Raw genomic sequence first — 113,268 nt, 5'->3', positions numbered from 1 at the left:
AACTGAGGCAAAGCCCCAGATCGCTCCGCTAGCTCTCCAAGTCCTGACTGCCACTTCCTCCCACGTCCCTGCGTTTTGCGGCGGGAGTGCGGACGGCTTGGTGGTTTGGGGCGGGAGTTGGGGCTGGGTGGAGAGTAATTCCGCGGTGCGTCCACCTCTCTGCCCAGCAGTTGCTGCTTTGTAGCGGAGAGACCCGGAGATGAGACGCTGCGTCTTGACCCCAGAATCCTTACCCCAGACCTCTTAATCTCGTGGTTCTTGCAGGATACTCCTCAGGGATAAAACCTGAGGCGAAAGCCCAGGGAAACCCAGGAGCAGCTCACATCTGTTTGCTCTGCTCTGACTTATTTTATGCTCTGACTTATTGTTTTACTCTTTGGAGGAGACTGAAGGGGAACTAGGGTGTCTGGGGCTAAGACGAAGAGCAATATTGTGTTTGTAAAGGCAAGTGCAACAGAAGAGATGGGGTTGATGGACAACTCACAGGAATCTGTTCAAACTTAATAATGATCCTCCTTTGTAGGAAGGAGGTCACAACAATCCTCACCCACCCCACACACCCGCCCGCTCCCAGCATGCTTCCGACTTTCCTGGAGTTCTTAATACCTGAAGACCTCCAAGTCATACCTACCTACCTACACACACACACACACGCACACACACACACACACACACACACACACACACACACACACAGAGTTTCCTAGGCTGTAGGTGGTCTTGGGATATCAGAGGAAGAGAGATCAGAGGCATCCTATTAGTTAATATCTGATATAAGGCCCTGCTGATGGTGGAGTTTCAGTTCAGTCAGAGGGCTCTATGATGAGATCAGCTTTGGGGTGGCTGCTTCCAAAGTGGGAGAAGGCAGGGAAACAGGTCAAGATTCTGGGGGAGGAGTGGGGTACCACACAGACGTAGACTCCAGACTAAGGTAAGTCAAGAGTTGAGTATTTCAGGCAGGCAGCTCTCAAGTGAACCAGAGACTTAGTCAAGGCGTGAGGGCTTGTCCCAAAACACCGCCCTCAATCCTCAGGGCAAATGAACGAATGTTTGGGTGTCTTCTTATCGCCGAGCCTTCCCTCCCTCCCCACCCCAGCTCTGCCCCGGACGCGACTAGCAAGGCCAGAAGCACGAGGTGCGGAGGTGGGGGATGGGGGAGAGGAGGGGGAAGCAGAGGGAGGCTGCGCCCTGGGAACTGTTCTTTCAGCACCCTGTCTGCCCTTGCTGGACTAGGGATCTGGGGCCCCCCAGATGACTTAAATCCGAGCCGACCTTGAGGTGGGGTAGGTGGGAGAGGCGCTGGTGACACGTTCATTCTACAGCACTGGATTCTAAGAGGCAGGATCCGGTCCTTGCTCCAGAGCGAAGTTGCATTCAGATAAGAGAAGTGGTAAGGGGTAGATTTTTCCTTCAGAAATCAACCCCTTCAGGAATGACAAACTCAGAAGGCCCAATCTTTGCCTATGAGAAGACTTCACACTCTGGACCTGTCTGCTGGTTGTTCGGGAGAAATCGGACCACTTGCTCTGCTCTGATAATTCAGGAGCCCTCTGCTCCCCCTCCTTCGGACCCACCCGGGTCACCTGGGTTCCATCACACCAGAGGCTGAGCTGGGACAGGAATCCCAGGGTGAGGACAGGGTGAGGAGGGCTGCAGCAGACAGGAATCCGCATCCCGCCATGTGGCTCCTGCCCCATCCTAATCCCCTGATTTGCTCCCGGTTGGCCTCTCAGCAAACACAGGGCCTGCCAGCGTCTGGGGGCTTGTCACCCTGTTAGCGGATTTGTTCCTGGAGACAGCACAGTTAATTGGCCCTTTATGTAGGGATCAGGGCTATTTGCTCAGGGTTCCCTGAGCGGAGGCTGCAACTTAGCCCATGGGCAAGGCTGCCTCCTAATGCCTGGCATCCTAGGTGTGGAGGCTGGACAAAGTGGGGCCACTCTCTTCCTTTCCCAGACTCTCCTGGCCCAAATCTCCTAGTCCTCTTCCCCACCTCACCTCTTCCCCATACCCTTTTGTTCTTGTTTCTCTCTGCTCTTTTCTTCCTTGTACTTCTTTGTATCTCTAGAATATGCTCCCTTTGAATCGGCTCAGCTGAATACCAAGAGGGTGCAGTACTCAGCTGGGGTGTACTGAAGAATAAATACCTCCCAACTGCAGCCTAAGTCCCAGCCCCTCCAGGCAGGGCCCCTGGAGCCCTGGACTTAGTGGAGGGTGGGGCAGAGGCTGGGCAGAAAAAGCCTAGCCTCCGTTTCTTAAGGTCAGATGGACAGGCTTGACAGTAGCCTTGCACCATTTTTTCCTTCCTTTTCTTTTTTGGCCACCCTTCATGGTACATGGGATCATAGTTCCCTGACCCTCAGATCGAACCTTGGCCCCTGCAGTGGGAGCTCAGAGTCTTAACCACTTGACCACCAGCCAAGTGTCTGCCCTGTGCCTTTTCAAGTCCAGCTGTTCCCACAGGCAGTTCTGGAAGGAGTTTGCCTTCTCTCTATCTCCTCACTGCCTGCGTCCCGACACACAACCAATATGACTCTGGCTTCTACCTCTTTCTTAGAGAGAGTAGGTAACTCACTGCGTCTGTCTCTGTTTCCCAACCTATAACACATGGACACTGGGACAGCATCTAAAGCGCTCCAAAAGTTGGCAAAAAGGAGAGTGGCAAGAGGCAGGGAGGGTGGGGAGAGCAGAGACTGTGGAGAGAGAGGGTAAGTTTCCTCTGATGGGTTATGGCATCTGGTGGGAAGAAATGCGTGTCTGGAGCAGGCGTGCATGGGCGTGGCCGTGAGTGTCTTTGGAGAGAACAGCTACCCCAGGCCAACTTCCTTGGCCTCATGCCATCGCATGAGGCCAGAGAATGTAGCTGGGGGTTTTCAGCAACGGAGCTGGGGGCTGCATGGGAAGCTTCTTGGAGGTTCAAAGCCTGAATGCCAGCTGGTCGTGGATGAGCTGCTGGCATGTAATTGCCTCTCTCACACTGATTACTGCCCCTGCCTCCCTCTCTCCAGTACACACACACACACACACACATACACGCCCAGTCCATTTACATCCCCCCAGAGCCTGCAGCCCCCCATCACTCTCTCTGCCTGGATCCCTTCCTGGGGCACTGATATACATTGAGCATATGTGTGTGTTTTGGTTGGGGGAGGGGGGACAAGGGTCGAACATCTGTCCCCCACCCCTACCAGGCTATGCCTGTGAATGGCCCAGCAGGCTTGCTGGCTTCAGAGCAGTGATGCCAGGGGGCAGTGACCCAGCCGGCAGGGGCCAGAGGGCCAAACAGGAGGGGGGATCAGAGAGCAAAGAACAGGCCCCAGGCTGGAAAGCAGACAGCAGGAGCCTTCCCCCGGCAGGAGCTAGGGTCTGTTGGCTCAGCCCCTGGAGCTGCTGAGATAATAGGCCAGGGCCCCTGTCCTAGAGCACCCCCACCCCTACCTCCACCCCCAGGAGGAGCCTGAAGGGAGTTTACTGTGCAACGCATACCACCAGGTCTGGAAATCTGAAGGCAACCGGCTAGAAATGTCCACATCCCAGTGCAGGTGAAACAAAGGCTAGGGAGAACAAGAGCTTTCCTGGTTCTTGTTATTAAACTTGGTACAGAGCAAGCACCCCATAAATATTTGTTTAGTGACTAAATCCAATAAACAAATATTTGTTTAGTTAGTCCTCATAACAACTGCCCCTTCAGAGCCCACTAGCCTTCTCTCTCTGCCTCCCATTCATTCTCATTCTCCTTCTCTCCCCTCACCCCTTCTCTCTCTCATTTTCCTAGGGCTGGTATAACAGGAAACCACAAACTGGGTGCACTCGTGAAACTAAAAGTCACTTCCAACTATTTGCGACCCCATGGACTGTAGCCCACCAGGATTCTCTGTCCATGGGATTCTCCGTCCATGGGATTCTCCAGGCCAGAATACTGGAGTGGGTAACCATTCCCTTCTCCAGGGGACCTTCCTGACCTAGGGATCAAACCTGGGTCTCCTGCATTGTGCAGGCAGATTCTTTATCAGATGTCTGAGCCACCTAGGAAGCCCTAGGTAGACTACAGCAATACAAATTTATTCTCTTTTGCAGGCTGCAAGTCTGAGCTCAAGGGCCGTGCTCTTTCTGAAGGCTCTTAGGAAGATCTTTCTTGTCTCCTCTAGCTCTGATAGTTGCAGGTAGTCGTCGGCATTCTTCAGTTCGCTTATGCATCACTCCAACCCCTTCCTTTTTCTTCACGTGGCATTCTTCCCTGCGTGTGTATGTCGCAGGACACCAGTCACTAGATTAGAGCCCAACCCAATCCACTGTGACCTCTTCTTAACCACTGCAAAGTCCTATTTCCAAGTAAGGTCACATTCTGAAATTTAACCTAGTATACCTTCTTTTTCTGTTTTTCTTCCAATAGTAACCCACTCCAGTATTCTTGCCTGGGAAACCCCATGGACAGAGGAGTATGGCAGGTTACAGTCCATGGGGTCACAAAGGGTCGGACGCAACTGAGCAACTAAACACTTTCACTTTCCCCACTCTATTATTCCTGATACTCTCCCAGGGACCCTATTTTGCTACTTTAATCAGTTGAGTCGCTCAGTTGTGTCCAGCTCTTTGCATCCCCATGGACTGCCACGTGCCAGGCTGCCATGTCCATCACCAACTCCCGGAGCTTGCTCAAACTCATCGCTGTTCATAGAGTCAGTGATGCCATCCAACTATCTTATCCTCTGTCGTCCCCTTCTCCTCCCGTCTTCAATCTTTTCCAGCATCAGGGTCTTTTCAAATGAGTCAGCTCTTCACAGCAGGTGGCCAAAGTATTGGAGTTTCAGCTTCAGCACCCATCCTTCCAATGAATATTCAGGACTGATTTCCTTTAGGATTGACTGGTTGGATCTCCTTGCAGTCCAAGGGACTCTCAAGAGTCTTCTCTAACACGATAGTTCAAAAGCATCAATTCTTCGGTGCTCAGCTTTCTTTATAGTCCAACTCTCACATCCATACATGACTACTGGAAAAACCATAGCTTTGACTAGATGGACCTTTGTCGGCAAAGTAATGTCTTTGCTTTTTAATATGCTGTCTAGGTTGGTCATAGCTTTTCTTTCAAGCAGCAAGCGTCTTTTAATTTCATGGCTGCAATCACCATCTCCAGTGATTTTGGAGCCCCCCAAAATAAAGTCTCTCACTATTTCCATAGTTTCCCCATCTATTTGTCATGAAGTGATGGGACCAGATGCCATGATCTTAGTTTTCTGAATGTTGAGTTTTAAGCCGACTTTTTCACTCTCCTCTTTCACTTTCATCAAGAGGCTCTTTAGTTCTTCTTCACTTTCTGCCATAAGGGTGGTGTCATCTGCATATCTGAGGTTATTGATATTTCTCTCGGCAATCTTCTTTGTGCTTCATCCAGCCCGGCATTTTGCATGATGTACTCTACATATAAGTTAAATCAGTAGGATGACAATATACAGCCTTGACGTACTACTTTCTCGATTTGGAACCAGTCTGTTGTTCCATGTCCTGTTCTAACTGTTGCTTCTTGACCTGCATACAGATTTCTCAGGAGGCAGGTCAGGTGGTCTGGTATTCCCATCTCTTTAAGAATTTTCCAGTTTGTTGTGGTCCACACAGTCCAAGGCTTTGGCATAGTCAATAAAGCAGAAGTAGATTTTTTTCTGGAACTCTCTTTTCGATGATCCAACAGATGTTGGCAATTTGATCTCTGGTTCCTCTGGTTTTTCTAAATCCAGCTTGAACATCTGGAAGTTCACGGTTCACATACTGTTGAAGCCTGGCTTGGAGAATTTTGAGCATTACTTTGCTAGCGTGTGAGATGATGAGTGCAATTGTGCAGTAGTTTAAACATTCTTTGGCATTGCCTTTCTTTGTGACCGGAAAGATAACTGACCTTTTCCAGTCCTGTGGCCACTGCTGAGTTTTCCAAATTTGCTGGCATATTGAGTGCAGCACTTTCATAGCATCATCTGTTAGGATTTGAAATAGCTCAACTGGAATTCCATCACCTCCACTAGCTTTGTTCGTAGTGATGTTTCTTAAGGCCCACTTGACTTCACATTCCAGGATGTCTGGCTCTAGGTGTGTGATAACACCATCATGGTTATCTGGGTCACAAAGATCTTTTTTGTATAGTTCTGTGTATTCTTGCCACCTCTTCTTAACATCTTCTGCTTCTGTTAGGTCCGTACCGTTTCTGTCCTTTATTGTGCCCATCTTTGCATGAAATGTTCCCTTGGTATCTCTAATTTTCTTGAAGAGATCTCTAGTCTTTCCCATTCTGTTGTTTTCCTCTATTTCTTTGCATTGATCACTGAGCATGGCTTTCTTATCTTTCCTTACTATTCTTTGGAACTCTGCATTCAAATGGGTATATGTTTCCTTTTCTCCTTTGCCGTTAACTTCTTTTCTTTTCTGAGCTATTTGTAAGACCTCCTCAAACAACCATTTTGCCTCTTTGCATCTGTTTTTCTTGGGGATGGCCTTGATCACTGCCTCCTGCACAATGTCAGGAACCTCTGTCCATAGTTCTTCAGGCACTCTGTCTATCAGATCTAATCCCTTGAATCTGTTTGTCACTTCCACTGTATAATCATAAGGGATTTGAATATAGTTTAAAATGTTGTTTTATGGAGCCGATTATACAGAGTGAAGTAAGCCAGAAAGAAAAACACCAATACAGTATACTAACACATATATATGGAATTTAGAGAGATGGCAATGACGACCCTGTATGCAAGACAGGAAAAAAGACACAGATGTGTATAACGGACTTTTGGACTCAGAGGGAGAGGGAGAGGGTGGGATGATTTGGGAGAATGGCATTCTAACATGTATACTATCATGTAAGAATTGAATCACCAGTCTATGTCTGACGCAGGATACAGCATGCTTGGGGCTGGTGCATGGGGATGACCCACAGAGATGTTATGGGGAGGGAGGGAGGTGGGAGGGGGGTTCATGTTTGGGAACGCATGTAAGAATTAAAGATTTTAAAATTAAAAAAATAAAAAATAAAAACAAAACAAAACAATAAACCAAGTATTTAAAAATAAAAAATAAATAAATAAATAAATAAATAAAATATTGCTTTATTATTGTAAGCCTAATACATGCTCATGGGGCTTCCCAGGTGGTGCAGTGGTAAACAGTCTGCCTGCCAATGCAGGAGATGCAAGAGGTATGAGTTCAACCCTTGGGTCAGGAGGTTCCCCTGGAGAAGAAAATGGCAACCCACTCCAGTATTCTTGTCTGGAGAATCCAATGGACGAAGGAGCCTAGCAGGGTACAGTCCATGGAGCCACAGAGCCAGACACAACTGAGCGACTGAGCACACAGACACCCACACACACACAGTACATGCTCGTGCAAAAATATTCAAGCAGAATAAAAGAGTATAAGGTGAAGAAAGTGCTCACACCATTCTTATCCTTCTTTAGCCTGGGGTAACCACAGATTGCTTCTTGGGTATCCTTCCAGATTTTATTTTACTTTTTAAATATTTATTTCTTTGGCTGTACTGGGTCTTAAATGTGGAACCCTGAATCTCCAATCTTTCCTGCCTCAGGTGGGATCTTTAGCTGCAGCATGCAAACTGTTGTGGCATGTGGGATCTGGTTCCCTGACCAGGGATTGAACCTGGGCCCCCGGGCATTGAGAATGCGGAGTCTTAGTCACTGGACCATCAGGGAAGTCCCCAGATTTTAAAAAGCATATATATGGAACATACATATGATCATATTATTTGTTCTGTTTTGCAGCCTGTTATTTTTAGCTTACCATGTAGGGTATCCTTTCACATCAGTATATATATAGTCTCCATCTTTTTTACTTTAATAACTGCAAAATATTGGTCATTGCATAAATTTATCATATGCTTGTATTCAGGTCCCTGTTTATGGAGATTTGGGTTGCTTCTCAATTTTTTGTATAAACAATGCTACAAAGAAACAACATATATATATATATATATATATATTTGCACATATGTGTATCTGTAAGCTAAATTCTTGGAAGTGGAAGCATAGAGGTGAATAATAGCTAACAATAGCTAATGTTTCCTGAGTGGTTCTCTTCATTCATCTGTCTAGCAGATGTTCTCGCATGCATGCTAAGTCTCTTCCGTTGTTTCCGACTCTGTGCGACCCTATGTGCTGCAGCCCGCCAGGCTCCTCTGTCCATGGGATTCTCCAGGCAAGGATACTGGAATGGGTTGCCATGCCCTCCTCCAGGGAATCTTCCCAACCCAAGGATCGGACCCGCGTATCCTGTTTGGCAGGCATTTTCTTTACTGCTGAGTCACCATGGAAGCCCCCTTTCTAACCTGCTTATGTCCCCCTCCTTAAGTGCTGATCCTGAGCATGCTTGTCCAGTGAGTCTCTGCGCTATTTCACCAGCTCTGTGCCTCCTGCCCATCTCCACGGCCACTGCCTTAGTCCAGGTTCTCACCATCTTTCACTACTGCAAAGTAACTCTGTGTTCAGTCTCCTACTGGGAGTCCATCACCTACACTGCTGCTTCGGGGAGTTGTCATATATTTGTTCAACCCCCATTTAGTAAGCAACTGCCAAGTGCCAGATACTGAGCTATGTGCTTGTCTCTGATGTTTAAATCTGATCATGTCTGTTGTCTACTTAAAAATTATAATCCCTAGAGGAAGTGGCAACAAGTGTTGCCATAGTTCAGATAATGTCTGCTGTTTCCTGGTCTTCTCTGTTACTCCTCCCCTCACTCCATACCTCTGGCCATCTACATCCCACCACCAAGCAGCCTTTTTCCTTTCACAGGTGGTGCTGTCTCTACTTCTGTGCCTTAGCTCTCGCCATTCTCCATTTCCTCTTCCTGAAATGCCATCTCTGTTCTTCGCTGGCAGGACTCCTTTCATCTGGCAATCCAGCTTCCATCACCTAAAATTAGGAAAGCCCTCCCTGACTCTCCCAGACCACTTGGTTTATTCCCCTACTGTCTAACTGAACATGTGATGTTTTAATTATTTGCTGACATAACTGTCTTCTCCCTGAACTCCAACATCCCCTTCGAGAGCTGGAGCTACATCTTACTCATCCTTGAACCCTCGGTGCCTAACATAATGTGTAGCATGGCATTTATTGTGAACTTACAATTGCCAGGTCTGTCCTAGGTGTTTTATTCGTATAATTCTCCTATTAACTCAATAAATAGGTTCTATCGTTACCCTCATTTTACTGACAGGGAGACGTCCGCACTGATTCAGTTAAGTAACTTGCCCAAAGTTACTTAGGTGGCTACTAAATGGAGGATCCAGATTTTAAACTCAGGCTGGCCCTACACCTGTGTGATTGGTACACCACCTCTCTGTGAAAGACCTGCATCTGAGCATAGTGAAGGAAGACTTCCCTGTTCCCCGCCCCCACGTGGTTATGTGTAATTCATAATTCTAGTAACAGAATGACCTCTACAATCACGTTGCAAAGTATAATCCACTAAGACTTCCAGATCTTTTTCTACTGTTCTGTTTTTAGTTCTGAAATCCCTTAGTCCCTGGTATCTATCGGTCTTAAACGTGCTATTCTTTGTGTTTGCACATTTCTATAATTCCTGGAACTTTTGCAGTTTCAGGGAAGTCAGAAATGGACTATGTTCTTTATCACTATCTGTCTTAATTTCCCAGTCTCAACCTTTCTCTGTCTCTCTCTCTGCTTCTCCTTATCCCGCTGTCCCTCTGCGGGGGTGTGTGTGTGTGTGTCTATGTGAGCATAAAATGCACAAAGAAAGAGACCAATTAAGATCTTCAGATCCCCTGCCTCCAAGAGAGGGAGTCTCGTTTTTCAATTAAAGAGGACTATTCCCTGGCCTCTAATGATTTACATTCAGAGGGAAATGCTTTTGCGTTAAATACCCGAGAAAGGCTTTCCACTTCACATCACTGGGCCTTTAGTCTCTGTGTTTCTTGGGTTGCTACCTGTGTTCATAGATTTCTTCGTATTTATTGCGAATAACAGACTGATTTCCAGTGTCTTCGGGGGTCCCTCTGCCCTGGACTCCTACCTGCCACTGCTCTCCATTGATTTTTGGCTTCCCACATCAGAAGAGCCTCTGTTTCACCGACATACCCTGAAGCTCAATTTCTTGGGATGAAGATGACTCCAAGATCTTTCTCGGCTTCCACGGTAAAGCCATGGAAAAGCCAGCGTCATTGTGGCCTCATTCCCCATTTACACATGCAGAGAAGTCGCCGTTCTGCAAGTCAGAGGACCCTAGTCTCCTTTCTGTGTCCTCTCCTTGATCATGGCTGCTCCTCCATCTCTCTCCTTCCATCTCCCCTATCCCCCATCCTGCTGCCTGTTTATTTTCAAAGCCTTTCCTCCTAGTCCTGATTGCAAGGCTTATAAATATTCAACATTTCCTAGAAGCAGTCTCTGAATGATATTTCACTACTCAGTGTCGTTAACCCATCCAATCAGAAATGGAGCTAGACTTTCCTCAGGGTCGCTTCCGTCCACCCCCTTGCGCCTGCACTACCAGCACGGGGGCCTTATTTTCCTCTCCAAGGTCTTCATCATAAAGGGATGACCCGCTGTGACTTTGGAGCCCTTTACGGATTCCAGCCTTAACAGCCGCTGAGACCCCCATCTCTAAATGTGTGAATTTCCAAATATTCCCTCACAAGACAGTTCACTTATTCCAGAGCAATAATCCTGGCATTTTAGGAGGAGAAGGAAAAATAGATCTGGAGTTATAATCCAGGTAGAAAAACTGTAAGCCCTGAGCCTGGTGCACAGAAGACATTCAGTAAATGTTTTAGTTGTGTTGAGTGATTTCTATGCATATGAAAAAAATGGAAAGAAAACTAAACAAAACTATAAACAATGGTTGGTTGGGAATGAGGGAACACATGCAATTTTTGATCTTTGTTTCATTTAAACATATTTTGAAAAAATATTTTGTTAATAATAGAAAATATGAAAGTCATTTTAAAGTTATTTTTATATAATTTTATTTATTATTTTTATCTTTGGCTGTGCTGAGTATTCCTCGCCGCACAGGTGTTTCTCTTGTTACAGCAAACAGAAGCTACTCTCTAGCTGTGGTGCTCCAGCCTCTCATCGCGGTGGCTTCTGTAGCTGCAGAGCCTGGGCTATAGTAGCTGCAACATGTGGGCTTGGTAGTTTCGGCTTGCCAGCTTAGTTGCTCCGAGGCATGTGGGATCTTCCCAGATCAGGGACTGAACTCGTGTCTTTTGCATTGGCAAGCAGATTCTTTACCACTGAGCCATCAGGGCAGCCCTGAAATCGTCATTTTTAAAAATCTTTATTTTTTGGTCACACCCATGCAGCGTGTTGGATCTTAGTTCCCTGACTGGGGATTGAACCTGCGGCCCTGCCTTAGGAGTGTGGAGTCTTAGCCACTGGAATCACCAGAGCAGTCCCATAAAATTGTCATTTTAAAGGGTTTAGTGCCCAAACCCAGGCAGCGGCCAATCTCTTCTTACCTGCACTGGTTTGGAGAAAGGCTCAGCAAACCCACAGCTCTTTCTATTGGAGGGAAGAGAGATGTGGGAACAGGAAGCAAGTGCAGGGAGTCAGAGAACGGTAGGTCCCTTTGCAAAGATCCTCCCTAAACCTTTCTGCTCATCCAGGCGTGGCTTGAATCCTTCCAGCAACAGGGAGCTCAAAACCTGATGGGAGGGGTTTCCCGGGTGGGCCAGTGGTTAAGAATCTGCCTTGTAACGCAGGGGACACCCAATTCGATTCCTGGCCTGGGAAGATCTCAAATGCTGCAGGGCAACTGAGCCTATGCACCATACCCAATGAGCCTGTGCTCTGAAGCTGCGAGTGTCAACTACTGAGCCCACGCTCCACAACTCCTGAGCCGGCACGCACTAGAGCCTGTGGTCCGCTGCAGGAGAAGCACTGCCGTGAGAAGCCCGTGCACCTCAACTAGAGAAAGCCCGCCAGCAGCAACGAGGACCCAGCACAGCCCGAAATGAGTAAGTGTGATATTGAGAAAACAACACCACCACCTCATGGGATGCCGAGGCCAAGACAGGTGGCTCCAACGGAGAGAAGGGCTCTGACCCCTAGACGCCTGCCTCATCTTTGGGGCTGCGTTCTAGCTCAGGCTCTAACTAAAGAATTGATTGGGAAGTGGATAGGAAGAGAAGTGAAGTGAGGTGAAAGTCGCTCAGTCGTCTCCGACTCTTTGCAACCTCTTGGAATTCTTCAGGCCAGGATACTGGAGTGGGTAGCCTTTCCCTTCTCCAGGGGATCTTCCTGACCCAAGGATCGAACCTAGGTGTCCTGCACTGCAGGCAGATTCTTTACCAGCTGAGCCACAAGGGCAGCCCAGGGTAAGAAGAGAAGTAGAACTGAAAAACAGAGATTTAAGGAATTAAGGAAAAGAAAATACCTCGATAAGATGCCCACGCTAGCTGAGTCAAGCTCATCTTTTAACACTGTCTTGAGCTGTCTTTGCCCAGGACCCACACCGGGACTTAGGTTGGCAGAGGTTGGGGATGGGGTGGGCAGCAATGACTCTTGCCAGTGTCCAAAAAAACAGCTTTTCAGCGCAGCTTAGAGGGAGACGGAAGCAGGGAATATTCCATAGGGCTATTTCAGAAGGCCAGGGCAGCTGTCAGAGGAAGCTACAGAAGTGTGTGTGTTGGGGGGAGGGTCGGTGTGGGGATAGGGCTCATGCGTGTGTGTGTGTGTGTGTGTGTGTGTGTGTGTGTGTGTGAGGGGGAGGGTCGGTGTGGGGACAGGGCTCATGTGTTTGGGGGCTCTATTAACTAACTCCCTCCCATCCATCACAGCCCCCCTCCCAGGCCGCTGCAGCCCTGGCAGCTGGGTTACCCCGGGGAGGCTGGGCTGAGGGTCCCTAAAGGGAGCCAGGCTTCAGGCAGAGCAGCGGAGACACATGTGTGCCTAGTCAGGTTGGGGCTGGCGCCTCATTGAGAAGGGGGCTCTCCAAGCTGGGCTTCATTAGGGCAGTGGCACTAATAGGGGAGGGGGTGCAGGGGGCTGGGCTGACAGCCAATTACTTGCTCGTCTGCATTATGGATTAACCCATCTGGGTCTGGGAGATTGGCTCTGAAAGGGGCACAAAAGGGGGGGCGTGACCACAATCACACACTGAATTATCCAGTCTGAGCGCAATTGTCCACCAACAAACGGGGCCTCAGGATGGGTGACCCCCTTGGGTTCTCTCCGTCCCCCACCCCGAGCCCCACAGGAAGAGCTGGAGATAAACTGCCGGCTGGTTAAAAGGCAGGATCTGGCATGAGGAGGAACAAGGATGCCCTTCCTGAGGAGGGGATTTAGGGGAGACAGGCTGGGTTTGAGGTTAAGCCAGAGAAGTCAGAAGCCAAACAGAAGTTCTCCCAACAGACTTGATAATTTCAGTCCTCTACTTCAGAGACAAAGGATGACGTAAGGAACTTGCCCATCTGAAATACCGGAAAGAATCAGAGAGCTGAGGGCCTTAACCAAGTCTAGGGGAAAAGATAGAGGGACTCTCAGAGTCGGGGGTCTCAGTCTCACCCATTTTCCTTTCTGAGGCTAATTGATTCCAGACATGAATAAGGGGCTCTCAGATGGGGTCTTGGAGGACCCCTGCCCTGCTCTGGCATCTCTGATGCTCTCCCAGTGGGAGTGCCCTGCACCCTCCCCCATACCTCCTTCTCTAGGAATAAGCCCACCACGCAGGGTACTGGAGGGAAAGATGGGAGGGGGCGGCAGGCAGGGGGGCTCTCTACTCTGGCTAATCCCCTCATTACCATCTCATAATCAGAACCACGCTTTCAATGTAAATGGGGATGTTAAATATTGGTTTCTCTAGACACAGGCTCCTTTGGAAAAAATTATTGATGCTCCTTCTTTTGCCAGTGCTGGGTGGCTCCCACAGTGAGGCGGGGTGGGTGGTGGCAGCGAGTGTTAGGGCTGGGGGCTTCAGAGTCTGGTTGGTGGGGAAGGTGAAGGTGTCTGATGAGCAGGGGTGGAATGATTTGGTTTTGGTTGATCTGGGCAGCCTCCATTTTCCTGATTTGGCAGAAGAAACTCACCAGGAGCAAACTGGCTCATTTTGAATTCATCAAGACTTTGTTGGGGCTGATTGGCTTCTGGTCTCCAATCACTCTAGACTAGAGATCAATATGGAGCTGTAGATCCCAAAGTCAGATTACTGGGGGAACAGGGGTGTAGTCATTGGCCAGTTTAGGCACCTTGCCCTTTGCCCATTGCTAGAAACCCCTTGCAAACCCCTGGGCAGTGACCTGGACTCCCCTTCCAGCCATTTCTAGATACAAAGCACAATGTAAAGCGACAATGACCTTTCACATGCAAAGGTCCCTTTACAAGCAGTCCTGTGAATCAGCTATGGCTGTCATCATCCCAACTGGCAGATGAAGCTCGGGGTCATCAATTGACTCACTGAGGCCCACGTGGCTGCTCAATGGCAGATTCATATTGGAGCATGGTTCTTCCAGGTCCAAACTCAGCCCCATCCCCTTGTGCCATGCTCTAGCCTTTAAAATCAAGACAAATATTCCTGTGCCATTTGTGGGGACACAGAGAGCATTTGGTGTATCTGCAGTCCGACCATAGAGGTATGAGCATTGACAGGTGGGTATGGGGGCTCTGGGCTTCCCAGGTGGCTCAGTGATAAAGAATTTGCCTGCCTGTGCAGCAGACGCAGGAGATGGGGGTTCTCTCCTTGGGTGGAGAAGATCCCCTGGAGAAGGAAATGGTAACCCACTCCAGTATTCACCCACCTGGAGAATTCCATGGACAGAGGAGCCTGGTGGGCTCTTTGCAGAGTCTAACACGACTACGTGACTGAGCATGCACGCACTCACGGGGGCTCTGCCACTGCAGTTAAGACACAAAGCTGCAGACTGCTGGCAAGGCCACACACCCCCTGTTCTCTCTCTCCGGTCGGGCGCCCCATCCCTCATGGATTTGTCTCTCTCCTGGGCCCGAAACTAATTGTGAAAAGAATAATGGCAACAACAGGGGCTTCTTCCCCCATTTGCTTAGCATTTTACAGTTCGCAGATCTTTTCCACATGTTATGTGGTTAGACCCTCACATCCGCCCTCAAACTAGCACCGGTGCTTGATGCTAAGGACCTGGGCTACGTAATCATATGGTATGTTCACTTCCCAGCAGCACTTAGTAGCTGGGTGGCCTTGGGCAAGTCACCTCCGGTTTCCCGCCCCCATTGTCCTTCTCTATGGAATAAAGATGGTAAGAACGCACCTGCCTCCTAGCGTTTGGGGGAGCAATAAAGATTATATATGCCATGTGTTTCACCACCTGCTTGACTGAGCTGCTAACTGGTTTCTTCCCACCTAAAGCAGCAGGAATGCGCCTTCAGCTACTTCTTCCTCTTTCACAACCATGTTCCTACTCTACACATTTCTCTTCCCCAAAGTAGCATCTTTCTTCCTTCTTATTGTAAAGCTGTATTGGAAAGAAACAGATCCACAGACATAGAGAACAGACTTGTGCTTGCCAAGGGTGAGGAGACATGGGGGAGGGACAGATTGGGAGTTTGAGATTAGCAGATGCAAACTATTACACATAGGATGGATAAACGAGGTCCTACTGCCCTAGCACAGGGAACTATATTCAATATCCTGTGATACACTGTAATGGAAAAGAACATGAAAAATAACGTACATATGTATAGCCATACATCAGCTTTTGCTGTACAGCATAAACTAACACAACATTTTACATCAAATATACTTGAATATTTTTTTTTTTAAATTATATATGCCAGATGCTTACCGGAGTGTGTCTGGTACATAGTATTAATAAGATCTCAGTCAACCTTAGCCATTTTGTGGTGGGGTAAGGAGTATGACTCATTGGAAAAGACTGATGCTGGGAGGGATTGGGGGCAGGAGGAGAAGGGAACGACAGAGGATGAGATGGCTGGATGGCATCACTGACTCGATGGACGTGAGCCTGAGTAATCTCCGGGAGCTGGTGATGGACAGGGAGGCCTGGCGTGCTGCGATTCATGGGATCGCAAAGAGTCGGACACAACTGAGTGACTGAAAGGAACTGAACTGAAGGAGTATGATCCCAGTTTATAGATGCAGAAACAGAGGCTCACTGGACTAAGGAACTTGTCTACTGGTTACTCAGTTGGTAAGGGCGGAGCTGGTTCTTAATTCGGTCCGGAAGGAAACCTGCGGATGGTCTGGGACTCCCGCCAGACGATGAAAAGGACGGTGTCCTGAGGTCCTTTGCTGGGTTTTAGACAGGAAGGGCAATTTCTCTCTCAGTTTAGCGAGGCTGGGCACACGCGGAGGAAGGAGAAACGAGTTCTCCAGGGCGGCGACCCCTCCTTTTTCCCGGAGGAGCGAGTGGAGCCTGGGGCACCGCGTGGCTCGAGCTGCGCCTCCCGTGAAAAGAGGGGGTGGGAGATGCCTTCGGAAGCCCCCTCCTCCCTAGGGCCTCAGACGGCTTCCGCTGCTCGGCTCCCTCCGTTTAGCTTTCTTCTCATTAACTCCCCGGCCTCATTAATCAGCCCGGATGAAATGCGCCCGCGGGAACACTGCCCCCCCGCTCCGCCGTTTGGCGCTTTAATTATCCTCCCAGCGGGATGAGGCAGGGTGGGCGACGACTGTGTGGGTACACACACACACACACACACACACACACACACACCGTTCTCAACACATACACACACACACACCGTTCTCAACACACACACACACACACACACACCCCGTTCTCAAGTCCAGGACTCGCTGGCCACCCTAGCCTCTACTTAGCATCTGTCAGTTCACTACCACACAGTGTCATCTGCATCCAGCTCTTTCCTTACAGAAGGGGGAACTTCCTTCTGTCCAAAAAACTCCACAAAGCTTCATCTCTCTGATCTAATTTCATTCACTAACCAAACTCTTGCTGATCTGCCTACTGTGTGCTCTGCTTTAGTGTTGGAGGTACAGACAGAGCGCCTGTGAGGCCTCAGGAAGTGCCCACATCCTCCAGGTGGCAGAGAAGTGGAAGGAAAAACGACCTAACATCAAAAAGAAAACACAAGAACAAAAAACCCACACAGGGGGCCACCGAAGTGCAGAGCAGGACAGTGAATGGAGTCAGGGCCTGCCCAAAGCAGGTTTCCAAAAAGACCAAAGCTTGAAGGGAGACTTAAAAAAAAATTTTTTTTTAAATTTTGTATTGGCATATGGTGGCTCAGATGGTGAAGAATCTGCCTGTAATACAGGAGACCCAGGTTTGTTACCTGGGTTGGGAAGATCCCCTGGAGTAGGAAATGGCTACCCCCTCCAGTATTCTTGCTTGGAGAAACCCATGAACAGAGTCTGGCAGGCCCATGGGGTAGCAAAGAGTTGGGACACTGAGCAACTAACACTTTCATAGCTGATTAACAATGTTGTGATAGCTTCAGGTGAACAGAGAGCAAAGGGATTCAGCCATACATATGCATGTATCCATTCTCCCTCCAAATCCCCTCCCATCCAGGCTGCCACATGACACTGAGCAGAGTTCCCTGTGCTCTACAGTAGGTCCTTGTTGGTTACCCATTTTAAATATAGCAGTGTGTCCATGTCCATCCCAACGTGAAGGGAGACTTTTTAAAAAAAATGATTTCGTTATCCTTGTTTATTTTTATTTTTTGGTCATGCTGTGGGGCAGGTGGGATCTTATCCACTGAACCTGCACCCCCTGCATTAGAAGCATGGACTCTTAACCACTGAACTGCCAGGGAACTCGCTTGAAGGGAGACAAACTATAAATGAGAGTTAGCTGGGGAAGGAATGGGTGCATAAAGAAGCAAACAGAAAACTCAGAGGACAAAATATACACTACACTGTGTGTGCAAAGTCCTGTGGGTAATTCCCTCTGGCCAGAGGATGGGGTCGTGACAAGGGAACAGCATGTGGTAAGACACAGCTCATGGGGAGCCTTGCATGGCGTGCAGAGGAGGCTGGCTTATATCTAACCTGAAGGCAATGAGAAGTTACTGACAGATCTTTAGGCCAGAGAGTGACATGATTAGGTTTATGGTTTGGAACATCCTCTTTTGGATGAGAAGGTCGAATTGGAGGAGACAGGAATGGAGGCAGAAGGCTAATTAGCAGGCTAGGTGACTGACTGGGTGTGGGAGGCAAGGAAGAGAGAGAAGGATTTGGAATAGTATCAAGTTTCCTCTGCAAAGTGTGTTTTGGGAATTGGGAAGGAGGTTGTCTTGAGGTGTTTCAAGGTCTCTGACTCAGCTCAACTGAAAGGTAACACAGAGAATTCCCTGGTGGTCCAGTGGTTGAGATTTCACCTTCCATGTAGGGGGTGTGGGTTCAATCCCTGGTCAGGGAGCTAAGATGCTACATGCCTTGTGGCCAAAACGTAAAACAGAAGCACTATTGTTGTTGTTCAGTTGCTAAGTTCTGTCTGACTCTTTTCATCCTCATGAACTGCAGCGGCCAGGCTTCCCTGTCCTTCACTATCTCCCAGATTTTGCTCAAACTCATGTCCATTGAGTCACTGGTGCTATCTAACCATCTCATCCTCTGGCGCCCCCTTCTCCTTTTGCCTTCAATCTTTCCCAACATCAGGGCCACGAGACTTGTCTTCTCCTCCTAGGTAGGTAAATTACTTCACCAGCTCTCTCATCTGTAACATAAAATACAGATTGAATCTGATTTACAAGCCCATACCCGCAGTATCCAGGCAGGTAACAGAAGAGATCTGAGCAGATCAGGAGAAGAACAAGTGTCCACTAAGTCTGGATGGGAGGGGAGTTTGGCAGAGAATGGATACATGCCCTTCAGCCACAGACTAGCCATGTTGGGAAAGGGCTCAGGATTGCCATATCGTCCTCAGGAGAAGACAGAGCTTGGTATTTTTATTATGGTGTCTCCTAATTTAAAAATACTCATGTAATAGAAAAACATACTTGCTGTAAAATCCATCAAATATATTTAAAGTTTTGAATTTATAGTGATTTTTTAAATCTTGCTTACCTTAGAGGATGCTAAGGAATTGGCTCATTATTTTGAGAAATAATAGGCAAAGAAAAATAATCGAGAATTTTTCCTACGTTTTCTATTTGGATGTACCCCAACATAAAGAAATAGTTGATGACACGTTTTCTTTAGAGAAGTATTCCAGCTAATAAATGAAGATGGAATTACAGAATTAGAATGTCACAATTTGGCAACCCCTAATCAAATAGTGGATCCAGGCAATTATCCTTACTGGATGGTGATATATCACAACAACAAACAAAACAAGAGAAGCAGACATGACTGCTGTCACAATTACACAATGTTGCCTATGAAGTATTCTAATGAAAAAAATATCAAGCATTAACTGATCAAGCCTCTATATCTAACAACCAATTTACAGGAAATATAGGGGCATAAGAACATGTTAAATGACACCATGGGGATACATTCAACAAAATTCAGAGTGTGGAAAGATTTTCAGGACAAATGACCCAGTTTTGTCAACAGATAAATTTCAAAGAAAAAAAGATAAAGAGGTGAAACATCCAGTTAAAAGAGACATGGCACTGTAGAGTCTCATCTGGATCCTAATTTGAACAACAACAATGAACAAACATAAAACGGCTGGGGAAGTCTCAATATTGATTACATATTGGATGATATATTACAGGTGTGCCAGTGTTATTATGATGGTATTTAATGAGACCTTGCCTTTTAAGACTACACTGAAATATTTACAGAAGAAATATGATTTCTCACATTTGCTTCAAAATTATGAAGGGAGAGAGATGGGGCCAGATAAAGGAAGACTGTCTTCAAATGGACAAGCGCTGAAGCTGGGTAGTGGGTTCATGGAGTCTCATTCTACTTTTCTCTCTAATTTTGTGTGTATTTACTATACAGAATATGCAATTTATCCATAATAGGATGCTGAAGAATACTTAAAGGGTCAACATGTGTCTGTCCTCTCGATTTGGCCCAGCCTCTGCCAGACTGTGGCCTCTATATCTAATGAGCTTCAGTCTCCACTCAACCCTGCCTTCACCCCCGAAGCCTAAGTGGTAAGGCCCTTTATCAGCAAACCTGACTGTCCCAACCTTTCTCTGGTCCCTTTCTTTTCAGGTCCTTTCCCAGAGATGCCCATCTCCCAGCGACGGTGACATCGTGGCAAAGAGGAGCATGACACAAAGCCACAAAGACCAGGGTGGGTTCCCTGAGACGGAAAACACCCAGGATTAGGGAGCTGGGTGTCAGGGGCCGTCACCACCTAGCGCCCTTCGTTTAGTTCCCAACTCCTCTGTCCAATTCCTTAACCTCTAGGTCAAAGATACACACACACCTGTCCAGATCGCCCACCTTTTCTTTCCTTCAGCATTCCAGAGCCCAGACAAAGGTATCGACTGAGCAGGAAAATAAAAAGAGGGCATCTCTTCCGGAACAGTTCGGATTAGAGAAGAGAGTCGTAATCTAGGGAGATGGAGCTTTGAAGCGCGGGAGGGGAGCGGGTCCCCTGACCCGCAGGCCCGAGTGAGAGACCGCGTTGGAGACAGGCCGGTATATTTTTGTGCAGCCTCAGCTAGGTGCATCCCCTCGCCACCCCTTCCTAGGCCGCCTCCTTGAAAGACCCTTCCCCCGGCGCGCCCCACGGCTCTAGCTGCTCATTTCGAATCCACGAGGCCGGCAGGGAGAAGGCTGTTACTCCAACAGAGCGCGGGGGCTGCGGAGCGGACGCGGACAATGGGCAATCTGCGAACCCGCTGGGCGCGCTCTACCCGGGAACGCCCGTCTCTGCCCAGCCCCGGAGGGCCTGGGGGTTCCCTGGCTCCTCCTTCCGCCAGGCCTTGGGGGCCAAGATTGGCGCAGGCGTCGGGGGTTTGGCTGGAGTCGGAGATCGGCTGTAACTGGACGGGGGTGCACCGTGCAGGCCTCTTCCCTCCACCCTCGCGCGCTCCGTCCGGCCCGGGGCTCTGGCGGCCGGCCCTCCCCCGAACCCCCCTCTTTCCACCCCCGCTCCCCGGCCGATCAGGGTAATGAGCCGCCCTCGGCCTGGCCCCCGCCCCATTGTGTACACTGTGGGGGTGAAGCCGGGTCTCCGCGTGCGATGGAGGGTGACCGCGCGCGCGGCTGCGACCCCCGCTTCACACCTGCTCCCCGCCCCCAGCCCGGGGCCGGCGGGGGTGTGTCTTTTCCCTCCCCGCGGGAGGGGCCTCAGCTGGGGCTGCCCTCAGTAAAGAGGCCGTGGAGAGGCCGGCGGCGCCCGAGGAGGGGCTATAAATTTGAAACAGATGCGACCTGACAGGCCCCCAGCCTGGGGAGGGAGGGAGGGAGGGTTGTCCCCCTCCAAGGTCCCATCTTGTCGTCTGCTGCTGAGTTAGACTGCAGATGAGGTAACCCGGGAATTTGGACGAAGGGAGGCCTTCTCCCCCTCCCTACCTAATCCCCCACCTCGTCAGTGTCACCCCTCTTCCGCTCTTTGTGCCCACGTGTGGGGAGGAGGAATGGAAAGCAGGGAGGTGCCTGAATCACCATTGCTTTCCCCTTTAAAAGAGTGATTTCTTCTTAAGAGATTGACAAAGTCTGGCTCTGGCCTGGCACGTTTTGGCAGCAGCTGGAGAAGGCAACGGCACCCCACTCCAGTACTCTTGCCTGGAAAATCCCATGGGCGGAGGAGCCTGGTAGGCTGCAGTCCATGGGGTCACTAAGAGTCAGCAGGACTGAGCAGCTTCACATTCAGCTTTCACTTTCATGCATTGGAGAAGGAAATGGCAACCCACTCCAGTGTTCTTGCCTGGAGAATCCCAGGGACAGGGAAGCCTGGTGGGCTGCGGTCTACGGGGTCACACAGAGGAGCACACGACTGAAGCAACTTAGCAGCAGCAGAGAAAAATATGGCAGACAGCAGAACATGCTTCGCCTGTTCATTCCACACCATTTGAATGCCCATTTTGGCTTCCCTGGTGGCTCAGCTGGTAAAGAATCCCCCTGCAATGCGGGTGACCTGGGTTCCACCCCTCCGTTGGGAAGATCGCCTGGAGAAGGGAGCCGCTATCCACTCCAGTATTCTGGCCTGGAGAATCCCATGGACACGACTGAGCGACTTTCACTTTTACTTTGTACTAAAAGCAACGTAGGGAGGCACAGGCAGCTGGGGTGCAGGGAGAGTAGGAACCAAGGGCAGGAAAACGCTAAGGAATAATGCCTGCCCTGAGGGCTTCCCAGGTGGCTCAGTGGTAAGGAATCCTCTGGCATTGTTAGGAGATGTGGATTCCATCCCTGAGTGGGGAAGATCCCTTGGGGAAGGAAATGGCAACCGACTCCAGCATTCTTTCTTGGGAAATCCCAAGGACAGAGGGGCCTGGCAGGCTTCAGCCCATGGGCTCACAAAAGAGTCAGACAGGACTGAACAGCTAAAGAGCAACAATGCCTGCCCTGCTCTAGGGACTTTAGGTGCTTCGATTGTGTACATTTAAATAGCATTTCCCTTTGGTGAGTACGGTCCTCCCTGGATATCCTCTGGGGATTGGCTCCAGTACCCCCATATCAAAAATCTGACACTCAAGTCCCTTATATAAAATGTCCTAGTATTTGCATATCACCTATGCACATCCTCTTATATACTTTAAATCATCACTAGACTACAACTAATACAACTCCTGTATGCGTGCTTGCTAAGTCACTTCAGTCGTGTCAAACTCTTTGGACTGTAGCCACTACCCTCCCCCAGGCTCCTCTGTCCATGGGATTCTCCAGGCAAGAATACTGGAGTGGGTTGCCATGCCCTCCTCCAGGGGATCTTTCTGACCCAGGGATCCAACCTACATCTCTTCTGTCTCCTGCACTGGCAGGCAGGTTCTTTACCAATAGTACCACTTGGGAAGCCCACAACAACCCCTACTACAGGGTAGATGCTATGTAAGTATACAGTTGCTTTCCTGAAGCAAGTCAAGGTTTGGTTTCTAGAAATTTCTTTTTTTGAATATTTTCGATCCAGGATTGATGGAATCTGCGACTGCAGAACCAGGCAATCCAGAGGACCCGCTGTAGTATTCTCCCCACGCAAGGAGGGAGCAAGCTGCTGATGCTGCCTGGGGTTTCATGGAGTTAGTTTTCAATCCAGGTATCCCGTGAGGTGAGGGGGGGTGAGGGGGGTGCTGCCAGGGGCCTGCTGGTGCACCACACTGCCCAGGAGGTGAGTTGCACCTGTTGCGGATCTGGACGGAAGTGGAGAGAGTTGAAACAGTGTCGGCTGGCACAGCCCTTGCTTATCTTATCAGTCCTGAACACTGCAGCTACTGTTCTGGAGTAGCATGATTCGAAGGCTGAGCCCGCGTCTAAAGATGGTGGTATAGTCACCAATGTGTCCTAGGGTAAATTCGGGGGCTAGTGTCTTAGCTTGGTGCCAAGGTGAGCTGGCAAAAGGCCCTGTGGTGCAGTGTCATCTCCCTTTAGAGATGTTCTCTGCTTCCTCTCCTCTTGCAGGAACCATCACTTCTTCTCTTCCACCCCACCAGTCTCCCTGGTCCATACCCGCATAGTTTCATAGACTCATGGTTCTCAAACTTTGGCATGTATCAGAATCACCTGGAGAGCTTGTTAAAAACACGCCAAGGGGGAAAAAAAAACCCACTCCCAGAGGGACTTCCCTGGTGGTCCAGTGGTTGAGAGTCTACTTGCCAATGCAGGGAACATAGGTTTGATTTCTGGTCTGGAAAGATCCCACATGCCTGAGAACAACTAAGCCCATGAGCCTCAACTACTGAGCCCCTGCCCTAGAGCCCTGGGGCTGTAACCACTGAGCCTGTGTGCTCTAGAACCCGTGCTCAGCAGCAAGAGAAGTCACTGCAAGAAGAAGCCTGCGCACCACATCTAGACAGTAGCCCCGGCTTGCCACAGCCAGAGAAAGCCCCCATAGAGCAATGATACAGGGCAGCTGAAAATAATAAACAGTTTTAAAAACATTGCCAGAGATTATGATGTATTTAGTCTGGGAAGTCACAGGGCCTGGGAATTTGCATTTCTAAAAGTTTCCCAGGTGATGGTGGTGGGGATGCCTGGGGCTACAATCTGAGACCACTGGCCTGGAAGGAAGGAAAAGTAAGGGCTGGTGAAAGAGGAAAGAAGTGATCGTGTGCAGTGCTGGAAGACATTATTGGAAGTTCAAGGTCCCCAGAGTCCTGGGGTATCTACTTTCTGTGAGGGATAGATAGACTGAAATCCCCAAGCAATCCTGGGCATATTCCAGAATTAACCTAGGGCATGTGTTTTTTGTCTGGAGATTTAGCACTCCCCCTAATGGACTCAAACAACTCTGCACCCTCCAGTGAAAACCAGAATTACCTATTTTCCCAACCTAGCTTGGTCATCTGTTCATCTCTTTGGCACTAAAGGTGCAGGGATGTGATCTTACACATTTTTGTTTGCAAACTGATTTGCAGGTTTTTTTTTTTCCATGGGAAGGCATTTTATTTTGATGAGCATGGTTTTTCGTGCTCAGTGGTGCTCAACTCCATGGATGATGGTGAATGAATGAATGAATGCTTTCTTCTTTAGGAGAATCCTAACACCTACCAGTCCCTTCCTTCTTACCTTTGCTTCTTCTCCCAGCTGTTCTAAAATAATATGAAAGTGATTTAAGATCCAGATATTTGCTGAAAAATTCTGTTCAAAATATCAGCATCATTATCAAATTAGGAGAATTTGGCTGGTGGCTAAGGAAGCAAGCCCAAGTTAGAGGCTGAGAATGGGTTCTGTAAAATATGTGTTGAGTCACCTCAGCTGCGTCTGACTCTGTGACCCCATGAACTAAAGAGTCCACAAAATTTTCCAGGCCAGAATACTGGAGTGGGTAGCCTTTCACCTTTTCCAGGAGATCTTCCCAACCCAGGGATTGAACCCAGGTCTTCTGAACTGCAGACGGATTCTTCATCAGCTGAGCCACAAGGGAAGCCCTTGTAAAATATATGATTGTATATGATTTTTAATATATATGATTTTTTTTAAAAGCAGTAGAGCAAGAAATTAGATGAGAAAAGCAGGTGACATTTTGTTTCTTGCCACCAGGTGGCAGACCTTGCCCAATCAATGAGAATTAACCCTGGACTTGGAGCCTGGCCTATATACTCTACATTTTTCCACTCAGAACCAGGACAAAGGGCTGTTTCTCTACTTAAATGACTTGGGAACTGAAGCAGGAAGAGCAGTTACTGGAAAATACCTCTGTGACAGCTGCCGAGGTACTTGAGTGATCCCTTGAGTTTCCTCAAGGGCTCTCTGAGACTTCTTAGTTTTTCCTTCTGGGAAAGAGGTCCACCCTGCTCTAGATGTAAGAAAATGGGTTACTTAACTAAGAAAAATGGAAAGAATGTAACTTCAGACCAGAGGTTTCTACATAGGAGGCAGCTCTGACCCACTTCAAGGCCCAGGGCTTGGCTTCTTCCTCCCAGGACCCTCTGGCAGTCAACCTCTATTTCCTACCACCCAAGAGTTCTTTTTCTCTTGCTGGTAGTGAATCTTCCTCAAATTATTAAAATGACCACTTTATTTTAACTCTAAAGTCCACTCTGGAATCTTCTTACTAAATTCCAGTTTTCTGTCTAATGGACACAGGATGGTCTCTCCCAGGTGATCATGACCCTCCCTCAGATGATACTCAACATGTTACAAAACCTAAATCACACAGTAACTTTAGCAAATTACATGCTCATAGCAAGAATATACATTGTTGTTGTTCAGTCACTAAGTTGTGTCCGACTCTTTGAGATCTCAAGGACTATAGCCCACCAGGCTCCTCTGTCCATGGGATTTCCCAGTCAAGAATACTGGCGTGGGTTGCCTTATCTCCTCTAAGGGATTGTCTTGACCCAAGGATCGAACCCCACGTCTCCTACATTGACAGGTGGATTCTTTACCACTCAGCCACCAGGGAAGCCCAAGAATATTCATATGTGTGTTAAAATAGATACACAGTGTCTTACAGGAGAGCTCAATGAATGTTTTGGGAGAAGAGCAGGTGAAGATTCTGTTTCATGCACTGTTTTAATCTCAGTTGTATGTGCAACAGATACTGAGAATATAATAGTACCCACCTCAGGGCTGGAGTCAGAGCAGATCTGTACCTACACAGGAAACAGGAAGTTGTGAGATTGGGATTGACACATATATAGTATTGATACTATGTATAAAATGAATAACTGATGAGAACCTACTGTCTGGCACAGGGAACTCTACTTAATGCTCTGTGGTGACCTGAATGGGAAGGAAATTCAAAAGGGAGGGGATGTATGTACATGTATGATTGATTGATCTTGCTGTACAGTAGAAATGAACACAACATCGTACTCCAATAAAAATTAGTTTAAAAAAGAAAGAAAACAGGAAGTTGCTATACCATTGTCATGTTCTCAAACGCAGGTGGGACATCACCCTCAGCTCATCAGCTTGAGCACTGTTGTTCAATTGCCAAGTCATGTCTGACTCTCTGTGACCTCATGAATTGCAGCACCCCAGGCTTCCCTGTCCTTCACTATCTCCCTGAGCTTGCTCAAGCTCGTGTCCATTGGGTCAGTGATGCCACCTGACCATCTCATCCTTTCGTCCCCTTCTCCATTTGCCCTCAGTCTTTCCCAGCATCAGGGTCTTTTCTAATGAGTCAACTCTCCTCATCTTGTGGCCAAAGTATTGGAGCTTCAGCTTCAGCATCAGTCTTTCCAATGAATATTCAGAGTTGATTTCCTTTAGGATTGACTGGTTTGATCTCCTTGAAGTCCAAGGCCTGGGGATGTGTAAATCCCAGCTAATAATGACCACTTTAACTAAACTCATAGCCCAGAAAGCTTCAGTGGGCAGTTCCCTGACTCTGCAGCAGCTACCCTCGTCATCTTAAATGTTTATAGAAATCTTGCACTAAAGACAGAGACTGTGAGGGAAGAAATTAGATAATTGAAATAGCGCACATTTGGGAGTTTTTCTCTGTGGATTGTTAACAGAGTCAGTCAAACCCATGTTTATGGAATACCCACAGGGCACATAGCAGGATACTTCACCTCTCATTGAAAATCCATTAGAACAATTAATAGACCATGCTTAGAAACTTTTTTTCCACAGAGAAATTTGCTTTAGTTGCGGGGGTAGCAGGAACTAATTTGAGATGTAAAACTAACAACCCCCCTTTGCACTAGGAAGGCTTTATGTAAACTGTCACATATATGTGAATTTATTTGTACCTGTGTCTGTGTTTATGGACTTAAAAGCTACAAACGTAATAGGAGATTGATATAAGGGGAAAATAATGTTAAAAGTTAGTGAGTCATCTACTAATGCTCCAAAGTTAAATATTTACCTGGGAGGTTATGCCCTGGTTATAGGCCATTAATGACCATCAATAAATAAAATTGTGTTCACATCTACACTTATGGAATGTCATATTGTCTTGACTCTCACACAAAAATGAGGCTCAAAGAAAACGCACTTTGGGGCTTCCCTGGTGGTCTGTCTAGTGGTTGAGAATCCACCTCCCAATTCAGAGGGCACAGGTTCGATCCCTGGTCTGGGAAGATCCCACGTGCCTCAGAGCAGCTAAGCCCGGGAACCACAACTACTGAGCCCACGTGTTGCGACTACTAAAGCCCACATGCCCTAAAGCCATGGTCCCCAACAGTAGAAGCCACCACAAAGAGAAGCCTGTGCACCGTAACCTAGAGAGTAGCCCCTGCTTGCTACAGCTAAGTCCGCGCAACAAGGAAAACCCAGCACAGCCAAAAATAAATAAATAAATATTCTTTCAAAAATCCACTTTTACTGAGATACTGTTAATCAATGTGAATGGCTAGACTCATCCAAACCAACATTTTACCTGCCCCCCGAACAGGCGGCAGTGGGCGCAACTGAGGGACTCTGGAGAGGGTCCTCTTTGGCATGTCCCAAAGGCACTATCTGCTGGGCCTCAGTAGCTGTTACCCAAGCTGGTGGGAGTTCTTCTGTCCTTACTCTTCTCTGTGCCAAGGATCAGGCCAATGAAAACTGTGAGCACAGGTCAGGTGAAGTGAAGTGAAGTAGCTCAGCGGTGTCCAACTCCTTGCGGCCCCGTGGACTGTAGCCTACCAGGCTCCTCCTTAGCAGATTTTCCGGCAGGTTATGAAGAGGATCCCTTGGCACATTTTTCCCACTGCTTTTTCCTCCTGTCCTTTAGCTCTCTTCTGGGACTCGAGCCCGGCCAAAACCCAGGAGGCCTGGCTTCAAGACCTAATGAAGCTCAGGCTCTGACGTCTCATTGCAAAAATTCAGTGAGAGACAAAGCGATAAGAGGTGGATTTGTTAGGATTCACAGAGAAGCACACTCTTCTGGATGTGGGCCATAGCTGAGGGCAAGGGCTTGGGCCAAGGAATGTGGCCTGGCTAGGTTTTGCTCAGTTCAGTTCAGTTCAGTTCAGTCACTCAGTCATGTCTGACTCTTTGCGATCCCATTAATCGCAGCATGCCAGGCCTCCCTGTCCATCACCATCTCCCGGAGTTCACTCAGACTCAGGTCCATCGAGTCCGTGATGCCATCCAGCCATCTCATCCTGGGTTGCCCCCTTCTCCCCCTGCCCCCAATCCCTCCCAGCATCAGAATCTTTTCCAATGAGTCAACTCTTCACATGAGGTGTCCAAAGTACTGGAGCTTCAGCTTTAGCATCATTCCTTCCAAAGAAATCCCAGGATTGATCTCCTTCAGAATGGACTGTTTGGATCTCCTTGCAGTCCAAGGGACCGTCAAGAGTCTTCTCCAACACCACAGTTCAAACGCATCAATTCTTCGGCACTCAGCCTTCTTCACAGTCCAACTCTCACATCCATACATGACCACAGGAAAAACCATAGCCTTGACTAGGCGGACCTTAGTCGGCAAAATAATGTCTCTGCTTTTGAATATACTGTCTAGGTTGGTCATAACTTTTCTACCAAGGAGTAAGTGTCTTTTAATTTCATGGCTGCAGTCACCATCTGCAGTGATTTTGGAGCCCCCCAAAATAAAGTCTGACACTGTTTCCACTGTTTCTCCATCTATTTCCCATGAAGTGATGGGACCGGATGCCATGATCTTCATTTTCTGAATGTTGAGTTTTAAGCCAACTTTTTCACTCGAGGTGAATTCATATGCTGATGAGGGGAAGATCATCCCAACCATTGGGGAACCAGTCACTCCTCTGTCTTTTGACATTGCCTTAGAGCTGTCCTGCTACCTCTGGGTGTGTCTTTTGGTTTACAAATTGGAGATTAAGGTTCACTTGAATCGGTTTACATTACGCCCCTGTGCTCTGCCCGCTTCCCTCCGGTTTCGTGCTCTTTTCCTGAGCCCCATCCGGCCCACAATGTTGCCTCTACAGTCTTCTGGAGGAACAACCAGAAAACAGCTGGCCCTTGGGAGGGAAATACCGTATAATATCCAACACCTCTAGATATTCGGCCCTGCGTCTTCCATGATTCCTACGACATGTGCAGTACCAGCATCTCCCAGTAAACTCACTAGGGCGGGCGCCAGGCACACAGTGCCTGCTAGAAGTCCATCTGCTGGCCTCCCTTCAAAGGCAATTGGGCTTCCAGGGATAATGTTTGCCACTTTGGGAGTTAGCCCTGCAGGCCGTTTGGGCCCAAACCCTTACCACCCTTCTCCTAAAGTTAGAAACATACCCCTGGATCAAATCTCCACTCCACTTTTATGGAACATTTAGTCTGTTGCCTCTAAACAAATTTGTTCTTAAGCCAATTACTAACTCCTACAATCAGGACCCTGCCCTCTTGTAGGCAACGTTGCTCCACCCAGCCTATTATTAAAATACCTTAATGTCCCTAACAGGGCCAGATAACTCACCCCTTTGTCACTACTTCTGTTATTACCTAAAGTGGGTCTATGACAATGAAGGGCCTCCCTGGTGGTGCAGAGGGTAAAGCGTCTGCCTGCAATGTGGGAGATCTGGGTTCGATCCCTGGGTCGGGAAGATCCCCTGGAGAAGGAAATCGCAACCCACTCCAGTATTCTTGCCTGGAGAATCCCATGGACGGAGGAGCTTGGTGGGCTAGAGTCCACGGGTCGCAAAGAGTCCGTCCGCAAAGAGTCGGACAAGACTGAGCAACTTCACTTTCACTTTTCATGACAATGAAATGCTTACCAGGAGAGACACCCTAACCTGCTCTTAAGGAGGACTAGGGGAGGAAATCAGTGATTTACAATCCCTTAGAGTTAGAGGACAAGGCTTATGACTGTTTCACTGTTTCCCAGGCTCAGGGCACAGGCTTGGATTGCTTTACGTCATGATATCTATTCCCCTCTGTGGTAAACAAACTGGCGGTAAGTTAAAATTACAACCCCTTAATCCTACCCAGCACTGGTCACGCTGAAGACCTTGGGGATGCCCAACTCCACTCCGGAGGTCCCAGGAGTCAACCTGCCTTGACCTGTCTAAGGATCTGGTCCTCGAAAGGTTGTCACACCTTAACCTGCTTGGGGATCTGCCAGTCCAGGGGTCCCAGGAGGCCATCACGCCTCAACCTGCCAGGGGATTCGATCTCTAGGAGGCTGTCACGCTTCAGCCTGCCTGGGGAGCTGCACCCTGACCCGGGGATGCCTGGCTCTCAGGTTGCAACAGTACTGGGTAGAATAATCTTCAGAAAGACTCGCCCCTAAGGAAGTCCACCCATGAAATTTGAAGGAGGCCAAGGCCCAGGAGAGGGAGAGAAGGAAAGAGACAAGGCATGCCCAGATGCTAGCCGCCCTCCAGGGAAGCCCTTTGGCAAACCCCGAGTCCTTGAAGGACAAGGCACGAGATAAATGCCTAATCTATAGACAGGTGGAGCATTGGGACAAACAGTGTCCAAACCAAGTCTCCTAAAATGGCTTGCTACAAATGCCATCAACTGGGACATTGGGCGGCACTCTGCCCTCGGGACCCAGGAGCCTCAAGGTCAAGCGCCAAGCCTTCCCTCAGGGGTTCAACAGGACTGAAGCAGCCTGCTCCAGCCAGCCCACCTGTCACAGATAACCATCACGGGGCTGGAGCCAAGGGTGCAAATGGATGTAGCAGGTAGGTCTGAGAATTTCTTGGTTGACACAAGGACTACCTACTCTGTCTTGATCTCCTACTCTGGAGCCTTCTCCTCCCAAACCTGTACCATTTTTGGGTGCTACAGGAAAAGCAACTACTAAAAGATTCACTGAGGACTTCTTTGTTGCTGGGATGGACAATATTTTCCCAACAGTTTCTGGTGGTCCCTGAGTGTCCTACTCCTTTATTGAGAGGAGATATACTCACTAAACTGGGGACCACCCTTGTGATGGGAAGTTTCTCTGCCCCTAGAGCTCTACAGCTCCTGGTTACTACTGAAGAACCCATTACGCCTTCAATAGAACCCCCAGGTGTGGGACCAGGGAATTCCAAATTGAGCCCACCAAGCTGAATCGGTCATCATTGTCCTCCGAGATCCCACTCGGTTTCTTAACCGGAAACAATATCCTCTCAAAAGAGAGGCTCGGGAGGGACTACAGCCTTTAATAAATAAATTCCTTGCTTGTGGGCTATTGGTCCCCACCAGTTCACCATGTAACACCCCAATCCTCTCAGTAAAGAGAAAGGATGGAGACTGGAGAATGGTTCAAGATCTCTGGATCATAAATGAAGCTGTAGTCCCCCTCCATCCCACAGTACCCAATCCCTGTGTAATCTTGGGAGAAATCCCACCCAGGGCCAAGTGGTTTACAGTCTTGGATCTCAAGGGTGCATTTTTTTGCATACCACTGGCTAAAGAATCCCAGTATCTTTTTGCCTTTGAGTGGGAGGCCCCAGGAGAAAAACGCCAACAGATGACTTGGACAGTATTACCTCAGGGGTTCAGAGATAGCCCCGACCTGTTTGGACAGGCCCTTAGCCAGGATCTCCTAGATCTGGACCTGGGACCTAATAGGAAAATATTACAATACGTAGATGACCTACTAATCTGCTCTCCAGACGAGAAAAGTGCCCAACAACATGCAATTCAGGTTGTAAACTTCTTGGCAGAAAGGGAATATAAAGTCTCCCGTGCTAAGGCACAGAGGGTCAGGACAAAAGTCACTTACCTGGGATTTCAAATTACACACGGGTCCAGGAGGCTGTCCTCTGATCGGGTACAAGGAATCCTCCAGTCGCCCTCCCCCATGACTCGAAAACAATTGCGAGCTTTCCTGGGGCTAACTGGGTATTGTAGAATCTGGATACCCAACTACGGTCTAATTGCCCAGCCCTTATATGAAAGCTTAAAGGGACGGGATGATTCAATCCCACTGATGTGAGGAACTCCTCAAAAGAAGGCAGAGGCTACGCTAAAACAAGCCTTAACTCAGGCACCTGCCTTGAGGTTGCCAGACCCAGAAAAAGCATTCTAACTCTATGTCCATGAAAGAGAGGGACTAGCCTTGGGAGTGTTAACTTAAAGGTTGGGATCTGAACACCAGCCTATAAGCTTACTTATCCAAGAGGCTTGATCCAACCGCCCGAGGCTGGCCCGCCTGCCTTGGAAATCTTGCAGCTATTGCAATCATGATAGAAGATGCTTTAAAACTCTCCTTTGGGAGAAGGAAATGGCAACCCACTCCATTATTCTTGCCTGGAGAATCCCATGGACGGAGGAGCTTGGTGGGCTACAGTCCACGGGTCGCAAAGAGTCGGACACGACTGAGCAACTTCACTTCACTCACTATAGTAACTTTAGCATAAACAAGAAAATAAATTGATTAAAAAAAAAAACTCTCCTTTGGGGGCAAACTAACTATTTTTACCAGCCACCAAGTGAAACAACTCCTAAATGGGAGAGGCCATTTATGGATGTCTGATCAAAGAATCCTCAGATATCAAGGAGTACTGATGGAAAATCCAGGCCTCATTATATCTCCTGGTGAGGTTCTAAACCAGCCACCCTCCTGCCTACCCCCGAGGGCTCTCTCCCCTTTCACTCTTGCCTAGAAACCTTGGACCACTGGACAAAACCCTGAGAGGGGTTGTCGGAAGATCCTCTGACCAATCCTGAGAAAATCTGGTACTCTGACGGAAGCAGCTTTGTCTTGGATGGAAAAGGAAGAGCCGGGTATGCAGTAGTTTCCAATTTTGAGACCATAGAGGCCAAGCCTCTGCCACCAGGTCGACAAGCTACGACATGCAGTGCCAGTTCAATAAAGATATAAAACTACAGCCGACCGTGGAAAATATCACTCACCCTTAGATGGACCCGCTATAAGGACTCTGAGGCCTGAGACTAACAAGTCGGGGAGGCCCAGTACCCCTCGCCATCCCAGTTCAGCAGGAAGTAGCCAGAAAGACCTCGGCGCCCCATTCCCAAAGAATTGGGCCTCCCATCTCTTGACGGGGGAATGTTAGGTAGTTAGAATAGGAAACAGGAGTCCAAAATGGCAGTGGCTGAAAGACAAGGAAGGGAAAAGCCCGCGAAAATGGAACACAGGAAGGTCAAAGGAAGGTCGGAGGACTGAGTGAGGACCTCAGGTAGAACAAACAGAACTCCTAGCTAGCCCAATTTACACAGGCAGGCCCAAGGGGAGTAAAAATCATATATAAAGAGGAGCCAAAGGGCCAGGTCTCTCTTCCCTGCGCGCTGGCGTGCTCCCCCACGCTCTTCTCTTTGCGTCTTTGAGTCGACATGCCCTCACGCCTCGAGGATGGATTCTCCTGCTATTTTCTAAATAAAATAGGCTATTACAGGGTCTGTTCGAGATCTGAGAGCTATAACATGGTCTGTCCAAGACCCAGGAGCTGTGACTCGCCGAGGGCTTTAATGTCCGTCATTCCAAATATTTGTTGTGACCAGACCTAACTGAGAATACACTCACCTGACAATTTGATCTCTGAAATTAATTTATAAACATAAGGAGATTTCATAAGTTTGTTTGTTGCTTTTTCCCACTGCTAACTTTACACAGTTTGTTCTGCCTTTTTTCAATTATTAGTTCAACAAGGAATTTTCATCACATACTTAGGGCACTGAAACAGAACTTGTTGCAGGGAGGAAGCCAATTCTGACTCCACTTGGAACTGTTTCCTTGACTTGCTTTTCGTTGCTTTTGTTATTATAATCATACAGAATGGTTTGCCTCAGAGAATCCTGCCCCTTTGCCTAACTGTTAAACTAAAGTGCCTTTGTTCAGAACCTTGTCCACCTGTGGGTGGCAGGAAGGAAGAAATTAACACATCCCCTGTCTGAGGCTTGCCACTCTAGGAGATGTCTGCAAGATTAATGGTCTTTTGCTTTGCTTCCTCACCTCCCCCCATCTCTAATCCATAAAAGAACCTGGCATCCAGACCCCATAAGATGGTCATTTTGAGGTGCTACCCTACCATCTTGGTCTGCCAGCTCTCTTCCTTGCCTCAACACCTGTCTCTTGGATTCACTGGCCTGTCATGCAGCGAGCAGAGCAAGCTTGGACTCGGTAACAAACTTACCCCCATATCCTGCAGAGCCCGAGTTATCTAGTAGAGAGCTTTGGTTTGAGGGAGATGTGGGGTCTTGTTGATGCTGTCTGGTCATAGTAGGGCCCCTCCATTGCTACTCCTGTCCCATGTTCTAGTCCCAAATCTTCTCTGCAAACAGCATCTGACCCAAGATTCTCTACAGAATCCCCTAGGTTCTTTAGGGCAGAAGGAGAAAGAAAGCAGACTTAGGCAGAGGGCCTTAGAATTTATTTGAAAAATGTATCCATACGTTAGTGTAAGGATATCTGCTGTCTATATTGAAAACATTGTCACGATATAACCCTTTCCATTAAGAGATGAGTCTCTTTTTTAATATTTTTATTTGTTTATTTTTGGCTGCGCTGGGTCTTCATTGCTGTGTGGGCTTTTCTCTAGCTGTGGTGAGTAGGGGCTACTGTCTAGTTGTGGTGCTTGGAGTTCTCATTGTGGTGGATTCTGTTATTTCGGAGCACAGGCTCTTGGGCATGCGGGCTTCAACAGCTGTGGCATGTAGGCTCAGTACTTGGGGCTCCCAGGCTCTAGAGCACAGGCCCGGTAGTTGTAGCACACTGAATTAGTTGTTCCTCAGTATGTGAGATCCTCTAGGACCAGGGATCAAACCCATCTCTCCTGCATTGGCAGGTGAGATGAGTCTTAAAAGTGAAAAAAATACACTTTCCATCAAGTGGTAGAACTGTGGTGACGGACATACGGAAAAGAATATAGGTTGAGAGCATAAGCTGAGGTCGCACAGTCCCAGAATCAAAGCTGAGATTCATCACTTACGAGTGATCTGGTTTTGGAACAGTAACAACTTCTCTGACTTAAGGCTAAACTTCTCACTTGTAACATAAGGCTTCAATTAGATAAATATGTAAAATGCGTAGTATAGTGTCCACCAGAAGGCATCAGTGAGTGGAAGTTCTTGGCATCCTGCAAAGATCTATGAGAGTTGAAGCCTACTTCACCTCTGACACTTCAAGTGGCTTCTGGTTGACCTTCACCTCTGATCAAGAAACTATTGGGTTGGCCAAAAAGTTTGGCCATAAGATATTATGGAAAACCCAAACGAACTTTTTGGTTCGATTGGATCTCCCAGGGATAGATGCTGAGATAAGGATTAGAGTGCAAGCAGTTTATCTGGGGAAGTCACCAGCAGGGAAATGGAGGTGTGTGAAAGAAAGGAAGAAGGCAATAAAGGGTGAGTGTGGACAACTGGGGTTTAATCCCAGCAGGGAGCCCTGGGAGACAGTGTAGGGCACACTTTGGAGCTGCTCCACCAGGAAGAGCAAGGAAGTTTGTTTATTTACCAACTTCTCATCATCAGTTAAGATCTGCTTTCAGAAGCATTAACTTGCAGCAGAGCCATGCAGCAGAACCCTGGAGGTCTACACTACAGTTTTCCCAGTGGAGCTTGCAAAAGACTCTCCATGGCGTACAACTACAACTAACACCACTAGCACCAGGGAATCTACTGGTCACAGGGCCAGGCAGCAAGACCACTTAAACTGCTCTCAGAACCTGCTGAAGGTCTGCTCTCGCTCTGGCCCCCCTCATAATGTGTGGTCTTCAAAGTCACCTAATACCTGGATTGGAGCAGTATTTCCAAATGTGGTATGTGTTGTCTTCAAGATCGGAAGAGGCCTACCATTACTGCACGGCCACGTGGTATAAGGAGCAGGATGCAGGAACTTGTCCTTAAGCTTGGAGCAGACCTCTTAGGGATGCCCAAGACAACTGAACTTTAGAAACTTTACTGACATGGCAGGCCTGCCAATCATTTTAGGGCTTATTTCCTCCCTGCTGGTATTCAAGTGATCCAATTAACACGCTGCTATCAAAATAGGGGAACTTGGGACTTCCCTGCTGGCCCAGTGGTTAAGAACCCACCTGCCAATGCAAGGGACACGGGTTCAATCCCTTGTCTGGGAGCTAGGATCCCACATGCCATGGGGCAACTAAGCCTGCAAGCCAAGACTGCTGAAGCCTGTGGACCCTAGAGCGCGCGCTCTGCAACAAGAGAAGCCACTGTAATCAGAAGCCCAATCGCCACAGTTCCTGCTCACCACATCTAGAGAAAGCCCTCATGCAGCAGCAAAGATGCAGTGCGGTCAAAAATAAACAACTTAAAAAAACATATAGGGGAATTTGGTGATGTTTCGTGTCATATGTACCAACACAATCAAGGTCTCTGGAGTAATAATTTGGAGGTGCTATGGGAAAACATCCTTAGGATTCTCAGAAGCCCTCGATGAGAGGGCATTTATCTTAAATCATTCAGTAGTCTTCACAGAGGTCCTTCCAGCCATACCCTTGATTTGATATTTGGCCTTGGACTACTTCAATGCTGAGAAATATTTACCAGCTGGGAGAACTGGGAATAAAAGTCAGTTCTATCAGCCAAACCAGCCAGTCCTGGTGCTTCTGTGTCTCCTCCAGATTCTGCTTACAAATTGCACGATGCCTTCTCTCGCTCATCCCTCTCTTACTGCACGTTATCAGACTCCGTTAGAAGAGACTAAATGGCACTTTCAGCATTCTGTCTGGAAATCTCCTTATCATCTATTTTAAAGTTTACTAGGTACATTTTCTATCTTCCAAGTTGCCACATGCAACATTTCTCCAATTATTCCGTCACACTTAACACGTGTTGTCCTTCTCCAGCCTCTAATAACTTTTCTCACTGCTTTCTCAGCCTCCAGCAACTGTTTGTTCACCATCCCTCCAGGCTTTGCTAACAGCCTCTTTGGTATTTTTCCAGCTTCTAACCACCAACTGGTCCAAGGGCAGAATTCCAAGAGCACTAGAGTGGATGATACAAGGCTCTTGAGGTTAGGCTCTGGAACACTTCTGCTACATTTTATTGCAAGCAAGCCATGGGGCCATTCCAGATTCAAGGAGTGGGGGAAACAGACTCATCTAGTAATGGAAAGAGTTATAAAATATTGTGACAATGTTTTTCGATATACAGCAGACATCATTACACTAACATGTGGATACAGCTTTGGGATACATTCCCAAGAGTAAACTTGCTGAGTCAAAGGCAAGTATGCATTTGTGAAATATTGCCTAGCTACCCTTCATAGACGTTATACCAATTTTGAATTTCACCAGCAAACTAGAAGGATGCCAGATAAGGTTTCCTCAGATTTCACAAGACAATGGATTATCCAACTTTTTTTCCCCTGCCATTATAACAGGTAAAAATGACATCTTTGGACTTCCCTGGAGGTAGTACAGTGGATAGTGCCTGCCAATGCAGGAGATACCGGTTCAATCCCTGGCCCAAGAAGATTCCACATGCCGCCGAGCAACTAGGCCCATGGGCGTCAACTACTGAATCCTGGAACCTGTGCTCTGCAACAAGAGAAGTCACTGTAATGAGAAACCTGTGAACCACAACAGAGAGTAGTTCCCTCTTGCTGCAACTAGAGAGAGCCCCCACGCAGCAATGAAAGACCCAGTGCCACCAAAAATAAAAATTAAAAATAAATAATTTTAAATGACCTCTTGTAGTTTTAATTTCTATTTGCATATTAATATTTTATAAATTTGCTTAAGAGCCAATTGCATTTCCTCCTTGAAACTGGCTACGTTTGGATTTTCCATTTGGTTTGTAGGCTTGGCTTATCATCGTTCAATGCACTCAAGAATTCGCATATGTTAGTAGTAAAATACAATGGAACAGGCTCTCTTGAGTCTCTAAACGGTTTTCTTACATGCCTGGTTTTGGTCTTTCTAAGGGTAACACATTCTCTCCTTCCTGGGAAAAGCTAATAGTATGAGACCATGATGAGCTCTCGGAGAAGGCAATGGCACCCCACTCCAGTGCTCTTGCCTGGAAAATCCCATGGACGGAGGAGCCTGGTAGGCTGCAGTCCATGCAGTCGCAAAGAGTCAGACACGACTGAGCAACTTCACTTTCACTTTTCACTTTCATGCATTGGAGAAGGAAATGGCAACCCACTCCAGAGTTCTTGCCTGGAGAATCCCAGGGACGGGGGAGCCTTGTGGGCTGCCATCTATGGGGTCGCACAGAGTCGGACACAACTGAAGCGACTTAGCAGCAGCATAATGAGCTCTAAGGGAATATGTGGTTCTCTAACTGGAGAAGACCTGGGTTTCTAGATATTTTTCCCCAAATTTCACGTTCCCAAAAGAGAAAGTCACATAGGTGGAAGAGAATCCTAAGTTTGGAGGGACCTAATTGCCTTCAATTTCCTAACGGAGGCTTAGGGAGAAGTGATCATAAAGATATGTGTGTATATGTGTTATAACTGACTTCTGTACTTCATGAACACTGCTATAAAGAGTTCTGCACTGGGCTTCCCAGGTAGCCCTAGTGGTAAAGAACCCACCTGCCAGTGCAGGAGACAAAAGAAATGTGTGTTCTGTCCCTGGATCAGGAAGATTCCTTGGAGGAGGGCAGGGCACTCCAGTATTCTTGCCCGGAGAATCCCATGGGCAGAGGAGCGTGGCGGGCTACAAAGAATCAGACACATCTGAAGCAAAGCATGCAGACTAGTGGATGAAAATAGAAATGCCTTAAAGAGTTCTACATTGAAGTAGAACATGCGTGTTTGAGTCTAGTGACCTTGGACAAGCGTCCCCCCTTCACTTCCATTTCTTTGCTTGTAAAAGGAGGATGATGTTATCTGTCTAGAAACTCAAAATTGCAATTTGCAAAGGTAAATTTTACAAATATATGGTGTTAAGATGTTCACCTAAAGGTACTGGGGACCACCCAGGATCTAATGCGGGCTATAGAAACTCAGTAGTTCTAAACTATCACTGCCTGAGGGACACCACTATTTCTCACAACCTAAGATACTAGATGTTGTTGCCTGACCTCTTCTAATGCCACCATTACAGCCAACCAAGGTTAAGAGCGCAGATCCCCTGCCTGAGACTTGAGGCACCAACTGCAAGTTCAGAGATCCCTAGGGCCACCCTCACTTCAGACCAGCTGGCTACAAATTAGGAAGCGCCTATGACCACCTTCAGGTTCCATCCTTTGTTAAAATGACTCAGAGAACTCAGGACTCATGGTTATAGTTTTGTTATAATAAAAGGATACAAATTAGAACCAGCCAAGGGAAGAGATACATATGGCAGAATGTAGAATGGAGCGGGTTCCAAATGTGAAGTTGTGTGTCCTCAAGAATGTGTTTCCCTCCTGGCATCAGTGTATGGTAATATGCAGATTATTGCCAACCCAAGAAGCTCATCCGCATGCTTCATATATTCAAGAAACAGCAAGAAGGCCAATGTGACTGTCTAGGGAATGGCAATATGAGATGAGGTCAGAGAGGCAACTGGTTGGGAGCAGAACTTAAGCAGCTCTTCAATCTAGGCAAGAAATAATGGTGACTTGGAACTAATACTACTAAAATATTAATATTCATTGATGTCTGTAGTTTACATTAGCACTGACTTTTTGCGTTGTAGAGTTGTATGGGTTTTGACAAATGTATAACGCCATGTATCCTTGTGTGTATGTCAGTATCACAGAGAATAGGTTCAGAGCCCTAAAAATCTGCCGTGCTCCACCCATTCATCCCTCCCTCCCTTCCTGCCCCACCTGGCTACCACTGATCCTTTTTTAACTGTCTCCATAGTTTTGATTTTTCCAAAACATCATATAGTTGGAGTCACACTGTATGTAGCTTTTTAGATTGGCTTTCCTCACTTAGCAGTATGCATTCCTCCGTGCCTGTTCATGGCTTGATAACTCATTTCCTTTATTTGTTAAATAATATTCCATCGTGTGGATGTACCAGTTTGTTTTTCCATTAACCTATTGAAGGACATTCTGGTTGCTTCCTGTTTTTGGCAATTGTAAGTAAAGCTGTTACAAACATTCATATCTGAGCGACTAAGCACGCACGCACGCAGGTTTCTGTGTGGACGTAAGCACCATTGTTGGACCAGGCAGCAAAAGTATGTTTAGCTTTGTAAGTGGCTGAATCAATTTGCATTCCCACAAAAAATGAATCAGAGTGCCTGTTGCTCCATAACCCGGTCAGCATTTGGCACTGTCAGTGTTTTAGAGTTCAACTATTTTAGCAGGTGTCTGGAGGTATGTTGTCATTGTTTCAATTTGCAGTTCCTCAAAATATATGACATTAAGGATATTTTAATGTGCATTTCCATTCATATATCTTTTGTAGTGAGGTGTCCATTCAGATCATTTGCCCATTTTTTAATTGGGTTATTTTCTTCTTAAGTTTTAAGTGATCATTGTATATTTTAGATGAATCCTTTATTAAATATTAGATTTATAAATATTTCCTCTCAGCCTTTGGCTTGTCATTTCACTTTCTAAAGCCTATTACTCTTGATTAACAAGATGTACTGTGAACATCTCTCTAAGTTAACTTACTTACTACAGTATTTTTCTTGTCAGGATAGTATTTCATGGAATGATTATAGCAGTGTTCATGTAGCCAGTATCTTACTGCTGGGTTTATACATCCATTCTAACTGTTGGTATTGCACACCAAGTAGTGGCAGACCATCTTGTAACTAAATCTTCGTGTACAATCTTATTTTCTCACTATACATATCTCGAAGTGGAATAGCTAGCTGGATTAAGGAGTTCTTATTTTTTTCAAGCTTTTGTAATTCATTTATTTATTGGCTGCTCCATGCAGTACGTGGGATCTTGGTTCCCTGATCAGGGACGGAACTCAGGCCCCCCTTGCATTGGAAGCAGGAGTTTTAACCACTGAACCACCAGGAAAGTACATATTTATTACAACTGCCCAACAGAAAATTTCTCCCAGTGTACATGTTATCAGCAGTACAGAGAAAGCATCTATTTCCCCAGGCTCTTAAGGAGGTATTACAAAATGCTTCAGAATTTGAAATAGCTTTCTTTTTCCTTCTGGATACAAAAATAACTCATACTTATGCTACCATTTAAAACTATTTGCAAATTAAAAAGTTAAAACTAGTATTTCATGCCTTTAATTTGTATTTCTTTGATAATTAAACATTTTGTCAAGCAAAACATCTTTAGTCCCACTTAAATGACATTAATATAATGGGTATGTAATAAATGTGCTATGATAATATTTATAAAGCATCATTTGATTACTTGGTATTCAACATGGTACTTTGCTGGTTATTACTAAACATGTATAGAAGAATGAATCCCTAATCACTGTGGTGCTGGGAAAATTAGACAATTATATGTAAAAGAATGAAATTAGATCATAACCTGACACCATACACAAAAATAAAATAAAAATGGATTAAATACCTGAATGTAAGGCCAAACACTCTAAAACTCCTAGAGGAAAATACAGGTAGAACATTCTTTGACATAAATCACAGGAAGATCCTTTTTTGACCTACCTCCTAGAGTAATGAAAATTAACACAAAAAATAAACAAATGGGACCTCAGTTCAGTTCAGTTCAGTTGCTCAGTCATGTCCGACTCTCTGCAACCTCATGAATCGCAGCACACCAGGCCTCCCTGTCCATCACCAACTCCTGGAGTTTACCCAAACTCATGTCCATCGAGTTGGTGATGCCATCCAGCCATTTCATCCTCTGTCGTCCCTTTCTCCTCCTGCCCCCAATCACTCCGAGCATGAGGGTCTTTTCCAGTGAGTCAACTCTTCCCATGAGGTGGCCAAAGTATTGGAGTTTCAGCTTTAGCATCAGTCCTTCCAATGAACACCCAGGACTGATCTCCTTTAAGATGGACTGGTTGGATCTCCTTGCAGTCCAAGGGACTCTCAAGAGTCTTCTCCCAACACCACAGTTCAAAAGCATCAATTCTTCGGTGCTCAGTTTTCTTTACAGTCCAACTCTCACATCCATACATGACCACTGGAAAAACCATAGCCTTGGGACCTAATTAAGCTTAAAAACTTTTGAACAGTAAAGGAAACCATAAACAAAATGCAGAATGGGAGAAAATAATTGCAAAGAAAGCAACTAACAAAGGATTAATCTCCAAAACATATAAGCAGCTCATGAAGCTCAATATCAAAAAAGTGAAGAACCCAATCAAAAAATGGGCAGAAGACCTAAATAGATATTTCTCCAAAGAAGATATGCAAATGCCCAACAAACGCATGAGTAGGTGCTCAACATCGCTAATTATTAGAGAAATGCAAATCAAAACTATTATGAGTTATCACCTCACACCAGACAGAATGGCCATCATCAAAAATCTACAAACAATAAGTGCCGGAGAGGGTGTGGAGAAACGGGAACCATTATACACTGTTTCTAGGAATGTTGATACAGCCATTACGGAGAACAGTATGGCGGTTCCTTAAAAACTAAAAATAGAACTGCCATATGACTCAGCAACTCCACTCCTTGGCATAGATACATGCACTCCAAGGTTCATGGCAGCACTGTTTACAACAGCCAGGACATGGAAGCAACCTAGATGTCCATCAACAGAGGAATGGGTACGGAAGATGTGGTGCATCCACGCAATGGAATATCACTCAGCCGTTAAGAGAAAGGAAATTGAGTTATTCGTAGAGACATGGATGGACCTAGAGTATCATACAGAGTGAAGTAAGTCAGAAAGAGAAAAACAAGCATCATATATTAATGCCTGTATGTGGAATCTAGAAAAATGGTACAGATGATCCTATTTGCAGAGCAAAAGAAGAGACATAGACATAGAGAACGAATGTATGGACACTAAGGGGGGAAGGGGGTGGGAAGAACTGGGAGCTTGGGATTGACACCTGTACATTATTGATACTGGGTATAAAATAGATAACCAATGAGAAGATACTGTATAGCACAAGGAACTCCACTTAATTCTCTGTGATGACCTGAATGCTAAGGGAGTCCAAAAGAGAGGGGATATATGTACAAGTATGGCTGATTTTTGTTTTGCTGAACAGTAGAAACTAACACAACTCTGTAAAGCAACTCTACTCCAATAAAAATTAACTTAAAAAAAAAAATCCCTAACCACTGAGAAATCACAGTCTGAGAAAACCAACAGTCACTCAGTAAATATCTCTCATTTTTCTGGGACTATATTTTCATAACAACTTTACTGAGATATAATCAACATACAATGAACTGTGCACAATTAAGTGAACAATTCGATAACCACTGACATATGCATGCTCCAGTATCCTTGCCTGGAAAATTCCACGGACAGAGGAGCCTGGTGGCTTACAGTCCGTGGGGCTACAAAGAGTCGTATACGACTGAGTGGCTAGGCACACGCACCCAACGAATGCACGCGCCTGTGAAACCATCCCCACAGTCACCTTGTTTGTTTCCCATCTCTTAGGTTCACTGTCATTTGTTTTTTGATGTCTTTTGTCTCGAAAGCCCTTGTTTCATACGTTTTGTCTGGTTTTCTAGTGATTCGAGGGAGGAGGGTGTATCTGGTTCCTGCTGCTCATCTTGGTTGACTATGAAAGCTTGCCTGGACTCTTTTAAGTGCTGGACCCAGTAGGAGGGAACAAAATGGACAAAATCCTTGGTTTCAAACAGCCTACATTCCAGACCAGAGTGACAGTAAATATATGAAAGAAGAGTGAATTTGCCTAAATAAATGATTTCAGAAAATGTGTGTTGATAAAATAAGATGGTAATGTGATAGAGATGCAGGAAAGGTTTCTCTGGGGAGGCAACATTTGAGGAGATGACTTATGAGAAACAGGCTGTTACTTGAAGAGCTAAGAGTGTGTTCTAAGATAAGGAGATATGACAAGTCCAAACAGAAATAAGCTTGGCTTATTTTATAGGGCAAACACAAGGCCAGTGTGGCTGGGGTGTATTTGAGATGGGAGACAAAGTTGGAGCCGCAGGTAGACTGTTGTTCAGTCGCTCTTTGCAATCCCATGGACTGCAGCATGCCAGGCTTTCCTGTTCTTCACCATTTCCTGGAGCTTGCTCAAAGTCTTGTCTATTGAGTCAGTGATACCATCCAACCATCTCGTTCTCTGTCGTCCCCTTCTCCTCCTGCCTTTAATCTTTCCCAGCAACAGGGTCTTGAGCTTAGAGGAAGAGAGTCTTGTAGATCAGTGTTCCAGCTACCAACTGATGCATAACATAGAACAACAATCATGAACTTTACTCATGAATCTAGGGGTGCTTGAGGTCAGCTAAGTGACTTTTGCTACAGGTCTCTTGTGTGGTTGCAATCAGGTGATGGGTGGGACTGGAGTCATCTCAAAGATTCCTCATCCCCCTATTTAAAGCCTGGGATACTTAGACAAATAACTTAAGGATAGAACATTTCTAGTTCCTTGGCTCTCTCTCTCTTTCCACTTAGGGTAGCCCAATTTTTTACATGGTGGCTAAAGGTTTTCAGAGCAGAAACTGGCAAAAGCTTCAGGGTATTTCCAAACCTAGCCTTGAAGTCACACAATGTCACTCCCACCACATTTGGTTCGTCAAGGTAGTCACAAAGATTCACCCAGGTCCAAGGGGGAGGAACAAAAATTCAGCTTCTTATTGGAAGAACATCAAATAATATCTGGATATGTTTTAAAACTGGGATTCCCAGGTGGTGCTAGTGGCGAAGAACATGCCTGCCAATGCCTGAGACATAAGAGACACAGGTTCAATTCCTGGGTCGGGAAGATCCCCTGGAGGAGGACATGGCAACCCACTCCAGTATTTTTACCTGGAGAATCCCATGGACAGAGGAGCCTGGTGGGCTACGGTTCATAGGGTTGCACAGAGTTGGGACACAACTGAAGCGACTTAGCATGCATGCATGTTTTAAAACCACCATACTCATGGCAAAGATTTTGGGTCAGATTTTTACAACAGGAAGTCATTGGTGGGTTTTTAACAAGGGAATGATACGAAATGATTTGCAATTTTAAAAGGTCAGTCTGTCAGGATTACTAAGGTGCAAAATCAACAGGCAAGCATCAATTGCGTTATTATATAACAGCAAAACCAATTAGCAAATGAAGTGTTTCAAGTGATACCATTTACAAGAGTGTTTTAAAAATACCAACTACCTAGAAATAAATCCAACAAAAATACGTGTAAGACTTTTATGCAGAAAACTACAAACCTCTGTTGAGAGAACCTAGAGACTGAATAAATGGATTTACTATTTTCCAGGATTGTACGACCAATTATTATAAAGATGTCAGTTTTTCCTAAATTGGTCCATAGTTTCTGTGCAATGCCAATCAAAATATCCACAGCTTTTTTCTGTAGAACTTGACAAGCTAATTCTAACAATGTATATGGAAATGTGAAGGATCAATAATAGTAAGCCACTCTTGAAGAAGGAGGAAGAAGAAAAGTGGAAGAGGGATTTTCTATCCTTGATATCAGACTTACCATAAAGCCAGTGTCATCCACTATTAAGGCAGTGTGATATTGACATGAGGAACACCGATAGAAAAATAAATAGACCAACGTAATAGAACCCAGAAATAGACTCATGCACATATGGACACTTGATTTATGTCAAAGATAGCATTATAAAAGAAGGAAAGGATAGTCTTTCAGTAAATGGAGTTGGAGTAATTATGTATCCACATGGAAAGAAAGAAGGAAAGAAGGGAGGGGGAGGTATATAGTCTGCAGAAATACTTGCGCATATGCACTGGGAGACATGTACAAGAATGTTTGCAGCGGCATTATTCATAATATCCTAATTTAGAGACAACCCAAAGATTCAGCAGTAGGATGGATAAATAAAATGTGATATATTCATAAAACAGAGTATTTTACAGCAACAAAAATGAATAAACTGCAGCCTCATACAGACTAGATGAATCTTAAATTGAAAACATAATATTGAATGAAAGAAACCAGACACAGAATACATGTGATTTCATTTCCAAAAAATTCAAAACTGGGGAAAACTTTTAGAGATGCATAACCATGGACAGAGGAGCCTGGTGGGCTAAGTTCATGGGTTGCAAAGAGTCAGACACAACTGAGCGACTAACACTTTCACTTTTTTCAATCATTCGATAAAACTGTAAAGAAGGGCAAGCCTGCATAATGGCTATTTTTATGAGGAAGATAGAGTTTAACATTGGGAAGGGGTTGTAGGGTAGGGCTTCTAGAGTGCTGGCTATATTTTATTTTTACTGTCTTGGGTGTGGTCATATCAGTTCAGTTCAGTTGCTCAGTTGTGTCCGCCTCTTTGCAACCCCATGAATTCCAGCACGCCAGGCCTCCCTGTCCATCACCAACTCCTGGAGTTCACTCAGACTCACGTCCATTGAGTTGGTGATGCCATCCAGCCATCTCATCCTCTGTCATCCCCTTCTCCTCCTGCCCCCAATCCCTCCCAGCATCAGGCATATCTGTTTTATAAAAATTCATTTAGTAGTTGTGAGCATGCTTTATGTACATTGTATTTCACAAGAAAAAAGTTTTATAATACCAAGTTCACCCTGGCTACTGCGTAAGCATGCAAGTATGTAAGCAGGAAGTCCAGTTGTCCAGGAATGACAAGATAGAGGCTTGGATGAGGGTTGAGAAGTAGTCAGATATAGGAAATAGTTTAGAATTAGAGGTAACAGGACTTGATGTGGGATATGAAGGGCAAAAAATACAGCAACAAACACAGTCATAAAACACAGTGAGAGTACGCAACAGAATTAACTACGCTTCTGAAATAGAAAACGTTAATGTGAAGTGCTAAGCTGTGTGAATGGGTATCAGATGGAGGACTTCTGTCTGACACATCAGGGAAGGCTTCATAGAACTGGGAAGGAATTTCCCTGGTGGTTCAGTGGCTAAGACCCCAAGCTCCAAAGATGTTAGCCCGGGTTTCATCCCTGGTCAGGGAACTAGAAGCCGCATGCCACACCCGAGAGTTCACATGCTGCAACTAAGATCCGGCCCGGACAAATAATTAAAAATAGATGAAACAAGTATTCTTTAAAAGCTGGGAAAACAGTTGGCACAGATTATGGAGGAAATGGATGAGGGGTGATACAGTTAAAGGAGATTGGTGGATTGCTTACAGGCAGAAGCTTTGTATTGTCCTGTACTCTTTTGCACGTTATTTTATTTTTGAGACATTTCATGCATTCTCTCTCAAATAAGTTTTATCTACTTATGACTACCATCTAGATCCACAGTAAAAGGTGTTAGCAAATTACTTCAAACGCAGTAGCCATTCCACAAGTCCTGATTGGACCATGAAGTCTTGAACAAGTATATCACACAACTCCTAGAAGCCAACACCACGGTCACATGATCCTGGTGGCCTAGATGGCAGGGCTTCTACACTATAGAATGGAATACGTATTAATAGCTTTTACATTATTGACTTCATTTTACCTTCAAAATGTTACTGGAAGTTTTATCTTTGATATAAGCTTTTCTCACTGGATAGACTGATGGGTGTGGGAATAAAGGGGGGATATATAGAAATAATGTCTAAAACAGAAGTTAGTGGGAAGGGAGACTTCTCAGTCAACCCACTTTATCTAGGAAGGTTTCCTGCATGAGTCAGAGTGATTTGAGGATCATCCAGAATTAACAATAGAAGGAGGCAACTTTTTTTTTTCAGGCTTGTGGAAAAATAAGAGTGGGAGAAGCAATGATTTTATCTCTGTGGCGTTTCTGATTTCATGTATGATTTTAGGCACATCTCTCTCTTTCACAGGGCTTCCTTGGTGGCTCAGCTGGTGAAGAATCTGCCTGCAATGAGGGAGACCTGGGTTTGATCCCTAGGTTGGGAAGATCCCCTGGAGAAGGGAACAGCTACCCACTCCAGAATTCTGGCCTGGAGAATTCTGTGGACTGTATAGTCCATGTGGTCGCAAAGAGTCGGGCATGACTGAGCAACTTTCACTCACTCTCTTTCATACACACTATACACCTTGTCATTAAAAAAAATTACTGTTGGCCTAAATGAGAGTGAGTTTTGCTTTCATAGGTGTCTAAGATTCCACTAGAGCCCGTGAGAGAGTTGGAAATGAGAACACTGAAAACCAGAAGTATAGAGAAAGTGAAGGGGGAAGATTAGATTAACTAGAGTACAAGCAAAGTGATGTGATTGCTAGTGCTCACACATGCTTGTGAGAACCAGGAACCGTTGGAAGAGTTTTATCTATGTTAATGCATTTACTCTCATGACAATGCTGTGAGGTCATCCTCATTTCACAGCTGACGATACCATGACACGGAAAGGTTGGGTAAATAAATTGGTTGAGCTTACAGAACTGGAATTTGAAGCCAGGCTTTCTGGTGCTAGACTATATACATATATAAAGATGTGAAAGATTTATTGCTTTGAATTTTTGAATTGGAGGATAATTGCTTTACATCGTGTTGGTTTCTGTCCTATAACAACAGGAATCAGCCAGAAGTATACATACCTCCCCTTCCTCTTGAGCCTCCCTCTCACCCACCCCAGTTTTGAATTTTTATTGGAAGATAGTTGATTCCAACAGTTTATTGGAAGATAGTTGAAGACAGTTGAAACTAACACAGTGTTGTTAGTTTCAGGTGTAGAGCAAAGGAAATCGGTTATACATCTACTAGACTATAACTTTTTCTTAGAAAAAAAGGAAGAGATAGCATAAATGTTGGAATTTGTGCTTCTTCATTCATATTCCTATCTTATAAAGTATGGCGACATTTTAAAATGGCATACAGAGACAACTATCTCCTCTACTTTGTCCCTGGTGCTTATTCCTTTGGCTTTCCAATGACAACCATGTCATTCTCTGGGGTGACTCTGAGTTTATTCTTGGCTGTGCTTGGTCTTCCTTGCTGTACTAGCTTTTCTCTAGTTGCCAGGATCCCAGCAAGTCTACTTGGCCGTGTGTGGCCTTTTCATTCCAGTGGCTTCTCTTGTGGCACACAGGATCTAGAGGCCCTGGCTTCAGTAACAGTGGCATGATGGCCTAGTTGCTCCACAGCATGTGGGATCGTCCCTCATCAGGGATTGAACCCACGTCTCCTGTACTGGCAGGTGGATTCTTTACCATTGAGCCACAAGGGAAGCCCTGATTTTGAGTTTAAAGTGCAGCTGACCTCAGCTTTTTTTTTTTTTTTTTTAAACCTAAGATATATTTGCCATTACAAGAAAAAAAAAATTTCATAGCTTATTTATATTTGAAAAACAACAACAACAAGCAGCTGGGGCCTTCAAGTTTAGCAACCAAGATTAGATGTTTGGCTTTGAAGAATATTGAAATAGTTTACAGCGATGTATTGGACTTGGGGTGTTTAACGTCCATTAAACTGCAGCACTTTATGGAACGATTATCACTAATTACTGGAGGTCACAAGAGCCGTGATAATTGACAGTCTTTTTTTCGTCGCCTTACACTGGAGAGTATGAAAACTGTGGGAAAAACGATGTAACTTCCCAATTAGGGAGGATGCAGAGCGGTATGGGAAAGTAACTTTTCTGCTGAGGCTGGGAGTTCATACTCATTTAAGCTGTAGACAGATCGTGCAAGCGCAATTAAGACGTCTAACTGTTCTACAAACCATCACCCCCGTCCAAACTGGAAAATAGATCAGAACTGGAATAGGAGTTGCTCTTCGAATACTGCGCTTGGGAGTCTCGAAAAGCTACATAGCACAAACCAAGCCTGGTTCCCAGATGCTTTTTAAAGTCTTCCCCAGGAATGCTCTCCCTGCAGCCTCGGCGCCTTCCTGGCTGGGCCCGGCGCGGGGCTCCCCAGCCACCGCCCGGGACGTCAGCCCCTGTACCCCGAGGCCAGTTCCGAAGAGGGGAGCGGCAGAGCCGAGGGAGGAGAGCGAGAGAGCGAAATGGTCAAGTCCTCCTTAACTCCGGGCCCCCTCGCGGGCCTCACCCCTCCTCCCGGGGGCTGAGATTGGAAAGGAAGTGGGAAGGTTTCAATCTGTTCCTCACACCGGCGCCCTCATGCCCCAACCCTTCTCCTCCGCTCGGGGCTCCGGCGAGCCTCATTCCCGCCCCTCGCCCCGGGAGAGGAGCGCGCGCCGCGGCCGGGTGCGCGGAGAAAGACCAGGGGCTGCGGGCGGCCTCCACGCGGCCGCCGGGGCCCGCAGCCGCCCGCCCGCCAGCAAGCCAGGCCCGAGGGCAGCCCCGGAGTCCGGGGCGGCCGGATGTGAGGGCGCGTCACTTCCGGGCGGTGCAGCGGCGGCCGCTTGGAAGATGGCTGCGCCCTGTGGCTCGGAGCTGCCCGCCAACTCGCCGCTAAAAATCCCGAAGATGGAGGTGCTCTCCCCGGCTTCTCCTGGTGGCCTGAGCGACGGAAACCCATCGCTGTCCGACCCTTCTACGCCTCGGGGTGCCTCCCCGCTCGGGCCGGGCAGTGCGGCGGGCTCTGGGGCAGCGGCGTCCGGGGGTCTCGGGCTGGGGCTGGGGGGCCGCAGCGCCGCCTCGTCCTCGGTCTCCTTCTCCCCTGGTGGCGGCGGTGGTGGCGGGGCTGCGGCAGCCGCCGCCGCCGCCTGCCGGGGCATGTCGTGGACGCCGGCAGAGACGAACGCGCTCATCGCAGTGTGGGGCAACGAGCGGCTGGTGGAGGCACGGTACCAGCAGCTGGAGGGAGCCGGCACGGTGTTCGGCAGCAAGGCCCCCGGGCCGGCCATGTACGAGCGCGTGTCCCGGGCCCTGGCCGAGCTGGGCTACGAGCGGACCCCGTCCCAGTGCCGGGAGCGCATCAAGGTAACCGGCCGCCCGGCCTGGGGCAGCAAACCAGAGGCAGAGAGAAGGCGGGGAAGCGGGCCTCGGGGGCGGGGGCCGGTCTGAGCGCAGGGCTCCCCTCCGGGGCCCGGTGGGCCATTCGCATCTCCTCCGCCTTTTTTCTTCTCTCCCTGGGAAGGGGGCGGGGGGGAGGCTTTTTTTCCAGATGGCCGCCAGCCCGTAGGTTTTCTGAGTTTGAAGTTGGGCGTGCCTGCCGCCGCCCCTCTTTCTTGCCAATCGAGGATGTTCTTGCGCTCTGAAGTTGGTAGTTTCTCATTGTGCTCCCGGCGACGGTCCCGTGCAGCCGGCGCCTCTCGCCCCCACCGCCGGGGCCCCTCGCTTTGTTCCAGGTCTGGGGGCTCCCAGGCAGAGGCTTACCGGCCGGGGCGGGATGGAGCAGGGATAGGCCGGGGGAGGAGGGGGAGATGCTGAGCTCCCCCACCTCACCCCCCAGTTTAGGAATTTTCAAGTGAGTGGCAGGGGCAGAGCCGTACGAAAGGCGCCTTCAGACGATGGCCTTTGTGTCAGTTGTCTTGCTTCTGCCTTGAGCTTGCTTCTAACTCGAAGGGCGATCAAGAGTTGAGATGCTTTGGAGAATTGGGAAGGCTCGGTTGTAGCCAGATACTGTATTGCTTTTGCGGAGTTAGGACACAGTTGAAGTTAGCCTGGCTGATAGTTGGTCCGAAATTTGAGTGTGATGTCTCCAGAGTTAGGTTGGCTTGAGGCCCTGCAGTGTTTCTGACGAAGCTCCTTCTTGAAAGCATGTGTTCCCCTGCTTTAGCTGTTGTGCCGGATGTGGTGACAAGTGAAGCTCTCACTGTGCCTCTGGCCATCCTTGTGTACCTGAAGGTTCAGTACAGAGACTTAATTTGGGCTAGAAATGTTACCTCCAGTCGGGTTACTGTTTTCTGTTCCTGCTGACTTTTAATCTGGGACTTCAGATTTGTAGTATTGGCAGATACGGAGTTGTTTTTTAGGTAAGTTGGTTGGTGTCCTTCTCGCAGGGTCTGCTAAAAGATTCTGGTAGAAGACTTTCCCCCTAGTTCACTTGTTCAGAGTTATAGTATCAGTGTGCTTCGTTTCTGGCAGGGCTAACACTTTTTTGGAACTCCAAGGTGGGGTAAAAATCCAGTAGGAACTGTCATACTCACACTGGAGAAGGATGTGGCTCCAAAATTCCAGAGATCTTGTCTCAAGTGTTCATTTGAGGACATTGTGGCTTAGAAAATTTGGTCCAGAAACCAAGATATTTCAAACCTCCTATTTTTAGGAAATCTGACACCCATTTCTCAATTAGAAAATTAGATTGGTTTACCTGATAACATGTTATGTTTGGGTCCCCCTCCCTCTCTGTTTTAAACAAGGATGTCATGAAAGTAAATAGTTTATAGATAGGATAAATAGTAGCGAATAGTAGCCACTGTTCTCTGAATCTCATTCCTTATTCTATTCAAGGTTGTTAAGGTTAAGTTCTGGGGAGTTTTTGCATTGTGCTGTTTAGCCTCTATCCATAAACTTTTTTGGGTTTAGCAGTACCCTTTAGGCTTTTGTAATTGTTTTAGCTTTATTGATTTTTTCTTTGTCCATAGAAATTTCCCAATCAGAAGGACAAAGGGTGTTATCCAAAGCTGCTTATGAATCTCACTGATTATAAAATTGTTTCTCAAAAAGCCAGGAAATCTCTAGTTGGGTTGCATCTTTGTCCAGTTATGAGAAGCATAACCTAAAGCAAAGAAAGGAAACTGGGCTTCTCTGAAGAATTTTCAAGAGGATCGTTTTCTCTGTCTCCAAGCAGATAAGATCAGATTGACCTCAAGTTCTTAGACTATTTGGAGACTATATGGATGTTGATGTACTCTAATCCACAGTAGCAGTTGATGGGGTGACCAGATCACTGTTTTTTGTTTTCTTTTTTACGTAAACAATTCCTTAAGTGTGATTTCAACCAAGGAACCAGACTTCTTCATTAATAGCATTGGTCTTTCCTATTGGAATTATAAGCTTCATAAAGACGAGTTCTGATCTCTTATTCCCAACAGTATTTCCAGTGCCTAGGACATAAGTAGGCACTGGATACATATTTATTAAATTCACCAAGTAAACAAAGCCTTGAAGGAGAATGTTGGAAAGCATAAAAATCTAGAGCAGTGTCCAGATTTTAACCCCAAAACATAGACTTTGAAACTCAATTTGAGAAATACTTCCTTAAAAACTAAACTCTGTCCCTCTTGGAGACTTAAGATGAGTGTAATCTTAAACATAGATGCACACGTGGTCACTGAAATCATAGCCTTACACAATTATGAGGTGGATCTCCAAGTACTCCAGATTATGTTTGTGAAAATCAAAAGGCAACCTTAGGAAATTCCCAGGGAATCATCACAAACCACTGAAACAAATCTTTCAATCCCAGTTTCAGAAATGCCGATTTAGAACAAGTAATTCAGAAATCTCTTTCACTTGATTCTGTTAATGAGAACTACAGAAAGAAATTCGACAGTCCTTTTTGCTTTGGAATTTGCAAAATAGAAACAAAGTGGTGCAGTGAGATCTGGACATGGAGGTATATCTTATCCAGAATAATGCAGCTCATTTAAGTGTGAGCTCATGTCAGAGGCTCCCGGGGAAGGAGCACCGTGTGCATCAGTTACATTTCTAGTCCAATGTGTTTATTTAAATATCTATCAAGATTCAGCTATGAAGTAAATAATTTCTTCTAAGTTTGAAAGGAAGGATGATATATAGTAACTTCAGTTTTTCCCTGAAACTTTCCCTGAATCATAGTTTCAGTATATTGATGTAACAACCTTGTCATATGATGACCCTTAGATTTTGCTACCAAAGGACTATTTTTAAATGCTATCCAAGCGAATATGTGTATTTCTAAGTGCACAGGTTTTTAACTTAAAGTCAGATATAAACATTTTTTTTTTTAATTGCTGCAAAGTCTGACATGTCCTGTTACTGGTATTTGTTCTGTTTTTTTAGATAAAATGGGTGTGTTTGAGACTGGCTTGCTACACGTGTTTGGTATCGTTTGGTTCTGAAGTTTTGTTGCTTTCTGTTTGTTTGCCAGAAGAAAATAAATCTGCTAACAATTCCAGCCTACTTTTGGAGTCAGATAAATAAATGGGTGATTTACTATCCTTTCCTATAAGCCTTGTTGTCATATCTCCATTTTCTAAATGCTTGCGTGTTTACTGTCTGCTTGGTGTTAGGTGAAGAGAAGAACTGTAGTACAGAGTCCAAGAGCTAACTTACAGTGTAGTTAATGTTTGTATACCCACACCTAAGAGTTAAAAAGCTGTACCAGACAACACAGGGGATGGTATGCAGTGCAGTACTTAGTATTGGATGACGAAAGCAGACCCTAAGTGTGATGACTGACTTCAAGGGAGGAGGAGGGCTCAGCACAGCCCGTGCTATAGTAGTTGAGAGACCTATCTAGACTTGGAATTCAGAGCCAGATGCCGGATTCACACTTAAGTCGGTTAATCCGATGCCCTGCAAAACTCATTCTCAAGTCCCATATTTTCAGGTGTTCTCCAAAAATTTGGCTCTTGAGAGTTGGCTTTTTGTCTCTCAAACAGATGCTTTACTCTGGCTCTGCCTGAAGATGAAATGCAAGGTGATCATATGACCTAAAGAACTTGTCTTTGCTCTGTCAATGCTGATTGTTTATCAGATAAACTTATAAGTGGTGGGGAGTCTTCTGCCTAACAAGCAAGACAATTGACTTTTTAGGGACATTGTCTTGATCTATATTCTTCAGTAATTCATCATAATCTTTGGAACAAATATGGTATTTTAGCAGACAAATCACAGTGTGGTATATTTGATCTTTCATTGTAACTATCAAGACTTGTCATTATCTGTCCTGTGAGAACAAATAGGACAAAGATAACTCGGAGCCCACAAATACTGTTGTCCCTGTATGAACTTTTTAAGACTCTGCCTATCTCTAAGGACTTTTCTGATGTTAGCGCACTAGACTTTTCTGCATTATCATTGAAAGATTTTTCAGAAATATGGTCTGCCACTCAAAAGTGTTCATACGAAAGATTTAGTCAGATTTATCTCCTTCCATTTCTTTTGTTCCCAAGCCACTGCTGCCAGAAAACTTATGTGTTCCAGTTTTTTTGTCTGCTTTTGAATCTGATGGAGATTTGATATATATACTGAAAGAGTAGACTCCCAGCCATACACACGTATATTTAGGCTTTTGGTTTTGGAGGTAAGGACTCTAGTAAGCACACCTTAAAACTGTGCATGAATAGGCACCTGAGTTTATTTCCTGGCATTTTGGGAAATCTGCTGGAAAGTGGAGTGAAATATTCTGGATCCTTCATTAAGAGGATATGTAAAAAAAGGGAAAAAAAAAAGGGAGGAAACCCATAGTATAAAGCAGTGCTGTTCAATAAAACTTTCTGTAATGATGGAAGTGTTCTGTATCTGCTGCAGTTCAGGGCAAGAGCCACTAGCCAAAGGCTGTTAGGCTTTTGAATGTGGTTAGTGTGCTTGAGGAACTGAATTTTTAATTATGTTTCATTTTAATTAATTACATTTTAAATTATAAATAGCAACATGTGGCTAGTGGCTACCGTAGTGAACAATATAGGTAAAAAGTTGTTATTCAGAATATTAAAGAAGGCTTTATTTTATGAAAGGACTGTCTTGGCTACACCCTCAGACCTCTGAGGGGGCAGGAGTTGTGTTGGAAGTTCTTTCTTCGTGCCCTCCCTGTTGCTTTACCCCTGAGTAGGAGGAACCTTGACAAGTCAAGAGAGATGGTTCGCCATTATAGGAAGAGGAGCTTTTCCTGTAAGGAATAAAGTATTATGATCTCAGTTGACTGGGGCAAAACATGTCTACACTGTCTAACAGACTGTGCAGTAGCTGCTGGCCACAGGCAGTAATTGAACACTTGAAAAGTGGCCAGTATGACTGTGCCACTGGAGTTTTAATCTCGTTTAATTTATTTATATTACTAATACAACATTGTAAAGCAACTATAAAATTAACTTAAAAAATAAGTTAATTTAGTGGCTATTATATTGACCAGAACAGCTTTGGAATTATAGTGTTCAGACTTTTTTTGCTGTGTACTGCCAAAAGAGTTTTGAAATCCATGCCGCTCTCTTGAATGTTTAAAAGCTGACATTAATATTTTTTCATCATATATTTTAAAATTTATGGGGCATTAACAGGATATTGTGGGCAGGAGGAGAAGGGGACGACAGAGGATGAGATGGCTGGATGGCATCACTGACTCGATGGATGTGAGTCTGAGTGAACTCCGGGAGTTGGTGATGGACATGGAGGCCTGGAGTGCTGCGATTCATGGGGTCGCAAAGAGTCGGACACGACTAAGCAACTGAACTGAATTGAACAGGATATAGGACATATTAAATCTAATATGAGTAAGATGAGATTGATGTAAAACTTACTGAATAATGTGCTCTGAATCTGAAAGAGTCACCCCAAATTCTTATCTATAGGTTTTATCAAATATATCAATGTTGATGATCCCACAATATTCCCCTTACACTTAAAATAAACAATATGATTAACCTATATTCCTTTGACTATTCTAAATTCAGTAGCCAAGCTTCGTGCCTAAAAAACATATACAAGACTGAGAATGACAGGGTCCCTAAGGTTTAAGGTGCCTTGATCAATCATTAAAGAAGCATATAGGCACTACAGTTAAAGACCCCTAATTTAGAACTTTGAGCATCTTTTCTGTTTCTTTCTTGGCTGATATAGAGCTCCCAGGCCCTTGGAATTCCACTGCCTGGAGGAGCCACGAGAGATTGAAACTTAACTCTTGGCTAAAGGCCAGGCATCTGGGGAGGACTTGGAAATCTTACCCATTCCCTTTCATCACACTCATCTGACAGATGCATCACAGGGTTTCTTTAAATACTAAGGTCTGAAATAAGGACTTTTTTTCCCCCATTATTCATCAACAGATACGTGAGGGCTTTCTGTGGGAGGCCCTTGACATACAGCAGTGTATCGTTTACTGTCAAAGAGTCTCCTTTCCAGGGAAGCAGGAGTCAGGATGCTAGAGCACCACCTCCAGTATTCTGAGCATGGTCTGTGGATTGTGTGGACATTAAGCTCCTGGTGCCATAGCTTGTTTAAAAGCCATGCCTTTCAGTTGGAGAACTGTTTGCTGTAGTGCATGAGGGTATGCCCTAGACACCACACGTGACTGGTGGGGCTGTCATCCAGGGTCAGGTCAAAGGGCGGAGTCACTGGTTTTGGGGCAACCACAGATGTACCAGTTCTAGGACTTTCTGTTTCCGTAAGTAACTTTTTCATAGTTTGAATTGCAGTTACATCCATTACCTATCTCATTCCTTAATTCATACACTAGAAAGAAGACCAAAGCCATGCATCTTCTTGAACATCCAGGAAGAAATGTATTTTACCCTGTGGCCTGGCACTCGCATGACACACTCATGTGCATAAGTAGATGACGGTGTATGTGTAGCCAAAGCAGATCTCACAGAGCAGCAGTGCTTACATTGCATTTGCAGTGTGTCATGCACTGTTCCAAGTGCTTTACAAACCTAACTTAAATAACTCACATAGTGACGCTATACTTACCTGTGCAACACCGTCTGGTTTGTTCTTTTCTACCTGAACCCAGATCCTCCAGCCCCAGTGTCTCTTGAGTGTTATGGTCTTCAGCGCCTGTCTGCGCCTGGCAGGCCTCTTTCTTCAGCCCCCTCCCCACATCCTCCTTCCCCCGCCCCCCACCACAGGGCTTTTCAGCATTGCCGCCCCTTGCCCCCCAGTCCGTCTGTCCCTCATCTTTCCTCTACCCCAGCCACATTCTCGTTTGTCTCCAGAAATTCCCTCACCTAAAAGAGATGCAAAAAAACACCTGGGAGGATGGGGGTGACCACGCCCATTGGTACTGGGTAGCATGCTTACTCCTTGGGGACTGGCAGCTCAGGGTCACATTGGCCCCCACGTGGGCCACGCCGCGGAGATGGCAGGATGGAGGAGCCGGAGGAACTAGGGGAGGGGAGACAGGTTAAATACATCCAGGGGACCAACAGCTCACAGAACAGAGGAAGGGCCTGGAGTCTTTCCCCTGCAGGTCCCGCAGCCACAGTGATACACTCCAGGAGGGCATGGGGTGGACCAGGGATGTTCTAGGTTTGTTGACATGACCTCAGTGAGGTTCGCCAACACTTGTTGGGGGCAGCAACACCTCCCCATCACCATGTGCCTACTCTGTGCCCAGGGCTCAGCTCGTCCCCCTCCCCCAAACTGGGGGTCCTCAAATACCCCTTACCTGCACCGGCCCCTCTAACCGGTAGCGGCCCTCCATCCACCCTTGTCTCCCTAGCCACCCTCTCACCACCCCAGATCCTCTGCACCAGCACAGATCCTGTTCCCCTGGATGGTTATCCCTTCATCTCCTGTGTGGGGTGTTGAGAAAGCTGCCCACAAATCATTAAAATTGATTACCAACCTGCTAATGGGCCAGAACCTGCAGGTAGATGGAAGAGAATAGAAGAGAATGAGGTGACATTCAGTTTTTTCAGTCATTGTGCTACTTTAGAAACATTCATTTGGGACAGGTCATGTCCCAGATATTCTCATGAAATGTTTTCTCCTGTGTAGTTCTAGAGACCTAGAACCTATGGCTTAAGGGGAACATGAAAGGAGGTGGGAAGTGGTAAGAAATCAGACTGGAGACAAACAAGAGGTCAGAGGATGGGCTAAGGAGTTTGGACTTTGTTCTGACTTATTAGTTTTCAGCTGGAGAGTGGCATGGTTCCTCTTAGGTTCTCGAACTGGCTGTCAGGTGGAAAATGAATTGGCAAGGCTAAGACTGAAAGTACTAAGATCTTTTAGAGGCTCCTTGCAGAAATCTACAGAGGAGATGAAATAGTGGCAGTGAAAAGGGAGAGAACAGAACAGATTTCAGAATAATCAAAAGTAGTGAAGCTGTTTTGGAGAATCTGAAAATTTAGATTTGCTAGATCTTAACCTGGCTACACAACTCACTGTGTACTTCTCTACCAGTGTACACAGAGGATTGTAATTGCAGTCCTTAGAGGTCATCGTAGTACTTCATTGCTTAAGTTTTAAGCTTTAAGTTGGTTCTTTTTTTTTTTTTTTTTTTAAAGCTGTGCTATGTGGCAGGGGGTCTTAGTCCTCCCTACAGGGGGAGCGCAGAGTCCTAATCACTGGATCACCAAGGAATTCCCTAGGTTTGGTTCTCAAACCCAATGGAAGTGTTAGTCATTCAGTCATATCTGACTCTTTGGTGAGTCAATGGTCTGTAGCCTGCCAGGCTCCTGTCTACAGGATTCTCCAGGCAAGACTTTTGGACTGGGTTGTCATTTCCTTCTTCAGGGGATCTTCCTGACCCAGGGACTGAACTCAGGTCTCCTGCACTGCAGGCAGATTCATTATTGTCTGAGACACTAGGGGAGCCCAGAACCCAGTGAGATCCAGCTAAATAAAACAATGCTTTAGGGCAGTCTTGTCTGTTATACAGACTCCCTTGGGTTCTGATCTGCTCCCCAGGCTTCCTAAGTGATGGTCCTGCCTTCTTTTTTCCTAACATTACCAGAGGGCAAGAACTAAAATCAGATCTAAAATTTCAATGTAAATTTTCATGCATTCTCTCAGAAATATGCTCATGTCTCTAGGATGAGGTAGAATAGCAGGGCCGCCCCCCCCACCCCGACACACACGTACACTTTGGATGGTTGTGTCTGTGTGGTGTTTGCAAATTTTTTTTTTAAAGGGAGAAAAAACTTCTTGAGTTTCAAAAACGAATACCAGTACCATTTTTTAGATAGTTGATTGTTAGGATTGCCCATTGATTGTTAGGTACTGTGTAATTGTATTCCTGTTGTGGGGTTTATGCAGTGTGTCCTGCCTGGTATTTACCATTGCAGAAAGTTCCTTCAGTGTCGAAAATGCATGCTCAGTGAATCTGCGCCTCCTATGCTGCATATGTTACAGATTATCTGGGGTTTGTAATCTCTGCGGAGTCTTCCCCGCTATTGTTCTAAAGAACTGAAACATGTCTGCATACTGGAATAAGGTGTATATTTAAATCTGTGTAATTCTTAACCTATTTGTAGTTGAGAGAGTCCTTGAGAGCCAATGGAAATACTTTTTTTCTTGGCACTAATCAAATGAGTGTTACTTTGTCACTTAGTGGGTGGGGTGTGATGTTATTTCCTGATAGAATACAGACCTGTGTTTATTCTCAGACATTTTAGGAATAACAGCCGTCATCTTATTTTTATATGTGTGTTCTTGGCTGTATTCATAAATTACATTTCTTGAGCTACCAAATAATAACTTCATTCGTTATAAAGTGATGAAATAGAATGGAAGTTATTTACCTAGATTTGTTTTCTAGTAGCATTTTCTCAGCCTGTGTAAGATGACTCTGTTGTAACAGCCTGAATTTTTGAAACTCACAATGTTGTTTCTCTACTATCTACCTGCAGATTAGTACATTTATCCAAATAAGTCAATTATGTTTGTACTTGATATTAATAAAACCAGAATAAAGTTCATATCTAACAAAACCTGCTCTTATCATTATTATTTAAAATTTACAAATACTTTTCTCTAAATGGATAGAGCTGCTTAATGATTTAGAAAAAAAGAGTGTGATAGGCCAGAAAGTACCTTGATCTTATAACTCTCAACTGCCACATACAATCTTAAGGAGTTTTCGTCATTCACTCATCCCTTTAGCAAAAATATATTGAGCTGCTTCTGTGTGCCAAATATTTGATGGAGGTTCTAAGAATACGTCAAAGAATAAAACTGGGGAAAAAACACAAAAACAAATCCGCTTGCCTTCGAAGAGGTTATATTCCAGTAGAAAACAATATGAATATTTTAAATATGTTAATTCAAAACTATTAACACAATCAGAAAACCCCTCAAATAAGAAATTCTTTTATATTAGCCTTATTGACCTTAGAAGGTTTGTGCTCTCAACCTTCCATTATGCATAGGAAATAGAAATCCATTTGCTTTGGCTTTATTAAGAATGATTTACATGATTTTTTATATTATGACTTCTTATTGTGATATGTCCAGTTGTCCCTGAGTTTTGCCCCTCCAAGCAGCAAAGTGCCATGCTGCTGGTATTCATGCTGCCATTAGATAATGAGCATATCTGTGCTGGTCCTGGTGGCACAGCCTTCAGCAGAAATATATAATGTTCCTTCTGTCTTGTTGTATAAATCAGGAAATATGGTTAATAGTTGGATTTGAGAAGTCAGAGTTTTGCCAGTTTTAGAGCAGTATAAAATAATTTTTGACATAAGTTATATAAACCACATTACAAAACTAAGAGGAAAAAGCAAGGGAAAGTGTTTAACTTCTTCACGATGGCATATCTACAAGTCCGTGAGATGTTATTTTTCAAGAAGTGGTGGTGAAGCAAATTTCCATTGGAGAAGGAAGTGGCAGCCCACTCCAGTATTCTTGCCTGGAAAATCCCATGGACAGAGGAGCCTGGTGGGTTACAGTCCATGGGGTTGCAAAGAGTCGGACATGACTGAGCACACAGGCAAAATTTCCATGCACCAAAGAAGAAATGAGAAACCTGGATGCTCTTTGCTTTGTTGAACTCTGCGAGAGTGTATGTAGGCCATTCATGCCTCTTACTTGATTCGTGCCTGCCTCCTGCTTCTTGCAAACAGGTTGCCCAGTGAGGCTAAGTCCTCACTCCGGGTGGGTAGCAAGGATTCCTTTTTCCTCCCTTGTTTATATGTCACTGTGTTAGTCACCATATTCTTGCTCAGACTATAAACTTTTGAAAATGGCTAAATGATTAGCTTTTAGCCATAGAAGAATGAATATGAGTGAAAAGTTGAAGTTATGATGACACAGCCAGGTGTTGGTGAAACTTGAATAATGTATGGGCAATAACATACTCATTTAACAATGTTACCTAAATATGTAACAAACCTAAATCTAGGTATAAACTCCTTTTATTAATACTTAAAGATTTCACATGTTGTCAAACAAAACTTGATACAACACTTTAAGTGCTAATAAAGAAGTGAGCATTCTTTTATATTGGGTAATGTTTAGCTGAAAGTTACTTGCTTTTCTAAACAAGGTTCTGACACTGATCGCTATAGTAAGGTTCTTCTGAGTTTGTTGTTATCATGTGCTTAATGATAAAGCTTCACTGCTACTTTTTCTCTGCTTGAACTAACCTTCACATAAGGCACCTTGATTTCCAGGTGGTGTGACTATTCTTGTTGTAATAATAACAAATATTTAACATTTACTGAGTACAAGCTACTAAGCAAACACTGTTTTAAATGCTCTACTTGAATTTTTTTTATTTAATACAAATCTATGATGGAGGTAATGGCAACACACTCCAGTATTCTTGCGTGGGAATTCCCATGGACAGAGAAGCCTGTCGGGATACAGTCCATGGGGTCACAAAGAGTTGGACACGACTGAACAACTATCACTTTCACTTCATGATGGAGAGACTGTTACCAGCTCCACCTTACAGATAGAGAAATTGAGGTACAGAGCGATTAATTTTTCTAATGTCACAGAGCTAGTAGGTGGTGAAGCTAGACTGACTCTCCACTTTTAACCACTTGATTATATTGCCCCATTGTGAATTATCAGTCCACCTTTATTAAAATTTAACAGTTGAAACAGTATTTTGGCAACAATGAAATCATAAATTCAGAAATGCCAAAATCACACAGCAACACACAGATGGACCTCATAGGGCTCATATATGTTTCTTGTCATAGAAATGGAAACACAAATTTTAAAAATCCTTGCAGATAATTCATGGTATCCTAAGATTATAAACATAATGAGAAACATTGATTTGAAAGTCCCAAGAATTTAAAACAGAGTGTTGAAACATAAATAAGACTTCCACTGTAGACAGCTCATTCAGTCATTCATTCAGGCCTTTATATGTGTGATGGTATTTATTGGACTACCAACTCTTCTTAAAGAAATTAAGTTTGAGGTTAAAGAAGGAGAAACATTTACAGGGTAGAATGAGCTTTTTGACAGTAAAAGTGGATGAGGATGTGGCTTACTGAAGGAGACCGCAGAGTGAGCACTGCTCTATGCCTGCCCTTGTTCACCTAACGTGTGAATGGCTGGGTGCTCTCCTCAGAGGTGAGGAGGGTGGGATGGACTGTTCCGTAATGTGTGATATAAATATACAAAAAGGAGACTACGCAGATGAAGAAAGCTCAAAATAGACTCAAGAAGTGAGAAATCAAGCGAGTGCAGGGAGTATAGCAGTAACCCAGGTAAATGTGGTCACTTCATCTAAATATGAAAATGAACTGTGAACTTCCCGACAACTATGGCAAAAAGGTAACTACAGTGATTTTCTGTACTTTTCATTGTCTGCAGAAGGGAAGCACACAAGGTCCTCGCTCTAAAACCTAAGATGAATTTTCATTAAGGACACTCTGATAGCGGCCTTGGATAAGCTCTTACCTTTCTCTTCGTTCTCTTTTCTGTTAAATAGGGCAGCATGACGTGTCTTCTGTGTATAGTAAGTAATACACTGCCCGGATCCCTCCCCCGGGGAGTGAGCCGCTGGCGCGTCCCCACCAGCTGCCTGAGTGGTGATGGCTTCAGGAACCCTCCTGAAGGAACCCTCCTGAAGGAACTCTCCCAGGAATGTCTGGTTGCCCATGGCTAGGCTCCCTCTCCACTGGCAGCCTGGACTCAGTGACTGGTCAGTGCTGAAATTCAAAAGCCCAGCCGCCTTGCCTTAAGGGAGCTCTAAAGTATTACTCACATTCCATACTTCACTTTAGGATTAACCAAGACCTCTGCGGCAGCCGTGAGTTACTTCACCTCTCTCTTCCCCGTCCTGTGCTCACAAATGCTGTTCTGAAGAGCTCTCCACTGTAAACGTCCTGCACAGCCTCCTCAGTGTCTCTTTCCTGGGACCCTCTCTTTTAGCATCATTGTAAAAATTAGAAATAATAAATGTAACCTGCTGACTCCCAACTCTCAGCACATGGTAGAAACTGAGAAAATGTTAGTTATGGTTTCCTTTCATTGCATGGGACATTGAGCCACCTATGGACAATGTCTGATTTTTGTAGAAGGTACAGACATTTTTTTCATATGGTAATTCCTTTTAGCAGTCCTCATAAAGGTAAGAATAAAATATAAAAATGCTACCAACTGAGCTATAAAGTGTTACAGTAGATTTTCTGAGTTTGCAACAAGTTTCTCAGTAAGTTCAGGTTGCTCAAAGGTGCACAGACTTAAAGCAGGCTTATTTTCAGATTTTTCATGGAAAGTTTATGTGTCAAGATATGAAAATATATTATTTTCATGCATTTGGGACCTATAGCTTATACCCTGTAAACGCAGAAAGAAAAAACCCTTTTGAAATAATATTTACCAGGTTTTAATAGTCAACTGAACCTTAACCTAATGCTTGTACCTAGGTATCTCTGGAGGATTTCTAATGTTACTGTTTAGGTAATTTTATCTCGATGTCCAAATTATTATTTTTTTCACAACCAAATACCTAAAATTTACTAATGGGGGAAAAAAAACCACAACTATTGTAAGTTATCTTTGCATCATAGATGGTAGTTTTCAGCAAGAAGATAACTGCAAAACTGAGAATCACATGATCACCCTATGAAACAGATCAAGTGGCCTTTTTCAGAGGGGAGCCTGGTCTGCCTGAACATTGGTCTCATGAATCGAAGAAAGTACCTCTGTGTTTGGGAAGCAGTACACTGTTGTAAGGATGATGCTTTGAGGATGTTCAGAGCATGTGTACACATGTGCGTGTGTCATGCTTAACTTTTAGACACTGTTGATTATGGAGCTGTCAGCGTTTAATGCAGGATGTTTGTATGAGAGAGGACTTTAAAGATGAATGGCTCTCACAGCTATCCTAGACAGATTTTAGATAATTCTCTGGAATGTGTTTTTTAGTTATCACATACTAATAAAAGCTACCATTTTAACATCATCCAAATACTACTTTTAGGTGGTGCCCTGGGATGTGAAGTACTGAGAAAAGATTCAACAAAGAGAGATGCTAATGTAGCAACGTCAGCGCTGATATAGGAGGTCAGATGAAAATAACCTCTCCTCCAAGTCAGTGCTTTTTGAAACAACTGATTTTTTTTCCCTTTCAAGTGGGGGGTGGGGTGGGGGAAGTTCTAGATACATAGTGTTATCTGACTGGGTTTGATGACTGCCTGCCTGTTGCCTACGTCTGAAATAATTAAGTAGTTCAGTAAACTCTAGTTTGTTTTTTTTTTTTTTTACTTGTCTTAAATAGAGAAACCCTTGAGGATTCCATATCTAGAAAGACTTTTGTATCCCAAAGACGCCCTTAAAACTGACCATGCAGATAGGTATGGTTTATCTAGTATTGCGGCCAAGATGAGATTTTGTATGAGTATCCGTATGATTTATAGACAGTGTAGAGTTAAAAGCTTTATAGCCGTATGAGTTTAGTTTCTTGAGCAATGGAAGATGTTTAATTTTGACAATTAGTATTATCCTCCTCGAGGGATTTTTCTTCTTACTCAGCTGCTAGCATGGAGGAAGCTAGAAAGCTTAGAATACTCACTGAGAAAGTTTCCTGAATGATTTGTTCTATGTAAGAATTTCTCCCTCATAAAGACACACTGATCAGATATAGATACAAAAGTGAGTCACTGATAGCCAAGTTTGGGATGAAGTGCAGCTGATAGAACTCGATCCTGGACAGTTCTCCACAAAGACTGAGGCACTAGAGGTAAGAGCTCTTGCTTTCTGGTGGTCATTCTTGGGTTTGGCCCTGTTAAAATCCAGGAAGCAATCAAGTCTTATTTCCCTTTTGTATCTTTAACTGAACTACTGTCAAAGAATATTCTTCACTATTTAATTTGTAAGGCATGAGAAAGAATAAAATTTGGACAGGGTTTACAGAGCTCTATTTGGCAGGCAATCCATCCTGCCCCACCACCCCACATCCCCCATCAAAGAAAAGTGTAATAGGAATGGTAGATATTTTAAAATAGCCTTGCCCTCTGCAGTTAGTCCTCCTGTATTACAAAGAAATTAATTTGCTCTGCTAATTATAGCAGTATCTGTGTTGTATACTTTTTGCCACTCCTGCTCTTTTCAAAAGGTTTTAGGACTCCTACCTACCTTGGATTTATTGACTTTAATACATTTAATGCATTGTATGTTTATACAGTGAATTTCCCCATTTTCTTTGCTAAGAAGATTTTCACCTTCTCATACTTTAAAATTACCTTAATTTGTTTAATAAACATATATTGAACAATCCTTACGTGGCAGGCACTATTCTGGGCTCCAGGAAACAGGGAACAATTCACACAGCCTTTGCCCCTTTGAATTTACAATCTAGTGAAATAGCTTTTTTAGGATACAGTAACATTTTAGAGTGTCATTTGGTAATTTTTACATGCCAGATCCCTTCTGAAGGAACACTTGTCTTGGGGCCTTGGCTCCTCATTTGTTAAATGAGGAAGTTGGACCAGATGATCTTGAGTTCTTTTCCATTCAAAACTTTTGTAAGGTTTTGGAAGTTGGACCTGGTTTCCTCTCAGAGCCTTGGGCAGCCCTACCCTCTCTCTGTCAATCATTACATTATGGGCAATTTTACAAAAGAGGCACTTGGCAAGCATAGTGACAGGGATAGGTAACAAATAGTATCAAGCACCGCAAGAAAGTTGGATGAGTTAAGGACAAAGTTTGAGGACCATTGTTCTCAGTAATTAGGAAGGCATTGCTGACCTTGATGGTTTCAGTGGAATAACAGATCAACTTTGATCCCATGGAGTTGAGGATTGAGTTCCTGTAGACATTACCTATTCCTTGGAGTCCCTTTAGGCTGTTAAAGTGGAGAGATGTTAAGGCTTAGCCGTTGTCCTCTAAGGAAGGCAGTCAAGACTTAATGTTCCTATACTTGTTTCTAGGTGTGTGAATTTCCCTGGTCTAAGTGGTTACCTTAGGTGATTTACTTAGAATCTCAATTGATAAGTTAATCAGATAATGAATGATCAAGTACTTTGTGATAGGGCTGGAACAGATAACATAACTTATGAATCATTTATTACTGTTTCATTGCCACCACAGAAAAACATTTCTTTCCCAGTAGGTAGAAAAAGAGTCCTATATTTTTGTGAAGAGTAAGTTGATACCTTTGTATGCTTTTACCTATAGAAATTGTTTCTTTCAAGAAATGGGAATTTTGCTAATTTACGTCTTAAAGAAAATAGTAAGGCTGCTTTATCTAAATGAGTAGGATTCTGAGGAAGCTGGAGAAATTGTATTTGAATTGGCCCCAGTCTTCAGCCTCTCTTGTAAAACATAAAACACAGACCAAGTCTGCCTTATTTTAGGATTTCTGACTAATATGTTATATATTCTTTTGTGGAAGAAAAAAACCCATGTGGCATAGAGCAGAGTTTCTTAACCCAGGGTTCTTGTGTGAGCTCTTCAGGGAGTCCATGTGCCCCTTGATATTGTATAGAACAGTTTTGTACAGGTATTCTTCTGAGGAGGGGATCCAGGACCCAAAAAAGCACCTCTGCTGTAGAGAGGAAAAGGGCATCTTGAGAATAAAGATTTCTCACTTGTCAGATCTTCTATAGTGCTAAGAACCGGGCAGTGTGAAACAAGTGCTGTTGTATTTTTTGGTTTTCTTTTGTTGGGGTGTTTGGTTGATTGCTTTGGTTTTAAATGACTTAGTTTGATTTGAAGGATTAGGTGATTGGCAAGTCAATTTGCCAAATTTTAACATACAGAAAATCTAAGAAAATAGGTAGTAAAAATTACACTGACCTTAGATGGGTTTTGCTTTAACTGATTTCCTCGTCATTAGTTACAACACTGTCTATGTATACATACATATATATATATATAAATTTATGCTATATTCTTAATATTCCTTTTACTGTGTGCAGAAATGTTTTTACAGTTGTCTGCCATTTCAAACTTCCCCCCGCTGCCTTTGTGCTCACAGTAGGAAAATCAAACTAATTAAAGAAATTCTGAGTCTCTCTTAGAAATATTGAAATAAACTCAGTATTGTTCTGTTGCCTCAATTAACTAAGAGCAACTAATTATAACACAGTAAAGCAGCAGCTTTAGTTTAAAAGATCATAGATCTGTTTCTTTTGCTTTCCAGTACACATCAGCTTAGGCTGAAGTATTGTTTTTAGCACTTTTTATAAACAATCGCTAGAGATTTGCACCTAGTGTCATTTCCTCTATTGCTTGTGGAAATATAGTATGTGATTTTTAAGACTTTGTTTCCAAATAAGTGTATCCTTTATTTAATCATTTGGGTTAAAGAGTCTTAAATTTATCATATTAGTTGGCAGAGGGTTAAGATAAACTGTAAGCCATTTCTAGTATGGCTAATTTGACAACCACATTTGAAAATCTGTTTCACTGCTTGTTTTTTTCTTATAACATTGTTTCCTACTGTTATAACTAAGCTGTCCTCCCTGCAATTTGACTATTTTTTCATCTGACATCTTAGACTGATCATGCCAGTGTTTTCTAAACAAAACATTATATGGCGGTATGCCTTATCTCTATTCCTCCCTGTTATAGACCCTGTTCCAGTTACAGACAGTTCTGTTAGATCAGTGATTTTGTCATGGTGACGATTTTATGATTGTATGAAATGGGGCACGTTTTGAAAAAATGATGGAGCCAGTAGCAGAATTAGGTGGCGTATGCCCATGTAATTTTTTGAGCTTGCTTCCTGCTCTGCCATACCAGGGAGGAATTCTATTCTGCCCTCTTCCTGAAAGCCAAAGGGGAGTTGGAGGACACTGAAATAAAAAGAAGCCTTATTTTTTGACCCCCAGAGTAGCTTATATAATGTCAGGAAGGGCTTTGATGAAACCACTGGCCCTACTTAAAGATCTTATTTTCCAAGCCTTTCATTATTTTATTTGCCCTTTTCTGAACTCTGCAATTTCCCTCTCTTGTAGCTGGTTCGATGCCCAGAACTGAATGCTGTGTTCCAGCTGTGGCCTCACCGGTGCTGAATAGAGAGGAAGAGCCACCTCCATAGCTTACATGTGATTCCTCTGCTTATACAACCCAATACTGGATTTACTTACTTTGGCAAGATAGCTGCATCGTGCACTGTATTTAATGTTACGTGTACTGTAACCCTGGGTCTCTCTCTGCATTGCTGCCGTTAAACCCCCAATCCTGCCAATCTTAAAGCTCCTGCCTTTGTTTACCTGCCCCGCTCCCCACCCCCCAGACTCCCCTTACATTCATCCACAATGAATGTCATCTTTTATTCTCTCATTTCCTCTCACTGTAATCTTAAACTTTGGCAAAACCTTCCCTCTGTCTATGAATTGTCAGTTGTCAGCCATCTGATTTTTTCTTCATGCTTTGGTAATGGGACATCTCTTACTTCTCTCTGGTTCTTTTTCTTTTGGAGTCGCTGAACACTTGGCACGGTGGATTTATCATGCATTCACTTGGCAGTTCTTCTGAATCAGATACCTTTGGATTTCTCTGATCTGACCACTTGGTCAAGTTGTTTGAGTTCTTCTATCCAGGTTTTCTTGATTTCTATCCATGTGACTTAACTCAGGATATAGTATTATCTCATAACTCCTGGGGGAGACAATAATAGAGATTTACTATGGATGTTTCTAACTGTGAATAGAATAGTCTTTAATAATTTTAAGCAAATTCTTTTCTCTCTGAGGTCTTAATTTTTTGAAAAATGCTAGAGCCAAGTGACTCTAAATTTGTAAGGTGGGTGAGATAAAGGAAGAAAGGAAGGGAAACAAGGTTTCTGTGTAGAACAGGAAATGGTTCTCAAAGGGAGCTGAATTGAGGTTCTTGTTGGGCTTGGTACAGCTTTCCAAGATGGGAGGCAAGACTTCGTTTTTCCTTGATACCATAGCATTATCTAATCTAAGATGTACAGTAGATGTTCAGTTGGTTTATTGAGGACTGTTGACACAGACATGCAATCGCTTAATTTTGTGCTTTGGTTAATCATTTAGAGTGTGGAAAGTGTAACCTCTTCTGGTTTATTATGGATGATAAGAATTGGAAGGCCTCTGCATGTCCTTTCTGTCCATTTCTAAAGTCCCTCGAGCTTATCTAAATCCCAATGTTGTTAGAGTAGCAGTCAAGCTGATGTTTCTTGCTTTGTTTTCTATCTCAGTTGATACATGGCTATTTAAACAGCCTCTGGTTGGATCTGTGTTCTTCACTGAACCCAGAAGGTACCTCTTTTGTGTATTTATGTCTCCAGAGAGTTGGAAATCTTTTTAACATTGTTTCAATACATCAAATTCTCATCTTATGGATCTAGATGTCACCAAACATTTTTCATTCAGACGCCTAATAGATATTTTACCTTTCAGCATGTTACACTACTAAAGTGTATTTCAAAATTACACTGCAAAGTAAGAGGTGACAGGATCTGTTAGACTTTTTGGGGGGGATAGAATATAAAATATATCATCTGACTGTTCTTCCATATCTGGAACCCTTAAATACTGCTGGTTTGCTTATTCATACACAGAAGAAGTGAAATGTTAAGCTCTATTTGATGGTTTCAAAGAAAGTAAATCCTCTCTGTAGTTTCCCACCGAATGTAGTGTCAAAGATTGGTCGCTTTACTCACGCCTTGGTCACGTCTAAGTGTGGCACATTCCTTCAGAGGAGTGTTAATTTCACTCCCTGACTTCCGAAATGACCCTCAGTGGCAGATCCATCGGGGTTCTTTGTGTGAGGAGCGCCGTGCTCCAGGCAGCCAGCAAGTAGTGAGCACTGAGTGGTGTGGTTTCCATCTCCATTTATGGCCTTGAAAGGGTGAGAGGGACAAGGCTGGGACTCTCCATTTACGGTCCTTGAAGGAGCTGAAAAGTGCGGTTGGGGTGTTCCTGGAGGCAGAAAGTAGACATTGTGAGATAAAAATAAATTGGCAGGAGATGTTTGCAATTCAAATTCCAGTCCTGGCAAGGAGGGCAGAGGGTGCCGGGTAATGGGGTATAGAAAGTCACGTGAAGTCAGCTGGAGGCATTTGTCCCCTCCCATTTGAAGAGTTGCCTATGACACATTTCCCAGGTTCATTTCCGATTTGTTCCAGAAAGTTACGTGTTATGTACTTGTGAATATCCTTTACAAAGAGGAAGAAGAAACACTTTTAAAGAGTGTATGATCAGAAACCTCACTTCTTTAAGGCATCCTTTTGAGCACCAAAAGAAATCTCCAGAAAGGGAGAGTGAGGCAGGTGCTTTTGCAGGGGGTAGGCTGGCTGGTTTCAGGATGGACCACTCTTAATCGCTGCTCTGTGTCGGAGGAAGATCGTCATGTGTGTTTTGTGTTTATTATTCCCTTTGCCTGTCTGGATTTCTGGCCTCAAGGGAGAGATCTGCAGTGTTTGACAGAGTGTCTTCCAGTAGTTTGTCAACTGAGATTTAACAGTACTGAACTTTCGAGGAGGCTCCATGAAGATTTTTCAGAGTTGTTTGATTTTGGCGAGAGTAGGTGAGGTATTGGCTTATGGAAAGTCATCTCACATTCAATTTACAGAAATTTACAGTCTGGCTGACGTGTGTAAATTAAGTCTAAGGTAAGCTGCTTTGGCACAGTTGAGTTCAAAAGCATTTGGAGAAAAAGAGTCTTGTTTGCCGTGAAAATTCTCAAGAGTAAAACCCAGTAAAGTAGAAAGGAGATTAGAAGGAACAAAAGGAGGCAGAGATGGGACAGAGAATGAATATAATTAAACTAAATTTGGAACTGAGGCGAAAGGCCTGGGACTAAATCCTTGATTTATCTTTTGAAATATCATGTAAGCTAGCATAAGATATACCATTAAGGAAACTGGGTTAATTATCAGAAATATGCATTAGAAGACCATGAAGCAGGTTGAGGGGTTGTGCAAGGTAATAAAATTATACAGGTTTTATCTGTGGACTTGCATAAGGATATGTTATTCGCTGTGTACCATGAAGCAGAAAAAGGAGTGAAATAACACCCTTCTACCTCACTTTCTGTGACCCCACCCCAAAGAAACGATGGGCTTCGTTTGCTGGTGTTGGGCTGGCAGTTTGAGTTGGTAGAATAGGCTAGTATTATCATTGGCTAATTGTTAGATGTTGGTATTAGTGTCTTGTTGTTTCTTGATGATTAATGTTTGAGACTGAGCATCTGTAGGGTTATTGATTTGATCTCTTTTAAATTCGATTCTAGCAACTGCCCCAAAGACAGAGTGAGTTAGTAAGGAGTATGGACTATGTAAGTAATTTGTTTCACTAGCTAATTCGTTTAGGCAATTTACCCTATATTCCTTCTTAATCAAGAATAAGGAAGGGTACATTCTTTGCTTTGGGAAATTCTTCTTTCTGTCCTCCTTCCCCTCACTTTTTCCAAATTCTGGGCACAACAGCAGCTCTTTCTTTTCTGTGGCAGGTGTGCATCCTATTGGCTGGCTGGTATTTCTTGTTTTCTTTTTTTTTTTTTTCTTTATTCTTTTAAAATGGGGGTGGGGGTATAAAAATATGTGTATGGGATACATGCAATAATGTTGTAATGTTTCTTGTTGTTTAATGGATAATTAATTGCAAAATAATTGTTTAAATTATAACATGTTTGAGTAAATGCTAAATTAGTCATTTTTTTTCTAATATAATAATGAATTTAAAATCTAGCATTCCTGTAACAATGTGTCTGTGTTTGTCTGTCCGTGTCTGTCTAATAGTAATTAATATCTGTGGTCCGTACCTGGAAGAGGAAGTTCAGCTTTAAAGGAATAACAAAAGACTTTGTGTCTTAGACCCTTCGCAGGTGTTACAGTCGGGTGAAAGAACATGGTGTTGGGAAAAGAAAGAGCAGTTACACATTTGAACAGTTGGAACAGGTGTTTGGTCAGGGAGGATGGGATGCTCAGCCCTGCCAGCCTGTACTTATTAACAGTAGTGGCTTGTACCAGGAGCTGGAGTCAGATGGCAGCACTATGGAGGAGTATTCACAGGAGGACTGGGGAAACCACAGTCAGGATCTCCACGGCTACCCCACAGATCAGGAATTGGGTAAGAAAGCCAGTGTCTGTGATACTTGCAGTGTGTATGTGTGTGTGTCTGTACATATCTTCACTTGTGCTCAGGTGTTTCATATCTGTAACACCTTTTTTTTTTTTTTACCATTCCCATTGGTAGCACAACACATAGAGCCAGTGTCTGTTTGGGGCAATTTGGGTATCCTTCAGTTAGCCTTAAACTGCCCGCTGGGGCTTGGTGCCTTGAGTTCCACAAAGTCCCTAAAGGCACACAAGAATTCTTAATTCTGGGCTGCACAGGGAAGCTCAGTGACAGGCTATGCAGTTAAAAATATCCTGCACCTCTTTGTTCTAAGGTGACTGCTAAGAGTATTGACTCCTGGCTCAACTCCCAGTATAGATATAACTGTCATTTCCTTCTTTTATCCCCAAAACTTTCCTCCACCCCTGTTTGTAATTTGCCAAAGGTCCCTTTCCAGGCTTCAGTCTAAACCATAAATGAAGGAAAGCCTTGGTTTGAAAGGAGCTGATAATTGAACTTCATCAGGGATCATACTCCTTCCGACTTCATAAAGGCTCCCATCCCAACAATAGCTGGAATGATTTATTCAGTATCTTTACATTAAAAATGGAAAATAGAACTCTTGGCCATGAAATGTAAATTTGTATGGACTAATTAAGAGGGGGTGTGTGTGTGTGTGTGTGTGTGTATATATATATATATATATATATATATGTAGTTGGGTTGTTTTGTTTTTTGCAATAAATGTTCTGGTTTTAGTTTTCATAATTTGCCAGTGCTAATCAAGTGTCTGCTGCAGGCTTTGTACATTCATAGCAAGTTGTGTAATGAGTGCTCACTTGTAAGTGAATGTTCTTACTCTCTAGTGAAGCGCTCGGGCAGCCCCCAGGAAGGATAAGTAGAATTGGCTCTATAAATGTGCCTCCCTAGCTTAAGACAAAAGTCCACGGGCACTGTTTTACAGATCCTCCTATGACAAAGAAATGCTAATTCAAAAGAAAAAGGATTAAATACTAATATTGAGTTGGCCAAAACATGCATTTGGATTATTTCATAAAATGGTGTGGAAAACCTGAAAGAACTTTTTGACCAACCCACTATTTCTTTCAAATGCTGTTCCTAAAAAAAAAAAAATCTTAAATATTAAAAGAGAGGAGTAAAGAAAGTGGTTATAAAACTGTAAGACTGACACTATGTAAGAGAATTGATTACTGGAAGGAAAAAAGGGCAGATGCTAAGTGATCACTGCCTCTTAATTTCAAAACAGTTCTAAGATCTAAATTACTTTGGCATCCTATAACTCTGGTTTTGCTGGAGAGAGTTAAGCCACTCAAACCTTTGGGACAAAAATAACATGTAGAGCATATTGATCCTAATATTGGGCTGGGGGAGAATAATTGCTCTATAAAACCTACATAGAAAATCTAAATAAAACAATTATTTTCATTCTCATTCCTTTAAAAATCATGTTTGCCATGAAATTAAGCTTTAAGCTCCTAGCTAGAAATCCACTAGTGACCTTGAAGAACTTTATACTCATAGAGCTGGTTTCTGATCTTGTATATAAATGTATGCATCTCATTATATATGAGTTAAATCTATAAATCTGGCATTGGACCGTGTTTGACACTAGAATTAAGTTCTCGCATTGGAAAGTATGGAACAAACAGTAAACTTACAGCTACTCATCTACATAAATACATGTCACCACTTAGGAAAATATAATGTTTGCAAAACCTCTGTTTTTCAGATGAAATACCTGTCACAAAGAGAACATTAAAAATAAAACAAGAGTCTTCTGAAGAAGCACAGTAAGTAGATGTTCCCCCTTTCTAAAAAGTGTAAATACCTAAGTTTAATGACAAAAGTCTTGCTGTAATTAGACGTGCTATGGAAGTTAGGGGTTTCTCTGGTGGCTCAGATAGTAAAGAACCTGCCATGCCACTGAGGGAGCATGTCTCGTTGTTCTTCATCTTAGCCTAAGTTTTCCAGTGGTTAATCCAAAAATGCTGAGAATTTTGTATATGACAAGAAGAAATAGATACATGAAAATAAGTGTGTCTGTGGTATTTGTGTGGATATGGCATTTGGATGTTTAAATATGATACAGAGATGAAGTGCAGGGCCCAGAGATTGTCTGGGGTTAAGTGAAATGATAGGAGGGCCAGAGGAACACTTAAATTATAGCTGTCCCCAACCTTTTTGGCACCAGGGACCAGTCTTGTGGAAGACAATTTTTCCACTGACCAGGATGTATGGGATGGTTTTGGGGTGATTCAAGCACATTACATTTACTGTGCACTTTATTTCTACTATTATTACATCAGCTCCACCTCACATCATCAGGCATTAGCTCCCAGAAGTTAGGGACCCCAGGTTATAATATTCCAATTTGGGAATCAAAAAGTAAATTCTTAGGAACTACAGGGTAGGCCAACTAATGTAACTGGAGATGAACTCAAGCTTCACAGAATTGGTGTCACCAGTCTCAGACCCCCCTGAACTTTTCCTAGTTGGAACTTCAGAAATACAGCAGACAGTTCTCAGGAACTGTTTAAATAACTGGGTCTAGTTCTCGCTGTGTTCCACAGCTGTCAAAAGCTGGTCTGAGGCTTAAGCCCAGGGAACTTCCAGGCTGAGATCAGATCAGTGGGGCAGGAAACTGGCAGACTCTGCAGAGATGTCCAGCATGGCTGTTTCTCCAGGATTCAGCCCATAGGGTGAGTGGGTCCTAAGAGGCGACTCATTTCCCAGCCTACCAGTTTCCTAAGAACTGTTCCTTATTGCTGACTTAGGGCTGTGACAGTGCCAAATATGACAACTTCATTTGGGCACTGGATTTTTTCACTCTTAAGTTCAGGTGGAACTAACTGATACATTCTTTTACACCAGTCAATTACACCATCCTTCACCCATGAAGAAGAGTCACCCCTTATTTATCAAATACCTACTGTATGTCAGGCATTGGGATACGGCAGTGAACAGAACAGACAAAAGTCTCTGGCCTCCATCCCACCTCCTTAGCCCAGTCTTCGTTGAGATCAGGACAATATTTTAAGAGAGGACAAGGAGGAATGGTAGCCTTGAACAGTGATTTCTTTTTTACAGCATCGACTCATGCAGAAACATGGTCCTCTATCTTAGCCTCACAGACACCACATCCTCAACATTAGCAAAGTGACCGAGTGCCTTTGTGCACTCTGAGAAGAGGAACAGTCCCCAGAAATGCAGTGATTTCATCTGCATGGCCACCAAAGTACTTGAGTAGCTTTCTAGACAAACTGAAGTGCAGAGGGTGAGTCCAGGACAGTCACTGGACCAAGAAAACTGATAACAAAACATTCACTCTTTGTCATCTTGGAAAGAAAGTAAAGGAAAGTAAGAGAGAATGGCTATGTGGAAGATCCCCTAGTTTGTTCCAAAAGCTCTTCTAGAAGATTCGAGAGTATAAGAGGAAAGTGTACAGTCTGTCTTCTACCAAGAAGCTGTTCACAAACCACCATTACCCCCTCTTTTCTTGCCTGTGTTTAATTATATGTGAGTGTGGTAGTTGAGTATTTTTGCGATTGATGTAGAGTGTGATTATTTGCTGCCAAGTTACCCTTTAACAAACTTCAGTCTTCCGATATCAGAGTTGTGCCCTGAGAAACAAATATCCTCATATTTATATAAGTCATTATGAGTGTCAGTTGGAATTACTTGAATTAAGCAGCATTTGAAACAAGAATTTCCCTGCACTTTGTCTTATTCTGTTAACTGTCCAAATCAAAATTGAAATAATTTTCATGCTTTTGCTTCCCTTTATAAAAATACATTTTAGGACGATCTCAATTCATTATCTGGAATTTTTCTCTCTTAAAACGGAAGCTTAGTAATGGGGCTTTTCCATCTGAATTTTCAGATCTTAATTCTGTGCTAAACTGTTCTTTTAAATTTGGGAGTAGTAATGTATTTTAGACAAATAGAGGAAAATATCCTTTTCTCATGTTTTTGAATCAGATCAGTTCAGTTGCTCAGTCGTGTCCAACTCTTTGCGACCCCCATGGACTGCAGCACACCAGGCTTCCCTGTCCATCACTAGCTCCCGGAGCTTACTCAAACTCATGTCCATTGCGTCGGTGATGCCATCTAACCATCTCATCCTCTGTCATCCCCTTCTCCTCCTCCCTTCAATCTTTCCCAGCATCAGGGTCTTTTCCGATGAGCTGGTTCTTCACGTCAGGTGGCCAAAGTATTGGAGTTTCACCTTCAGCATCAGTCCTTCCAATGAACACTCAGGCCTGATCTCCTTTAGGATGGACTGGTTGGATCTCCTTGCAGTCCAAGGGACTCTCAAGAGTCTTCTCCAACACCACAGTTCGAAAGCATCAATTCTTCAGTGCTTAGCTTTCTTTATAGTCCAACTCTCACATCCATACATGACTGCTGGAAAAACCATAGCTTTGACTAGATGGACCTTTGTTGGTAATGTAATGTCTCTGCTGTTTAATATGCTGTCTAGGTTGGTCATAGCTTTTCTTTCAAGCAGCAAGTATCTTTTAATTTCATGGCTGCAGTCACCGTCTGCAGTGATTTTGGAGACCAAAAAAATAGAGTCTGTCACTGTTTCCATTGTTTCCCCATCTATTTCCCATGAAGTGATGGGACCAGATGCCATGATCTTAGTTTTCTGAATGTTGAGCTTTAAGCCAACTTTTTCACTCTCCTCTTTCACTTTCATCAAGAGGCTCTTTAGTTCTTCTTCACTTTCTGCCATAAGGGTGGTGTCATCTGCATATCTGAGATTATTGGTATTTCTCCCAGAAATCTTAATTCCAGCTTGTGCTTCATCCAGCCTGGCATTTCTCATGATGTACTCTGCATATAAGTTAAATAAGCAGGGTGATAATATGCAGCGTTGACGTATTCCTTTCCCTATTTGGAACCAGTCTGTAGTTCTGTGTCCAGTTCTAACTGTTGCTTCTTGACCTGCATACAGATTTCTCAGGAGGCAGCTCAGGTGGTCTGGTGTTTCCATCCCTTGAAGAATTTTCTACAGTTTGTTGTGATGCACACGGTCAAAGGCTTTGGCATAGTCAATAATGCAAATGTAGATGTTTTTCTGGAACTCTCTTGCTTTTTTGATGATGCAGTGGATGTTGGCAATTTGATCTGTGGTTCCTCTGGCTTTTCTAAATCCAGCTTGAACATCGGAAGTTCATGGTTCACATACTGCTGAAGCCTGGTTTGGAAAATTCAGATCAATAGTCGTAATCAATTTCATGTTTTCCTATGGCCAGCATGTATGGGTCAGACTTCCTTAACTTCCAGAATTTCCGAGTTAGAAATTAATCTGTTCATTCTTTTAAGTGATTCTGTTTACCTTTCTGAATGCAGCATTCTTCACCTACTTTTGATAGGTCCGAAGGCGATCATATGTACTATTATATACATACACACTATTATATACATACACACATTATTCTTGAGTTTCTGAAATCCTAGGGTCTTATGTGTCAATAGTTACTAAGTGTAATACAACTAGACTATAGAATAATGGAAAGCAGTTTATCACTGGTTCTAGAAACTTCATCGGGGTAAGCATGCCTCAGATTTTAATACTATGATTATCTGGACCTGCACAGTCCAATATGGTAGCCACTAGCCATCTGTGGCGATTTAAATGTAAGTTTTAGCTAATTAAGAACTTAATACCTCACTCACAGTAGCCACATTTCTGTGCAATGGCTAACATACTGGACAGCACAGACATAGAACATTTCCACCATTGCAGAAAGTTCTGTTGGACAGTGCTCATCTAGACACCTGAGGAATCTGACTTTTATCTCTCTTTCTAGGAAAAGAGACATCATGCAGAATATTGTACAAATTTTGGAATCAGTACAGTTGAAATGGGAACTGTTTCAGAGCTGGACAGACTTTTCAAGGCTTCACCTTTCTAATAAACTGGCCATTTTTGGAATCGGTTACAACACCCGTTGGAAAGAGGACATCCGTTACCATTACGCTGAAATCAGCTCCCAGGTGCCCCTTGGCAAGCGACTCCGGGAGTACTTCAATTCTGAGAAGCCCGAGGGCCGGATCATCATGACCCGAGTGCAGAAAATGAACTGGAAGAATGTATACTACAAATTTCTGGAGATCACTATCAGCGAAGCTAGGTGCCTGGAGCTGCACATGGAAATTGACTGGATCCCCATCGCCCACTCCAAACCAACTGGTGGGAATGTGGTTCAGTATTTATTGCCAGGAGGCATTCCCAAAAGCCCCGGTCTCTATGCCATTGGCTACGAGGAGTGTATTGAGAGGCCTCCCTCCCCCCATGTGGAGCGACGTACCCTGGACCCCGGAAAGGAGGGCCGGGTTGACTTGGAAACCCTTTCAGCACAAGCCTCACTGCAGGTGGAGATAGAACCCACTCGAATTATCTATTGCTACCTCGGAATCGCTGAGGTCAGGACTCTGCAGCAATGCTTGTTTTTACATTTCCAAGCAAATACCAAAACCTTCAGCAAGGATTGGGTTGGTATAAATGGGTTTTTGTCTCAGAACTGTATTGTGGATCCCGGTGTGTCCCCCAAATCCATCTACATCAAATTTGTAGAAGTTGAGAGGGATTTTCTTTCTGCTGGCTCGTTAGTTGAGTGCCTGGAAAAAGCCATCGGGTACCCCTTAAAATATAACAACTGAATGTCATCCTTCATAAGGATCTGGGCTCTTACCTCTCTCTTCTCTACCCCTGTCCCGTGACCCAGACTGTCCCTCATCCAGATGCTGCCATCGACTCTTCATGGAAACTCTTTCCACGATCAGGCCAGTACAACTAAGAAACCATAGTAGACCTTGGGCAGAGAACACAGACCTCACCTGAAAAATGCTCATTTTGAGCAAACAAGCTACACAGCGGACTTGCGTGGTGGGTCAGCTGTTTCTTTTTTAAAAACAACAAAAAAACAATTTTTAAATGAATTTTAGAGCCCTAATGTAAACAAATGTAGGTACATTCCATATTGGACAAAACTTATACTTTGAGTTTCATATGAAATTGAAAAATTGTATTTTTTTCACGATGTTTCATTTTTACACATCTCTATGTCTCTATATAAGTATTATTTACAACCTTGAATAAATAAGCAATAGATAATGGCAAGTAAAATCTTGAGTCACAGTGAATAAGACTGTTTTTCAATATTACCCTTTAGCTACTATTGTATATAATTTAGAGTTTCACTTTTTTTCACCAACCAAGTGTTTTGCTATTCCCAATCAGTGTTGCCTGCAAAGCCCTCTGTTTCTGTGATGTACCAATTTTTGGTTGTGTTACCATTTAAAACTTAAAAAAAAAAAAAAAAATTAAAGGAATTCCTGGCCTCTTGGCGTTGTAGTAGTGGAGCTTTTTGTAGCAGAGTGTGGTCTCACTGGCAGTGGGACTGTTCTCTGACTTTACTGCAAGGGATGAACAAAACAGAGCAGGGTAGTGGCTTCACTTCTTTACTCATCTTCACTCTCTACACCCCACTGGCCAATGTCATTATCTGTTTTCAGAGCCCCAAAGGTCACTGGGACATTTCGTTTTGTGCTACTTTTTAAAAAGCTACAAAAGGATATTCCTTTTGGCCCTCGGTACATAATATTTGCAAGAGACTTTCATTCCTCACCTTTATACTGAGTAATCAGGGGCAGCTGTCTCAAGAGCACGGGTGGAGGACTGACATCGTACTGCCTAGAAAAGGAGAGAAGATCTAAGAGAAATGTCCAAACAAAGATTTTAAGTGGTCCGTAGGATAGGAAATGGTAAAGTGGTGATTCATTAGGAGGGTAGCTGTCATGTTCAGATCTTTCAGAGATGTCTGTGCACTCCACATAGAGGTTAGTACTCAGCTAAGAACTAGCTTACCAGTAGTGTTGTGAAGGGATACTTTAGTCTCTAGGCAGGGATTTGTTAGATTTATTTGCCTTTAATGAGTCCCCCAACATCTCTCAGGTTTTCTACTTTAAGTGGTCTACATGTCCAAGTAGTAGCTATAATTCTCCCCATTTTTCTTGAAGATAAACTTGCATATTGATTTTTTAAAAAAGTTTATTTCTTGTAGCCTGAGTGGCCTTATATTTTTCTCATTCTGATTGTGAAACTTGCTCAGTCGTGTCCAAGTCTTTGTGACCCCTGTTGGCTATACAAACCATGGAATTCTCCTGGCCAGAATACTGGAGTAGGTAGCCGTTCCTTTCTCCAGGGGATCTGCCCAACCCAGGGATCAAACCCAGGTCTCCCACACTGCAGATGTATTCTTTACCAACTGAGCCACCTGGGAAGCCCTCATTCTGGTTGGTCAGTGCTTATTTATTTGTCTAATGAGAGCTTATGATCAATGAGATGACTCTTATTAATGTCATTTGAGGCTAGCTTTATGGAGTTGACTGTTTCCTGACATGAGATGCTAAAGTGGGTGCTAGTTCAGGGAGTGTATAAATAGTCTGGAATGTTTGACTGCAGCACATCTTGCCGGGCACAGGCTGTAGGAATGGGCCTTAGGAAATTCTCATGAGTTAGCTCTTCTTTGGAACTTGGAATTATTATCCTGAAGACCAAGGCTACATTAACCATTTTGAAGCAATGACCTCATAATATCAGTGCCAAGTGCTGCAGGAAAAAGCATTATTGCCAGGAGTAGTACATGGCATTCCCCAAACTGCCACTGGTCAACCCTAAAACTAACACATTTTCTCCCCATCCCAATTCTCACTGCTGTTGGTTACTTAGCAGGGGCAGAACATTTGGGAACATTTAGAGAGGATGTTTGAGATCTACCTACTGTTACTGAGAATAGGGCACTGCTAGACAACTATGAGCAGCATGGAGAATATGGCAAAGACTGATCGTGTTTGTGTTTTCACCATGTGGCTTGGGATGGATGAGGAGTTGGGGCAAGAGGACAAAGCTGAGCATTGGGAAATGGAGACTTGAAAGTACCTTGCTGATTCTGAATATCTATTCTTTTTGGCTGGAACAATCCAGAAAAAGGGATAGCCGGGTGTCACATAACTATGAGTTTTCCTAAAAACAAAAAGTGGACTATTTAGACCTTAATGAAGCCTTATAACTGATTCCAGGGGAATGGAGACACTACATTCAAATATAAAAATCAGCATTAAAAATAAAGTACTGTAGAGACTTTCCAGGTGGTCCAGGGTTTAAGATTTTGTCTTCCAATGCAGGGGATGTGGGTTTGATCCTTGGTGGGGGAGCTAAGGTCTCACATGCTTTGGGGCCAAAAAAAATCAAAATAGAAGCAATACTGTAACAAATTCAATAAAGACAAAATGGTCCACATTAAAAAAAAATCTTAAAATACTGAAGGGGTAAAAGATGATGTATGACTGGGAGAAACACTGCTGCTGCTACTGCTGCTGCTAAGTCGCTTCGGTCGTGTCCGACTCTGTGCGACCTCGTAGATGGCAGCCCACCAGGTTCCCCCGTCCCTGGGATTCTCCAGGCAAGAACGCTAGAGTGGGTTGCCATTTCCTTCTCCAGTGCATGAAAGTGAAAAGTGAAAGTGAAGTTGCTCAGTTGTGTCCAACTCTTCACGACCCCATGGATTGCAGCCTACCAGGCTCCTCCATCCATGGGATTTTCAAGGCAAGAGTACTGGAGTGGAGTGCCATCGCCTTCTCTGGGGAGAAACACTAGTGAACTGCAAATCTCTTTAACATACAAACTTAGCTCATGCAGATAACCTGTTGTGCAAGCAGCTCCCAGATCACTCAGATCATCTAATATTCCCATTTTACACAAGGGTAAAGAGAAATATTCACCCCAAATTACTGCATCTCAGCAAAAACTTTCAGGAAGCAATAGAACTGCTCTGCTAACTTCTACACTTGACCCCCTCAGGGTCAGCAGGAAAAAAAAAAAAGTGGTTGGAATAGGAGATAGTTTAGAAAATTCTTCTATTGGGTGAGAACAGTGAAAGAGTCCTGAAAGCACTGTTTCTGTGTCACTTGGAGAGAGTTGCTGCCTACGAATCTTTATTTGTATTTTTACCTCTTTTTTTCCCTTAAACTTTTAATTGAAACAATTTGAGATTTATAAAATACTGTAAAAAGAGTACAAAGTATTCCCCTATATATTCACTTGTTCCCATAATATTAATATTCTTGCCTGCAACAGTGATTACTGTGGTGGTTACCAGGCAAGTAATATTTGTGTCTTTACTTCTGATGTAAATTACTTGGGGTGCAAATTCTGAAAAGTTGGCTACTGAGAGTGAATGTTGAGGTTCTAGGTTATGTAGCACTTGATTACAGCCTATAATCAGATGCTTTAGTGCACCTGAGACAACCAAGAGCTCACTGCTCTTCTTAGAAGGGGTAACCTAGCCTGACCTGGAAGCAAAGGAGGGATGCTTATCAAAGGTGCTTTGCAATGAAGACTAAAGTTAAAAAAATGACTGTGATAGACTAGAAAAACCCAACCAACAGCACCCCACCATACACACACATAAGACGTAGTCGACAGTTTCAAGCCTGTAGCCCTGCATAAAGGTATGAGACCAGCAGTTACCTATTACTGCTCCCTTTGCAGTCACTAAGCTGCCGAGCACTAGATTCCAGGGATTGCATGAGCAGTCTAGTGTTTGCATGGCCGCTTCTCAACGCCACTGCATGGCAGGTATTTAAAGAGCAGTCACGCAGGTCATACGAGGAAGAAGGAGCTGAGAGGGTCAGTGGGGCACCGTGTATTCAAAACAAAACCTTGGAGAGCGCTGGCTCAAAGACCACACTGAGAACCATGTGGAGTAAATGAAATCCAGGAGACCTGGCATCTTTTCTGCCCAGTCGACTATCACCTGTAGCAGGCAGCGCCAGGGATTCGTTGTTATGGTTTCTGTCCTCGGTGACCTTAACTCGGTGGTTGAGCTGTGCCCGGACCTTTGAAGCATCTTTATTTTGGTTGTCCGACAGAAGCCAGAACAGGTGCGCGCCCTTCTCTAAGAGAACTGCGGCCGCCAGAGGGTGCAGAGGAGCTTTTGACCGACCAGCGTGGGGAAGTGGGGGCGGGGTGGGGTGGGGGAGGGACGGTTAAATTAAATTTCACTAGAACATGATCTAGTCCGGGGAATTAAAAGATCAGAACGCGCCGGGGGCGGGATGGGAGGCAGCGAAGACATGGGCAGAAATAAACCGAGGGACTCAGTCCAGTCTACCTTCCCGCAGCTGCCTCCTCCTCCCCGGTCTGCCTAAGGCTTTTCAGAGTTGAGAGGGAGAACCTGGCTCCTTTCTCCTGTTTCCCGCTCAGAACCTGGGGTTCCTTGTGCCAATCGTTTCCCTGCTTGGGTTTGCGGCACAAGCTCCGAGTGACCCTCGGGTCTGCCTTTTAGGGAGGCTCGGGGAACCTGCGGAGAGGTCCGATCTCCGCCCGCAGGTCCTCGCATCCTGCCCCGCAGCCTAGGGATCCCGCGGCACCTGCAGGGATGGGCAGGGGCGGCCGCGGCCGCATCCTTTGGCCGTTCTCCCGGCCGGCTCCCGCGGCCAGCCCGCCGCTGGCCTTGGAAAACTGGTCGTTTCAGGCAGCAGAACCGGGCCCGCGTGGCCGGCGCTCTGGCCCCTTCCTGCCGCCCCGACCCCCACACTGCGAGCCCCAGTGGCCCAGGGGACGCGCGGCTGAGGACGCTGTACCCGCAAGCTCCCCCAGTCGGTTGGTGGGCCGGGACCTCCGGACGCTTAGGGTGGCCCCTGGACGTCGGACAGTCCCCAAACCTCCCTTCCTTCCTGGCCCTCCTTCCTAGCCCACGCAGCGGACGAGGAAGGGTATGGCGTGGTCTGAGAGGTCAGGACCCTCTCCTCTGCCCTGGACCTCCGCCGGCTGCGAGCGCCCCACGACTCACCCGACCCCACCCTGCGTCCTGACTGGGTGGAGGCCGCGGGATCCGGCCGTCGGAGCGCGAGGATCGCCCCCCTGCTGCGGGTCACCCTGGAGCCCCGCCCGGGAGGACGGCGACCTCTCCGCCCCCTCGAGTGCCCCGCCCCCCAGTCCCTGGCGGTCCCCACCCCGCCACCAGCACACACTTGCAGAGACTCTGGCCAGAGCCGCCCTTGGTATCAGTGGCCCGATTCCCGCGTCCGTTCCAGCTGCCGGGCAGCCTGAACACCTGTCGGTCGGTGTGTCTCCGAGCCGGCGCCCCTCACTCCGTCGGGGCCAGGGAAGGCCATGATTTCCATGCCCGGGCCTCCTGCGACCAGCTTGCTGCGGGTTTTGCTTCTGGGGCTGACTACTCTGGGTGAGTGAAAGCCTGGACCTGGAGAGGACATGAGATGGGAGATGGGGTGAATCCCACCCTGAGGGGGTGGTTTGGGGCGCTGATGAGGAGCTGGGTGGGACAGGATCCGGACTCTGGCTCTTTCCCTCCCAGCACTTATACTTTCCCCTAGGTTGGGTGTCACTGGTTGGTGCTGATTTCTGTTGCCTGTGTTGGGGAACAGCCACCACTTTGGGCGCAGTATGTTTGTGGCAGGAGAGACCGTTTGTTGGAAACATTCCTCACCCTCACTCCCCACCTCCACCCGGCAGAGCCAGATGAGCTGAGCTGCTAGAGGAGACACTGGCTAAAGAGCTTAAGGACTTAACTCCAGCCCCCCTCCCAGCCCCCTGCCCCACACACAAGCTGATGTGCAAGAGCCCCTGGGGAATTCCCTGGTACCCCAGCTTGACTCATGCACCGACTTCACCTCAATTCCCAAGCCTGGATCCTCCCTCTGGCCCCCTCCTTCTGCTTCCTGCCCTGGGAATCAAGGGAGGTGCCCCCAAAGCTTGACCGTGAGGTCATGTAGGACACAGGAAGTGGAGGAGGGGTTCGAATGCCTAGAGGAGCAGAATTGTGACACCCCCCCCAAGAGGTCCATCACCCCTCGTTGGTTCCCTGAGCCAAAGGGACAAAGGAAATAGAGAGAAGGGCCTCAGAGAGTCAGAGAGGAAGGCCACCTCCTTGGGGCAAGTGCTTGAGGCCTGTGTGAAGACCTCCAGGAGCACCCAGAAGCTGGGGTGGCCCAGTCCAACATCTGGGAGAAAAGGACCCACAGAAAAGAAGCTCATTATAAACCATTTCACATGCTGCCTCCCAGGCTTTCTTGCCGTCTTTCAAGGATCCCGAATGAGGGTGAAGGGTGGGTTTGTCCGGCTCAGCTTTAACTCCTCATTTCTCTCAGGCTGGAAGTCTCCAGGGCAAATAAGGCTTGGAAAGAACCGTAGTGATGGAGACTGAGATGGGGACCATCAAAATCTCACCCGGGTGCTCTTTAGCCCAATCTGTGCTGCAAGGGTGTCAGGGCAGGAAGTATTAGGGTCCCCAGACAAAGTGGGGCTCAAGACCAGACTGCCAGCCCCTCTAGGCTTGGTGGCCTGCTGTAGGATCCCTCCGCTTCTCAGTCCCCCCTTTCCCAACTTCAGCTGTCTCTTTTCCTGCATTCTATCCTCAATTTCCCCATCCCCCTTCCTGCTGGGGATCTCTGAAGCAAGGCAGAAAAATTCAAGTCAGTGTCCAGGGCGTCATCTGATCATCTGTGTCTTTCCTGCAACCCATCCTTTTTCTGTCCGAGCTCTGATAACTCTGAGCCTCAGTTTTCACACTGAAGGTCCAGGCTTCAGCATCCCTACCTCTCCCCACCCCCCCACCCCACCCCCGCTGGGGATTGCCAAACTCTGGCTGGCCACTTGAGGGTTAAATGGTCCTCTGGATGGTCAGCACTTTGGGAGATACCGGCTCCACTGGGCTCTGCCCGACCGGGTTCTACCCGGAGGCCCTTATGCTCCCTCGCGGCTCAGCGATACTGCCCCTGGGGCGTGAGAAGCCCGCGGGGGGAGTTTCTCAGAGAAAGAGGGAGACTAAAAATAGTAGCCCTGGGGAGCCAGCCCAGAGCCCATTTTCGCTCTCCTTCGCTCTTGCCTGCTCCACAAGTTGGTCTGGAGAGGCCCAGAAGGGTCCCTTCCCTGCCCTGGGTTCCTTCACTCAGATCCGCCCGCCCCTCTTTCCTCTCCCTGTGGCACCTGGGAGCAAAAAGGGCTGAAGAATTGAGGGGTTTCTGGTCCGGGAATCAGAGCAGTGAGGCCTGGGGCCCTCTCCAGCTCCTAGCTGACCTGTGTCCAGGCCCCAGTGTATCCAACTTACTACTTACTGACTTACCCTGCCCCCTTCCCCTTTGTAAAGTGACATTATAAATGCAGGACCTGAGCGAGAGGCGCCTAGGGCGAGGCGGCTCACTCTTCTCCTGGGACCCGGGCAGGTTTCCGGCGGGAACTGTGTCTGGCCGCTGGGAGTGAGCTGCAGGAAGGCCCGGCTAGGGCCTGCGCCCCCCGTAGGCCTCTCTGGTGTCCCGGCCAGCCGGTCGGTCCTCAGCGGGCGGCAGGCTCCTTGAGTCGGAGGTTGTTTTCGCCTGCAGCGCCTCCGGTACAGCGGCGCCCTCCGCATTGTCTCCTGGCTTATCACCGGGCACAAGTTTCCTGCTCAGCCCTCAGGGACCCTGCCAGGAAATGGGGAGGGGGGTGCTAAGAAGGCCAAGGAATTGGGGTGAGGGTTCTGTAAAGACGCGCAACCAGGAAGCGGAGGGGGTGGCGCGCATCCTGGCCGGATCCGCTCCTGGGCCCTCAGAGGCCTTCAGCCGGCCTCTAGGAGGGTGGACAGCCCGGCCTGTGCGCCGCCTCTGTCTACTCGTCGGCCCCTGACCACCAAGCAGAGATGGCATCTCAGACTCCAGTGCAGACTGTTGAGGCCGAGGACTCAAAAGCTTCAGCAAGAGCCAGTTAAGGTCCAGAGCCACCAGCATCCTCAGGCCTGGCTTCGGACAAGTCCAAGGTTTTTCCCCTAAAGGACTTTTGATTGGGCCTCTCCTCTGCCTCTCCAAAGGGCAGTAAGGAAGTGCCTCTGGATGCCATGAGGCAAGCTCTGATTCGACAGTCCCCTCCCTGAAACCCATACCCCCGGCCACGTCCTGAAGGACAGCCACAGGCAGATGGAAGCTCTGTGCTTGATCAGTTTTGTACCTGATGGTCAGGGGACTTTCCTTCTCCTCCTAGCTCTGCTAAGGTTCCCAGAGACCTCAGAGTATCCCCCCATCTCCCCTGGGCCCCCAAAGGGCCTTTGAGAGGTTTCCTGTGGGGAGCCCACTTGTGGGGACCCAGCAGGAAGTCGTGGAGCCCAGCAGTCACTGGGCCGCACTGGGCCCTGGCCGCTCCAGTCTCTCTGGCTCGGAGTAGTTCTGAAGGAGCCGCGGGGTTAATCGGTAAATGATTAACCTTCCCGCTCCCCTTTGCCCATCTGGTGGAGAACTGCAGGAGATGGGAACGCTCTTGATCCTGACCCTGTCTTTCCTTCTTGGCTCATGCCCTGGGGAAATTGCAGGAGCAAGTGGCTTAAGTAGAGTGTAGATTAAAGGTATTAAATCCGCCCTTCCTCTTGGGTGTCTTCCCCTTCTCGTTGGAAATCTTCCCCGTCCACTTGGTGCTCTGAAATCTGTGCCTCTGAATACAAATAAATGTACAGACACGGTCCTATCCTTGCTACAAGCCAGCGGGGCTGAGGCTGGGGAGAAGATGCAGTGATGGACTCAACCATCGCAGGATCACAGCCCAGCGGGCCCTGGGCAGTCTTGGGAGAGACCCCTGAGAGGTTTGTCCTCTGCTGCCACCGCGCTGGGCAGGGTCCCAGGCTCCGCGCTCACCCTCCTTCTCTCCTCCCCAGCGTCCCCCTCGAGGGCCCAGATGGAGGTGCACGTGTCCACCAGCCTCACGAAGCTACAGGCGGTGGAGGGAGCGGAAGTGGTGCTCCCAGCGTGGTACAGCCTGCATGGGGAACTGTCTCCGACCAAGCCCAAGCCTTGGGAGGTGCCCACCGTGATGTGGTTCTTCCTAGAAGGGAAGGATAAGAATATGACCCAGGTGAGGGAACTTCTGGGCAGGAGGCTAGCTACCTACTAGAGGCGGGTCTGGGGGCTGCGGAGTGGGAGGGGGTTGGGGGAGGGAGGGGAGAGGAGTGGGGGAGTGGATTGGGAAGAGCTGGTGACCATGGGAGGGGTCGCCAGGGATGTCAGGGAAATGCAAGGTCCGTGTCAAGTTTTGTTTTGATCTTGGAGGCTTCCCCCCAACCCACCCATTTCTCCTTTTCCTAGGGTTCCCTAGAAACCCAGTACTTTGCTGGGTGAGGGGGAAAGTGGGGACTGAGGATACAGGAAACAGGAAGTTTCGGGCAGGTGTCACACAACTTTTAAAAGTTGAGTATCTTCCTGCTTTCACATTATCTGTCCTTTGGATGTGGTCATAGGCCACAGGTCACAGTAAGCCCACTCCCTGGATGATTATCTGCCCCCGCCCCCTGCACTCCTTTATAAACTCCTTGCGAGGCAAGGGTGGGTCTCCTCCTACAGTCTCTCACCTGTCCTCCTTTCCTGACATCAGAGGTAGATTTACCCAGAAGCCAGGGAAATGTCATTTTCAGAGCACCTTTTTTACATGGGCTCCCTGCAAGGTCCTAGGAAGAGTGTTGAGGGGGGAGTCATTTGATAAATAGGGGAAGAAAGCATATGAAATATGAAAGCAACTTAGATTGCAGGAGTGGGGCTGGGATTTATACACTGAAGGGGAGGGTCTTCAAGAAAAAGAAAATTTTATAAGATACTTTTTCTTTTTGGCTCTCCCCCTGCAGCCTGTTTCTTTCATATGTTCTCCCCTTGTTTATATGATCCCCTCCTGGTGGCTCAGATGGTAAAGAACCTGCATGCGATGCAGGAGACTCAGGTTCGATCCCTGGGTCAAGAAGATCCCTTGGAGAAGGGAGAATGTTTACCCACTCCAGGATTCTTGTCTGGAGAAGTCCGTGGACAGAGGAGCCTGACAGGCTACAGTCCAGGGGGTCTCAAAGAGTCGGACATGACTGAGCAACTAACACACATCCATTTTTGCATCTTTCTAAACACCCAAGTGGGAGATGAAGAAACAGCATCCAGGAAAGAGGACCTGTTCTGATGCAGAGGATTTGGGGCAGTGAGAGGGTGGCTAGGGAGACAGAGGTGGATGGAGAGCTGATACAGGTTAGAGAGGATGGGGCAAGTAAGGGGTATTTGAGGACCCCCAGTTTGGGGGAGGGGGACGAGCTGAGCCCTGGGCACAGAGCAGGCATGTGGTGATGGGGAGGTGTTGTTGCCCCCACCAGGTGTTGACATACATCGGTCAGGTCACAATGAGTGAGCCTCGAGCATCCCTGGTCTACTCCATGCCCTCCCGGAACGTGTCACTGCGGCTGCGGGACCTGCAGGAGAAAGACTCTGGGTCCTACCTCTGTTTTGTGAACTTGCAAGACAATCAAGGCACTGTTAAAGGTCAAAGCAGCAAACATTTAGAGCTGGATGTGCTGGGTGAGCAAGAGGCTCCCATGGGAGGTCGGGCAGGCCTCTCCCCCAACTGACTGAAGGGGAAGGTTGGGGGAGGGACAAACGGAGTGACAGAGGGTCCATGTGTGGGAAGGGGAGCTCTTGGTCCCCTGATAGGAGTTTTTAACCTGTCTCCCCTCTCCCAGTCCCTCCGGCTCCTCCATCCTGCCATCTCCGCGGCGTGGCCCACGTGGGGACCAACGTGACCCTGAGCTGCCAGTCCCCAAGGAGTAAGCCCACTGCCCAGTACCAGTGGGTGCGGTCACCCCCATCCTCCCAGGTTTTTTTTGCACCTGTTTTAGGTGAGGGAATTTCTGAAGACAAATGAGAGTGTGGCTGGGGTAGAGGAATGATGAGGGCCAGATGGACTGGGGGGCAAGGGGCGGCAATGCTGAAAAGCACTGTGGTGGGGACGGGGGAAGGAGGGTGTGGGGAGGGGGCTGAAGAAAGAGGCCTGCCAGGCGCAGACAGGTGCTGAAGACCATGCCACTCAAGGGACGCTGGGGCTGGAGGCTCCGCCATTCACTGCATGTGTGACTTGGTGGCTGTTTCCTTGTCTGTAAAATGGGAGTATCAATAGCCCTGACTTGAGCACACCAGCTGGCTCAGTGGTAAAGAATCTGCTGGCCAACACAGGAGACACAGGAGAATGGGGGCTTGCTCCCTGTCTGGAAGATCCTCTGGAGGACCCACTCCAGCAGTCTTGCCCAGAGAATCCCATGGACAGAGGAGCCTGGCAGGCTGCAGTCCATGGGGTTGCAAACAGTCGAGCATGCATGCCTGAATGCCACTATAAAAAACACTTGGACGCCACTGGAACTTTTTTTTTTCAATTTATTAAGATTATTGATGGAACAATTTTAATATTGTATACCAGATGCTTTGGAAGAATTATTCTTAATTTATCAGCTGTGGTAAAGGTATTGCAGTAATGTGGGACAGTATCCTTATGTTTTGGAGTTTCATGCTGAAATGTTCATTTTAAAAGATCTTGAGAAAAAGAGAAAAAATGGAATAAGTGTAGCAAAATGTTAGCAAGTATGGGTATATGGGTTTTCATTTTGTTCTTCCTTCTACTTTTTATTTGACCATTTTTATAATAAAACGTTTTAAATTTTTTTTTTACGTAGGCTTACATAATAGGTTTGTTGTGAGACTTTTATATAAATTAGTACATGTAAAGAAATTAGTCTTTGGTGAAGAGTAAGCAGCCAATAAACTTTAACTGTTAGAATCATTAGATTATTTCATACATTCCTTTCAGCACCATCAGTTAGGTCATATCACCCCATTTTATAGATGAATAAATTGGGGACCAGAAATAGAAAATAACTTTCTTAAAGTCCCATGGCCTGTTCTGGATGCCACGTTTTCTAATTCCTCGCTCAGTGTTTTTTCTCTCTCACTACTCAGAAATAAAAGTAAAAATCGGGTTTTGGCCTTTCTGGGCATCACTTCCTCTTTAGCCTTCTTTTAGATATCGCTTGGGAACACTGAGTGGTGGAAATGGAAAAGAGTATTGAGCTAGCAGTTTGGCAACTGGCCATCACACCTTTACCTTTCATCAGGGATTCAGATAGCTAAGGCTCCCAGAGAGTCAAACTAGACGTTCCAGAGGAAGGGCAGGGTGATTTTTTATGGGAAAGGGGATCGATCCTTGGACTGATGGCCAAATTGTGTCCACAGATGCCATCCACGGGTCTTTAAGCCTCAAAAACCTGTCCACTTCCATGTCTGGAGTGTATGTCTGCAAGGCCCACAATGAGGTGGGCAGTGCCCAGTGCAATGTGACCCTGACTGTGAGCACAGGTCAGTGAGGGGTAAGTGTGGTTAAGGAGATTGATCAGTGGTGGGGTGGGTCAGCAAGAGAGGGGAGGAGGGCTGTCTGCGGAGGCCTCTCGTTGTAACAGGACGAGGTGCTTGTCCTGGTTACATGTTTGTGCAGGTGTTTGGTCAGTGACCACTTCCTGCTCGACAATCACCTTCCTTTTAACAAAGAGAGAAACTAGGTATGGTGGCAGTGGGGCAGAGGGGCAGTGGGATTGGGAAGGGCCAGGGAATGGCTGAGAGTCCGCCTCTGACAGTAAGGTTTTTCCAGGGCCCAGGGCTACGGTGGTTGCCGGAGCTGTCGTGGGCACCATGGTTGGACTAGGGCTGCTGGCAGGACTGGTGCTCTTGTACCAACACCGAGGCAAGGCCCTAGAGGAGCCGGCCAATGATATCAAGTAAGTGTCCCTCGTCTCTGCCAAGAAGAGGGCTCTCCTTGGGGATTCAGGGAGCTCCCATCTAAGGTAGGAATGGGCAGTGGCTGAGACATCACTTCTGTGGGCAGATTTTAAGGGAGGAGAGGTGAGAATAAGACAAAGCATATGGAAACTCTCCTCTCCTCCTTCCACCTTCTGACCTCTTATCACTTCTCTGATGACTAGGGAGGACGCCATCGCTCCCCGGACGCTGCTCTGGCCCAAGGGCTCAGACACAATTTCCAAGAATGGGACCCTTTCCTCCGTTACCTCGGCGCGAGCCCTCCGGCCACCCCAGGGCCCTTCCAGGCTTGGTGCATTGACCCCCACACCCAGCCTCTCCAGTCAGGTCCTGCCCTCGCCAAGGCTGCCCAGGACAGAGGGGGCCCACCCTCAGCCAATATCTCCCGGCCCTGGGGGGGTCTCTTCCTCTGCTCTGAGCCGCATGGGTGCTGTCCCCGTGATGGTTCCTGCCCAGAGTCAGGCTGGGTCTCTGGTGTGATGGCCCAGCCACTCGCTGGCTAAGCCATTTGGTTTTTCTCCTTCCTGCAAGGTTCGGACACTCCTGGCACAGAGGCCTGAGATTGGGAGGGTGGCCGCCTTCCAGACCGCTGGTCCTCCACCCTCACCTTTCTGAGGCTCAGTTGAAACCCAAGTTTCCAGGAAGTAGGAGAAGAGGAAGTGGACCTGGGATTAAGAAGCGCTCCCACCCCTGGCTGTCTCTAAGTCTGCAGTGGGATGCTGCTGAAATTGTTACCGCTGCCTCCCCTCCAACCCCCAGGCCTGGTGGGGACCACCAGTCAACCAGTCCTCCAGGCCTCCTTGGTCTGTACCCCACCCCACCTAACCTCATCCTTCACTCCCCGCTCCAGCTCCTTGCATTAATATAACCTACCCTGCTGGCTTGGTTGGGTTTTGCTGGGGCAGGGGATAAGGAAGATATTTTTTTTTCAACTAACTTGAAATGCATGGTTTTGTTTTTATTTCGCCAACTTCAATAAAGATATATTGTGTTTGTATGGAAAGTGAGAGTCTAGTCGCCTTTTCAACTTGGAATTCCCAGGGAGAAGCTGACTCTCGGGATGATGCTAAGAGGATGGTACCCAGACTGTGGACCCAGCAGGGCTTCTGCACACAGCCGACTTGGCTTACTGGCTCAGGATAGCTTTTCTAGAGTCTTTACAAGGGTCGTGTGCTGTCAGATGGTGCTGGAGAGGCACAGAGAACCTGGGGAGCGGGGGTGTTGGGGGGTGGGGTGGGGGGAGGTCCTAGCTCACTTTGAGCAGCAAGAGGATGAAATTGGTGACTTTCTGCTGGAGCTCACAGCTTGGGTGCCTGTGCACTTAATCTTCTGAATCTGACCCCTCCTACCCTTTCCCAGACCACTGAATCCTTCCTGTCCATCCAGCAGTGACCGCCGGTACTGAGGCAGAGCCAGACACAGGATGTGGGGCTGGAGTGTCCACACCAATCCTGCCACACCCTTTCCTACACAGGGCGGGGGCTTCTCTAGACCTCAGTTTCTCTGCCCATGTAATGGTTTGGCTCTGGGGCGGGGGCGGGGTTGTAGTTTCCATGGAGACTCCTGTCTCAACAAGGGATGCCAAAAGGGCCAAAGAAGGGGTCTCAGGGGAGGAAAGGATCTCCGAGGGCCTCAGAAGGAACAAGACTCTATGAAGGAGTGGAAGGGGGTGATGGGGTCTTAGCCTGGGGTTCAGGCTCACAATAGGAGACCCTGACATGGTGACATCATCTCAGGTTATCAGGATGCATCTCTTTTCCTCCAGGGTCTCTTTCCCTTCAGAGCTCCCATTCTGATCCCTCCCCTTCCCTGGAGTGCCCACCCAATCCCAAACCTGGCACTCCCCACCCCTCACACCTGACAGCTTCAGAAATTGGGGAAAAGGGGACAACAGAAGGGGGTAGGGTGAGAATGAGTCCCTTATTGGGCCTGGAGGAGGGAGGAGCCCTTCCTTACCTGAGGGCCCGGCCTCTCCCCTTGTTTGCTCTGAGATAGCCAGTCTCGCTCGGCCCAGCACCAGCAGGCTGCTCGGTGGGCACTCCCTTCCTTCTCCCAGACCCAGACACTCAGACAGACCAAGAGTTGGCAGGACGATGGCCTGGCTCCCAGGGTGCTTCCTCTGCAGGTTCCTGCTGGGCTGGGTCGGCTGGAGTGGTGAGGAGGGGGCTGGAGGATGGGGATGAGAGCGGCTGGACCGGGGAGGGGACATGGAAGGCTGCTGGGAGGGTCGAGGACAGAGGCTGGAGGACAAGTTGGGCCTCTTTCGGGAGGGTTTAACCAGCACCCAACTTCTGTTTTTCTTTTCCTAACAAACACACCCTGGGACCTGGCCCAGTCTTGGTCCTTTCACCCACCAACCTGGCGGGATGTGGGCTCCTCCCTCCCGGAAACCTCAGGTTTCGGAAAGGGAGGCATAGAGAGGAGGGAGCTGAGCCCTGGCGGAGGGAGGACAGGCAGAGTCATCTGAGCCCTACCCCCGCCGGTCTCTGGCACCCCCAGCCCCCGGGTTGGCCGTGGAGGTGAAGGTGCCCTCCGAGCCCCTGAGCGCACCGGTGGGCAAGACTGCGGAGCTGACCTGCAGCTATAGCACCTCGGTGGGAGACAACTTTGCCCTGGAGTGGAGCTTCGTGCAGCCTGGGAAGCCCGTTTCCATGTCGCAACCTGTGAGTTGGGGGCACCTGCGCAAGTGGGGGGCCTTCCTGCCTTTGGTGGACTTGACAAAGAGAGGCAGGACCAGGGGACCCACCTAGGATGAGGGCAGGGGATTAGAGACAGTGCATTCATCAGAGGGGATGAAAATACTTGGAGGAAAAAAAATCAGTGGACTCTTTCTAGATCTTATTAGGAACACAGTCTGCATGACCCTGTATCACAAACACAGTCCTGCAGTTTGTAACTTCCTCCCCCATAGTTGGACTTCCCTGGTGGCTCAGTGATGAAGAATCTGCCCCGCTAAGGCAGGAGACCAGGGTTTGATCCCTGGGCTAGGAAGATCACCTGTAGGAGGAAATAGTGCCCACTCCAGTATTCTTGCCTGGGAAATCCCATGGACAGAGGAGCCTGGTGGGCTATAATTCATGGGGTCATAAAGAGTCAGACAGGACTTAGCCACTTCCCTATGTGAGTGCAGCTCCAGTGTCAGTTCATAAACTCACAGAGGCTAAGCTGTTGTGATTAAAAGCAAGATAAAATGCTGCCCCTTCCAGGAATATTTGCTCTCCCTCCCCACCTCCACCCCTGGATTGCATAGCTGAAAGCAATGAATCTAGTTCATTCCACACCTGGGAAGGGATGATATCTGGGGACAGATAGGCCTTTACGGTTCTGCTACAGAGTATCAGCTTCCCTGGCTGCTTTAAGGGAAGGTCTCTTATACCTGCTTTGAAGGACTGTAGAGTTGACACCAGGTGGCAAAAGGCACATACCACTTGTCTTCTGCTTCTCCCCAGATCCTGTACTTCACCAATGGCCAGCTGTATCCAACGGGTTCTAAGGCAGAGAGGGCCAGCCTGCTTCAGAACCCCCCCACAGGAGGAGTGGCCACCCTGAAACTGACCGATGTCCGCCCCTCAGACGCTGGAACCTACCTCTGCCATGTTAACAACCCGCCAGATTTCTACACCAATGGGTTGGGGCTAATCAACCTTACTGTGCTGGGTAAGGCAGGCTAGGGACCCTCCAGCCACCCACATTACCTGAAAGATTGCACCGGCCTTGCTGCGTCTCCCCTATCCTGCTTTCTAGCCCAAGCCCCTAACTGCACGAGAGAACTTGAAGAAAAATACCCCTTCCTAAAGTTGTCTAATCTTACCCCTGCTCCACCCTCCTCCTTCAGTCCCTAGTAAATCTCTCCCACAGATGGGGATTTGAGTCATCCCCCAACAGCTCCATCTTTAGGGGAACCTCCTATTTGCAGCTAGATTCTGTTCCTCTAGGTTAGCAGCAGAGAAAAGGTATGGCCAATTAAAGGAAGAAGGCACTCCATCACTAAGCAATAACTTCCTGTTCAGAGTATCCATCTCACCTCAAACTAGAGCCTGATTGGAGATGAGCAAACAGAAGAAACTATTAAAGGGGCTGGGGATGTTGAGATGGAAAAGAGAAGACTTAGGTGGTGGTGTGTAACAGCTGCAATCAAATATCTGAAGAGCTGTCTTATGGAGGAGTTTTTTTTTTTTTTTTTCTTTTTTCTTTGTGGGCCCAGAGAGCAGGAAATGGGACCAATGGGAGGATATCATATTAACACAGATTTGGCTTGACATGAGGAAGAATTTTCTAACAATCAGAATTTCCAGTAGTGGAAATTCCTGGAGATGAGGTGGTGCGTGAACAGAGGTGGACCGCTAGGTAGTAGGAGTATTAAAGCAGGAAGCCTAGCACTTTGTGGAGGTGGAGCTAGAAGAAAGCTAAGGTACTTGTGATTTTTGCAGTGCCCCCCAGTAGACCCTCATGCAGTCAGAGTGGTCAGACCTCCGTGGGGGGCTCTGCTGCGCTCAGATGCAGCTCTTCGACGGGAGCCCCCAAGCCTGTGTACAACTGGATCCGCCTTGGAGCTTCTCCTACACCTTCCCCAGGCAGTATGGTGCAAGGTAAGGGTCCAGGCCACCAAGGAAGGTGGGACTCAGAGCCTGGGCAGATCTGGCCTCTAAACTCCACACAGTCACAGTACAAGTTCCATGTCTGCAGCTATGAGACACGTGGCTACATCTTTCCCTTACTTCTTCCTTGGCTGCCTTTACTGTTCCCTCCTGTCTTCCTGTATCATCTGCAGCTGTGTGGTCCTGGGAGCATTTCTCAAGCTAGACATATTTCTGATATCCTGGAAGACAGTGGAAGGCAGGGGGTATTCTGTGACTCCCACTTGTCTGTTTTGGGGCTTTGGGTTCCTTGTAGATATCTTAATGGTCATGACTCATTTCCAGACTTCCTAGAGAGGAAGCCAAGGCAGAGTAGCAAGGACTGGCTAGACTCTCCTTCAGGGGATCACATAGCTAGCTAAGAGCCTTGGCTTCTCAGCCTCCTCATGCTGGCTCCAGTGCCCTGGCTCCCCTCCCAACTCCAGCAAACCCCTTTACCCATGCACAAGGCCCCCAGGTCACCTCCCGATGTGTACTCTTCCTTGTAAAGGGAAGGTAAGCAGCTTAGAAGAGCATTTGGGTCAGCTTAGAGCCCACTCCAGAGGACACAATTTCTAGCAATCAAACTCTTTCCACCAACCAAGAACCTGACATCAGCCAGTAGGCAGCCCACCCCAGTTCATGTGTGCCATTTCCCCTTCCCTGAAAAGGCAGCTGTGTAGAGTGAAAAGAGTGCAGAAGTTACGGTGGTTTTGACACTTCCTCTCTGGGTCACCTTGGACAATTACTTTCCTTCTCTGAGCCAGTTTGCCCACTTATAGAACGAGGTTAGTTCCTTCCTGATGGGATTGTGGTAAGGATGAAGTGAGATATGCTTTTGTCACAGTGCACCTCACTGTGAGTTGAATAAGTGATGGACACTTCTTCCTTACTCTCTAGATGAGGTGTCTGGCCAGCTCATTCTCACCAATCTCTCCCTGGCTTCCTCGGGCACCTACCGCTGTGTGGCCACCAACCAGATGGGCAGTGCGTCCTGTGAGCTGACCCTCTCTGTGACTGGTAGGGAATGCTGGGCAAAGGCTGGGTTGGTCTGCCTGGGTAGGGGGTCAGTGTGAAGCCATCTGGGGCATCAAGGAAGGTCTGCTGCTATGACGATCATGTGTCTCCTTGTATGTGTGCTAAGTCACTTCAGTCGTGTCTGACTCTTTGCGACCCTATGGACTGTAGCCCCCAGGCTCCTCTGTCCATGGGATTCTCCAGGCCAGAATACTTGAGTAGATTGCCATGCTCTCCTCTAGGGGGGTCTTCCCGACCCAGGGATTGAACCCAGGTCTCCTGCACTGCAGGCAGATTCTTTACCATCTGAGCCACCAGGCATTTATCTCCTTACGTGTCTCCTTAGACCCTTCCAAAGGCCGAGTGGCTGGGACTGTGATTGGGGTACTGCTGGGTGTGCTGTTCCTGTCCGTGGCTGTGTTCTGCCTGATAAGGTTCCAGAAAGAAAGGAGGAAGAGGCCCAAGGAGACATTCGGGGGGAGTGACCTACGGTGAGCAGGAGGGCTGAGGGCTGGTCAGGGTGGGAGGAAAGGGCTTGGGTTGAGTTGGTGACTGCAGCTCTCACACTCTGACACCTTCAGGGGTGTTTCAGGGTGAGGGGCATGGCTCAGCCCCAGGCTTTGGTTGTGCTGTGGGTGCAGTGCTGCGCGTGAGTGAAGTGTGCAGGGTGGAGGGCTTGGTTCATGAGCTACCCTCTCGCTCCTAACACTTAGAAGAATGTTTTGCTTTTCACCTTTAAGGAACTTTTACATTAACAGGCTGCGGAGGCTGGGAGTTGTTTGTCCTAAGCTCTCAGCTGAGTCTAGTTCTTCTGTGTGGGGCAGAGAGAGGTAGTAAGGAAAGGAGAGGCAAAAGCTGCCTGTCATTACCTTCAGCTGTCAGCTGTGGGGTCCAGAATCAGGCATCATTTCTCCAAGTGTGGTCCTCACACTGGGAGAGTGCCTATGTGCTAAGCTGCTTCAGTCCTGTCCAACTCTTTGTGACCCTATGGACTGTAGCCTGCTGGTCTGTCCTCTCCAATCCCTCCTCTGTCCATGGGAATCTCCAGGCAAGAATACTGGAGTGGGTTGCCATGCCCTCCTCCAGGGGATCTTCTCAACCCAGGAATGGAACCTGTGTCTCTTATGTCTCCTGCATTGGCAGGTGGGTTTTTTTACCACTAGCACCTGGGAAGCCCAGTCCTCAGATTACCTGAACTAGGAGCTTATTAAACATTCAGATTCAAGCCACTTCCTATTCCTCCTGAAACAGAATCTGTGTGTGTGTGTGTGTGTGTGTGTGTTGAGGGGAGCGATGGGGCCTGGAATCGTCATTTCAACCAAAATTCCAGGAGGATTCCTACGCACAGTAAAAATGAGAAGTCCCTGGGATAGAGGATGGGTGTGCTCTGAGGGATGCACCCAGCTTTCACTGAGAATTGCCTGTACCCCATCAGGGAGGACGCGGTGGCACCTGGGGTTTCTGAGCAACCTTTGGAAAGCGAAGATTCTAGCAATGGGCTCCTGGAGAGGCCCTCCTCTGCCAGCACGGTGACGACCAAGTCCAAGCTCCCTATGGTTGTCTGATTTCTCTCCTGATCCCTGAGGGGGAATATCAGAAATTAAAGTTTTTGGGTACCATACTGTCTCTCTCTTCGTTCTGCTGGTTTAGCAAATTCCTCTAGGCGGCCCAAAGAGTATTCCCAGAAGGGATGCTGCGGGCGGGAAGTTTGGTTCCCAAGGTACCTTCTAAGCTTGGTTCCCCTTCACCGTTCCACCTCCACTTTTTGGTTTGGTCAAAGGAGACTTGTTCAGATTTCCAGCGGTGGCCTCATATACCCAAACTCCCTCCCTTCTGGCACCCTCTGAACACTTGGACATTCCTCTTTATTGTTCACATTCCAACCCAGCACAGTCACATGCACACACGGAGATAAAAACCCTCCCGGCCACAGCCCCAGGAGCCCGTAGGGGCAGGGCCAGCAGGAGCAGGGGCGGGGCCGCGGGAGACTCCTCCTACCGAGCCGCCCCCGCGCTCCGCGTTCGCGTAAACAAGCTGAGAGCTGGAGAGGTGGCTCTCGGGGTACGCTGGGGAGAGGGGAGGGCTGAGTACAGGCAGGCGTGGGGTTGGGGCGTGACATGGCAACTTCCCTTCTGATCACCGCCAGGGGCATCCGACATCATGAAAACCCTCCTCCCCTCTCTCCTCGCCCCGAAGTTCTGGACTAGGCTGGGGCGTGAGCGGCGCAGCAGAGACGCAGGGGCGCCCCCTTTAGCTGCGCGTGGAACTAAAGGATTTCTTTTCTTTTTTTTTTTTTGGAGTGTTCTTGGGCCACGCTTAGGGCGCCCTCCGCAGTGCGCGAAGGGAAGCACGCGGAGGCTGCGGAGAGAGAGCTGCATGCTGGGTGCGGGGAGAGGTGGGCGAGAAGCTAAAGAAGGAACATTTGGGGGCGCGAGGATGGGGGGGTCAGGGTGGGGAGGAAGGGCGAACGGGGACCATACTAGACTGGAGAGCTAACTAAAAGGGCACGGCCTTAGCGACTGATGGACGGTGTTCCTGGGAGAGGGAGTCTCTGGGGGAAGCAGAGAGGGCTCCTGAAGCTGGCAGGTTGGTGGAAAGGAGAGAATCACAGACACGGCAGGGAAGTCTCGTCACTGCGAAGGGGACGCGGCATCCATCTGTCTCGGGAAACTGAGCAGAAAGAAGGGGTGAGCACCTGCCCGCTCCCAGTACTTTCTTCTCTACCCTCCGTCCTGAATCGGGGCACCCAGGGCGGGGAGCGGGGATCACCCGGGACTGCCCGCTAGGAGTCACTGAGCTGAAATGAGCCCTCGGCCGGTAGGTGTGCGAGCCGCGGGGTGTTTGTGATCCCTGGGCCCGACTTATGCAGTCCAGTGCGGGTGACAGGTGTGTCAGTCCAGGTGCGTCCCGTCGCAGCGTCAGGTGTCACCAAGGGTCAGAAAGCCCGTGGGCTCAGGGGCATTTTCCCTGGGAGGCGGAGGAGGGAAGGGGTGGGTCTGGGGCTTTTCTGTCGCTCAGGGGTCCCACCCCACTGCTTCGGAGTTGCATTCATTACCTTCGAAAATGCTCAGTCCTTCGGTCCGGGGCGAGGCAGAACGGAGGATGGAGATAGAAACAGGTGAGCTCTCGAGCCCGCAGCCTCCTCCCCACCACGCGCCCCCACCCCACATCGCCAATTTCCTTGGCTCCCTCCACACCCTTCTCCATCCCCCAGTGCCCTTAGCCATCCTTGCACCTTCGGAGGAAGGGGCCCAGTGTTGGGAAGGAGAGCCTGCGGCCCGCCTCACCTGGCCTAGTCTCCGCTGGGGCCGCCGCCCGCGCCTCCCCGGGCGCCCCCAGCTCCGCCTGGTCCCCCGGGGCCCGGGCCCTTCCGGCCGCGCTCTCCGCTCTTTATCTTCTTCCTTGCCATGTGGCCCCGGAAACTCGCCTGTATTTTGGCAGCGGCCGCGTTGGCACCCGGATCATCCAGAGGGATGTCTAGAATGTCGTCGTCCGGCTTGGAGCAGGCGCTCTCCTGGGGATGGGGTAGCGGGGAGGGGGTGTTTCTTGTGGGGTGACCCGGCCGAGATCCCCGAGAGGGTGGGGTAGGAGGAGAGACTTGCGGGACTGAGACCAGGACGACGCGGGAGTGGGAAGCGCAGAGAAGGGGCCAAGGCAGGGCCCGCACTGGGGCAGGGGGAGGGATGGTGTATGTGTGTGCGTGTGTGTCTTGGGCAGTGGCAGACAAAAAGGAACGTTCAGGGTCAGGTGGACACAGTTGTGTTCCCAACTCAAGAAAAAGAAGCGCACAGTAGATGTGCTACAAGACAGCCAGGTAGCCGTGAGTGAGCCACGGCCCAAGCCAGCAGCCCAGTGAGGGGAGCCGTCTAGCTGTCTGGAGGGTGCACGTAATTACTGGAGAAGGGCAAAGTAAACCACGGCGGGACGCCTGGACACGGCTGCTTTTCCCCCATCCTCAGAGGGTGCCTCTGGCTCAGAAGGGTCCCTGCTGAGTCCAGGATTCCCTGGGGGAGGGTTTAGAAGAATCAACCCTTCTCTGAGTAAAATCACCCCAGAGCTCAAAGCTGGGATGAATGTGAAGATGGGGCTTACGCTGCAGTGGGGCAGCCTTCCCCGACTCAGGGCTAGAGGTCAGAGACTGTTTCCCTATTCACGCTCCATTCTGCACTGCTCTAAATACAGGAGAGAGGGGATGGTCTGCAAGAAGCTACAGAGAAAAGGCTTCACTTCAAAAAAAGACAAGGAAAAGATAAGCAGGAACAAGAAGTTCTTTCCGTGAGGTGCGCAAGGGGAAGAAGAGAATAATGACAATAGTTCCTAATACCACTGAAGCACTGCCCTTGTTCCAGGCATGGCAACACAAGGTTTTACAGATGTTATTTTATTTAGCCCTGGCAACAACGCTATGTCGTACCTTTTATTGTTATCCCAGTTGACCCCTAATCAAACTGAGTTAAGTCTTGAAAACCTACCTGAGGTTGTACAGGTAGTTATCAGGACCAAAGAGTCAAGCCTTTGTATATCAGATTCCAGAGTCTGTTTTTCACCCCTGCCTGTGTATGTGCTAAGTTGCTTCGGTCGTATCCGACTCTTTGTGACCCAGTGGACCACAAGCTCTTCTGTTCATGGGGACTCTCCAGGCAAGAATACTGGAGTGGATTGCCCTGCCCTCCTCCAGGGGATCTTCCTGACCCAGGGATCGAACCTGTGTCTCACATGTCTCCCGGTTCTTTACCACTAGTGCCACCTGGGAAGCCCGTTTTAACCTCTACTTTGCAGATAAGCAAAGGCAGTCAAGAGAATGAACCATGCTCTACCACTTGCTAATTGAGTGGTCTTGGGGAAGTCTTCTAATCTTTTCCTATCTCCATTCCTTCATCTGAAATCAGGTTCCTCTGGGTCATGGGGAAGAATAAACACTGTGATATGCAGAAAGTTTCTGGCACAATCTAGTTGCTCAATTAATGGTAGCTATTATGATTCTTTTAAATAATGGTAAGTTGGTGCAAGATAGTTGTTTCTGTAGGTTGAAGCAGTCTTGTAAAAACAATTTCATAGGGAGCAACTAAAAAATAAGGAGACCCAACCCAACAGCTATGAGGTGAGGTGGGAAGCTTAAGGTTAACTATGGAGTTAAAAGGGCATTTCTCCTTTGAACTGACTTTTTTTTTTTTTTTTGCCTGAGGACTTCCACTACTTTCCCTGTGTTTTTATTTCTCTGGCAGGAGATGACCAAGGTCTCATATACTAAGAGTAATTCAGTTCCATTCCTTTCTCTTCCCTCCATCACCCATCCAGTTCATGGAATTGAGATGAATGTGAGTGGGGCCTCAGTGACCACTGCCCCAACCAGATCCCACCCCAGGACCTGCAAAGGTTTCAATCCCAGATGCTTAAGTCCAGGTTTACAAATGGCTTCCTCTCATCATGGTCCCCAAGGTTGTCTGCATTTTCTGGGCTTCAGAGATTTTTGGTTTGCACTCAAGATGTCCACAGTTGAGTTAAGTGCAGGTAAAAGGTGTTATCAAGGGCTGGGGTGGCTGTGGAGGGGCCTGACACACTCTTTTTGTCTTTCCTGGGTCTATCCCTCTCTCCCTGACATCTCATTCCCCACTTATAAACAGAAATCACTCTTTTTTTGGATCCTCGATTCTCAGAACTCAAACCTTTCTTGGGGGTATTCTTAGGGAACGGTGAAAGTTTCTTCTCCAAAGAGGACAATGATCAAAAATGCATGCCCAACGCCCTCCCCTGAGCCAGCAGCTGTAGCGGTTGAGCGGAGGAAGGGGTATCTTCCCCCAGAAATGCTCAGACCCACCTGCTGCCACCATCCACCCCAGCTGCATCCAGAATGGAACAACAGGCAGAGCCACCCCCAACTCACTGCTTCTCCCCAGAGCCCACTCCCTCTCCCTTCAGCTGAGTTCTTAGGGCAGAGCTGGAGGGACAGAAAAAAGACCCAGGAGGTGTGCCTACGTTGGTGCCTTCCAAAACCAAGATCTGATGGTGTGTGCCTGAGAGCTCTGCATAACTAGGGGGCTTCTGGGAGGGGGAAGTGGACAGTTGTGGGCAAAACACGAGTCATGGCTCTTGGTCCCAAATATCGCTTCAGCTCTGAGGGTCTCAATATCTTCAGCCACATCTAGAAGTTGGCCCCAATTAAGGCAGTCTCCTTCAGCTCCCTTGTCCTAAAGGCTTTAAGAATTATCCCTGCCTACTGCTTGTCATATGCTGGGCCCTGTGCTAAGCACTTTGTACCCATTGGTGGTGGTGGTGGTTTAGTTGATCAGTTGTGTCCGACTCTTGCGACCCCATTGAGCCCACCAGGCTTCTCTGTCCATGGGATTTCCCAGGCAAGAATACTGGAGTGGGCTGCTGTTTCTTGCTCCAGGGGATTTTCCTGACTCAGGGATTGAACCCGCATCATCTGCATTGCAGGCAGATTCCTTACTGCTGAGCCAGCAGGGACATCTTCATTTAAGCTCTATTTTACAGGTAAAGAAACATCTGAGACATCTTGCAAATTACCCAAGGTCACAGAGCCGACACATAGAGATGGGATTCAAAAATCTGTGCTGCGAACTACTTCCTCAGGGCAGGTAATTATTTCTATGAGTTGGATCATCAACTAGACTAACTAAGAAAAAAAAAAAAGTCCAAAACTGTTTCTTTGCCTTTTTATATTAGGTGATTCAGGAAAAGCCTGATATTTGTGACTATGTAAATTGGCAACTGATGCATCTGCATCAACAGCTCTTGCTCTTAAAAAAAAAGCAGGACTTTTTTCTTCCCTTTTCTGACTGAGCCTCTTTACCAAGGAGAAAGAAGGGAATAAGGGAGAACTAGGTATTGCCCAAACACCAGGTTAGACAGTCAGCAGGTAGAGCCCAGGATGGAAGGTGAAGAGGGACTGGTTCCCAGCCTCCCAGATGCGCTCTGTCCACTATGCATGTCCTAGCTTCCTCCCAGCACAGAGCTCAGCCCTCCACAGAATGGAGATGGGTAGGAAGATGCTTAGCCCCAGCCCTACTCCAAACCCCAGCCCTGTCACCTCTTCTTGGACCCCCTGCACAGGCTGACAGTGGTGCTCTCTCTTGCCCAGCCCTTTAGCCCTGCACACCTAGGACACGGCCTGAAAGGGGGAGGGCGCCTGTGTACAGAATGCACTGGAGGGGGTGACCCAGAATACAGGGCAAGTGGGGCAATTGTGTGTCTGCTTCTGCTGCATTATTTGAGTGAGCAGCTGCTTCTTTTTTAGGGGACACTTATTCCAACCATGCCCACCAGCCCCTCAGTATGGCTTTCTGGGCACTCAGGAACATGGTCCAGGGCAGACGAGAGCCCACAGGCAGGCACCTGACATCCTACTCTAATTAGTCCTGCAGGTGCCAGTGGGGACAAGTTGCTGTCCTTCTCATGGCTTTTTGGAGTCTTTGCTCTCGCATTTCTTTCCATTGACCATGATTCCTGACTTATCTTCCCCACCATTCTTACCATCTGGGCAATATTTTCTCTCCCCCACAGGCATACGCAGAACCATCCATTTATTTTCTCTGTTTTGTAAGACACCACTGAGGGGTGAGGAGCCCAGGAACCTCCATTAAGAGCCCAGTTCTCCTTTCACAACCAAAAACTGCTTCCAGGAGAACAACAGGGAGGAAAGGTTGGAAGAAAATATGTTATTGGGGCTTTCTTTAGGGGTGGGATTGTAGATGCTTGACATGTTTCTTTTGTATACTTTTCTTCAGTTTAAAAATTTTTTTTTCTGTTAGAGCATATTACCTTTACAATGAGGAAATATTGGAAATGTTTATAGGAGAGGTTAAATTACAGCTGTTGGAATCAGACAGGTCTAGTGTTCCACTTCCACACTTAGAAGCTGTGCTTCCTTGGGCAAATCATTAATCTTTCTAAACCTCACTTTGCACATCTGTAAAATGGAAAAAATATCTACCTCACAGGGTTGTCATGATGGTTAAATATAAAGTGTTAGGTACATGGTAAGCATTCACAAATTGACAACAATTATTTGTATTAATAAGAGCTAAACATCATAACAACAGCCACAACCACTTGCCCCTTTTTTCTACCTCTTGGTACTCAGACACAGGGAACCTTCACCTCTTCTAAATTGGGCTATTCCTTCCATCCAAACCTCATTTTCCCCCTTTTTTAAGCCATACGGTGGAGGGTGGGGAGTAGGCAAAGTTATAACTTCTTGTGTCATTAGCTGGGTTGACCAAATGGCTGAGAATACAAGGACTTTGGAGTCGGACTTTCTCCATATGTAAGGACTAAAAATAAATAAAAGTAAATAAATAAACAAATACAAACATATCGCATACACGTATGATCACCACTCCTCGGATGTGCCAGGAGCCTGATCCTGTGCGAGGCGCTTTCATGCCCGCACCTTAACAGCAACCTGCTTTGGCGTCAGGTCTCCTTGTGGGCGCTGACACATTGCAGACACTTCCTTCCCTCGCCAGCAGGGCCCTCTCCCCGGTCACTTCACCCAGCCCCCTCCAGAGCTAGAAAGCGTTGGAGGCCAGGCCAATCCCTCCCCAGGACCACACGGACTAGGCTCTTCGCTGCCCATCATCAGTACTAAGGTAACCAACATGAATTGACTATTTCACCGGGCGCTGCACAGGACCCGAGGGTCACCAAGGTCATCCCGTCCGCCCACCGACGGCGGCAGTAGTGGGATGGGGATTGGGGTGGGGGCCGAAAGCCAGGGGAAAGGAGTCCCGGTTGCTTCGCTAGGCGACGGTTTCCAGCGTCTCCCTGGGGAAGTTCCTCTTCTCGTCTAACCTGCAGCTTTCCTGTTGCAGAGCTTTGTCGAGCTCCGGGTCCAACCGAGACTGCTTAGCGGATGGGCACCCAGACGCCCCCGCGAGTTGGGGAGCATTTTTCCTAGGGCTTCCAAGTCAGGCGGGCACCTTTCACCACCCACCATTTGCTTCTCAGCAGGCACCCTTATGGCTCCTAGGTCTTCTGCACCCACTTCCATCCCTCACTCCCCACTCCCCCTCCAGGAGCTTCTTGGTAGCCCTTTCCCCAGACGAAGCTGAGTGCCCGTCCCCCAGGCCCGCTCACTTACGGTGCAGCAGTCCATGTTTGATGTCAGGAGTCCTTGGCTGGGATGGAGGTTGGCGCAGAGGGTCTGCGTGGTGACGGGTGGGGACCCTGGGGCGGTGGCGAGGCAGCCGATCCGCGCCGAACCAGCCGCTCAGCTCTCGGGTCCTCTCTCCCGCGCTCCGCACTGCTGGAGAAAGTATCCTGAGCCCTGCGGAAGAGAAGCCAATCAGAAGAAGCCCTCGGCAGAGTGGGCGGGGGGAATGGAGGCAGGGCCACGCCCCCTCGCGGCTCCCTCCTCCTCGCCCCGCCTCCTGCCCCAACCCTCTGCCTACACACTTCCATCCATTCCTCCTACACACCCCATCCTCCCAAACTCACCACCAACACCCCCCCCACCCCACGCCCGTTGCTGCCGAGGCGGCAGACTGCCAAGCAGATGTATGCCGGCGCACGCAGGAGGACCCCGACATCCCGGGCACAAAAACACTCGCATCTGGGCACAACACTCCTCCCACCCACAGAGAGAAAACCGTGCACCCCTCACCCACGCTTCCACAAACTAGCTAGAGTCCCAAATATGGTTCCCTCTACCTTCCCTCCCCGCTCAGGCCTCAAAGAAATAAATGACCCCCTAGGACGTGCGGTTTAAAGGAATCGTCATCAGTCTGCGGTGGAATGGGGAAGGTGTGGGTATGTAACCTGGGGGTGGGCACAGGGGAACACAAAAGCTCACACCAGAGCCCCCCACGCCCATATATGATACTCCCCAGGCTCACTAAAACGTGCACTTCGACACGCAGACCCAGCCTGCAAAAACAACTACACAGGCCTTGTACACACGCTGTGCTGATACACGCAGACTCCCTGTTACGTGCACACACCAGCACACGTGTACACGGCAATCACCCTACTGGAAATGTCTGCATTACCTATCTATCTATCCACCCATCCATCTATACTAACAAGACAAAATCATATATGCATGACACCCATTTGGTGTGTGTATATACATATATAGAGAGATAGATAGATAACAGATATACACACCCTTCCTTCCCACTCCCCAAACCACACCTCCCCAACCTCTTGTTCCATTGCTTCTGTATAAGACAAATACTGGCTCCTCTCACCCTTGCCCCTGGGAGGGGAAGAAAATACTCTCAACCCCAGTGTAAGGAAATATCCGAAGGCATCAGTTCTCTGGGTCCATGGTGGAGGAAGGATGTGGGCTTTGTGAGAGGCTTGAGAAGGGAGATATGGGAGGAGGAGCCTCGTAGGAGAACAGGCTGGTGGGGGAACAGCTTGCCAACCTCCCCCAACCGGTCAGGGTACCAGAGCTAGCAGCGTGGCATGCTAGTGAAGAGATTGGGCCACCTCTGAGAAAACTGGGAGGTCCTTCTCAGCTGAGGTCCCAGAGGAGGGAAGGAAGCAAGGATGCCTGCTCTTCAGGTGTGTGGACTGGAGCTGAGGGGAGGAGGGGGGCAATGCCCTGTGGCTCTGGCTGCTACAGGGGATGCTGAAGCAGCGTGCTGAGGTGACTCGCCCGTCCTGGCACTGCTGTCACATGCTTTCTTCCTACCTGAACATTTGGGCTTTCCTTGCCAAAGGGAAAATGCGTGGGAGGGAAATTCTGGTGGCCACTCAGGTTGGGGACAGGGTTAGCCAGCTTGTCTCCCAAGCTGAGCTGGATGCCAGCTGGGATTCCAGGCCCTGGGGTGTAGGGGTGTCTCTCTCAGCAGGTTTGGGACCCACCCACCCTTGTAACTGAAAATCTGTTTCCCAGTCTGTCTCTGGCACATCCTTCATCTCCCACCCCCCCCACCTCCACCAAATGGCAGAAAGTCCTGGGAACTCAGGCCCTTGCCTACATGAGGGCCTTGGGTTTGTGTCAGTTCCCACTAGTTTTCAACTCTGGGTTCCAGAGGAGAGAGGGCAGGAGGACCTGAGGGGCACACTGGATATCAGGCCTGGACTCCGTGCTTATCTCTTCCCAAATTAGAGCTGAGGAATTCGGGATTGAGTGAGTTTGCAGTAAAGTCTCCCAAGTTGCTAGGCAACATCACTCTGCAGGCTGCATTGCCTCTAGGCCCTTCTTCCTGCTGGTCAGAGCTGAAGAGGGGGTATCTTATTAATGCACCGGCCCCCTGCAGACCCCCACACAGGAAGCACAGCCCTTTCCTCCGCCTAAAGGACAACTTTGTGTGGAGGTGAGGGTGTCTCTGAACAACCGCAGGCCCAAGGGACAATGGATATGCGACTGTGGTTCTACCTGGAAAACAACGATTTCAGCAACAGCCCACTTGAGGCGCCTACGCAGAACTGGCCACAGCACTTGTCAGGGGGATGGGCAGGCGCAGAGGTGAGGAAAAGGTAGACAGACAGGAAGGCAGAGACAGAAATAGGAAGACAGACACCCACAGACTCAAGTATCCAGAGGGGAGCAGCACCACGGATGTCCCCATGTAATGTCACCTACACACACACACGTCACACATCTTCAGAGACAGGTACTGTGGGCTCTTCGCCACACAGTCACATCCAAAGACACGCACAGAAGTGGACCCCTCCACCAGCACGCATCAAGGGCACGCACATCCTCTGGTGAGGGGTTCCTCTTCCGGACTATGTGACTAAGGTTGTCGGCAAGTCTGGCTGGGTGGATCTGTGAGCCTCTGATTCTCAAATCAATGAGAAGGAAAGGAGACAGGAGCAGTGAGAACTGAGGGGTCCCAGGACTTTGAGGAACTGGCGAGACCAGATGACACTCCCCAAAGAGAATTGCCTGGCCTGGGGCCAAGGTCAGCCTTTGGAGTGTTACTTGTTAACCTGCTGGGCTTGGGCCCTGCATTTATCGTCCGTGACTCTTCACATTTCAAAAACTCCCGTCTCCCACTGCTATTGAAGGAGAAGGACTGCAGGCCTAGAAAGGAGAGGAACTCTGGAAGGGCCTGGTTTGAGGGTGAGCTGGGGCCCGTGGGTGCAGAGGGGAGGCTGGACTCAGCAGGGAGTAGGGAGGTGGAGGGCACAGCTGGAAGGCAAAGCTGGCAGAGGAGGAGATGGCTCAAGAGAGGATAAAAGATGGATTAGTGGGAAGCTTCTAGGGTCCAGTACAGATTCTTGGGACAGATGGAGGGGGATTTGGAGAGAGCTGGTCCTCATAAGCGGAGACAAACGCCAAGGCATATGGCAAGCTATTTGCCAAGACTTGTGGCTTCCCCACCTTGGAGTAGGCACTTTCTGAACATAACATCCTAGCTCTAACCCACAGCGGGACTCCATGATAAGACGAGGGTGGGACGTGGGAGGCTGCACCTTTGGTGAAGCCAGGCTGGGGGCTTCTTAGGTCAGGATTTTGAGTGGAAGGGGTAAAGGTAGCAGGAAATTCAGTTTTCTCTGCAAATATTTCAGCTTTTGCTGTGGTAGTATTTTTAGCAACTTGGTTGGCAGAGGAGGAGCCCGGGTACATTTTTAAAGGGGCCTCTACCAGACTGGAGGTCTCCTCCCACCCTCCCCCCACATGTCAGAAAGGGATGGGGGAGAAAGCACACAGCATTCAAATCTAAAAGTCGGTTTTGCTAGGCGTCAGGCCGCTGTGAAGTCATCTTCGCGGGTAGTCGCTGTCTGTTTTCATCAACATAATTCTCGTAAGCATCCTTATCAAGAGTAAATATTTCTCGAACTTCTGCCGTGTGCAGGGTGCTGCTCTGGGCAGGATGGAAAATAGAAAAAGCTAACCAGGACACACTTGGTGAGACAGAGAAGGGAGCAAACTTCCGAGTGAGTGCTGGGTGCTGTGTGTCGTGCTAGCCACATTGTAAATGTGATTTCTTTTAATTCTGATAACAACCCTGCAAGTGAGGCCTTATCTTTCCTATTTTACAGATGAGGATGCGAAGACTTTCAGGGGTTGAAGAATTTACCCAAGCTTCCACCGTCATGAAATGCAAGAGCCTGGATTAAAACCTAGAAGAGAATGATAATATTATCCGAAACCTGAATAATGATTTACAAGGTGTTTCCACAATCGTGATTTAATTTGGTGCTTTTGAGAACTGTATGAGGAGGTATTAGTATTTTTAACGAATTTGGGGAGGAAGTGAGGCTTGGAGAGATTCAGGGACTCGGGTCTTGTTGATACGAGTCTGGTGCCCTGCAGGACTAAGACTGAAAGGCGGGAATTCTATTACAGCTCTGAATTCTGTGAGTGTTCGCCTCTACAACTCCCAGTGCTTACTGGGCTCGAAAGGATGGGATACAGTGGGTAACAAATCGTGAGCTGTCTCTCTTCTCTTGGCTCTTACAGTCTTACAGATAAAAGTACATATGTATGTGTGTGTATATATATCTATGTGCACATATAGCTTATGTATATATAGATGTATATAAATATATGTATCTACATGTACATGTATGAGATATATGTATATTTCCTAAAGTAATAATTGATAGATGCCGAATGAACGATGCAGACAGTAAGTATTAAGAGAATTGAGATGGGGGAGAAATAATTGAAAATTTGGATGATCCAGGAAGGCTTCCTGGAGGAGGATGGTTTGGAGGAAGAATAGGACTCAAAGAAATAAATGTCAGGGGACTTCCCTGGTGGTCCAGTGGTTAAGACTTCACCTTCCAGTGTAGGGAGTGTGGGTTCAATCCCTGGTCTGGGAGCTAAGATTCTACATGCCTCCTGGCCAAAAAACCAAAACAGAAACAATGTTATAACAAATTCAGTAAAGATTTTTTCAAAAAAGAAGTGAATAGGGCTGGAAGGAGGCAGGACACTTCAGGCATGCCCTGCATTTAGTGTTGCTGTTGGCTCAATGCAGTCTCCCCGCCTGGAAAGACTGCGGGCACAGCAATTCCATCGCCTGCCCCTCGCGCAGGGTTTATGTCTAAATCAGTGCCCTGACCACACACTGGGGCACAGCCAGGCCTCGAGGTCACGTCGGCTGTGTGCTCTTGCCTGCTCAGCAGCCCCGCTGCTCCTCAGAGCTCTAACACACACCTGCCCCCTTGCCCCTGTGCCAGGGGCCTGCCTCCTCCCCGTCCATGCCCTGTTACTCTGGGTCTCAGCGTAATTCTGAGTCCTGGATGTAGTTTGCTCCTTGTTCCTGTATTGCCCCAAACATTTACTTATTCTCTAGCCCTCCATTTCCCTTTCCTCAGTTTGCTTCCCCGCGTTTCCTGATGAATAAAAGCCAGTGATGGCCTAGCAACATGTGTACCTGCTGAGCCTCACATCCCACCTGCAAACACTGAACCAACAAAGTTATTCTTATAACAAGCAAACAACCATTCTGATGATATTTTAAACTCCCACACAAACCTAAGAACCACTTCAATTTTGGTCCAGATAATGCCTGTTTTAATTGTTTGTTTGTTTTTATAAAAACACTTATATGAGGTATGACTTTTACCTTAGTCTGTTTGAAAACCCTTTCTCCTTTTGTGGTTCAGGTGGACAATGGATAAAAGAGATTCCTGGGCCTTCGGTAATAGTCCGGGGTTAGGACTCTGAGCTTCCAAGGCAGGGGGTGAAGGTTCGATCCCTGATCAGGGAACTAAGATCCCGCATGCCTCATGGCATGGCCAAAAACTTAAAAAAAAATTTTTTTTTAAGTAAAAGAGATCCCTTGTTCTTTCAGTAATATGTGTCAGGTGAGGTGCAGGCCATTCTTCCTGCCATTGTCTACCTTAGGGAAGAAGGGGAAACATCCAGAAGATAGCAACCCTTGAAGTCATA

The 113,268-nt window shown here is 46.8% G+C and overlaps 4 protein-coding genes and 2 long non-coding RNA genes across 14 annotated transcripts; 4 read left to right on the top strand and 2 right to left on the bottom strand.

The window, feature by feature from the left end:
- The first annotated feature begins 50,491 nt into the window (after nucleotides 1–50,491).
- Nucleotides 50,492–80,504, top strand: MSANTD2 (Myb/SANT DNA binding domain containing 2). Of its 6 annotated transcripts, XM_042238030.1 has the most exons (5): nucleotides 65,249–65,840; nucleotides 69,061–69,150; nucleotides 73,044–73,143; nucleotides 74,882–74,942; nucleotides 78,969–80,504. In XM_042238030.1, the coding sequence occupies exons 3-5, from the start codon at nucleotides 73,068–73,070 to the stop codon at nucleotides 79,819–79,821; spliced, it is 990 nt and encodes a 329-aa protein (XP_042093964.1). In that variant the 5' UTR covers nucleotides 65,249–65,840; nucleotides 69,061–69,150; nucleotides 73,044–73,067; the 3' UTR covers nucleotides 79,822–80,504. The 6 variants fall into 6 exon arrangements, 5 of the variants coding, with proteins under 5 accessions (XP_042093962.1, XP_014958588.2, XP_042093965.1 ...); XM_042238028.1 differs by lacking the exons at nucleotides 65,249–65,840; nucleotides 69,061–69,150 and adding an exon at nucleotides 50,492–51,028; XM_015103102.3 differs by lacking the exons at nucleotides 65,249–65,840; nucleotides 69,061–69,150 and adding an exon at nucleotides 50,492–51,028 and having other exon boundaries at nucleotides 72,888–73,143.
- LOC114110097 (uncharacterized) lies at nucleotides 69,360–85,112 on the bottom strand. The gene is made up of 4 exons (XR_003586448.2): nucleotides 85,017–85,112; nucleotides 80,790–80,854; nucleotides 70,734–70,992; nucleotides 69,360–69,706 (listed from the first exon to the last, which is right to left on the bottom strand). It is a non-coding gene; the product is annotated as an uncharacterized LOC114110097 (long non-coding RNA).
- Nucleotides 85,113–85,199: 87 nt separating this feature from the next.
- ESAM (endothelial cell adhesion molecule) lies at nucleotides 85,200–93,814 on the top strand. Of its 3 annotated transcripts, XM_027959686.2 has the most exons (8): nucleotides 85,200–85,409; nucleotides 88,863–89,059; nucleotides 90,330–90,531; nucleotides 90,693–90,848; nucleotides 92,233–92,355; nucleotides 92,645–92,771; nucleotides 92,976–93,103; nucleotides 93,343–93,814. In XM_027959686.2, the coding sequence occupies exons 1-8, from the start codon at nucleotides 85,340–85,342 to the stop codon at nucleotides 93,369–93,371; spliced, it is 1,032 nt and encodes a 343-aa protein (XP_027815487.1). In that variant the 5' UTR covers nucleotides 85,200–85,339; the 3' UTR covers nucleotides 93,372–93,814. The 3 variants fall into 3 exon arrangements, with proteins under 3 accessions (XP_027815487.1, XP_027815486.2, XP_004019556.3); XM_027959685.2 differs by lacking the exon at nucleotides 92,976–93,103; XM_004019507.5 differs by having other exon boundaries at nucleotides 92,976–93,814.
- Nucleotides 93,815–94,871: 1,057 nt separating this feature from the next.
- VSIG2 (V-set and immunoglobulin domain containing 2) lies at nucleotides 94,872–100,065 on the top strand. Of its 2 annotated transcripts, XM_027959687.2 has the most exons (7): nucleotides 94,872–94,965; nucleotides 95,311–95,474; nucleotides 96,261–96,468; nucleotides 97,242–97,400; nucleotides 98,328–98,447; nucleotides 98,791–98,935; nucleotides 99,880–100,065. In XM_027959687.2, exons 1-7 carry the CDS (start codon nucleotides 94,905–94,907, stop codon nucleotides 100,007–100,009), a joined length of 987 nt encoding a protein of 328 aa, XP_027815488.1. In that variant the 5' UTR covers nucleotides 94,872–94,904; the 3' UTR covers nucleotides 100,010–100,065. The 2 variants fall into 2 exon arrangements, with proteins under 2 accessions (XP_027815488.1, XP_042093967.1); XM_042238033.1 differs by lacking the exon at nucleotides 97,242–97,400.
- Nucleotides 100,066–100,288: 223 nt separating this feature from the next.
- Nucleotides 100,289–107,697, bottom strand: NRGN (neurogranin). The gene is made up of 4 exons (XM_027959688.2): nucleotides 107,548–107,697; nucleotides 101,732–101,958; nucleotides 101,500–101,517; nucleotides 100,289–101,114 (listed from the first exon to the last, which is right to left on the bottom strand). Exons 1-2 carry the CDS (start codon nucleotides 107,560–107,562, stop codon nucleotides 101,737–101,739), a joined length of 237 nt encoding a protein of 78 aa, XP_027815489.1. The 5' UTR covers nucleotides 107,563–107,697; the 3' UTR covers nucleotides 100,289–101,114; nucleotides 101,500–101,517; nucleotides 101,732–101,736.
- On the top strand, nucleotides 101,041–112,932 carry LOC105604044 (uncharacterized). The gene is made up of 3 exons (XR_001023430.5): nucleotides 101,041–101,562; nucleotides 104,940–105,043; nucleotides 111,408–112,932. It is a non-coding gene; the product is annotated as an uncharacterized LOC105604044 (long non-coding RNA).
- The last annotated feature ends 336 nt before the right edge of the window (nucleotides 112,933–113,268 follow it).

This window comes from Ovis aries, chromosome 21 (assembly GCF_016772045.2).
Source record: "Ovis aries strain OAR_USU_Benz2616 breed Rambouillet chromosome 21, ARS-UI_Ramb_v3.0, whole genome shotgun sequence".
Taxonomy (NCBI): domain Eukaryota; kingdom Metazoa; phylum Chordata; class Mammalia; order Artiodactyla; family Bovidae; genus Ovis; species Ovis aries.
The sequence above is the reverse complement of the archived record's forward strand: the minus strand, read 5'-3'. Positions and strand labels throughout refer to the sequence as shown.

Excerpts from the sequence above, each read along its gene's own strand:
- MSANTD2 (XM_015103102.3), top strand. The coding sequence starts at position 50,516 with ATGGCTGCGCCCTGTGGCTCGGAGCTGCCCGCCAACTCGCCGCTAAAA. Across the intron at positions 73,144-74,881 it reads CCCCACAGATCAGGAATTGG|ATGAAATACCTGTCACAAAG; the intron begins GTAAGAAAGCCA and ends TCTGTTTTTCAG. Across the intron at positions 74,943-78,968 it reads GAGTCTTCTGAAGAAGCACA|GAAAAGAGACATCATGCAGA; the intron begins GTAAGTAGATGT and ends CTCTCTTTCTAG.
- ESAM (XM_027959685.2), top strand. The coding sequence starts at position 85,340 with ATGATTTCCATGCCCGGGCCTCCTGCGACCAGCTTGCTGCGGGTTTTG. Across the intron at positions 90,532-90,692 it reads TTTAGAGCTGGATGTGCTGG|TCCCTCCGGCTCCTCCATCC; the intron begins GTGAGCAAGAGG and ends CCCCTCTCCCAG. Across the intron at positions 92,356-92,644 it reads GACCCTGACTGTGAGCACAG|GGCCCAGGGCTACGGTGGTT; the intron begins GTCAGTGAGGGG and ends AGGTTTTTCCAG.
- VSIG2 (XM_027959687.2), top strand. The coding sequence starts at position 94,905 with ATGGCCTGGCTCCCAGGGTGCTTCCTCTGCAGGTTCCTGCTGGGCTGG. Across the intron at positions 95,475-96,260 it reads CCGTTTCCATGTCGCAACCT|ATCCTGTACTTCACCAATGG; the intron begins GTGAGTTGGGGG and ends GCTTCTCCCCAG. Across the intron at positions 96,469-97,241 it reads AATCAACCTTACTGTGCTGG|TGCCCCCCAGTAGACCCTCA; the intron begins GTAAGGCAGGCT and ends TGATTTTTGCAG.